This window comes from Erythrolamprus reginae, chromosome Z, assembly GCF_031021105.1.
Source record: "Erythrolamprus reginae isolate rEryReg1 chromosome Z, rEryReg1.hap1, whole genome shotgun sequence".
NCBI lineage: Eukaryota > Metazoa > Chordata > Lepidosauria > Squamata > Dipsadidae > Erythrolamprus > Erythrolamprus reginae.
This window is the reverse complement of record NC_091963.1, coordinates 114,069,569-114,191,464: the sequence shown is the minus strand read 5'-3', so window position 1 is coordinate 114,191,464 and position 121,896 is coordinate 114,069,569. Positions and strand designations below refer to the sequence as shown.

The following is a 121,896-nucleotide window of genomic DNA, read 5'->3' as shown; positions in this document are numbered from 1 at the left end:
ACATCAGTTACCCCATGCCTGGCGACATAGGTGGGTTTTCAGAGACTTACAAAAGGCAAGGAGGGTGGGGGAAGTTCTAATCTCCGGGGGGAGTTGATTCCAGAGGGCTGGGGCCGCCACAGAGAAGGCTCTTCCCCTGGGTCCTGCCAGACGACATTGTTTAGTCGACAGGACCTGGAGAAGGCCAACTCTGTGGGACCTGATCGGCCGCTGGGATTTGTGTGGCAGAAGACAGTCCCGAAGCAGCAGGAAAGAACAGGAGTATCAGATCATATTTAAAATAGGTAAGGTAAAAATGCTTAACTGAAGTATTTACAAACTTATATTGTTGTGTGAAGTCTAGTAAAGTAGTAATTAATACAAACATTTAAACACTGAGAACGAAGGATTGAACTAGTGACCCCTTGCTCAATACCTCAATCTAGTTTGCTCAGAAAACAATAAAACCAGCTGTGTTTTCAGTTAATTATATGCACCAGCCCTCATTTAATGGCTTCCTAATAAAATATCAAATGCTTTAATGAAATCAGAGGGAACATCAGAGTTCACAAATGTGATTACGACTCATTGTAAAGTCATAATCGCAAGCTAGCCACAGAATACACATATTGTGCTAATGTGACCATTGTGATAGCAGGAACTTCTAAGAGCCATGATTAATTGCTTTCATTCAGCATTGTAGTAATTTTAAGCAATTGCAGAATTAATGGTTGCAACATGGGGACTATGACTATAGTTAAAATGAGATAAAGTTAATCTAGCACAATTTATTCCTGACCAATTCATGTTGAATTATAGAATTTACTACATTGTTTTCTGTATATATACTTTGCTTAGATATTTTTTTTAAAGTCAGCTCAGTGTTATTACAACAGATTATTCTTTCAGAAAGTAGTTTTACTGTATAATTGTTGCAGATGGAATTTGTACCAAAGTAAAATGGCTTGTTTGTTTTTATGGTACAAAATACACCTGCAGATAAACTGAATATTGCACATATACCTTAAAAATTGGGTTCAGAGATCCAGAGATGATCTTATCTGCAATTGTATTGGCAATGTGTTTTTAAAATACACATGTCTAATTAATATCTATCTGAATAATCTGACTTTATTAATTAAGTCAGTTGACCATTATCAAATAAAAAGCTAATACAAAAATACGAAGTAATACAAAGAAAATAATAGGACATGTTTATAAATCATACATTACTCTAATGATAATCCTGATCTGATTTGTCCTCTTCAAAATGGCCTTTGAAATTAAGAATGCAGTTTTATTAGTAATTTGCAGGTTCGTTCTCTGCAAAAAGTAAAGATTTCTCCCGGTGCCCGAATATTGTTTAGTTTTTAAATAATATTCTAAGTAAGCAACCCTTTCCGCAGGGTGCAATTTGTAACCCACAAGAATGTATCCGATGTCTTCCGTGGCTGGTGCTCCACAAATGCAGTCTTTCTTCATGCTCCCATGTCTTACCATCAGATTCAGATGTTTGAAGTAAGTGTTGCAAAAAGCTCTTCCGAGATGGTGAGGCTTCCTTGGCTTTTAAGAAGAATCCATATTGTGAGATGGAATTTGAACGTTGGGTGGCCTAAGTGTGAGGCTGCATATTGTGCAATTGCTCTTCAAAACAGTTTGGGCAGTCTATCCCTGGATGGGATCTTCAGCCAGTAATTAAATAGTTGAATTATTTAAATGACTCTGTACAAAGGGTATGCCCCTTATTAGAGGGACTGGTGTAAACTAATTCATCCCCAAGATATAGTTCAGGAAAGTAGATTGTATCTGTTCACGCTATTTTGTTGCTTTACATCTTTATGAAGAATTAAGTAGCTATAGCTAGTGAGCGGTCTAATGCCATTGACACAGACTGCAGCCCTTAAAAAACTCTTTTTAAAAGTCCAGAGCAGAAGCCTATTCCTATGAAAACAAGTCATAAGTATAAATAGGACTTGAATTGATCTATGTTTCCAAATACAGGCTATGACAGTGATGGCGAACCATATTTGCTGGCACAGATTCGTTGCCGTAGCTGAGGTCCAACGTACATGTGGGTACTGACCAGCTGATTTTTGGCTTGCACAGAGGCTCTGGGAGGGTGTTTTTGGCTTCCAGAGAGCCTCCGGGGGAATGGGAGAAGGTGTTTTTACCCTCCCCCAGTTTCTGGGAAGCCTTGTAGCCTGGGGGGGGGGGTGAAACCCAAGCCTACTGGACCCACCAGAAGTTGGGAAACAGGCCATTTCCAGCCTCCAGAGGGATTCCAGGGAGCGAGGGAAGCTGTTTTCGTTCTCCCCAAACATTGAATTATAGGTGTGAGCACTCACACATGTGTGATAGCACGCACGCAAGCTCTTCCGGCACCCGAAGAAAAAAAGGTTTGCCATCACTGAGCTATGACAATAATTGGTATGCCTTCTCCCAAAAACAGCTACCTTAATTTTGGATTTAATCATGACAGAAATAAAGAGTTAGAAAAGACTTTAGAGGTCTTCTAATGCAACCCACTGCTCTATTCATATGATGGTGAAACTATCGTACGCATGCCAGAGGTGGCACACAGGGCGCTCTCTGTGGGTGCCTGCACCATTGGCAGCTGCTTTCTGGGTTCTGACATGCACCAGACATGTGCATGTGTGCTATAACCAGCTTGCCGGTGCGCATGTGTGCAATGGAATCCATCAGCCAGCTGCTCTCTTCCGGGTTCCGGTGCACACTCCAGTTTCAGCACCCAATGCCAGTGGTGGGTTCCTGCTGGTTTCTATGGAATCAGTAGTAACTTGACTGCCTGGGCAACCCAGACCTGCCACGTATCCAAACTGGCTCTTTGGGTGCCGTCATCTTGGTTTTTTGCTTCTTCACATACGCAAAAGCTGTTTTTTGCTTCTGTGTATGCAGAAGCTGTGTTTTTAGGCATGTCAGGAAGCGAATCAGCAGTGAGAAAAATTAGAACTCACACCTCTCGGTGCCAAAAAGATTAACCATCACTACCTTATACCATTTCAGACAAATGGTTGTCCAGCCTCCTCTTAAAAACCTCCAGTGTTCTCAAGCCAAATTGTTCCACTGGTTAATTCTTCTCACTGTCTCACTTACTTTAGTTCTAGGTTGCTTCTCTCCTTGATTAGTTTCCATCCGTAGCTTCTTGTCCTGCCTTCAGGTTCTTTGAAGAAGGGTTGACCCACTCTTCTTTGTGGCATCACTTTAGATATTGGTGCACTGTTCTCATGTCACCCCTTGTTCTTCTTTTCCTTAATGAGACATATCCAACTCCTGTAACCATTCTTCATATGTTTTAGCCTCCAATCTCCTAATCATCTTTGTTGCTCTTCTCTGAATCCAGATTCAGTATTCCAAGTCTTACCAAGCGTTATACAGTAGTTTAAAGATCACTTCATGTAATTGAGCACATTGTATGTACTAAAGCTGCATAGCAGTCTCCTCATGCCAACTTGGTTGTATGTCATCAATGCCAGGTCATCTATATGAAACAAAATATTTACAAATTTTTCGAGATACAAACCCGGGGTTTAAGATTTTTTTGCCTCTACTTCCAAACTATTTTTACCTTATAAACCCAATCCGCCACCACTGGGATGCCCCGCCTCCAGACTTCTGTTGCCAGCGAAGCGCCCGTTTTTGCGCTGCTGGTATTCTGCTGAGGCTCCCCTCCATGGGAAACACTACCTCTGGAATCCCAGCAGCACAAAAACAGGCGCTTTGCTGGTAACGGAAGTCCGGAGGTGGAGGGGAGCCTCAGGGGAGGGGAGCTGGAGGGGAGCCTCAGGGGAATCCCAGCAGTGCAAAAACGGGCACTTCGGCTGGCAAAAGGGGTGAGTTTTGGACTTGCACGCATTAATCGCTTTTCCATTAATTCCTATGGAAAACATTATTTCATCTTACAAACCTCGTCCCGGAACCAATTAAGTTCGTAAGATGAGGTATCACTTCAGTTTGATTATTGTGTAAGTTAGGCTAATTGTCTATAATTAGCCTTATCACTCTTTCTGTCAATGGGGACCACAGTAAAGAGCTCCCAACCAGTTAGAATTTGGCAGGAATTATCTATGTACTGTAGACAGATAAACCTGCAGATAACAAAGTGTACTAGTCAATGTAACATTTAAATAAATACAGTGATACCTTGTCTTGTGAACTTAATTGGTTCCGGGACGAGATTCTTAAGGTGAAAAGTTTGTAAGACAAAACAATGTTTCCCATAGGAATCAATGGAAAAGCGATTAATGCGTGCCAGCCCAAAACTCACCCCTTTTGCCAGCCGAAGCACCCGTTTTTGCGCTGCTGGGATTCCCCTGAGGCTCACCTCCATGGGAAACCCCACCTCCGTACTTCTGTGTTTTTGTGATGCTGCAATTTCACTGAGGCTCCTCTCCATGGGAAACACCACCTCCGGACTTCCGTTGCCAGCGAAGCGCCTGTTTTTGCGCTGCTGAGATTCCCCTGCAGCATCGCAAAAACACAGAAGTCCGGAGGTGGTGTTTCCCATGGAGGGGAGCCTCAGGGGAATCCCAGCAGCGTAAAAACGGGCACTTCGCTGGCAACAGAAGTCCAGAGGCAGAGCATCCCAGTGGCGGCGGCTTGGGTTTGTAAGGTGAAAATAGTTTGAAAGAAGAGGCAAAAAAATCTTAAACCCCGGGTTTGTATCTCAAAAAGTTTGTATGATGAGGGGTTTGTAAGACGAGGTATCACTGGATTTAATTATAATTAATGATAGAAGATCATATACATTAATTATCATTAATTATAATTAATGATAGAAGATCATATACAGGAGCCTTATTCTACTTCAGTGTCTGGATGAGTCCTCTAGTCTCCCATTCAGTCACTAAATGCCAAGGTGGAGTGGAGCTACAAGCCTTCTGTTGATCATTTTGTGGATCCTCCAGCCCAGCAGTTCACAATCTCTCTGGAACCAGGAACCAGTTTTGCGGAAAACTATTTTTTCACAGACTGGGTGGTGGTGGTTTTTGTGGACAGATCCTTTTCGTGGGCAGACTCAGCAGCTGCTTGAATGGCCGAATTCCTAACTTGCTATGGAACATACTGATCGCCAGCAAGCTCCTGCTGTAGCCCACTGCAACTTGGGACAGTGAATTATTAACTGTAATATTCCTCCCATGTGGTGGCACTTATAGGGGTGTCTAAGGAGAACCCACATTCCTGTAATAGTCCTGCAACTGAATGCCAGAGAAAGACTGGGGGTTTGGCAGCTAACTCTAACCAGAGAGAGGATCAGTAATGAGGCATCTTGCATTTGATAGTTTTCCTGTACTCTTGTCTAAATGGCAGCATGATTTTTATTTGATACATAGTCCATACTGGGAGCATAGCTAGCCTTAATTTTTTCTCAGGGAGTGGCATTTTTATTTAGGGTCTTCTAGGAGGGCATTTACAGTTAGGATTTTTCTTAATCCTACATTTAGAATTTCTTAGGCTATAAGTACAGAGTTGACATCTGTACAAAATGAGGTATCTTTTTACTAAAGTCAGAGCTTGCATGATTTCATGTATGCAGTCCAAGCTCTCACATCCACTCTGTTCCATTTTATTCTTCTCTCCTGGGAAATCCATTTATTAATTGTAGTATAGGGTCTGAGGTCTGAGTGCTTATATAAATTAACAGCAACAGGTTGGAGGCTCACTATCCTCTCTTACATAAACCAGGAAGTCTGGGAAACTGTTGGAGACACGTACCTAATATAAAATATTACATCATTTCTCTCAGTGGTAAGTAAAGGGATATACAAAACTTTGGTGTTCGCCGCCTAGGATTTGCAAGTTATACTTGCATACTAGGTTTAACAACTAGTATGCAGCAGCATTTGCGTCATCTGCACCTCCATAACTGTCTGGTTTGGTGCTGCAACCCAACAGGACCGACACAGACTTCAGAGGATAATCAGAACTGCAAAAAAAAACAATTGCTGCCAACCTACCTTCCATTGAGGACCTGTATACTGCACGAGTCAAAAAGAGGGCGTGGAAAATATTTACTGACCCCTCGCATCCTGGACACGAACTGTTTCAACTCCTACTCTCAAAACGTCACTACAGAGCACTGCACACCAAGACAACTCGACACAAGAACAGTTTTTCCCCAAACGCCATCACTCTACTAAACAAATAAGTCCCTCAACGCTTGTCAGACTTTTTACTAAATCTGCACTTCTATTTCTAATAGTTTTTCTCATCATTCCTATCATCCTTTTCTTCCCACTTAGGACTGTATGACTGTAACTTGTTGCTTGTATCCTAAGATTTTTATTAATATTGATTGTTTCTTCATTGCTTATTTGACCCCTATGACAATCATTAAGTGTTGTACCACATGATTCTTGACAAATGTATCATTTTCTTTTATGTACACTGAGAGCATATGCACCAAGACAAATTCCTTGTGTGTCCAATCACACTTGGCCAATAAAATTCTATTCTATTCTATTCTATTCATTTCGTTTCCATCAAGATAATGGGAGTTAAATTCTTTGAGGATTTTCAGATTACTAATACCTTGAATAGAAGGCTCCAACCTCACATTAAAATTTCCCAAACAATTGCAACTGTGTCACTCAGTTTCTGAGTTTCGAGATAAAGCTTTATCAGAGTTTGGCTCTAAATTCACCCATATGTTTGGGAAGTAAAAATTATTTATTTTATTTGTCAAATTTGTATGGGATGGTAGTTTGTATGAATATAAGTAACATGTAATGATAAAAAAGGACAATAGGACAGTAGGACAGGAATAAATGTAAATGTTTGTAGGGATAAACACATTTAACATCACGGAGGCCATATATTGGAATTTAATAGCTAAGCAAAAAGGTGAGGCATCTGTGGTCTTTTCTGTGTCCTTCCATCCCAGTTCTTCTCTGGTCAGTGGTCAATATGGCCAGACCTATGAATATAAAAGCCTTTCTCTTTTACTTTCCGTGCCAGGGTCACCTAGGATTTAGAATCAGGTATTCATTCATCTGCAGCTGTTGTCCATGTCTGTGGTCAGGCTATAATTGCATAGAAATTCAGATAGATCACATAGTTTGTTCTTCCATCCTGCTAGATTCCATGTTAATATACAAATGGAATCATAAATCAGATCTGTAGAAGAACAGGAAGAGGAGCTAATTGGGGGAGGATTGTTTTGTGGCAGAACTTAAACTCATGGTTTCATGAGCCTTAATCACAAGACCAAACCAGCTCTTCATAAATCAAAGCTCAGCAGAGGTTTTATAGGTTGGTATAAATATTCTTGCAACCCTTTTGAAAGGGTATTGTCACTAATCCAGTCCTAGGTTCTGTTGTTACACATGTTAATAGGGTTTGTTGTAAATTCCCTTTCTTAGTATTTCATCTTTATTTATTTTTTATTTTTATTTATTTATTTTGTCCAATACATAATGTAGGTTATAAAGGGTATAATCATAGTAAAATATATCAATGGAAGAATAGAAGAAAAGACATAGGAATAATATGGAAGAAATAATCATTGGGAATAATAGAATTCATAAACATATGCATGTACAAGTAGTCCCTCGCTATACCGCGCTTCACCTACTGCGGCTTCACTTCATCGCGGGTTTCTGAGGAAGTCGATCGGCAGATTTAAACAGCCCGCCGAACTCGATCGGCAGGTTTTTCAAAAAAAAAAAAAATCTAAAATTGTAAAGTACTGTATTTAAATACTGTATCTAAAATAAATACTGTGTGGGAAGGGTTTATAAACACTTAAAACAATGAAAACTTACCAAACAATTACAATATAAATACTTAAATAAGTACTATCAGTCGATAAATTCCCCATCGCGGATTTCACCTATCGCGGCCAGCGATAGGTGAGGGACTACTGTAGATAGTAGAAATATAAGAGAGACATTAGGACAGGGGACGGAAGGCATGCTGGTGCACTTATGCACGCCCCTTACTGATCTCTTAGGAATCTGGAGAGGTCAACCGTGGATAGTCTAAGGGTAAAATGTTGGGGGTTAGGGGATAACACTACAGAGTCAGGTAATGAGTTCCATGCTTCGACAACTCGATTACTAAAGTTGCATATTTTTTTTACAGTCAAATTTGCTCACTATCTTGCTCACTATTAGCAGTGCTCAAAATAAATGAATCAACTGGGCTTCTAGAGTTTCATCAGAAACCTTCTGGGGGATTATCTGACTTCTTTCTTGTCAGTCCCAACTGGCTAACAAGGTTATTTGTGATGGGCAGAATCCAGAGGGGGTCCTTCAATTTGCTTAGAAGGGTGGAAAAAGTGAGCATATTTTATTACCCTGAAACACACCTAAGGGGAATATTTGAAATTTGCCAACAAATAGTTTCATTATAAACACAATGGTAGGTATTGTAGTTGGTGTAACTAAAACTCTAGTTGGTATGCATTGCAATATTGACTTAGCGTGGTTTGTGAATACATATGTTTTGAAGTGGCTTCTTTGCACTAGATTTCTTTGCACTAATCACATGCCTGAAAAGCAAGTGTAGTTTTTAAGCAAAAAAACCCCTGCCGGTTTGCTTATATATTAGACCAGAAGTGTCAAGCTCAATTACATTGAGGGACGTATCAGGGTTGTATTTGACTTTGGAGACCAAGGTAAGTGTGGCCAGTTTGAGAACACTCATGTCATGGGCATCTATGGTGACCAAAGTACTCTGCCAGTGAAAATGGGCTCTCAGGTTCTGTTTTTGGCTGCAATGGCTTCCTGCAATCCTCTGCCAGCAAAAACAGAGCTCCAAGATCCATTTTTTATTGGCAAAATCACTGCAGGCCAGTTTCTTGTTGTTTCCAGGACAGTTCCATGGGCTTGATCCAGCCCATTGGCCTTGAGTTCTAACCCCTACATTAGACTGATTCTGGCTAATTTAACAAATCTTAGTCATCCAGATCATGGTTGTCCCAAAGGTGCTTTTTCAAAAGGCAGCTTTTCCTTGAAGACATTTTGCTTCTAAAGAAGCTTCTTGGATGACAAACAAAATATCTTCAAGGTAAAACAAAGTCCAGTTGCCTTTTGAAAAAGCATATTTGGTACAGTGATGTATGTGGTATCCCAGTATTGGTGGCGCAGTGGTTAAAATGCAGTACTGCAGCTAATTCTGCTGACTGCCAACAGTTTGATCCTCACTGGCTCAAGGTTGATTCAGCCTTCCATCCTTATGAGGTCAGTAAAATGACCCAGATTGTGGGGGCAATATGTGGACTCTGTAAACAGCTTAGAAAGGGCTGTAAAAGCTCTGCGAAGCAGTATATATGTCTAAATGCTATTGCTACTTTTATTTAGGATAACAATTGGATTCTTAATAATGATGTGATGAAAATTTGGCAAAATATAAGAAAAATATCATCTTTTCATTCTTCTTCTAGAAAAATTATGAATATAAAAACTAGAGTAAAATTACTCTATGGTATTGAGTAAGAACGTAGAATAAACACTTTTTTAAAAGTCATAAAATGTGTAGCAAACAAATTTATTACAGGAATGCATAGCCAGCTGAAGAACAACCAGAAATTCCCTTAAAAGAACATACTTCAGGCATTCTTCAACTAATTTCTTAAAAGATCTATAATTTTTCCTCCAGGCAAAAATAGTCTTGTAAAGCCCACACCCTGGGCTTTAATGACCTGTTTCTCTTATCTCTTTGAACCATGTGGAACTGAATTAGAAGTTTGTGCAAAACCAAAGCTGCTAAGAGCTGTCCACAAAATGCTAAGGTAGAGGCAGACTTGTTTAACATGCCAGTTTTTTATATAGAAGCCTGTAATCCAGTGTTTTTACAAAGAAGCCTATAATCTAATCTAATGTTCCATGTGGCAGACTTTGAAATTGATAGGTAGCCATTAGTGTTGCAATGTTTCCCAATTATGGTAACCTTTGAAGAACAAGCCTATTTTTGTTTGTCTGATTTTCACAGGGGTACTAAAAGTTATCTACCTAGCATGTAACCCAACATTTTTTGAAGTGTGTGTGTATCATAGACTTGGGTCAAATACTGTCAGAAGCAGATGAAGCCATTTCTAAAAACGGAAGTTGCTTCAGTTTAATGTGGTAGTCCTTCAATTAATATATGATGGATTGTTAATTGATTTCATCATATTAAAAATGTGCTTTCTGGCAACTCTTGAAATGGCTTGGGGACGAAACCCAAGAGTTGAGGTTGGGTACATATTGTACATGTTTGTAAGATGCTTAAATTGAAATTTACCATTTTAGAATAGAATAGAATTCTTTATTGGCCAAGTGTGATTGCACACACAAGGAATTTGTCTTTTGTGCATATGCTCACAGTGTACATAAAAGAAAAAGATACATTTATCAAGAATCATGAGGTATAACACTTAATGATTGTCATAGGGGTCAAATAAGCAATGAGGAAGCAATATTAATAAAAATCTTAAGGATACAAGCAACAAATTACAGCCATACAGTCATAAGTTGGAGGAAATGGGTGATAGGAATGATGAGAAAAAACTAGTAGTAATAGTAGTGCAGTTTTAGTATATGGTTTGACAGTGTTGAGGGAATTATTTGATTAGCAGAGTGATGGTGTTCAGGAAAAAACTGTTCTTGTTGTGTCTAGTTGTCTTGATGTGCAGTGCTCTGTAGCGACGTTTTAAGTTGAAACAGTTTGTGTCCAGGATGTGAGGGGTTAGTAAATATTTTCACTGCCCTCTTTTTGACTCGTGCAGTCTGCAGTGGAAGGCAGTTTGGCAGCAATTGTTTTTTTCTGCAATTCTGATTATGCTCTGAAGTCTGTGTCGGTCTTGTTGGGTTGCAGAACCAAACCAGACAGTTATAGAGATGCAGATGACAGACTCAATGATTCCTCTGTAGAATTGTATCAGCAACTCCTTGGGTAGTTTGAGCTTCCTGAGTTGGCGCAGAAAGAATATTCTTTGTTGTGCTTTTTTGATGAAATTTTTGATGTTAGGTGACTATTTTAGGTCTTGAGATATCATGGAACCCAGAAATTTGAAGGTCTCTACTGTTGATAAGATCATTTTAAAAATGATCTTATACTAAGAAACATAGTAATTTCTACTCTTGACGTACTAATATTTTAGATATAAGAGGGAAGAAAAAATGAAAATGTTATTAGATAGGCAAACAGATTTTCCATAAGCTACTTTTCCATTGCTTTTGAACTGGAGTTGGGAGAACCAGCCTTGTTAAAACTATTCAAGGCATCTGAGGTCATACTGAATTTTGTAACCTGTAAAATTGGAGCCTGATGTGGTCTGGTGAGCTGGCACGTTTCATTGAGCTATTTATATTGACTTGGAATTCTGTAAATCAATTTGTTTGCCTACAACCAAATCCTCAGGCAAGTATTCATCGTATTTATAGTTTCCTTCTGGGAGGTTTGGAGTTGGATGGTAATAAGACTTGAAGGATAAGTGGTAAAAGAAAATGGAAAATTAAGAGGGAGAAGTAAATCTTTAGATCTTTAGAGTCAATTCAGATCTTTGAAGTGACAACACTCAGATTAATTTTATTCATTTATTTAATTGACAAATTCATTTGCCACTCAATTCCCAACAATTTATAGGGATTGGAGATTGTGTTTACTTAAGCAGATTTCCTCTCTGATGTATTTCTAAATCGTGAAATCAGCACAAATATGAGAGAAGGATTGGCAGTGCTAGGGAGAGAGGTTAAAACAGAATAGAAATAGAATAGAATTTTATTGGCCGTTTGATTGGACACACAAGGAATTTGTCTTAGTGCACATGCTGGCATCAAAGAAGCATCTGTTTAGGATTTTTATATAAGTCACAAGCAAAGTTCAACTCCCTTGAATATTGTTGACCTTTATCTAGTTTTAACCATGTGCTAACTGTTATTCGATTTCTGCATATAAATTTTAACAATGTCAGTAAACTGGAACTTCTGTTGTGGATTTGTCTCACCTGACAACAACACGTGACTATTGCCTTTAGATTACTAAGTTGATCAGTAGCATTTATGTACTGGGCTTATTTGCACGAGTTGGTGGATCCTGAGTGAATTTTCCTGCCTTTTATCATGTTTTATAGATTTGTTTTTCCAGCAAAATGTGCCCATATGTGAACATTTGTCCAGTCAAGAGAGAAAAGATACTACAATGTTATATTTCTGTTTATTTTAAGACTCCCATTTATTCCATTGCTTAGGACATTGAGCCTCATTCTTACATGTTCTTTTGGTGGAAATATTTTTTTTTTCAGCATTGCTTTCTTTTATTGTGAATTGATGGTGCTCAAAACGGAACCTCGGATTTCCACATGCCTTCATCTGTAAACTAGCATACTATTGTTCCCATATCTTGTTAATAAACTGGAAATATTCTGACACTTTCCAAATATGGCTTGGTTTCTGTTATTTCCATCAAAAGTTGGGCTCCAGCTTCACGGTATAATTTTTATAGTCTGGATGGGATAGATTTGCAAAATGCTGAAACTTTTTCTGCACCCAGTGTGTTTTATAGCATCTCTATTGGGTCTTAAGAATCAGCTTCTTTATGCATTTCCAAATGTAACACTGTAGAACAAGGATTTTAAAAATCGTAGAACTTTGTCACCGTTCCTGCATTCTGAGTTTTTCCTTTACTTCATCTGACTCACTGTATTTTATTACCTCCGCTGATCGGCGAAGGCCATTTACAGAGTGTAGAAGAAATATACAAGTATAAGGGGAAGGAGGGGATTGTTTTTGGGCGTTGCACGAAGACTTAAGTTTTATCAGAAGAATCTACTTGTTCTTTGCTGGAGATTGCCAAATAGCGGAGGTGGCTCAAGAAGTTCTTGCTTGTCCGGGTTGCTCCACAGAGAAAAGGATGGGTCTGGGCGGGCAGGCGACCTAGTTAAAACTTACTTAGAGTCTGGCAGCGAGTGGCTTTATCGTCAGAATGGCGCGAGCACAGGTTGGTTTTTCCTCTTTCTCCTTCACACGTTTGCCCGCATTCCCCTTCTTCCTTTGCAGGCATGCGTGGCAGTAAACTTAGCTTTTTAACCTTCGGCGTGCATGAAAGGTCTGAAGAAGAGCTCGTTGTCCGCGGGACAAACTTCGGGGCAATTTCTGTATCCGCGGTGGTCTCGAGATGCGCAGAGGCAGGCAGGGCGGGCGGGCAGCGCTAATGGATGCTTTTTTTCCTCCGTCGCGATCTTCTCTTTTGATCTGTGATCACGGGCCGTTCCTATTGGCCGTTTCCCTTGTGACGTCTGGGGACTGCGGTTGTCCTATGTATCAGGCGCCGGGCTTAGTTTCCGTATCTTAAGAAAGACCGGAGATCGCGGGGCTTCTTGTCTGCTGCAAGGAGAGGCAGAAGCCAAGAAGAGCCGGGCCTGCCCTTCTCGCCATCCCGGTCAACGGGGATGGGGACAGCTCTCCACTAGACTCCACTGCCAAACTGGACGGGGGGAAGAAGGGGAAAGCTGCTCCCACCAGCCGAAGTCAGAACCATGCTGTGACCAAAGTTGGAGTCTGAAGCGAAAGTAGACCCCCCCTTCCCACTTACCTTCACTCCCTTTTACAAGCGGGATCCGATCTAAAAGAACACGTGAGTCTGCCGCACATTGAAGGAGGAGGAGGAGGAGGAAGGGAGACTTCAGACTTGCCCAAGGGCAACGGGGTCGCGGTGGTTGGGATGGTCCCCAGTGCGAGCGGCTGCTGGAAAGGTGGCAGCGAGCGGCAAGAGGAGATTGCTAGCAGTTGATAGAAGCGGGAAAGAGGGGAGTAAGCTTTCCTAGTAGCTTTTATCACTACTGGGGGTTACGGTGGCCTCATAAGTAACTTAGTTCTTGGAGCAGGTGTGCGGTTTTTCCATCTCTTATTTTTCATTGCATTTGGGGTGGAGGATCGGCAAGGATGAGGGGATTCTGAAAGAAGTGCGGAATCCAGTGTTGACTTTAGGTGTCATAACCATTCAGCCTAAACTGGTCCAGTCATGTGGTTGCAAGTTCGTCTTCAAATGAGGAAGGAGTTTCCCCCTTTAGAGGGATTTAAAGCGACAGTGGCAAGACTCTAAAGGATTGGTTTCTGGTCAATGCATATGTGTATATTTGGCACCAGTTTTGTAATAAAGTTAACATAGAAGTGGGTATACATGCCCAAAAGATCTGACCAGGTTTTCCTTCACTTATCCATTCCCAGAGACCACTAGTCACACTTCAAACAGCCTCTCTTCAATTATCTTGAGAGCATTTGTTTATGAATACCCTCCCTCCCTCTCCCTCCCTCTCCTTCTCTCTCCTTCTCCCCGCTCTTTCACACACCCCTTTCTTTCTCCTTTCTTCTTCCTTCCACTTTAAATATATTAAAGGGTTAAATAAGGTTCAGGAGAGAAGTGTTTTTAATAGGAAAGTGAACACAAGAACAAGGGGGCACAGTCTGAGGTTAGTTGGGGGAAAGATCAGAAGCAACATGAGAAAATATTATTTTACTGAAAGAGTAGTAGATGCTTGGAACAAACTTACAGCAGACGTGGTTGGTAAATACACAGTACAGTATTTGAATTTAAACATGCCTGCGATAAACATACATACATCCTAAGATAAAATACAGGAAATAGTATAAGGGCAGACTAGATGGACCATGAGGTCTTTTTCTGCCACCAATCTTCCTTCCTTCCTTCCTTCCTTCCTTCCTTCTTTCTTTCTTTCTTTCTCTCTCTCTCCCTCCATTCCTCCATTCCTCCCTCCCTCCTTCCTTCCTTCTTTCCTTTCACAGTGTTTGTTTTTCATAGGCAACTACAAGCTGGTCATTTGTTTATATGTCACTTCCATTTTTGCCCAGTCCTTTTTTCCATCTCCTTTTGCAATTTATTTGGGGGGTGGCGTGGGGGGTGGCAATGTGACCTGGACTGACTGTGTATAGTGGGGAAATTGTCTAGGAGATTCCTACCCTATAACAATCCTAAAATTAGGGCAAGCAGAGCATGGTAGAAATATTGCAGTAATTATGTCCTACCAGTAGGCAGAGATCGGATTTCTCAGTGCCTGGATGGACAGATCCATCCTTCATATATTTTCCTTAGCTGTATGGGAAAAGATGCAAGTGAAACTAATACATAGAATAACTGCCCCTGGAGGTGGGCCAAGGACTAACATCTGGTCCACTGGGTGGAAGGGGAGGAGGCAAAAATATTTAAAGGCTGTAATGCAGGATTTGGGGCTACTTACTCTGAGAGAGCAGCCCTAGGACCAATTTCTGACATTGGCATAAACTCAGGGTTACAGGAGACAGGCTGCAAGAAAAACAAATTAGCAGGCTGGCTGGACTGGGCAATTTCCTAGTCAACTCTTCAGGCTAGAAGAAAGTATTGTACGAATTTTGGGATCTGGTAAGTGCAAGCTACAGGTAAGGAATACTCATGCTAAGAAAGCCTGGGCATCCTGGATGGAAAGGAAAGAGGCAGGTAGTCAGCATTAACAAATACATACAGGTTTGCTGCCATTCAGCACCAAATCTACATTAGGATGGTAGAGGTTTTGTTGCAGGATCCAATCTGAATTGGTCACTGGGACTAAATATTTATTCATCCAGGTTTTGGGGCTCATGCTTGAGCTCATGGGATTTGTATATTCACCTTCATTTATGAGAACTTTACTTTTTTTTAGTTTACTTTAATTCCTACTGTTTTAAGGTATGGTATGCACAATGATGGGCTATGAGCCGGAACGCTAAATTGGGCTCACCGACGCGGCTTGTAATTTCTTGTAGGACCAGCGCGATTTTCATGCTGCACCTGTGGAGATAGCAAAATTGCGCCCGTGTTTCGGTGAGGTTTTACCTGCGGCTCCATGCGCAATTTTGCTACCTCCACAGGTGCAGCAGCAAAATTGCGCTGGTCCTGCAAGAACTTTCGAGCCAAGGCGGTGAGCGAAATTTAGCGTTCCGGCTCGTAGCCCACCGCTGGGTATGCAATGTTTTTCATTCCATGTTGCAGAATACAAAGAAGGGTTTATTCAAGGCTATTAGCTGGACAAAGCTTTGAAGCAAAGTTTATCTTGTAAAATCTTATGAGTTTAATTTACCCATATGCTCCCCCCCAAAATGGCATTAATGTTCACAGAAATGATGATTAGAGGCCCTGATCAATAAGAATTCTAGAGGAAAAAGAAAATTTTCAAAAGTGCATTGGAAAAGCATATGATTCTAGACAAGGTTTGCTTTGTCTCTGTTTAAAAATTCTTTTATATTTTAATTTTCTGAAAAAAAATACAAAATAGAGATTTAAAAGAAGGGAAATTTGATTATTTTATAAGCAATATTGTATATTCACTAGAGTTATTTTTGCAAATCAAACCCAGTGCAGGAGTTATACCATGCAAGTTAAGTCAATGTGCACTAGGGCTTTATTTTGTACAGTGTGTTCCATTCCAGATCTGTTCCATGGACCCAGCACAGAACTTTACAATTGTTTTTCTGAACTGATAGTTTAGAGTAGTTTTTATTGGCTTAGTACCAAATATGCATGACACAATTTGTTTAATAATTACTGTACCATATAGATGGACATGTACTACACCAGTCATCTAGTCCCAATGTTCAGCATGACAGCTCCATTACCCCCAGTTTGTAAATAAAATGTATACAATAGTGACTTGTACTTTCAATATATCCAGATGGAATCAAATTGGAAAAAGTTACTCTGGAATAGTGTGTTTTAATCTTAGTAATTTCAAGATATGTAGCTTTCAACTCCCAGAATTTTCACAGCCATTCTGAAGGTGAAGTCCATATATCTTGAAATTGCCAAGTTTTTGAGAAAGGGTTTCTAGAGCAAGAGTTGAATCTGATGCCAATATTGGTTAAATGTTAACAAGGAATAGGAAAGTATGATTATGGAATGCTATCTTTCCCCTGTCTTATACATATATGTTTATCTACGACTATGACTCTCTGAGTTGGGTTGGTTTGGTTTTAAGAAGACGCACAAATTGCACTACAGAATTATATCTTGCATTAAGTCCTTGCTTTTTCTTGGGCAAGCCCAAATACCTGTCTTATACATATATGTTTATCTACGACTATGACTCTCTGAGTTGGGTTGGTTTGGTTTTAAGAAGACGCACAAATTGCACTGCAGAATTATATCTTGCATTAAGTCCTTGCTTTTTCTTGGGCAAGCCCAAATACCTACACAATCCCACACAACCCACACTGAGTTTCCTAATCATAAATGCATGTGGACAATCATTGTTTTCCTTACACGTCTGCCAAATACTCACCCACATAGTCTTACCCATATCAACCTAACACTGTTTTCACCCAATTATTACCACCCACATTTGCTTCTATTAATCTTTACAGCATTTCAGCTTCTTTATTGTAATGCTGTAAACATCAGGCCTATTTTTTCATAATCTTCTACGGCAAAGCAACAGTGAATTTTAAGTATCTTTGTGACGTGTGTATCTTTAGTGTATGGAAATCCATCTTAGACAAGCAAGCTGTTTTCTGCATGAAAGAGTTGGTGATGTAAATTAAGTTTGCAAAAATCTTTTCATTTCTTTCTTTTTGCAACTACTATATATTTCTGTATCCTCTTATTGTTTTTTTTTCTTTTTGAGTTAGACTCTTCTCCATCTCTCTCTCTCCCTCTCCCCCCCTCTTTCTCCCTCCCTCCCTCCTGAAAGGGACACTCACAGCCCAGTCACTAACAGAGAAGTCATATGTTTATTTATTGGCAGAGGAAGGGGGTGCAGAGTACATCAGCAATTTCAGTGAAAAATCCACATTGAAAACTAAATTTAGAAACTACCAAAATACTTTCTCAAATCCCTCCCTAATGAAAATCAGTCCATTAAAAAGGAATCAAAATCAGACCTTGTACTATTTTCCATACTGGTTGGTTATAGAAGTTGACCAACATCAATTTCCCTGTTAAAAATAGTCCTTGGGGCATTCAAACTACATATTGCAATCTATCATTTCAATGGCACGAATTTGCCTGTGAATTTGGCTCTTGTTTTCTCTTGCAAAGTTTTCGGAATGATTTCTAAGTCACTTTATATGCTGAGAAGTGCTACAGTACAAGTAAATGCTAGGTGTTAAATACATTTTAAAAAATTCTTTTAAAAAATATATATGGTGAAACAATGTTTGGGACATATTTTTTACTATAGGAGAGAATCTTGCTTGTGTGAATGACATCCTGTTCCATGCAAATATACGGTGAGAAAAACTACTGTATTTTTCAGTGTATAAGACGCACCTAGATTTTAGAGGAGGAAAACAAGGAAAAAAGTATTCTGAACCAAATGGTGTAGTATTATATTGTTTAATAAAATACCAGTGTAGCAGAATACCTTTTACAACCATGTATATTGTTTAAAAGCATGTAGACTTTTTTGAAACCATGTATACTTTTTACAAACTTCAAACTTGACAGCTTCAAAACTTGTGGACTTTAACTTCCAGAATTCCTCCTTCAGCTCTGCTAGCTCAAAAATGGGAGTTGAAATCCACAAGCCTTAAACTTGCCAGGTTTGAAGAGTCTTGCACTCCTAACCCCTAATTCTGCGGAGTCTGCGGAGAGGGGCGGCATACAAATCTAAATAATAAATAATAAAATAAATAAATAATTCAGGGGTCTTCAAACTTGACAGCTTCAAGACTTGTTGACTTCAACTCCCAGAATTCCTCCTTCAGTCGCAAGCCTTAAACTTACCAGGTTTGAAGACCCTTGCATTCCTAACTCAGGGGTCTTCAAACTTGGAACCTGGTCTTCAAACCTTCACCGAGGCCATGGCGCATGCCCCGGTCACGAGCGAGGAGTCCCCTCTCACCTGCTTCCCCGATGGGGAGACCCATTTTCCCCCAGCGAGGGCCGCTTCCCCCGTGGCTCAACTGGTCACATCGCTGCGAGGACTGGGGGGAGGCAGGTGTATGGGAAGGTCCCCGATTCTGCCTCCCTCTGCCTCCCTCGCGACACCCCAAGATTGAGAGTGGGACAGGGGACTGCCCTCCTGGTGCCCAAGGGCCAGCGCTGCAGCGGGGGTGGCTCCTCTCTGTGGGCTACTTTCCCACGCAGGGTTTGATGTAAGGATGCCGCTGAGGGACAAACAGCAAGCGGATGGATCGGCCTGGCTTTTGCCCATATGGAACTTTTCCCTCTGAGCAGATTCGGATGATTTTTATTCACACACACACACAGAGGCCACCAGAGGCCACTCTGCAAATAAAATAGGCTTTTTTTTAGTATACTTCCCCTTTGAATGGAGAAGCTCAGTGCCTTTAAAAACATACCATTGAGGATCTTTGGGGGTGTGTGGAAGATGCTGCCTACCCTCGCCTGCAGCCCTAACTAGCTCGCAGCTCGCAAATTTATTTATTTATTTATTTATTTATTAGTTGGACTTGTATGCCGCCCCTCTCCGAAGACTCGGGGCGGCTCACAACAAGTAAAACAGTCACAACAATCCAATTAATTAAAATATTTAACGATTTAAGAAAACCCCATGTAATAGCAAACACACACACAAACATACCATATATAAATTAACGTGCCCAGGGGAGATGTTTAGTTTCCCCATGCCTGACGGCAAAGGTGGGTCTTAAGGAGTTTTCGGAAGGCAGGAAGAGTAGGGGCAGTTCTAATCTCCGGGGGTAGTTGGTTCCAGAGAGCCGGTGCCGCCACAGAGAAGACTCTTCCCCTGGGACCCGCCAACCGGCATTGTTTAGTTGACGGGACCCGGAGAAGGCCCACTCTGTGGGACCTAATCGGTCGCTGGGATTCGTGCGGCAGGAGGCGGTCTCGGAGATATTCTGGTCCGATGCCATGAAGGGCTTTAAGGGTCATAACCAACAACAAATAAAGCAGCAGGCAACCGTATTAGTGGTCTCCGGTTTAGATAGGGCTACCACAACCTCGAAAACCTTTGGACAGCAATGGCTTAAGAACGTCACTCTTATTTGATTGTCTGAGATATCCTGAAAGTTATTGGCTTCCAAGAAACAGTCAAACCTGACCATGTAATTTTCCCAGGTTTCTCCGGCTTGATTGAAAGGCGTCGGTGGATGTATGAAAGAAGACATAGTAGCTTCTGTTGCAGTCTTTTCCCTTGTTCTGCTTTTGAATCTGATGCCTCATGTTCCCTACTTCCTTCTGGCCAGGATGGATCCCTTTGTCTTGGTTTTATAAAACTCTTCATCATTCCACCTTCATCGCCAATGTTGGGTTCCGATAGGGAAGAAACAGGAGACTGGTGGAGCGACTTTAGCTATTTATTAGATTACACAGGAAGTGACTCCCAGCAGCAGTGTACAAAAGGCAGGGGGTTTAAATAGGGAGCCCATCTGGCAGGGAACCCATCAGAATTTTCCTACTTTATTTCCCTGTCCTGGACTGGAGTGAAAACTTCCTAACTTCTTCTAACATCTTGAATCTGCAGGAACAGTTTTGGCTTAAGAATAAAGCAGCTGATCCAGCATCACTTATTCATCTGTCTGGAGCAAAAGCTAGTGGTCCGAGGAACATTTGGGGGAGAGGAAACATAGAAACATAGAAACATAGAAGACTGACGGCAGAAAAAGACCTCATGGTCCATCTAGTCTGCCCTTATACTATTTCCTGTATTTTATCTTACAATGCATATATGTTTATCCCAGGCATGTTTAAATCCAGTTACTGTGGATTTACCAACCACGTCTGCTGGAAGTTTGTTCCAAGGATCTACTACTCTTTCAGTGAAATAATATTTTCTCACGTTGCTTTTGATCTTTCCCCCAACTAACTTCAGATTCTGTCCCCTTGTTCTTGTGTTTACTTTCCTATTAAAAACACTTCCCTCCTGAACCTTATTTAACCCTTTAACATATTTAAATGTTTCGATCATGTCCCCCCTTTTCCTTCTGTCCTCCAGACTATACAGATTGAGTTCATTAAGTCTTTCCTGATACGTTTTATGCTTAAGACCTTCCACCATTCTTGTAGCCCGTCTTTGGAGATGGTGAATAGGTTCCCCTTTTCTTCTGCTATTCAACTTGCCTCTAACAAGTATCTGATATCTTCTGAAAGACTTCCTTAAGGCATTAGGTCCCCCTCCCTCCCTCCCTCTGCTTTCAGGATAAGCCCAAATATTGGCATGACTCAGCAGAGCTATAGAGAATAACTCTGCTGACGTTTTCCCTGTGTTTGGGCTGCAAGCTAAGAAGCTGCTTGGGAAAGGTTAATTTGGGACACAGATGGCATCCAGCCATTGTTTTTCTTCTCAACCCAATGTTGCCTCTCCAAAACCTCTTGATAGGGAGGGACTTTGCAAGTGCTTTGTCTAGTACCCTCCACCCTTTCATAAAAGCTGGCGGTCAGTACACAGAACAGCATGTGCTTCTTTGCTTTCCTTCTGCTCTTTTTCTTAAAATAGACAACAATCTCATCTGTGTATAGGAATTCTGAAAGAAAATATTTCGGGGTAAGGGGATGTCCTCCTCCTTCTGATCTGCTAAAAACAATAATCATTACTTAGAACAATCACGTTTTTTTGACAATGGTCAGGGTAGCTTTTTAAAAATTTTCATCTTTTAAAATTTTAATGTTCATCAAATCCATATGTCAAAATTTGCTTTTGTTTTTTCCTCTGTCTCCCACAAAAAGCCTGCAGATGTACCAGTAGATGAATTTCTTCAGTGATTTTTTTCTCATGAAGGCTATGAGCCTTGGCCATCGTTTCCAGTTTTGTCCCTTTAGCCAAATGTCCCAAAAGTGCTTTTCCAGGAGGTACCTGGACTTTCTGCTTTTCTTTGAAGAAATGTCTTGGATGAGGAGCAAAACATCTTAAAAGAAAAAAAACCCAGAAACTCCAGTTGCCTCTTGAAAAAATATCTTTGGGACAGCCATGACCTGGATGACTGAGAATCTCTATAGACCTCAAGCCACATATTTTTCCATTGATCCAATATTTTTCCAATATACCATATTGATTTTTTTAAAAACTTTTGCCCAGCTCATTATACAATTTTTAATTAGTCCATCTTCTTTTTTCAATTTTAACAAACCTCTTCCCTTTACCCAGAAATTGAAATCTAATCACTACCCTGTAATAAAGAACATAAAATTATTCTACATAGATCCATTCCATATAAAATCAGAGTGTGGTTTGCTATCTGTTATGTAGCATTCATTCATGTCTATCTCTCTCCTTTCCTTGGGAGATCAGAATGATATGTTTAATACACTCTCCTTCAAATGAATCTTTATAACAATAGCAACCTGTGAGATTTGGGATCAGTCACTATCGTCAAGCCAAAGGAATATTGTCATCTCTCATAGAAAAACATGAATCTTAAAATGGTTTTTTTTGTTTTTTTATATTATTTTTATTAATTTTCACATTTTCCATATAACATTTTCCAGCAGATCTTTATCCACATATCCACATTCATATTAATACTTATATTAATTATACATTGCTTTTCCTATTATCTCCTCGTCCATTTCCATCTCACATTGTCTCTTAGTCTTTCTTTTCTGATCTTTTCCATATGGGTTTTTACGATCCTAAAACTACGCAATCCTTGCTTTCTTGGAAAATGTATCTGCTAGAAGGAGTCTGAACTTTATTTTATTTATTCATTCATTCATTCATTCATTCAATTTTTATGCCGCCCTTCTCCTTAGACTCAGGGCAACAACATGTTAGCAATAGCACTTTTTAACAGAGCCAGTGTATTGCCCCCACAATCTGGGTCCTCATTTTACCCACCTTAGAAGGATGGAAGGCTGAGTCAACCTTGAGCCGGTGATGAGATTTGAACCGCTGACCTTCAGATCTACAGTCAGCTTCAGTGGCCTGCAGTACAGCACTCTACCTGCTGCGCCACCCCGGCTGTTCTACTGCAGCTCCTGCAAGTTCCTCCTTACCTTGTTTCTTTTAGCATTTTTGCTAAATAAAATATCCTAATAAAAGCGAATCAAAAAAGCTACCCTTGAAACACTTAGGAATGGCTTCCTTCTTGTTCTTTCGGAATGCCTCCCTTGGCATCTAGTGACTGGACATTAATTTTCTGTTGAAACCATTTTCTGGATTTGGGGTAGGATGACTCTGGCACTGAGTCCCTTTGCTTGAGCAACTAGGAAAAACAGCAGGACCACCTCTGCTCTACCAAAGGATTAAGTGAAGGCCTCAGTTGCTAAAGCCATGATGGGTGGCAAAGGCCAAGCATTTCATAAGTTTGGCTATTTTTAAAAAAATATTAAACTTAAGCCTTAAATTTCTTTAGGCTACCTGTGACTCCCTTTCTGGAGTTTGTGTAATACAGTGTTCCCTCAATTTTCGCGGGGGATGCGTTCCGAGACGGCCCACGAAAGTCGAATTTCCACGAAGTAGAGATGCGGAAGTAAATACACTATTTTTGGCTATGAACAGTATCACAAGCCTTCCCTTAACACTTTAAACCCCTAAATTGCAATTTTCCATTCCCTTAGCAACCATTTAGATTATTACTCACCATGTTTATTTATTAAAGTTTATTTAAAAAAAATTATTAAAGGCAGACGAAAGTTTGGCCATGGCATATGACGTCATGGAGTGGGAAAAACCGTGGTATAGGGGGGAAACCCGCGAAGTATTTTTTAATTAATATTTTTGAAAAACCGTGGTATAGACATTTCGCGAAGTTCGAACCCGCGAAAATCGAGGGAACACTGTATTCCTTAATCAGAAAGGAAACCATGTAATGGATGAATATGAATGTATGCAGTAAACAATGTTTTTGATTCCAAGATCTAGTTGGTGAATCAAGGATCATGGGAAACACCCGGGAGTTTGACTTCGATGACTGCTTTTGCCTTGTTGCTCATGGCTTTAGTTTTTCCTTACTGGCAATCTTAAATATAGTGTAAGAAACAGGCTGTGTTCCTCCTTCCCAGCAGTGCTGGTGAGGATTTTCTCCAAAAGGGAGAGTTCGGCATTCATTCTTCTTGTGTTCCTCCACATTGAAATCCTCAGCCAGATGCTAGTCAGATGCATGGTGAGTTGGTAAAACCTTGCATGCCCAAGAATCTGATCCCACTGTGCTAGGGGCACATCAGGGAAGGACTGTCCGGTGCTATCGGTGTGCCCTCCGAAGCCATTGCAGAGATGCATGCGCAGAAGTGAAATCAGAAAAAAACGCTGAAATCTCACCCACGTGAGCATGCGCAGAAGCAAAATCTCATGCGGGGGCACATGTGCACACACATCCCTAAAATCACTACTAGAACAGAGCGCCTTAACATTCCAGTAGCAGGCCATCACTGGGGCACATGCACAACCTCACGTAACACCCTTATTCAGCACAGTTTGTGGGTTGGCAGAAGTGGTGCTGGTGGAAGTACAGGGAGCAACCCTTAACAAGCTATGGGAAGAAGCCCTTTGAGGGATCGCTGCAATAGAGTTCGCCATTTGCAGGAAATGCATTGCTGTTCACACCCAGGTACCCATTTGTACCTTGACCACCTAGGGAAAGGCTAAGAAGGAGCTCCCTTATCTTATCAAGGCTGCTCTGCCTGTCTGCTGTTCCTGGATAGTGAAAGCAATTCACTCTTAACAGGCATCTCCATTTATGGCACGCAATGGTACCAAAGAAGGAATAAATTCAAATAAAGATAAAAACATAGAAACCTAGAAGATTGACAGCAGAAAAAGACCTCATGGCCCATCTAGTCTGCCCTTAAACTATTTCCTGTATTTTATCTTACAATGGATATATGTTTATCCCAGGCATGTTTAAATTCAGTTACTGTGGATTTATCAACCGCGTCTGCTGGAAGTTTGGTCCAAGCATCTACTACTCTTTCAGTAAAATAATATTTTCTCATGTTGCTTTTGATCTTTCCCCCCAACTAACTTCAGATTGTTCCCCCTTGTTCTTGTGTTCACTTTCCTATTAAAAACACTTCCCTCCTGGACCTTATTTAACCCTTTGACATATTTAAATGTTTCTATCATGTCCCCCCTTTTCCTTCTGTCCTCCAGACTATACAGATTGAGTTCATTAAGTCTTTCCTGATACGTTTTATACTTAAGACCTTCCACCATTCTTGTAGCCCATCTTTGGGCTGGTTCAATTTTGTCAATATCTTTTTGTAGGTCAGGTCTCCAGAACTGAACACAGTATTCCAAATGTGGTCTCACCAGCGCTCTATACAGCGTGATCACAATCTCCCTCTTCCTGCTTGTTATACGCCTAGCTATGCAGCCAAGCATCCTACTTGCTTTCCCTACCGCCTGACTGCACTGTTCACCCATTTTGAGACTGTCAGAAATCACCACCCCTAAATCCTTCTCTTCTGAAGTTTTTGCTAGCACAGAACTGCCAATACTGATCCATGCAAAATAATTGCTGCTCCTCAATATTTTATCACACAGTTTTATTCCCTGATAATTCAACCACAGCGCTGCACTTTCAGCTGCCAGCTCAAGAAAGTGAATTGCCCCCACTCAACGTAGAGAACTATGGCAGGAAAGAGGTGATTTTGACTCGCAATTAGCTGTTCTGAATTCTTTGACTTCTCTAAAATGAAAAGAATGAAGCTTGTTTTAGCCCACAAAGGACATTTTTTTTCATGTACCAAGCTTTCATAAATTTGAATGCATGGGTGGATTCAAAGAAAAGGCTAGGGTTTAAATGGCAAAGGCAAAAATTCTAATATTCAATAGAGTCCAGCTATCCAGCGATCATTAGCATTGCTAGGGCTGTGGGTCACTTCCTTGCCCACTAAATTCCTTCTACCTGTTGTCATTAAAAATAAGAGGTGTTTTTTTAATGGAAAACCAGCATAGTGCAAAGTAACCACATCTCCCCGCAAGAAAGTCATTGCAACTAATATATAGTAAATCACATAGGTTTTGTGGGGAAATGAAAACAGCAAGTGGCTGAGGTCCTGTGATTTCTCTGAAAGCCTATCTAGAAAAAAAGGAACATTTGCTAAGCTGTAGAAATATGTCAGACGCTGCTTGAGAAGATGATGTTAGGGGGAAACTTTTCTTTGGGAAAATGAGCATTATGTCCATTTTGTGATATGGATGCCTCCATGTGCTCCCCATTTTGAGAGGATGCGAGGATCACACTCTTGAAAACCCAAATGTGTCCAAAGGATGCAAATGCAGATCACCCGTGGGGAATTTTCACAAGTTTAGGTAGTAGAACTGATGGGTGAAATTTTGGCTCTCCAGACAGTGTGATGGTCTTGGGCGTGAGTGATGGTAGAAAAGGAGAGTTGCTTTGAATGTAGACAATAGCTGGAGGAGAGTGCTGACAGGCCAGCAGTACCCTGATATTCTTGATTTCAGGCAAGAGCCGGGGTGGCGCAGCAGGTAGAGTGCTGTACTGCAGGCCACTGAAGCTGACTGTACATCTGTAGGTCAGCAGTTCAAATCTCATCACCGGCTCAAAGTTGACTCAGCCTTCCATCCCTCCGAGGTGGGTAAAATGAGGACCCGGATTGTGTGGGTTAGTTAGTTATTCATTCATTCATTCATTCATTCATTCATTCATTTGTTTATTTATTTATTTATTGGATTTGTATGCGGCCCCTCTCTTAAAAAGTGCTATTGCTAACATGTTGTAAGCCGTCCTGAGTCTAAGGAAAAGGGCGGCATAAAAATTAAATAGATAGATAGATAGATAGATAGATAGATAGATAGATAGATAGATAGATAGATAGATGATAGATAGATAGATAGATAGATAGATAGATAGATAGATAAACTAAGCATTGGTGGTACAATATTTCCAAGTTGAGTATTGCTTTCTGATGGATTGAATCCACGCAGCTAGTTTTTTGTACATTGCTGTACATTGTAAGAACCTGGCCAAGGTGATTTATTTGTGCTTTAGCATGTGTGAATGCAGTCCCCATGTTTGAGGTTTCTCTAAACATGACATAAGCCATGGAAGGGGACCAGTACTTTGCTCTATAACAAAAAGATACGGCCAAGGAGTGGGAGTTATAGAAATGTCAAGACTATCAATCCTAGGTCTAGAAAGCTTAGAACTACGATGCCTAAAAAACGATCTTAAGTATTGCCCACAAAATCATATGCTGCAACGTCCTGCCTGTCAATGACTACTTCAGCTTCAACCGCAACAACACAAGAGCATGCAACAAATTGAAACTTAATATTAATCGCTCCAAGCTTGACTGTAAAAAATATGACTTTAGCAATCGAGTTGTCGAAGCGTGGAACTCATTACTGGACTCAGTAGTGTCAACCCCTAACCCCCAACATTTCTCCCTTAGACTATCCACGATTGACCTCTCCATGTTCCTAAGAGGTCAGTAAGGGGCGTGCATAAGTGCACTAGCGTGCCTTTCGTCCCCTGTCCAATTGTCTCTCCTTATCTCATATATAATAAATCTTTTCTCCCTTTCATATATCTTCTCCTCTACTTTTATTTCTTTTCTTTATATATAATACTTCATGTCTATCCTCTTCAATATGTATTGTATATTATACAAAATAAATAAATAAATAAAATAAATAAAATATCCTTCCTCTTTTAGGGCAGGGGTGAAATTCAGCAGGTTGTGACAGGTTCTGGACAACCAACAGAAGAAACTTTGAGTAGTTCGTAGAACTGGCTAATAACTCTTCTGACTGGCCCCAGAGTAGGGTGGGAATGGGGATTTTGTAATATCCTTCCTCCAGGAATAGGGAGGGAATGGAGATTTTGCAGTATCCTTCCCCTGCCATGCCCACCAAGCCATGCCCACAGATAGTGAAGGGCTACTAAAATTTTTACTACCACACTGCAGGCATGGCTTATGCAGGACGCCCTGCATTTTCTTTCAACATCTTTCAGTGCAAATTGGGTGCTCTGGGGTAGAGCTCCATTTTCGCTACCCCACTGCATTCCACCCCACCCACCCCGTCCGGGCCGCAGCCCAACCCTGCCCACAGAACCTGTGGGAGGGGGGAATTGAATTTCACCCCTGCTTTTGGGCATGCATTCTGGGCATTTCACATGTCAAAAAAGGGGAGCAGGTCTTCCTTTGTGGAATAATGGCCACCAACTTGACTTTTTGTTCTCTCTATTCCCTGGAGACGTCCCTATTATGATTTTGTACCCCTTTGTAGACAGTTTTTTTCTGGCTATCCCATTACTATAACCACCACCACTAATCAATCTCTAGTTGTCCCTTCATTACAGGAACCAATCAACCAGCATTCTGTAGCAACAAAATAAAGCCTATTGTCAGTGAACTCTTTCAGGACATGCCTTTTATGTTTAGAATGAGCTTTTTAAAATTCTTCTTTTGTGCTTTTGCAAACCTAAGCCTGCTTTTACCTTCCATTTGCTCAGGAGTGGTTTTCTTTAATTACCAACGCTACAAAATACCATTTTTCTTAGCTCTTGCATAACATGAGAGGTTTTGCCTGGTTTTATTTTCTGGTTTGCGTAAAGCAGGAAGAATGTGAAGAAAACAACGCCTGCGTGTAAGAGGAAGAGGAAAGTTCTGCTTATGTCAACAGCTTTTGTTTCATCACTGCAGGTAATCAATGGGCTAACATCTTTTGTGCTGAATGGCTGGTCCTGCAACTTTCTGGCCCATAATTCTATCATATTCCAGTGTAAAGTAAAACTCAAAAGAGTGTCTGTACCTTGGAGGAAACTGGGTTGGGATTAGTTGGAGTAAGGGTGATTTCCAACAAGGAGGGAAAGGTGATCAACAGGAAACCGTGTTCCTCTGCGTTACAGCGTTACAGCACATAGTAGAAATAAAGAAGAGAGGTGCAAAAGCTTGTAACAAAGATTGTGGTGGAAAGGTGGCCTTTATCTCATTAACTAGGATACGAACCAGCCACCCACCTTTCTCACATGATAGAGGGATCCCAGTTACAGACCTTGTGGCATTGCCCATGCATTGTGCTTTTCCTCTGCCCAGATTCCTGCAACACAGAGGAAATAATTGCAACTACCGTATTTTTAGGACTATAAGATGCACCGGTGTATAAGACGCATCAAGATGTCAAAGAAAAAAAGTTTTTGTCTTCCACAGCCCCTGGGAGCACTATGCAAGGCTCCCAAACCGCCTGTGTGCCCCATGTTTTGCAAAAATGGGGTAGGCAGAAGGTTTGGGCCTGCAAAGTGTTCCTAAGGGCTGGGGGGAGGCAAAACCACCCCCGTTTTTGCAAAAGACTTCCCCCTTTTCACTCATCTTTTGCAAAACTGTGGTGGGCAAAGGGTTTGGAAAGCCTGCAGAGTGCTCCTGGGGATGGGGGAAGGCAAAAATGCCCAGCTTTTTTGCAAAAAAACCAGCCCATTTTTCATCTTTTATTTTCAAAAACTGGGGTGTTTTTTGCCTTCCCCAGCCCCCGACACACCAACATTTCCACCTTCTTTTAGGGGAGAAAAAGGTGTGCCTTATACTCAGAAAAATGCGGTAGATACTTTAACATATTGTCAAAGTCACAAAATAGTGTTGCTAATTTTAGGTGGGCCCAAAGTATCGATAATTCATCTTTTTAAAGGTAGAGACCGTGTGGCTAAGCCTGTACAATCTGTTGGTGAATTTCTTGAAAAAAGGAAGGTTCAGTCTGCCTGAAACCAGGATGGCTGATCCAATCTCAGTGGCCTCTTTAGGGCCGTATCTTTCCATTCATTTGTGTCATCGTGAGTGGGATGTGAAGATAATTCACTGTCTTTGAGGTTTGTCTTCCTTGGGCTGGACTATAAATGCTGAATGCAAGGAACTGTGTGTGGCAGGTTGTCCCCAGCACTAAAAATAAAACCCACAATTTGCAGTGCCACATATTACTGAACTTAATTGCTGCCTAGGCGTTGCATACATGTTCTGCATAATGCTTGCCAACCTGGGGGCAGTCTAGGACAGAGAATATCCTGTGGGAGAGCACAGTGGGAGAAAACCACGCTGGACTTCCTGATGCTAGAATTATGCCATCTGCTGGTGTCGATACTGTACTCCAAGAACATATTTTATGAGAAAACTAAGAGGGACTGGATAGACAGCCATTCTGATTTTACTGCAAAAAGGTTATTTATTATTTTATTTTATTTTATTTTATTTATTTATTTATTTTGTCCAATACACAATGAGGGTTTTAGTGGGTATATATCTATATACACGTAGTAAAATACATGATGAAGGTTATAGAGGAGATACTCATAGTAAAATATATCTAAGAAATAATAGAAAAGAAGGTATAGTAATAGAACATATCATTGAAAGAATAGAAGAAGAGATATAGGAATAGAAGAGAGGTATAGGAGATATAGGAGAGCAATAGGACAGGGGACGGAAGGCACTCTAGTGCACTTGTACTCCTCCCTTACTGACTTCTTAGGAATCTGGATAGGTCAACCGTGGATAATCTAAGGGTAAAGTGTTGGGGGTTTGGGGATGACACTATGGAGTCCGGTAATGAGTTCCACGCTTCGACAACTCGGTTATTGAAGTCATACTTTTTACAGTCAAGTTTGGAGTGGTTAATATTAAGTTTAAATCAGTTGTGTGCTCTTGTGTTGTTGTGGTTGAAGCTGAAGTAGTCGCCGACAGGCAGGACGTTACAGCATATGATCTCGTGGGCAATACTTAGATCTTGTTTAAGGCATCTTAGTTCTAAACTTTCTAGGCCCAGGATTGAAAGTCTAGTCTCGTAGGGTATTACCTTAGCGCAAACTTTAGAGTTTCTCTCTGCATTGAGTTCAAGCTTTCGATCGAAATCTGTTACGGTAATCAGAGCCTGCTATTGCCATTAAAGATTTAATTCCTCCCTCCGTTAGCCTTTCCTTTTCCCAAATTGGACGAATCATCAGCGTTGATAGCAGCCTGACTCGTGTGCTTCCTCATTTCCTGTAGATCAGGGGTGTCAAACTCAAATCGTTACAGCAGCATCACATGATATATTGGGATTCCCCCCCACCCACTTCACTAAACTGGGCATGGGCTTGGGTTTGACACCCCTGCTGTAGATCTCCCACAAGTTCAAGGCAGCACATGAGGAAGGGAGTCGCTCTTTCTGTTTTCATGCATACAATGTGATGAGGTAGGCCAGGTTTGGTAATAGTAAATGGCTCAATAGTAAGGCTCAAGCAGAATCATGAACTGAAGTCTCTCCCAGCTCTAGTACACTGCCTTACTTAGTGCCCAGTGAAGGGCTACCAAACCTTTTACCACCACACTGTGGGCGTGGCTTATGCAGGACACCCTGAATTTTCTTTCAACATCTTTCAGGGCAAATTGAATGCTCTGGGGTGGAGCTCCATTTTTGCTACCCCACTGCGTTCCCCCCATCCGGGCAGTAGCCCACCCCTGCTAGTGCCCCACATAGTCCATTCTTTAATCCAAAACATATGGAGAGTTTTGGTTTGCAGAAAACTGAATTGGCATTAAGCAGTCAGTAGAATCCTGGCTGCAGAAGGAGGTCTTTGAAAGCAGACTGCAGATTAAATGCTTAATGTGACACGAAGGGGGGGAAAAGAATTAAGTTCGTAAGAAGTAAAATTGTTAATTGTATTTATATAAATTCATTTCCATTACATTGAAATATACCCTGCACTAAACTGTCCTGTCTACTTTCTGAGAGAGGTTTTCAAGCATGTCATTCAAAGGTCAAGAGTAGACTCTTCAACTCTCCTATCTCCCAAAGTTACACCTCTTTATTTTAAGGGAGCATATATGATAGCAAAATCTTTCTGGATGTTCTCATGATAGAACTGTGGGCAGACCACCTTACACATGAGCTTGTTTTGTATGTAAGTCAATATTGCTTTGTTTTGCATGCTTGCTGGAAAAAAAATTGTCAGAATTTGCAATATAAACAGGTGGGCTGTACATTGGCTGGCAGTCTGAGCATTACAAAGGAAACTAGTGGATACAGATATGTTACATGTCCGAACAGATGATTGTGAAAGCACAATCTTTGTATTGCCCAAATACTTCTATTCCTCATCAAGATTGAAGAAACCTTTTCAGTTAGTAGATAGCAGAATCTGATTAGATATCTATGCACAGGCTGGAGACTCTGTGAGACATCACAATTTTATCTCTCTTCATCTTAACATTCAAACAATAAATGGATCCTTCGATGAATGTATATGGGGCTTTAAAGAAATATCACATCAAGTATAGGAGAACATTCTTATCAGTGCAACTGGTGCCTTTAATTCTTTAAAAGCAGGTATTGCCTTATTCAGAGGATTCCTACAATCCCTGCTATATTCAAATACATTCTTCAGGGACAAATGGCAGGTTACACAGGATATTTTTTTCTGCACCTAAGGGGTCAGTAGAGCACAGGAGATAAATAATTTCTCCTTTTCAAAAGGTATAAATGCCCAACAGTGTCAGCAAGTTAGCAATGCATGCTAATTTATATAATTTATAATTAATTTATACAGTTATCCAAATGTTGATGTCAGTCTGCATAATTTGTAGTTCTGTAATATTCCTAGCTCTAGGAACTTTCAATACACAATTAGGGTTTTAGTGGGTATATATCTATATACACATAGTAAAATACTCATAGTAAAATATATCTAAGAAATAATAGAAAAGAAGGTATAGTAATAGAACATATCAATGAAAGAATAGAAGAAGAGATATAGGAATAGAAGAAAGGTATAGGAGATATAGGAGAGCAATAGGACAGGGGACGGAAGGCACTCTAGTGCACTTGTACTCGCCCCTTACTGACCTCTTAGGAATCTGGATAGGTCAACCGTAGATAATCTAAGGGTAAAGTGTTGGGGGTTTGGGGATGACACTATGGAGTCCGGTAATGAGTTCCACGCTTCGACAACTCGGTTACTGAAGTCATATTTTTTTACAGTCAAGTTCAGAGCGGTTAATATTAAGTTTAAATCTGTTGTGTGCTCTTGTGTTGTTGTGGTTGAAGCTGAAGTAGTCGCCGACAGGCAAGACGTTGCAGCATATGATCTTGTGGGCAATACTTAGATCATGTTTAAGGCGTCTTAGTTCTAAACTTTCTAGGCCCAGGATTGAAAGTCTAGTCTTGTAGGGTATTCTGTTTCGAGTGGAGGAGTGAAGGGCTCTTCTGGTGAAGTATCTTTGGACATTTTCAAGGGTGTTAATGTCTGAGATGTGATATGGGTTCCAAACAGATGAGCTGTATTCGAGGATGGGTCTGGCAAAAGTTTTGTAAGCTCTGCTAAGTAGTGTGAGATTGCCAGAGCAGAAGCTACGTAGGATTAGGTTTACAACTCTTGAAGCCTTCTTGGCTATATTGTTGCAGTGGGCTTTGGCACTTAAATCTTTTCTTATTAGCATACCACGGTCTTTAACCGAGTGGGGATTATCTGTGATAATTTGATTATTCAGTTCGTATTTGGAGTTCAGATTCTTCTTCCCAATGTGTAGGGCAGAGCATTTGCTAGTTGAGATTTGGAGTTGCCATGTATTAGACCACTCAGAAACATACTTGTTTATATTTTCTTGAATAAGAGCAGGTCTTGAACTGAGTAGGAGAGAGAATCCTGTTTGTATTTCTTAAAGCAGGAAATTAGTTGTTTGTTGGCTGGCTGGCAATTTCTATCGAATCAGGATTGGATAAAGGAGCTCTGATTTCTATTAGTGCCAGATGGATGGATAGAGAGAATTGGCTGGAAAAGCTGAACTAGTTGAATGGCAAAGTCTGTTCAGGGGACTTGCCATCCAAAATAGCTGCAGTATATGTAGGTGAAATGCCTCATTGCTAGAGAGGATTTGGGATAGTTTGTTCTTCCTCTGAGCTGTCCATCTTGTTTTTATTTGTCCCTAGGGAATAGTTTTGGATGGAATAGGATAGGTTTGCAAATGGAGGGGGGGGCAACAAAGAAGCAACCTCACCTACAAAAAGATATTGACAAAATTGAACGGGTCCAAAAACGGGCTACAAGAATGGTGGAAGGTCTTAAGCATAAAACGTATCAGGAAAGACTTAATGAACTCAATCTGTATAGTCCGGAGGACAGAAGGGAAAGGGGGGGACATGATCGAAACATTTAAATATGTCAAAAGGTTAAATAAGGTCCAGGAGGGAAGTGTTTTTAATAGGAAAGTGAACACAAGAACAAGGGGACACAATCTGAAGTTAGTTGGGGGAAAGATCAAAAGCATCATGAGAAAATATTATTTTACTGAAAGAGTAGTAGATCCTTGGAACAAACTTCCAGCAGACGTGGTTGATAAATCCACAGTAACTGAATTTAAACATGCCTGGGATAAACATATATCCATCCTAAGATAAAATACAGGAAATAGTATAAGGGCAGACTAGATGGACCATGAGGTCTTTTTCTGCTGTCAGTCTTCTATGTTTCTATGTTTCTAACCTGTTAGGACAGTGTTGGCAAACCTATGGCATGGGTGCCACATCTGCTAGCATGCGAACCGTTGCCCTAGCTCAGCTCCAACATGCATGTGGTGCTGGTCAACTGATTTTTGGCTCACATAGAGGCTCTGGGAGGGCGTTTTTGGCTCTCAGAGAGCCTCCAAGGAATGGGGGAGGGTATTTTTACCCTCCCTGGGCTCAAGGGAAGCATTTGGAGTTTGGGGAGGGCAAAACATGAGCCTACCCTGGTCTTTAGGTGTTATGCCAATTTCATCGCATGGGTGTACTGTATATATATATATATACATATATTATTATATTATAATAATAAAGTATTTATTTATACTGTCGTATTGAGAAATTTATCTTCTTCAGTTTTTCAATTCCAAATTGGCAATTGTTCTGAGCGTGATCAAGGTCCTAACATAGTGTTGGAGAAGTTAGGAAACAGGCCATTTCTGGCCTCCAGAGTGTCTCTGGGGGCTGAGGAAAGCTGTTTTCACCTTCCTTAGGCATTGAATTATGGGTGTGGGCACTCGTGCAGGTGCAATAGCGTGCATACATGCTCTTTTGGCACCTGAAGAAAAAGAGGTTCTCCATCCATGCGATGAAATTCGCATAACACCTAAAGACCAGGCCCAAAACACATAACAATCCCCAAAACACACCCTCACCCACCACAAATTCCACACCCTGAACCACCCAAACATCTACACAACAGACCAAGTAATGCCGTCCAACAGCTCACTGATGGTGACTGTTGGGCAGAGCTACTCGCCCTATAACCTGTTGGGCAGAGTGAGAGTTTTGCACACAGGAAGGTTAACCCACCAAGTAGCCACAGTTAACCACTATACCTAATTGAAGTCTTCAATGAAACACAGCAGCAGGTTTTCTCAGCGAGGAAAGCCTCAGCGAAATCACAGCATTGCAAAAACACAGAAGTCCGGAGGTGGGGTTTCAAGGACTTCGGTGTTTTTGGGATGCTGCGATTTCGCTGAGGCTTCCCTCGCTGGGAAACCCTACCTCCGGACTTCCATTGCCAGCAAAGCGCCCGTTTTTGCAATGCTGGGATTCTCCTGCAGCATCGCAAAAACATGGAAGTCTGGAGGTGGGGTTTCCCATGGAGGGGACCTCAAGGGAATCCCAGCAGTGCAAAAACAGGCACTTCGGCTGGCAAAAGGGGTGAATTTTGGGCTTATATGCATTAATTGCTTTTCCATTGATTCCTATGGGAAACATTGCTTCGTCTTACGAACTTTTCTCGTCCAGGGATCAATTAAGTTTGCAAGACAAAGTATCACTGTACTTTAAGAGCTGACCAGCTGCTGTAATGCTATAACGGTGGTAGGAATGAGTCAGCAGGGTTATTTGACTATTACTACTTTAAGAGGCTGTATTACAAGAGAGGCCCTGTGAGAGTGTACCTTTCTCTGCGTGTATGTTTCTGTGCTGTAGATAGGTAGCATCCTGCCGATTCACACCAGTTTGGACGAACCGATAGCGGCAACCTACAGTTGCCACCTGACAGGTTGTGATTCTCAGAATTTTAGGCAATCAAAACCTTCATGTCAGCAGCATTTTTATTCTTTGAAGTTTCTAGATGTGGTGCTATTTCAATAGGGGGCAAGGTGGAGGGATTTGGACACGTTCTACAGGTTCTATGTCGATATCCGCCTAGATAGATTCCATAGACTTCGGAGGGGACCAACAGGTGTTCTCTCAAAGTGATGTCAACTGCCTTGGGTCCTTGGTAAAACCAGATGAATAAGAGGTCTGATATTCTCTGTATTGCCAGTGCAATTTGTCTCAAATTGTCCAGCCTTTTATTATCAGCGATTTCCCAATCTGGCACAGTACTAAAAGAGTTAATAAGATTTATTTTTAAAAAACAAAAAGTCACCTGTGCACTGTCTTGCTTTAGATAGAGAAGACTTTTTGCGTGGGCAGCCATCTCTCAGGACAGAATTGATAAAGTGCCCTTGAGATTAAATGAAGTTGAGTGGTCACATTTATTCTTTAAAATGGTAATACTCTCATGGCTAGATAGGCTTAGGAGTGGGCCGAGTTCTTCTGAGCAGAACACACATTGTAGAAGATTGGAAGATTGGAAATAAAGCAGAAAATAATAATTTTAAACTATATACTGGGAACTATAAGTAAAAACTACTCTCTGCTTGTACAGGATGGAAACCACTCAGCCTGTTGTAAATCAATCACCTGTTTTTCACAGCAGAGTAACTGGATTAAGGATAAGATTGTTGTTTTTGTTCCACATCATCCTCTATTTGCTATTATTCAATATTATTCAATATACAGTGATATCTCGTCTTACGAACCCCTCATCATACGAACTTTTCGAGATACGAACCCGGGGTTTGGGATTTTTTTGCCTCTTCTTCTGAATTATTTTCACCTTACGAACCTGCCACCGCCGCTGGGGTTCCCCGCCTCCAGACTTCCGTTGCCAGGTGAAGGCTCCCCTCATTGGGAAACCCCGCCTCCAGACTTCCGTTGCCAGCGAAGCGCCCGTTTTTGTGATGCTGGGATTCCCCTGCTGGGATTCCCCTGCAGCAACACAAAAACATGGAAGTCCAGAGGGGGGATTTCCCATGGAGGGGCGCCTCAAGAGAATCCCAGCAGCGCAAAAACGGGCGCTTCGGCTGGCAAAAGGGGTGAATTTTAGGCTTGCACACATTAATCGCTTTTCCATTGATTCCTATGGGAAGCATTGTTTCATCTTACGAACTTTTCACCTTACGACCCTCATCCCAGAACCAATTAAGTTCGCAAGACAAGGTATCACTGTATATATAGATTATATAGATCAGGAATCCTCAATTTTTTAAAACACTGTTCATCAGACTGTTTGGGGGGGGGCAGACCATTAAATAACTATCAACTTACAATTGTTTTGTCAGCTTGGCTCTAGCTTGGCTTGTAGAATGTGTACAATATCTCTTCCTCCCCCACTCCCACAAGGATTAGTAAAGTCCTGGAGTTTTCTCAGCTCTTTTCAAAATGTTGTGGCTTCCCCTAAGGCAGCAGAAGTGTGGCATTTACAACAATAGATTAAAAATATGGTGATAAAGAGATACTTTTCCAGAAAAGCTCTCTTGTCATCTTGGTGTCTCCCCCACGGGTAAAAGTGATCCAGCCCTGGAGACAAAAGAGTGAAAGAAACACTTAGGTTTTACAAGTGATGGCAAGCTGGCTGGGGATGGTTGCATTCAGAGTGCATCACACATCTGAGAAGTGCTAAATTGGAAGAAGATGTTGTAGCAACTGATGCTACCCAGGCACTGAGAGTTCATCTCTGTTTAAAAAGTCAAAATATTTCACCATTTTGTTGTGATAGAAAAATTCAACTCCCCCTGCTACACATGTTTTTTATTAGGGTTTGGCGGGGTAGATTCAATGGATAGAGAGGCAGATTGGTCTCGATTGTTGACGATTTTCTTAGGCAGAAGAACCTTCACCTCCAAGTTAAATGGGGGAAGTTAAAATATTTATCTCTTCAGCTCTGCAGTTAATTGAACCACGCTAAGGATAGTGTTGTGGTTAACTCTGGCCCAGCTCCTGCCCCAAGGACTGTGGATGTGGGGGAGACATCCACATGCTGCAGGCCTGTTTTGCCCCCGATGGAATCTGCTGTTGAAGGCTCCTCTGACCAAGAAGACATGAGTGACAGGGAGGAGGAGGGTGTGGCAGACAGCTCAGAAGGAGATCAATTATCTAGCTCCTCCTTGGATTCAGAACAAGAGTTAATTATACAGCCATGCATGCGGAGAGCCATGCATAGGCAACAACAACGGAGAGATTATTATCAAAGAAAATGAGGCCACCTGTGGTTGGGTGGGGCTGTGGTAATTAGTGAGCCTGCTATAAATAGCAGCCTGTGGGTTTGGCCATTGTGGAGGATTATCTGATCGTTGTGTTTCATGCCTGCCTTGCTGACTTCGACCTTTGTGTGCTGATTTTTCTCGGCTTTGAAACTAAACCAGAGCAAAGTGTGTTTCACTTTGTGAAAGAAGAAGGACTGTGAATTGCCTCACAGCTGCAAGCTAAGTATCAGAGAACTGATAAGGGACTTGTACAAATTACCAGTTTGTTTGGAGATGAGTGCTCTTTGCTATACCAAAAGAGGGCTTGGTTTAAGTGAATTTTCATTATAAAGGACATTGTTTTGAATTTTCAAATGTGTGTGTGTCTGAAATTTGTACTTGTGAATTTTTGGGAGGCTTCTACCAGAGAGCCCGACAGAACAGGATAGGGTCTTATGCAGTCTCGTACTTGGTTGTGAAACAAGCAATATGGGTATTCCTTGACTTACAACCACAATTTGAACTCAAAATTTCTGTTGCTAAGCAAGACCATTGTTTAATGAAAAATCACTGTAATTATTAAGTTAGTAACATGATCGTTAAGTGAATCTGGTTTCCCCATTGATTTTGCTTGTCGGAAGGTCACAAAATCTGATCATATGACCCCCCCTGCAATCATCATAAATACATGCACCCAAATTTTCATCACATGACCATGGGGAATGCTGCAACAGTTGTAATTGTGAAAAACGGTCATAAGTCACATTTTTTTTCAGTGCTGCTGTAACTTTGAATGGTTGCTAAATGAATAATTGTAAGTCAAGGTCTGCCTAAAATTATCAAAGTCATTTTGGAAAACAGGCTGCGGAGTTTGTTTTCAACAGGGGCCAAAATCTAAAGCGAGCAATACAAGCTGAACGAAGTTGGCATTTATAAAATCAGTGATTTCTGGTTTCTTCGGCAGCAAAGGGAGTGTATATATTGGGGGATGCATCGCGTTGGAAACTAAAGAGCTGAAGAAGATGAAAAGGTGTTTCGAAGGTATCGGGCTGCAATGCTTTCTTAAGGTGAGCACTGTTCTCAGAAAACTTGGGGTGGAAAAAGAAAACTTCAGAATCATTGGACACGGTATTGACGTGTTGTGAAATAGCACTGTGGAAAAGGGTGGCCACAGGCTCTGTGGTTCAGTTTAACTAAATACCCCTCCCATTCAAAAGCTATAGGCCAGTGATGGCGAGCCTATGGCACAGGTACTACAGGTGGCACACGGAGCCATATCTGCTGGCACGTGAACTAGCTCAGCTCCAACGTGCACACATGTGCTGGCCAGCTGATTTTTGGATCACACAAGGGCTTTGGGAAGGTGTTTTTGGCTTCCAGAGAGGCTCCAGGGGGATGGGAGAGGGCATTTATACCCTCCCCCAGCTCCGGAGGAGCCTTTGGAGCCTGGGGAGGGTGAAACACAAGCCTACTGGGCCCACCAGAAATTGGGAAACAGGCCATTTCCTGTCTCGGGGGTGGGGGAAGCTGTTTTCGCCCTCCCCAGGCATTGAACTATGGGTGTGGGCACTTGTGAATGCGCAATAGCTCACACCCAGACTCTTTTGGCACTCAAAAAAAAAAAAGGTTCGCCATAGGTCATACCACCTCATTGATTAGTCTTCATCAACCAATGGGAAGCAGCAGAGGTAAGAAAATCAAGAGGGTCGTATTTGGAGATGATGTGTAAGGCATAGCCCAATGGTTCCAACGTAAGGTCCACCCCTCACAGGGGCACAATTTCATTTTTAATGGGGGAAATTGGAACCTTGTTTAAACCTAATTAATGGCCTAGTTAGGCTTCTTCCACGTGAGTAGTTCACTTTGTGAATAATAAAAATTATATGTCATGGGGGGATGCCTCAGGATTTTAGAGATGCTTAGGTGGGACATGGCCAAAAGAAGGTTGGGAACCACTGGCATAGCCCCTCTGGTGAGTCACCAAAATTCCACCTATATCAGGCAGAAAACCCTCGTTGAAACAATTGCAAATGCAAAACCTTCTCCTAAAATTAAACTGAAACTTCAAAATCTCAGGCAATCCATATTGAATATCAGTGCAGATAACTAATTAAAGCTGCCCATTATCCTAACCACCTTTCCTCCAATATTTCATGCACAGTGATCCCTCGATTTTCGCGATCTCGATCTTCGCGAAACGCTATATCGCGATTTTTCCCACCCGATGACGTCACTCTCTTCCTTTCTTTCTCATCTTCCTTTCTCTCTCTCTTTCTCTATTTTGCTTCTTCCTCTCTCACACTCTCTTCCTCCCTCTCTCATCTCTTTCTTTCCTTCTCTCTCTTTCTCTATCTCTCCCCCTCTTGCTGGCGGGCGGCGGGCGGGCGGGCGAGCGGGGGCATCAGCGAGGAGCCGGGGTTTCCCCTTTGCGTCTGCTAGCTGCTGCTGCGCTGCCGAGCAGATCAGCTGCTGGGCGGCCGCAGCAGCAGCGAGCAGACGAAGATCGGGGTTTCCCCGCCGCCCACGCAAACTCCACCATCTGCGCATGCGCAGCCATGGAAAAAAGGGCGCGCATGCGCAGATGGTGTTTTTACTTCCGCAACCCTACATCGAGAAAAATCGATTATCGCGAGGGGTCTTGGAATGGAACCCTCGCAATAATCGAGGGATCACTGTATTCCAAAATTTGCTGGTATCCTATCACGGCATCTTTGTTACAAGCAAGAATTCCAAGGGACATAAATTGCCTTGATCAGGAAAGGATGTGACGAGGATTAAAAGAAACTTAAACACTGATCCCCTTAGCTGAATACTTAAGCCTCTTAAGGTCAAGAACTGAAGATACGTGAGGAGAAAACACGGTGTCCCACTTGGACTTATAGTGGCCACAAAACAGAAATAGGCAATGTTGAAGTAGTTCACTTTGAGTTACTTGAAATCTTAATTTTTACAGCAGAGCTAAGCGATTTAATCATAAGTGTGAAAAATATTAATAATTGCAGACATTGGACATGGAGATAAAAATCATTACATCTTCAAGAAGTTGTAAGGCACCAAAGTTACTAGTCCTTGTGAATGAAAACACCTCAAAGCATTCTAATCCTTTTAGGGAGTAAAACTTATAAAATAGAATGTATAAGTAGCAAATTCCATAATTTGTCACCATTCCTTTTTTTCCCTCCATGACCCAAGACAAAAAATAAGTGCATATCAAAGATAGAATTTCAGGTTTTTTAAAGCATAGTCATACATTCTTTGCTTTGGTTAGGGCCAAATAGAGGTATCATCTATTTGTGCATGAAAAGGATCTTCTGCTATGGATGCACCTGTCTATGTACTCAACATCTCATCCTTTGCCTGCTGTTTGTGACACCTCAGAACATCTGCAGATAGTTCATGGTTCAGGTAGGAAGGGGAGAGTGCACTAAAGTTGGAGCCAAAAATATGCAGATTTTATTTATTTGTTTGTTTGTTTGTTTGTTTGTTTGACTTCTATGCCACCCTTCTGAGACTCACGGCGGTTCACAACAAGAATAAATACAAAATATATAGAAATCTAAGCCTAAAAACATTCTAAAACTCCAATTTCTTAAAAACAATCGCTCACATTTACCCAATCACACATATAAATTAATTCATCGGCCGCGACTAGATATTAGACCAAGCCTGTTGGCTGAGATGGGTCTTTAAAACCTCGCGAAAGACTGGGAGGGTGGGGGCAGTACAAATCTCTGGAGGGAGATGATTCCAAAGGGCCGGGGCCACCACAGAGAAGGCTCTTCCCCTAGGTCCCGCCAGGTGACATTGTCTTCCTGACAGGACTTGGAGAAGGCCCACTGGGATGCATGAGGCGGAAGACGGTCCCACAAGACGGTCCCCCGATGCCACATAGGGCTTTATAGGTTATAACCAACACTTTGAATTGCATTCAGAGACCAATTGGCAGCCAATGCAGCTTGCAGCTTGCTGGAGAATCATGGGTGTATCTCAGAAGGCCCATGACTGCTCGCACAGCTGCAGAATATCTCCGAGACCGCCTCCTGCCGCACGAATCCCAGCGACCGATTAGGTCCCACAGAGTGGGCCTTCTCCGGGTCCCGTGAACTAAACAATGGCGGTTGGCGGGCCCCAGGGGAAGAGCCTTCTCTGTGGTGGCACCGGCCCTCTGGAACCAACTCCCCCCGGAGATTAGAACTGCCCCTACTCTTCCTGCCTTCCGTAAACTCCTTAAAACCCACCTTTGCCGTCAGGCATGGGGGTACTGAAACATCTCCCCCTGGGCATGTTAATTTATATATGGTATGCTTGTGTGTATGTCTGTTAGTATATGGGGTTTTTCTTAAATCTTTAAATATTTTAAATTGTCAGATTATTTATGATTTGTTTCCACGTGTTGTGAGCCACCCCGAGTCTTCGGAGAGGGGCGGCATACAAATCTAAGTAATAAATAAATAAATAAATTTTGAACACTGTTTTGCCATCAAGGGGGAAGCATTCAGCTTTTATGGTTTGCTGGAAGTGGCATTGTAACAAGTCATCGCAGCCAAGGAGATGTGTACATGTCAATTCCCAGAATTCCCAGCAATGGCTGTGTTGACTGGGACGTACAGAGGTTTATCAAGATAAGCAAAGCAACCAGGTTGGGCTATGGGCCGCATTGTCAGAAGGGCAAAGCACTGTAGCTGGCTTTCCATTAACCAAACCTCCTTTTGTTGCAGGATGGGCCAATGGCGGCCACACAAAGCCAAAAGTACCTCCTGGTCTTTGACTTTGATGAGACCATTGTCAATGAGAATAGTGATGACTCTGTCGTCCAGGCCACTCCTGAGAAAAAACTGCCGGAGTCCATACGCCAAACCTTCCGGGAAGGCTTCTACAATGAGTACATGCAGCGGGTGTTGAAATACCTGGGGGATCAAGGGGTAAAGATGTCCGACTTCAAAGCAGTTTACGAAAAGATCCCCCTCTCTCCGGGCATGCAGAAGCTCTTCCAGTTCCTCTCTAAGCACCAGAACCATTTTGAGATTATCCTCATCTCCGATGCCAACATGTTCGGCATCGAATGTTCTCTGAAGGCCGCGGGGGCTCACTCCCTCTTCCGTAAGATATTCAGCAACCCTTCTAGTTTTGACAAGACAGGCTACTTCGTCTTGGGCCCTTACCATTCACACAACTGCCCACGGTGCCCTTTAAACATGTGCAAGCAGAAGATCCTGGTCGAATACTTGGAAGAAAGAGCTCAGGAGGGAAGGCAGTTTGAGAGGATCTTCTACGTGGGAGATGGAGCCAATGACTTCTGCCCTTCCATGGCCATGAAGTCCAGCGATGTTGCCTTCCCGCGGAAGGGCTATCCCATGCATCGGCTCATCCAGGATATGGAGAAAAACCAGCCTGGCACTTATCGGGCCACTATAGTCCCTTGGGAGTCTGCCATAGAGGTTTGCTCTCACCTTCAAGAAGTTCTCAAGGAAGCATCCTGAGGGAAAGACTTGGCAGAAGCAGCAATTCCCCCTTGATTGATCTGCCATACAGCCGTGGAAATATCTCAGCAATTAACCTTGCACTGCCTCATGCTCGGCTTCTGCTCTGCCCCACACATCCCTCCCTTCCTCTCGTTCTGTGCGCAGTCTGTCTCTGGATATCTCCCCTTCTTTTGATCCCGAGATAAGGGCTCCCTGTGCAGTTTGGCAGCCCATTCCCAGCAAGGGTGGGTGGGTGCCTGCCACCTCATATGCTTTGCTTGCCTACGAAGAAAGTGCTGCTGCGTTTCTTAAAAACCGCTCCTCTGTTTTGGGGGTACAGAGGAGGCTTATCCCTGATAACAAAGCATATAAAAGCACTCATGGGTCATTGGAGAGGACAATAAAATGATCTGCAGTGGATCTAAATGGAGCAGAATGATGTGTCTGCTAGGTCAGGTTCCCTTTAATCTATGATTTACTTCCTCAGCCAGGTTTGGCTGAGTTCATATGTTACTAAGCCATAAATCACAGTTCCCAAATCACAGGGGTTGGATTCACACATCCAAACAAAGCAAGTATTGTGCATTTGTAAATTAAACTTATCTGTAACTTCAAAATACTATGCCCAAAAAGGGCGTGGGAGGAAATGTTACAAGGTAATTTCAGTGTATCACTGTTACTGGGCAGGACATAACTGAGCCCAAAATACTGGTTTCTTTAAGGGCTCAATTTATTGCTGTGATCAATGCCCTAGGCCCTGGGTAGGCAAAGTCGGCCCTTCTATGACATATGGACTTCAACTCCCAGAATTCCTGAGCAGCATGATTGGCTCAGGAATTCTGGGAGTTGAAGTCCACGAGTCACAGAAGAGCAAAATTTGCCTACCTCTGCCCCAGGCAGCAGTTTGGAATTATGCTTCCATAATTCTCAGTCAACATAGCCAATAACTAGAGATTTCAAGAGCTAAACATGGGCATTGCAGTTCCTTCATAAGGTGCCAGATTGGCAGGGCGACTTAACCAAGCAAATTGTAAGAGAAAGCAAGAGAAAACTCTTGCCAGAGTAGCATGTTGATCAGTCACCTAGAACAGTGGTCTCCAACCTTGGCGACTGTAAGACCTGTGGACTTCAAATCCCAGAATTCCTTGGTCAGCTTCCCTGGCTGAGGAACTCTGGGAGTTGAAGTCCATAGGTCTTAATGTTGCCAAGGTTGGAGACCCCTGACTTAGAACATGGGTCCCTGCCTGGCCCTTGGCTGCAGCCCACTACCAGGTCTTGAGCCTTTCGGAACCGGGCTGCGGAAGTAGTGAGCAAGAGTCCTCTCCTCCCCTTCTACCTCTCCCTCCCACTGCCACTCAGCAAAGCTGAAAAGGGGACACAATCTGAGGTTAGTTGGGGGAAAGATCAAAAGCAACATGAGAAAATATTATTTTACTGAAAGAGTAGTAGATCCTTGGAACAAACTTCCAGCAGACGTGGTAGATAAATCCACAGTAACTGAATTTAAACATGCCTGGGATAAACATATATCCATCCTAAGATAAAATACAGAAAATAGTATAAGGGCAGACTAGATGGACCATGGGGTCTTTTTCTGCCGTCAGACTTCTATGTTTCTATGTTTCTAGGTTGGGTAACTATGATCTAGAAGAGCCTCAAGGATTCAGTTCCTCCAAAAGAAACTGCTGCTTAAATGAAGCATGTAGTGCTGCCTATTTGATGGAACCAAAATATTTTAGATGTGTATAATAAGGATCTGGCTGAGGAATTCAGGGAGGTGGTCCACAAATTGTAAAGTTGCCAAGGTTGCCAACCCCTGGTGTAGGGAACATGTTAAAAACAACTGTTGCTGAAGATACAGCATGTATAACATCAATGTACAGCATGGTCCTTCAGATGTTGCTATGCTACATCTCTTTATAATGGGCTTGTTAGTTGGGCTTGTTTGCAGGTATAATTCAGCAGTAGCTGGATAACCGCAAAGGTAAAAAGCAGTAGACTACAGGAAACTACAGGAAAATAAATCTGCTACTATATTTCTGTATTTCACATTCATCCATAATTATCCTGTTATTTCAGATCTAACTTTGGACTTTTTTTTCTCTCTGTTCTATTCAAATAATACTGCATATACTCCCCGATAAATTGGAGGCAGAGGGATAAAGAGAAATGGTCTTCTGGAGAAAATAATTCACACACTTCCCAGCTTGCTAACAAGATGTCCAGGCTGAATGATGGTGCTGGCTGCATCACGGCTTCCTAAAAAGGGAGCTTTGTAAGACTGAATATGCTAACTATGCTAAATTCTATATTTCATGTTTTGCTCAGGAAAAGGAATACAATCAATATGACATTAGTGACATTACAGAGGTATGGGATCAAGATTAGAAAAAGAAGTCAGTGGAAGATGTTCATGCAGACAAATTACAGTCATAACACTGCCACAACAGACATATCATAGTTATGCACTAAATTTCAATAGTTGACACAACCATAAGACACCTAGATTATGCCTTTTTTTCCTGTGCAACATTGTGACAGGTTTCCACTGAATTTGTTATGGCGAGTACACATGTATTGCTGCCAGAATAATTTTCATTAGTTAAAATTGAGCATTTGGCTTTTCTCTCCCAAGGTATTGTACCCCAAAACTCCAGCATGGACTTCTCCTTGGCTTGAAATGTTCTTGCCATCTTGGATTCCATAACCAAAACCAGCAGAATGTCTGTTCATATCTTCTTTTGAAATGTTTATCCTCTTTTGGTCTGTATTGTCTGCAAATATCCCATATTCTTTTGTGTTGTACTCCTTTCTGCTTGTTACTTTTGGAATTTAAAGCCATGGCAACTCTTTTATAGCTTTCACAAACACACACACACACACACACAGATACATTGTGCAAAAAATAGCTAGCAAAATATTAAATGTTAAGTTATCTTTTGTATACTCAGCTGAAACAAATTGCTTATAAAGTATATTCAAATATCTATTTTATGATTCCCGTGTTTCAATGCGTGAAATCTCTATGATGGGGAAGGCTTTTTTTCTCTTTCATCTAAAGACCTACCAGTGAGCTGCTGTTTTTCCTCATAAATTAGTCTTATTCTCTCCTTTGATCTGAGAATGGCAGGTGGTGGTTCCTCTCAGTTTCGCCTTGATGTGATCTCCTCTCATGGCAAAATGAAGGGAATTAAGAGGTGGTTCTACATTGGAGATTTCAGGGGGCACATAACCACCTATCTTGGCAAACCGGGAGGCATGTGGAGTGCAATTAAAATGGGATACAATATTCATACTGTGACTTCTCAAAGCTGGGTTTAGACTAGGGCAGTGATGGCGAACTTATGGCATGGGTGCCACAGAGTGCCTGCTAGCTGATTTTTGGCTCACACAAAGGCTCTGGGAGGGTGTTTTTGGCTTCCAGAGCACCTCTGGGGGGATGGGGGAGGGCATTGTTACCCTCCCCTGGCTCCAGGGAAGCCTTTGGAGCCTGGGGAGGGTGAAACACAAGCCTACTGGGGCCACCAGAAGTTGGGAAACAGGCTATTTCCGGCCTTCAGAGGACCTCCAGCAGGCAAGGGAAGCTGTTTTCGCTCTCCCCAGGCATTGAATTATGGGTGTGGGCACTCATGCATGTGTGATAGCGCATGCCCATGCTCTTTTGGCACCTGAGGAAAAAAAAGGTTCACCATCGCTGGACCAGGGAGAGAAAAAAACTCTCTCTGTCGGCCCTCAGAAAACTCTGTTGGCCCTCAGAAAACACTCTCTGTTGGCCCTCAGAAAACACTCTCTGTCGGCCCTCAGAAAACACTCTCTGTCGTTTGTTTGCTGTTGAAATGGGTGATATAATTTTGAGATGCAAATAAGATTTAAGGAATGGACAGTGAGGGGCAGTCCCTGCTATGGAGTTAAACTACAGAACAGCACCACCTGCTGGCATATTGAAAAACCACACAAAACCTTCAAGGCTATTTTACAGCATGTTTATTTTCTATAAGACAGTGGAAAGTTTGTTGCTGGGTTCATATATTTATTCATCACACGCATCAAACATGGGCAAACGGGACCAAAGAATTCTAAGCAATCACTATTTTTGTAAGTATAAAACTGAGCCCTGATGGGGTCTTTATTAACTGCTGAGCAAGATTTTAGACTTTGTGAAGCTCTACAGAAGAGGAACCATAAATCCTTATTGCAGTGGATTTAGGGACATTTCCTAAATACTCTCGACACCTATCTTTCGCTAGTTTGATTTTAGCCTAGCTTAAGTCAAGGAAATGCTGATTTCCAGGCAACTTAAAGTAGGACATACATAAATTTCTTAAATTTATTTGCAACCTGTCTCGCTGTGGGACTACTCCATGCTCTCCATAAAACTTGTGTTAGGATCCTGTCTTTTTCCTCTTTCATTCTGCCGCATTCATTGCAAAGGTTCGGCGTAGTTCCCTGGGAACAATCCCTCTGCATCACTTGTCACACCCTCGCACCAGCCACTTGAGTGTTTCCGTGTCACGTAAATAATGACCCCTTCTGTAAATGAGAGTTCATCCTCCTTCTTCTGAACATAAGGGTAAAGAGTCACCACTGAAAACAAGACAAGGAGAAATAGAGACAGAATCAATGGAACAAATAAAAGCTCAACTAGCCTTTTAGATAACCCAGGGATGCTAAAGAGATAAAAGGTAAGATGAGCGGGGGGATACAATCAAGTCGAGGTGGCGCAGTGGGTAGAGTGCAGTACTGCAAGCTACTAAAGCTGACTGCTAGATCTGCAAGTCAGCGGTTCAAATCTCATCCCTGGCTTCAAGGTTGACTCGGCCTTCAAGCCTTCCGAGGTGGGTAAAATGAGGACCCGGATTGTGGGGGCAATAGGCTGTCTGTTAAAAAATAGTGCTATTGCTAACATGTTGTAAGCCACCCTGAGTCTAAGAATCAGGGCAGCATTTAAAAAATTGAATAAATAAATAAATGGATGATGATAGATAGATAGATAGATAGATAGATAGATAGATAGATAGATAGATAGGTTTATATTTTATGCCACTCATTGCTATAGCCAAAATCACTGAAGTAAATGAGATAGAGGTGCATAGATTGGCTGCTATTAAAAAAGGCTGGATGGAAATGATTAAAATGGAAGATAATCCTACCTATCTCTTCCCAAAGATTTACTATAGTTAATAAAGAGTTTTGGGAAAAGTATCACTTCATTCTCAGCTGAGCTGAGATGTTTTCCTTTAATGTGTGGATTTGATTTTGTCCTGTGTATAATGAACCATTATGAACCATTACTGGCTAGGAGTAGAAGGCAACAAGAATGCCTCCTAATGTTTTTGGTGCCTTGACATTTCAACATTTAGGATTTGGAGCAGTGGCAGGATCCTACTGGTGCGGTCTGATGCGGTGCTCCATTAGCACCCCGCTGATTGCAAAATTCTGGCGCACCGCCTCTTTGTCTGTCTTTGTCCAACTCTGAGCATGCACAGAAGGAAAATCGTCCTGTGAAATGTCACGATCTGCATGGAACGTGCCGATAGGAAAAAGTAAATGTCAGCCTGGCTCCATTTCTCTTCCTATCTTCAACTGCACTTCGGCTGTCATAAAGAAACAGGAATGGGGGGAGGCATTCAGGATTTTGGGGGGAGGCTTGCAAGGGAGGAGCCCAGGGAAGTTTTGATTTCGCATGAGAAAGGGTGAAGAAGTGGGGGGCAGCTGCAGGCTGGCACAGATGCGCAGAGCAGGTCTGCTTATCACCAAGCCAAGGTTAACAGCCACAAAGATCCACCCACCTGACGCTTACGGACATTATGGATTGGATGAACTGTAATAGGCATCTCTCATGCCCCTTTTCCTAAGACTTTGCTTTTCTTTCATTGCATTCACTTCTGATTTAGTAAAAGTGACCTTCGAAGTTCAAAAAGGACTCTGAGTTTTACTTTCCTAAATTCTGAGCGAAGCAGACCTGACAGCAAGCCACCCGCCCCTGGTTAGGAGGCAGAAATCACACAGAGTTAAGACAGTTTTCAGCAATTCCCATATACAGTACAATATTTACTAAAGTACCTTTCTCCAGATAGGTGTCTGGGGCCCATGACTGTTTCTCTGGCGGGGGTGGAGGTGGCAGAAGAGGAGGCTGCAGCGGGCCACTATTGGGATTGTCCAGGGATGGTGGTAGAGGAAAAGCTGAAAAATCAGGATCTGCAAACAAAGAGGGTGAAACAGGAGAGTCAACTGTCTCATCTGCTTGGTGTTCTGTAATTCAGCCCTTATACCAAGTCATGGTTTGTTAAATAAGACCTAATTGATTGGGTCACATAAGTCAATCAAGCAAATTGATTGACTTAATGTGACAAACTTCTAGCACGGTGTAATTTATGAACTCAGGCACTATATATGCTAAGCCATTCCATCCCCAAGATCACTGGATACTGTTCCCACGCTTCCTAGCTGACATTTATTAATGGGTTGTATAGGGCTTGAGATGCTTTGATTTATTTCCCTAGTGCTTTAAAAAGCTTTTACCTGTCTCAGGGTAAGGCAGAGGAAGAACGTCTTCTGCTTGATCAGGAGGAGGTGGCAAAAAATCTGTTTGAGGAGGGAGAAGAAGATCATCGGCTTCCGGTGGTGGTGGCGGTGGTGGTGGTGGATCTGGTTCAGAAGGCACCTTCATGCTTGTGCTATTCAAAGCTTCTGGGATGTTACTGTGGCATTTAAACAAGCACAGGTTTCAGAGGAACATTTGTTGAAAAGGAAGGGAAATAGTCATGCCCCCTGTGTTAAAATAATAATAGACTCCTGGAACGGGATAGCTTCAGTTCCCGTAATGCATCATCACTGGATCACATCACTGCTATCACAGCCGATGAGAACTGGAACCCAACAACATCTAGAGGGACACATTTTGTCCACCTCTGTACATAGAAAAACACAAACAGTCCGAGCTAGCACATTGTCTCATATTCTTGCTTGGAGATACTGTTTTTTTCCCTTTAGGCTATTTGTTACATAAAAGGAAGCATTTAAGGACAACGTGTACAACCGAAATAAATAGATTTGTCTGTTAAGGGCAGACAGGAAAAAAAGAGGTAATAGTTTTTGTAGAGCACCTCTTAAATTGCAATACAGGTACAGTTTAAAGTGCTATGCAATGATTGTTTTCTAACACCATAATAGGGAATTTGGGGGGAAATCCAAAATAATGAAATTACAATGGTTGTCATGTGTTGTGCAAATCTTATCACATGCCTTAGAACAATTCTTTATAATTTTAGTGTGAAAAAAGATGTTTGACACTACACAATTTGTCTTAATGTTCCTGGAATCATGAGATCTTGCTTTCCAATTATGTTTAATCACTTGTAATAGTATTTACTTTTCCCACGAGGTTGTTCATTACATCTCAACTGGAATGAAGCGTGCTGGGAAGAAGTGTGAGGGAGGAAAGTTTCCTAAAATTACCTTATGGATGACAAAGATGAAGCTGATGAGAGTTGGCCTTCAGGGATGAGCGGTGGTGGAATTGGTTCTAAGACCTTCTGGCTCCTTCTAAAAAAATTAACCAAAAAAGGTCATATCCGGATTTCAAACAAAAAAACACCACCTTGTCTGCCTGAACCCAGAAATGTGAGAAATTATTGCATTTTGAATGAGTCATTTAATACCCACAGCCAACCACATCAATTTATTCCACGATCAGAATGACTAGCGAATATTCAGGTGATGTCCTGTACATCATTTTATTATCAAATCTGTTTCCACAGGCCAGAGTCCCCCATTCCACACTTAACCGATGTTTCCGTGGAAGTTTTAATTCTGTGCAAATAACTGGTCCCTTGAATAAATAATAGAAGAATATCATACTCATCCATCCCAATGCCTAAGATTCTAACTACTAAGGAAGGATCTGATAAGAGAGAATATATCACCAGCAGTGTTCCCTCTAATTTTTTTTGGGGGTGGGCGGAAAAGTATAGTGTCTGAGCGGCAGTCCTTTCGGGACTGGGCGGCACAGAAATAATAAATAAATAAATAAATAAACAAACAAACAAATAAATAAAAAACCCACCCTGTTTTGCCTCAGAGAATTTCAAAATAAAATACTGTACTGTGTGTCTATAACAGTGAGCTCATAATAGGGCAACTCTATCAATATCAAAATGCCACTTAAATAGTTGAGCTAGTTTCAAACTAGATTTTGATTGTCTTTCTCTCTTCCTTGCTCCCATTCTTTTTCTTTCTCTTTTCCTTCCTCTCTTTTTTCTATCTGTTTCTCTCTCTTCCTCTCTTCCTCTCTCTCTCCTTCCCTCTCACTCTTTCCCTCTCGGCTTCTGGGCAGGTTTGGAAAACTCTGAGTTGATGATGATTTTTAAGTGAGCGATTGCTCACTGCTCAGCTTAGAGGGAACTATGATCACCAGTATTTCTAACTGTATCATTTTGGACAAGCAACATCTTAAAGAACGTTATTCTACTTCTGAATAGCCCAACCCTTTTTTTAAATGCAAAGTATCATTTGGTCTGTGGATGCCTATTAAACATAATTTCAATTATTTTTAAAATAGTATGTAATGAATTGTCAAACTAATTTAAGTGATTAATCTGAATTATAAATGGATTAAATTATATCAATATAATGTAATATATAATATATTCCATATATATTAAGTATATACATATTAAATATATACAGTATTTTCAAATGTGTAAAGAACTGATAAATTTGGATTTGCCAGGTGACTTGACAGAAAAACATAAATATTATATATATATACATGGCTGAAATAGCGCTATCCTCATCTCCCTTAATTATAAAAATTCAGCAAAAACATGTGATACATACAGAACATAGTTTGTTGGCTATGAATAAATTAACTGCCTTGAAATGGCCCTGGGTTGGGCCTAGAGGCAAAAAAGGAGCTGTGACGATTATATCAGGGTGACTCAACAGAAAAAACATGTAGCCCTTCCCTGGTACAAAGCTGAAGGGATCAGATCTGGTGGCCTAGAGGCAGGATCAAATGCCAGTAAGGATATGGCTAGCTGATGAGGCCAGAACAAGGCCAAAATAGCGCTATGACTAGCGAAGATTCAAGTGATGTCCTGTAGATAATTTTATTATCAAATCTGTTTCCACATATTTGTTTTCGTAGATTTTTTCCGTAGATTTTCACGGGTACAGGTATGAATCCTACACAGGAAGAAACCCAAATATGCCAAGACCTTAGCATATATATAGAGAGATAGATAGATATAGATATAGATATAGATAGATAGATATAGATATAGATATAGATATAGATATAGATATAGATATATATTAGATATAGATATAGATATAGATAGACAGACATAGATAGATAGATAGATAGATAGATAGATAGATAGATAGATAGATAGATAGATAGATAGATAGATAATAATAATTTATTAGATTTGTATGCCGCCCCTCTCCGAAGACTCGGGGCGGCTCACAACAAGCGATAAAACAATATTGTACAAGATAGATAGATATAGATATAAAATCTATGAAAACATATATATATATATATATATATATATATATATACACACACACACACACACACACACATACATATACATATATAGATATGTATAAAATATATTATATATATTATATATATATTATATACTGTAATATATTATATTCAAAACATCCTTTGAACTGCTAAAGACACCAATGCAGCCCAGTCTTTTAATACTCTTAACTGACCCACAATATAGTTGTTCATTGTGTTGATAAGGCATACCTTTATATTACAGTTCTATTGTTCTCATTTATGTACTAATTTGGAAGGATAATTATGGAGCAGAATAGCAATAGCATATAGCAATAACATTTAGACTTACATACTGCTTCATAGTGCTTTTACAGCCCTCCCTAAGCAGTTTAGAGAATCAGCCTATTGCCCCCAACAATCTGGGTCCTCATTTTACCCACCTCGGAAGGATGGAAGGCTGAGTCAACCTTGAGCCAGTGGTGAGATTTGAACTGCTGAATTACAGCTAGCAGTTAGCTGAAGTAGCCTGCAGTGCTGCACTCTAACCACCGCATCACCCCGGCTCTTAGGCTACCCATCATAAAGAAGGATGTCAAGATGTTTATCTGCAACAGATATCTTCAGGCAAGGATTGAAAATTGACTTGATGTAGCAGTGTGATACAAGCCCCGCCCCTTCTGATCCGCATCTTGTTTAGCTTCACCTCTGCTTGCAGATGTTGCTGGAATCCGCTGCAGGGCTGCTTACTTCAAAGTTCCCTGCTTTACCTTTAAATTAGATACAATATTTTTTTTTCAAATAAAACAGGTTTAGATGCAGGGGTGGGCTGCTGCCCGGATGGAGGTGAACGCAGTGGGGTAGCAAAAATAAAGCTCCACCCCAGAGCACCCAATTTGTTGAAAGAAAATGCAGGGTGTCCTGCATAAGCCACGCCCACAGTGTGGTAGTAAAAAATTTGGTAACCCTTCACTGGTGAGATGCCCCTGTTGCTGAGGTTCTATTCTTATCTTCTTGGTGTAGATTTTATATATACTTCTCAAAAAAAATAAATGGAACACTCAAATAACACATCCTAGAACCGAATGAATGAAATACTCTCATTGAATACTTTGTTCTGTACAAATTGGAATGTGCTGACAACAAAATGAAATTGATTGTCAATCAGTGTTGCTTCCTAAGTGGACAGTTTGATTTCACAGAAGTTTGATTTACTTGGAGTTATATTCTGTTGTTTAAGTGTTCCCTTAATTTTTTTTAGCGGTATATTTGTTTTTATAATATATTTTTTAACATTTCTATATTTGTTGTTTTATCCACTTGCTATGTACTGCCCAGAGCCACTTTTAGTGAGAAGGGCTGTTATACAAATCTGATCAATAAATAAAATAAATTGTCAACAATAAACTATCCATTGATTAGATGATTATCCTGGACAAGTAGTATAGATGGCCTTAGCAGCCTTAACTCAATGGGGGTTTCTTTGCTTGCTCCTGCTAATAGCTGATCCATTCTCACCCAAGGGTTCCAGGTGACAGCCCAGCAGAGGACTTGATTGATTGCCTTGATTGCCGTGATAGAGTCCCTGTTTTGGCCAGTTGTGTGCTTTGATCCTAAAGGAGAGAAATTACAAAGATGAAAAATCTGCAAGAACAAGTGGGTGTAGTGCAGTGATGGCGAACCTATGTCATGGGTGCCACAGGTGGCGTGTGGAGCCATATCTGCTGGCACGCAAGCCATTACCCTAGCTCAGCTCCAACTTGCATGTGTGTGCCAGCCAACTGATTTTTGGCTTGCACAGAGACTCTGAGAGGGCGCTTTTGGCTTCCAGAGAGCCTCCGGAGGATGTGGGAGGGTGTTTTTACCCTTCCCCAGTTCCAGGGAAGCCTTTGGAGCCTGGGGAGGGCCAAACACAAGCCTACTGAGCCTAACAGAAGTTGGAAAACAGGTCATTTCTGGCCTTTGGTGGCAGGAGGGGCAGGAGAGGCTGTTTTCACCCTCCTCAGGCATTGAATTAAGGGTGTGGGCACTTGCGCATGTATGTGTGTATGCTCTTTTGGCACCCAAGGAAAAAAAAGGTACCACCATCACTGGTGTAGTGTATAGAAATATTCCAAAGCAATGGCTGTTTTATCACTTGGATTCTGTTCTCTTTTTTTGCCATGGGTATCTTTAATTTCACACCATAAGATATATCTGAGCACTTCATATAGTGATGAGCCCCTGCTGCTCCAAAAAGGGAGACACTCTAAAGGAGAGGTCCTGGTCTTAAGCAAGCAGATGATAGGCTTCTTTGTGGCAAATACTAAATTTTCAGAATTTCTAGACAGAAAGCGTGATATTATTGCATCCCAGGAAGCAACTAGAAAACTGCAGAACTTCTGTAAGGCAGTGTTAAAAAGCCGGAGGCATTGGGCACTATTAAGATGAGGTTCTTATGCTTATGAAAGAGAAAAGTCCTCCAATCATTTCTTGAATTCCATCAGTGCCAAGATAAGAGCCTGGGAAACATTTGTTCATGAATCTCCCTCCCCCCAGTCGCCCCCCCCCCCCTCTCTCTCACACACACACAGATAGAGTCTTTGGCATTTGTTGCTAAGATTCTGTCTCCAATCTGGATCAGTCTTATCAGCATGGAGTCCTTATTTTCAGAGCCCAGATATAGGTAGTTGGATACATCATCCAAATGGCCATTCACCTTGCTCTATGGTGCCATGTTGTATGGGAAGAGACCTCAAGATCATCCATACAAGCTCTACAAAGATACTGTGAAGGAACCCCTACACTATTGTGGCATTCAGTTAAGGGAACAAGAAGCTGTGGCTGCTGAAATAAGCCACTTGAGAGTTCTGTGCTATGAAGCCCCCACCTGCTTTGAAGACAGGTACCACCAAAACAGATTGAAAACTCTGAGTAGAATCACAGAATAACACCTATTGCTTTTATAACAATGGACTTCCAGTGCCCCTGTTGTGCTAGAATCTGGCCTTTCAGATTGGGATTGTAAACCATCTCCATGTCCACAGATATACTGCTTAACAGTTCAAAGGGCTACCTACAAATCTCAAAATGAGAAGTGGTAAGACAAAGTATTTATTATCATTCACTGTCTCCTACTCCCTTCCTGCCTATGTCTGGTAAATAGAGTTATACAAAGCATTGAAACAGTTAGGATCAAATCACCCTGTTGAAGTATATTTGCAATTGTAAACAGCTTTGAGGTGACAAATCAAGTCAATTAGCTTCAGAGTACTTTGTAGACTTTTGATACACATTGTAGACTTAATGTCTTTTGTGTTTCTTCTGGAGTTATTACTGTCTATAGGTAATTTTATAAGTTTATTTCCCTAGATGGAGGATGCTGGGAAGGATAGTTGAATGGAGTGAAGCGGTTTTAGATATAGACAGACAGCAAATTGTCACTTCATTTAACTCAATGCTAGGATTTATTTTTTTATTCAGTGATAAGCTTAACATTGCTTTGGGTTTCATTTATTTTCTCAGTTCTCAAGTCCCAAGTCTGCTTTTTTCTTGTATGCAGTATCCTGACCTTGACAACGTAAGTCAACATTAAAATTCAACTCTTAGCACTTACAATATTGTGTCAAGACTGATTGTTCAGTACAGACATTTATGTCACACCTTAGATTTGACTTTTGAATGATGTACATATATACAACCCAAAAATGAGAGAACAGGTACCAAACTAGGACTTAAAGGTACTGCTCTGTATGCTATTTGTTTTATGATGTGGCAAGTCTACGGATACCAATTTTTTGTGTGCCAGCCTCTTTCTCCTTGGCTTCCTCTTTCTGTGGCATTTTCTCTCACTGTGTCAGCATGTCCCTGATGCCTCTGCCAACATAGAACATGACCAGCAAGCCACATCATCAAGTCAAACATACAGGGCTTATTCCTGGGAGGAGCCAGGCTGCCTATCTTACTATGCCATCTCTCTTGGTGCTCCACAAAATCCAGTGAACAGAAGTAGCAAATCTATACCAATTCACTTAGGCAAATCTGTAATGATACTTCATTGTTAACCAAACCTAGACTCCAGAAAACTAAAAAGGCTTTACTTTTTGTACATGTTTAAAGGTATTTTATTTAGTGGAACGGTTTCAGCCTTAATTCATATCCAGGCTGCTGCTTCAGTGTTCTTTCCTCCCAAACTTGACTCAGCCGAAAATTGTGCTGACATCAATTGTGTTGTGACAGGATGTTCTTTTTGGCAACAATATCTCTTTTAGGAATGTATCTTTTTTTCCCATGGGTACATCAACCTGTTTTGTAGTGCAGATTATCAAGTGGCTGAAATTACCATGGGGGAGGGGCACAGGAAACAGGTAGATATTTTCTTTGTCAAACAATGGACACAATGATTGAATGAGGAGCAGGGGCAGAAGCAGTCATTGGCTATATAATTCCCAGACTCGTCATTAAGGTATTCCAGAGACTCCATGTGGCAAGGTTTATTCTGGGATAAGAAGGAATGTCCTCCTTCCACACTTTTGGAAGTTCCCAAAATGACTCTAGTGTGCCTGAGAATGACATGTAAGCAACATTATGTTATTATGTCCCTTAACAAGCAAGAGGTCCTCTGATTGTAGTAACTGAGATGAGAGGATAATCCTTTAGCCCCTGTCCTTTTTGGGAAATTTGAATGAAGATGTGTTTCTCATCAATATTATTTATTGTTGTTGTTGTTATTATTATAATTATAATTATTATTATTATTATTATTATTATTATTATTATTATTATTATTATTTAGACTCGGGGCGGCTCACAACAATAATAAAACAATGTATTTACTGTAGACAAAAATAAATGCAGCAAGACTGACTACTGCATAAATACGAGAATATACACACAATATACAGTATATTTAGTTGGATTCTTGTTTTTCCATCCTATGTATATGCAGACTTCATTCAAACATACACCCTGGGAGTCATTGCTCACAGTCACTCATGCCCTCATCACCTCGAGGCTCGACTACTGTAACGCTCTCTACATGGGGCTACCTTTGAAAAGTGTTCGGAAACTTCAGATCGTGCAGAATGCAGCTGCGAGAGCAATTATGGGCTTCTCCAAGTATGCCCATATCACTCCAACACTCCGCAGTCTGCATTGGCTGCCGATCAGTTTCCGGTCACAATTCAAAGTGTTGGTTATGACCTATAAAGCCCTTCATGGCACCGGACCAGAATATCTTCGGGACCGCCTCCTGCCGCACGAATCCCAGCGACCGGTTAGGTCCCACAGAGTTGGCCTTCTCCGGGTCCCGTCGACTAAACAATGTCGTCTGGCGGGACCCAGGGGAAGAGCCTTCTCTGTGGGGGCCCCGACCCTCTGGAACCAGCTCCCCCCTGAGATTAGGATTGCCCCCACCCTCCCTGCCTTTCGTAAACTCCTTAAGACCCACCTTTGCCGTCAGGCATGGGGGAACTAAAACACCTCCCCCTTGCCCATGTTGTTTTGTTGATTGATTGACTGTGTGCCTGTTTTTATATATACTGTTTTTTATGAGATTATTAATTTCAATTGGAATCTGGATGGGTGGGCATTGGATTTGGTATTGTGTACTGTACTGTTTTTTATTATTGTTGTGAGCCGCCCCGAGTTTGCGGAGAGGGGCGGCATATAAATCCAATAAACCTAACCTAACCTAAACCTAACCTTCAGTGCACAAATGCAATTTTATCTGTTCCACATTTATTATAATTATAATTATTTATTATTATTTATTAGATTTCTTTGCCACCCCTCTCCAAAGACTCGGGGCAGCTCAAAACAGTGATAAAACAATATACAATAACAAATCTAATATTAAAAGTCTAAATAACAATTTAACATTAAGAGCCTAAAAACCCCATTATTTAAAAAACACACACAAACATACCATACATAAAACTACATAGGCAAGGGGAGATGTCTCAATTCCCCCAGGCCTGATGGCAGAGGTGGGTTTTAAGGAGTTTACGAAAGGCAAGGAGGGTGGGGGCAATTCTAATCTCTAGGGGGAGCTGGTTCCAGAGGGTCGGGGCCACCACAGAGAAGGCTCTTCCCCTGGGTCCCGCCAAACGACATTGTTTAGTCAACGGAACCCGGAAAAGGCCAATTCTGTGGGACCTAACTGGTCGCTGGGATTTGTGCGGCAGAAGGCAGTCCCGGAGATATTCTGGTCCGATGCCATGAAGGGCTTTATTATTATCTCAAAACAGTCCAAGTCAAATTGGTTTGCTTTCAAACCATGAACTACATATGACATCTTGCCTTATTTGAATCTCAAATCTTCAATTCAAATTGAATTAGACCTGCTGGTGAATGGCATTTTTTAAAATAAATGTCACACATAACATAAATATTTCTGTCCTGTTTTAAAGTAGTAAGTGGTTTGCTAAAATGTAGTTCTCTGCTTTTCTGAAATTTGCTCCATTTAATGTAAATACACCATCAATGGTTAGCTACATGAATATGGCAAAGGAGAATGTAGCCTGTAATCTAACCACAGCAGACAAAAATAGGTTTCTTTCTATCTCAGGTGCATTTTTCTTCATGCTAAGTGCTTGCCTTTTCTTTAAGATTTCGTTAGTCTACCTACCCATAGAAGTTGCCATTATCTACTGAGCCAGTGATTTGATTGCACCTGTTTTAATGGCCCTTTTCTTCTTTCCAACTTAATGATGTGCAATTGCTAAGTTAGCAGCTTTTCCATATAGATTTTTTTGTCTTTCTCCAGCTGCTCTGCTAGCAGCATTGAAGCATTGGTTATCATCAGGACAAGTTAAAATGCCACAAACCCTTTGAGTGGAAGTAGAATGTCAAATGATGAGAATGCTACAGGGAAATGAGAGAGAAGCATGGCGAGAAAGAGGTTGAGCTCTGCTTCCTCTCTGTTTAAAATGTCTCTGTCTCACCCGTTTCAGGCATGTGTGGTTTCCAGTTCAGTCTCAGTGCCTAACCCCAGTTACCAACACAGCCCTACTTTTTTTCTTCAATGTATCTTGCAAAATGGGAAGGAAGAAAGGACAGCTTATTTTGCAACCTGGATATCTATTCAGGCCACGATATTTGGGAGTCCTATGATTCTGATTTAGACCTTGGAATACTAATATCAAATGACCTAAGTGCCAAAGCCCACTGCAACAATATCGCCAAAAAGGCTTCCAGAGTTGTTAACCTGATCCTACGTAGCTTCTGCTCTGGCAATCTCACACTACTGACTAGAGCCTACAAAACTTATGCCAGACCCATTCTCGAATACAGCTCATCTGTCTGGAACCCACACCACATCTCAGACATCAACACTCTCGAAAACGTCCAAAGATATTTCACCAGAAGAGCCCTTCACTCCTCCACTCGAAACAGAATACCCTACGAAAATAGACTAACTATCCTGGGTCTTGAAAGCTTAGAACTGCGGCGCCTAAAACACGATTTAAGTATTGCCCACAAGATCATATGCTACAACGACCTTCCAGTCAACGACTACTTCAGCTTCAACCGCAACAACACAAGAGCACGCAACAGATTCAAACTTAATATTAACCACTCCAAACTTGACTGTAAAAAATATGACTTTAACAATCGAGTTGTCGAAGCATGGAACTCATTAACGGACTCAATAGTGTCAACTCCCAACCCCCAACATTTCTCCCTTAGACTCTCCACGATTGACCTTTCCAGGTTCCTAAGAGGCCAGTAAGGGGCGTACATAAGTGCACTGATGTGCCTAACGTCCCCTGTCCAATTGTTTTTCCTTTTCTCATATATCATATATATTCTCTCCCTCTCATCTACTTCTCTTCCTTTTTACTTACTATCTTTATATATATTACTTAATGTCTATTCTCTTCCATATGTATTGTATATTGGACAAAGAATAAATTAAAAAAAAACTGTATTCCAACTTGTAGGAAGGAGAAAAGAGAAGAAATGCTTGAAATATATAGAATACATTTGGAGGATTAATAGATCATAGTCTTTAAAATTTCATGATTAAAATCTGTCCCTTGCTCCTTATTTTAATTACTTACTGATAATTCCATGGAAATCTTAAAATAAAATTTAAAAAATCTTAAAATAAAATAAATCTTAAAATAAACTGGTGGAAATTTTTATAATGATAAACAGTTTAAAAACTTCTTCCATATTAAGATCATCCAACAAATTCCACATGCATGATTGTGATTATTATTTGTAAACTTCCCCAGTTTAAATTTGATTAGGAGGGAGAAAGGGAGGGAAAGGTGAGGTGATGGATAATAGATGGAGAGAGAGAGAGTAAATCTTCTTCCCTTCTTTTTTACCTATGGAAAATTATCTAGAGAGGAATGGCTTCCTGAGGGTACAATCACTCTCTGCAAAGCAGAATGAATCTAGCACAGGCAGTGTTTGTAGCTTTTGATGGAAGAGGCAGCATGATGCTGAAAGGATTAGAGCATGCACAGAGTGTATCTGACTCAACTTTTGATTCCTTGCTGAGCTGAGCTCCATTGTAACCTAATGAGCCAACTGCAAAGATAAAACCCCTACTCTAGGCTAATTGCCAAACAGCCTCACTTGTAACTTAAAATGTGTATTCTCAGCAGCTTAATGGGAGATAGCACCCCCAACAAAGCTCTGGGTTGTAGGCCAGAAAATGTATTCCTTTCCCCTTCTAAAGGCCTTTGTTCGCAAAGCACTCTGAAAATCATAAGGTTTGCTTGAACTAATGGATATGAAATTATGTTTCTAACACCATGACGATCTGTGCAAGCTGTGCAACCTATAAGAAGTTTGAGGGGGGAAATTATGCACGGCAGCGACTTTTGCTTTTTCTCTCTGCCTGGTCTGTTTAAGGTGGGAGATAAAAGATCACCGAGTTTTACTTTTTTTTCATTAAAAGCAGTAAAACAGATTATCAGTTGCCTCGTGTTCAGAGTTTCGTTGGATTTATCAGATTCTGAGCTGCACTCAAAACATTACAATGCCTAGGGACATCAATGCACCTGCAGGTATTTCCCTGGATGACTGCTAAGGTTTTTCCTCTCATGATTTAAATTTATAGAAATCTAACATTTTAATTTCCAAAAATGCTTTTGGGCTTCACAAGAGTTCCAAAGGCCTTCTTTCAAGAATAATTTAATGTCTGGCTACAATTATGGGGTGTGTTTGGAAGTGTGTCCAAGTAGAAGACAAACAAAAATGGTAGAGAATCTTTGGTAGGGGGAATTGATGAGGGATTGCCTCATTAATGGGTGTTTTTAAATTGTCCATGCCTGTGAGAGCAGCCATTTTGGAAAATGTATGTCTACCAATAGTAGTCATTTTGTGCCAACATCCATGACATGGATGCAAACTCTTCTTGTATTGAGTGTCTCAATAAGTTCCCTAGCCTTGTTCTAAATTTTTATGCTTTTTCTTATTTAGCCTAAGGTTTTTTTTTCCTTTTGTGTTGAAGGAGGAAGAGAATAATGGCTTAGTAGCACATACGTTTTTCCACAGAGGAAGTGCTTGGAGACAAACTGTCTCTTGTCTAATTTCTATGTCTATGTAGGTCATCAAATTCTTGGGTGGGGGAAAAATCTTCTTCTTTAGAAGAGCAAAGCTGCATGGCATGGGGTCTGCACACCCAAATTTATTAATAAAAAGACCTGGTTACATGCCTCATTTCTGCTAATGCTCAGCAGATCTGATGCTAAATCAGGCATACATTTTCAAAGTCCTCTTCTGTGGAGAGCTGCCAAATGTCTTTAATATTTTGAAAGCCGCATATTTGTTGATGGTCACATATATGTAACCTCAACAGTTTCCTCTGAGAGGAAATCTCACTAATTTGGAGAAAGCAGAATGGGGCGTAAGAGAAGCAGTTTGCTTTCTCATGGTCTAGGACTATTCTTCTTCCCATTTAAAAGATTCGGAAAATAAACTTGACAGAAATCAATACAGTGGAACCCCGACATAAGAGCTGCTCTACTTAAGAGCAACTCGAGATAAGAGCTGGGAGGGGAGAGATATTTTTGTTCTACTTACAAGCCCAAATTCGAGATACAAGCGCCAAGGAGCTGTCTCCTGAAGCCAAACGCTAACTTCCGCGTTCGGCTTCAGGAGACAGCTGCGAAGCGGCGCGCGTGTTTTAAAAGGTTGCAGCCGGCCTGGGGGGCTCGGGGAGGTGCTTGCAGCTTTCTTTCTTGCTCTTTTTCTTTCTCTCTTTTACCTTCCCTTCCTCTATTTCTTCTTTTCTTTCTCCTTCCCACCTTCTTCCCTCCCTCCCTCCCTTCACTCATTCCTCTCTTACTCTCCCCTTTCATAAGTTTCCTTGCTTCCTTCCTCTGTTCCTGTCCCTTCCCTCTTTCCTTCCTTCCTTCCCACCCTCCGTCCATTCATTCACCCATTCCTCTCTTGATCGCTTAAAGCCGGTCCCTGGTGCAAAAAGGGTTGGGGACCTCTGTCCTACAGGATTGGGTGGCAGAGAAGTTGAACATATGTAAATTTAAAAGTTTAAGAAAGTTTACAAGTTAAGTGAAAGAAACTTCATTATTCATTTATATGTACATGTACATTTCTTCATTAAAAACATGTCTTTCTGCATAATTTAGACTAACTTTGTGAGTTTTTTGAGGGCTGGAACCAATTAAAATTATTTACATTAATTCCTATGGGGAAAAGTCGTTCGAGATAAGAGCTGCTCGACTTAAGAGCCCAGGTCCGGAACGAATTAAACTCGTATCTCGAGGTACCACTGTATTTTGCTATAATACGGTCCCCAAAAGTTCTACAAAGCAAATTGAGCTTAGCACTGAGACTGCAAATACAGCCTTAAGGGAAGGATAAAGTGACCTTTAAGTGAATATGTAGAAAGAATCTTGTAAAATATGTCAGGATACGGATCCTACTGAAGAGGTACCCAAATTAGAAAGAAAGAATATATGGTTGGGTCACCATATATATAAGAGTGTGTTTTTTCAAACTTGGAAACTTTAAGACGTGTGGACTTCAATTCCCAAAATTTCCCAGTCAGCATGGGGAACTAAAAAACCCAATGAAAAGAGTTCACATTAAAACATTATCATGGTAGAAAAGAAGAGACAAATGAATTGACATGTGTGGAATTAGTTCAGATTTTTTTGGTGTCTTTGATGTTATTACTTTATAGAATCAGCGGTTCTCAACCTTTCCAATGCCATGACCCCTTAATACAGTTCTTCATGTTGTGGTGACCCCCAACCATAAATCCAGTGCCAATTCTACCAGCGGAGATCTAAGCTGATTGGCAGGAAGGTCGGAGGGACACCCCCGCCATAAATGCCTGATTGGTCAGATTGTAAAAATATGTTCCAAGGCACCAGAATAGAAGCTTTAGCTCCTAGCACCATGAGAAATTTTCCCATGTTCTTGGGTGACCCCTATGAAACAATCATTCTATCCCCAAAGGGGTCCCGACCCCCAGGTTGAGAACCATGGTCATAGATGCAATAGCTCTGTTCATTTATCAGTTATGATTGTTCGTGGCTCAGCAGCCCATGTATGAGCACAACTTTCAAAACTGTTTGACTATTATATATATACTACCGTGTTTCCCCGATAGTAAGACACCCCCGATTGTAAGACATATCGGGGGTTTCAGGGGGGTTGGCTAATATAAGCCGTACCCCGAAAGTAAGACATGTCTTACTTTCGGGGAAACACGGGGATATTGCCGCCTCCCTCTCATCTAGCTGCGCGCCGCCTCCTGCCCACGTCCGCACCGTCCCCCTCTCCATACGTCGCCGCGTCTGCCACCTCCCTCTGATCTTAATGAGCGCCGCCTCCTGCCCACTTCCGCACCGCCCCCCCTCCATACGTCACCGCGTCTGCCGCCTCCGTCTGATCCAAATGAGCGCCGCCTCCTGCCCACGCCTGCGCCGTCCCCCTCTCCATACGTCGCCGCGTCTGCCACCTCCCTCTGATCTTAATGAGCGCCGCCTCCTGCCCACTCCCGCCCCCCCCCTCCATACGTCACCGCGTCTGCCGCCTCCGTCTGATCCAAATGAGCGCCGCCTCCTGCCCACGCCATACTGTTCAGGTTGTTAATAAATGTTAATTTTATGGTTAAAACAAAAAATTCGACAATTTTTTTCCAATATAAGACATACCCTGAAAGTAAGACATAGTGGGGCTTTTGGGGATAAAAAGAAAGTAAGACACTGTCTTACTTTCGGGGAAACACGGTATATACTATACAATCCTTTGCATTGACTGCACTTACTTTATAAGAGTCAATGGGATGTCCTACAAAGAATCTGGGAGTCTTGTTTTACTTAACAGAGGAGAGGACTAAAGCATCTCATTCTTTTAATTGGAGAGTGTCCCTTTCTTACCTTGATCCCATGGCCAATGTCATCCAGAGTGCTGAAGTCCAGTGGTTTCCTGTAATAGGGCTGCAAAGGCTCAATATTCTTTGGGTAGATGATTTTCTGATAGGGAGGAAATGTCTTGCAAACAGTAAGCATCCCAATTGCACGACGGGACACTTTCTCGTTGTGCATTTCTATCACCTGCAACAGAAAGATATCATGAGAAAGGAGAGACTTGTCTGGCAGGACATAACGGGAAGCATCAGCAGCTGATTTCCCAAGAGAGTTACCTTGCAGCACTAATCAACAGAACTGGACAAAATGTAACAGGAAGAACAAGGTTCACATCATTATATCAGATGGAATTCACTGCTATACTGGGTGCTACTCTTCCAGGACTTCTTCTTGTCATAAATACTGAACACATTTGGCAAGTCTAGATAGAAAAGTATGTAATACAGACCGACTAGGGAGAGCCCAAAGATTATTCAAAAATTCCATAACAAAATAAAATTCAGCTTTCCCTCCCTGAATTTCAAATGGTATCTGTGCAGTTCAACATAGTCTACAGTGCTCCACAGTTGCCTCATTTCGGCTGCTCACAACTTTGTGTAGACAGTAAACACCAGCATGTCAGCTTATCCCAAATAATTCTCAAATAATATTTTTATGTGAATAAAGGGGGCAGAACCTGTGGTGGAAAGGTTACAACTGGAGGATGACCTTGTTTGATTTACTGTGAAATTCCATGAACAAAGCAAAATTACACCAAGAGTAGCAGCCAGAAAATGCATTCTTGCATTTGATTGTTTCTCTTCTATCCCTTCTTCCTTTTCCGTCTTGATCAAAAACTATAACTCTCAGAAGACCAGTTTATCTGGGAATTCTGGGAATTGTGCCCCATTTGGAAAGTTTGAGAAGATTTGTCTGCATGATGGAGAATCTATTGTTTTGTTTAAAACTCAAAGGAGGATGTAGAAATTATTAGTATAAAAATATTACAAATTATAAGCAATATTGAGAGCCAGTTTGATGTAATAGGAGTTTTAATCCCAACTCAATAATAATATAATTTTAATGTAATAATAATTTATTAGATTTGTATGCCGCCCCTCTCTGGGGTGGATTATCTTGAGCCAACCACTATTTCTCAGCCCTTGGAAGAAAGCAATGCAAACTACTTCTGAAATATTGTCAAATAAACCTGCAAGGCCGTGTTGGATGATTCAAAAAGATAGAGAGACATCCATTAATAATCTGATGAATGCTCAATCATTTTCAGAGCAAAACTGCATTTAGCTTTGGGAGCAAGTCAAACAAATCATGCAGAGCTAGCATGAATATTATTTTATTTATTTATTTATTTATTTATTATTTAGATTTGTATGCCGCCTCTCTCCGCAGACTCGGGGCGGCTCACAGCAAAGTGAAAAACAATTTACAACAAATCTAAATTACTATTTAAAAATATTTTCTAAACAAACATACATACAGACATACCATTCATAAATTGTAAATGCCCGGGGGAGATGTCTCAGTTCCCCCATGCCTGACGACAAAGGTGGGTCTTAAGGAGCTTACGAAAGGCAAGGAGAGTAGGGGCAGTTCTAATCTCCGGGGGGAGTTGGTTCCAGAGGGCCGGGCCCCCACAGAGAAGGCTCTTCCTCTGGGGCCCGCCAACCGACATTGTTTAGTTGATGGGACCTGGAGAAGGCCCACTCTGTGGGACCTAATCGGTCGCTGGGATTCGTGCGGCAGCAGGCGGTCACGGAGATATATTTATATTTGATTTAATTTACATTAACATTGATATAATGTAGTTCATATGATTACTTGCCCTGAATTTAATTATTCCCCCCATTCCTTTCATGGTATATATTCCAATTCAACAATTGAGGGTTACTAAGATCGCCACTCAATACTTAGGAGAGGCAAAGTTTGGCTATCAAAGTGCCATCTAACTCTGATGGAACATATTCTCACTTAGCAATAACCAATATACTGTTTGTTTGGTACTATGTGAGCCTCAGCCTTGTTATTTGTAACTAAAGGCTAATGTCTTGATGTGTTATGGAAACTGTGGTTCAGTGCAATATGTGAACTCAGCTACTTGTTGATTTTCTATATGCAAACAATACAAGTCTCATTTGGTAAGAAAGAAACTTCTCTTTTCTGTTGTTTTAATTGATTTGAACCAGAGGACTGGCCCGTAGTTCCTCTCCTGTCACCAGCTTCCCATCTCTCTGGGAGGCAGGGGGAAAACATCTGAATTGTTCTATCATTACACACCACATTATTTGGCCAACACAAATGATAGCATTGTGTTTAGTTCTGCTTGAAATGCCATCTGAATTAGGAAATGAACCTTCAGGTTGGAAAGCAAAGAAAGGATCCCTTTCTGGGTTGAACTTCAACCTTGATTTTTTTCAACATTTCACTTATTTTCTGTCTGCTGAACTGAAAGGAAATATTTGTGGCTGCCAGTTATCACGTAAGTGTTGTTGTTAATGGTGAATATTCTGAGCAGAGCCTGGTTACAAGTGATGTGCCACAAGGGTCTGTTCTAGGTCTTATTCTTTTTAATATCTTTGTGAGTGACATAGGGGAAGGTTTGGCAGGGAAGGTTTACCTATTTGCCAATGACTCTAAAGCAGTGTTTCCCAACCTTGGCAACTTGAAGATATTTGGACTCCAACTCCCAGAATTTCCCTGCCAGCGAATGCTGGCTGGGGAATTTTGGGAGTTGAAGTCCAGATATCTTCAAGTTGCCAAGGTTGGGAAACATTGCTCTAAAAGTGTGCAATGGGGTTGATATTCCTGGAGATGTCTGTAATATGGCAAACGATTTAGCTTTACTAGATAAGTGGTCAAAGCAGTGGAAACTGCAGTTTAATGTTTCCAAATGTAAAATAATGCACTTGGGGAAAAAGAATCCTCAATCTGAGTATTGTACTGGTAGTTCTGTGTTAGCAAAAACTTCAGAAGAGAAGGGTTCAGGGTTAGTGATTTCTGACAGTCTCAAAATCAGTGAACAGTGCAAGCAAGCAAGTAGAATGCTTGGCTGCATAACTAGAGGTATTTATTTATTTATTTGATTTTTATGCCGCCCTTCTCCTTAGACTCAGGGCGGCTTACAACATGCTAGCAATAGCACTTTTTTAACAGAGCTAGGCTATTGCCCCCACAATCCGGGTCCTCATTTTACCCACCTCGGAAGGATGGAAGGCTGAGTCAACCTTGAGCCGGTGATGAGATTTGAACCGCTGACCTTCAGATCTACAAGTCAGCTTCAATGGCCGGCAGTACAGCACTCTACCTGCTGCGCCACCCTGGCTCTATATAACAAGCAGGAAGAGAGAGATTGTGATCCCGCTGTGTAGAGTGCTGGTGAGACCACATTTGGAATACTGTGTTCAGTTCTGGAGAACTCACCTACAAAAAGATATTGATAAAATTGAACGGGTCCAAAAACGGGCTACAAAAATGGTGGAAGGTCTTAAGCATGAAATTTATCAGAAAAGATTTAATTAAATCAATCTGTATAGTCTGGAGGACAGAAGGAAAAGGGGGGGCATGATAGAAACATTTAAATATGTTAAAGGGTTAAATAAGGTTCAGGAGAGAAGTGTTTTTAATAGGAAAGTGAACACAAGAACAAGGGGGCACAATCTGAGGTTAAAGATCAGAAGCAATATGAGAAAATCTTATTTTACTGAAAGAGTAGTAGATGCTTGAAACAAATTTCCAGCAGACGTGGTTGGTAAATCCACAGTAACTGAATTTAAACATGCCTGGGATAAACATATATCCATCCTAAGATAAAACACAGGAAATGGTATAGGGGCAAACTAGATGGACCATGAGGTCTTTTTCTGCCGTCAATTTTCTATATTTCTAAGTGCACAATCCTAAAATTATGAGCATGATAATCTGGGAGAAACAATGTAAACCTAGAAGAGCCAAAAATCAGTGTCTTGCTTTATGAACACAACTTTATTCTAAAATTGGAGGTAGGGCGGTGGGAGAGATGTGTTCTGCAGGCAAAAGAAAATCGTATCTGATTTATGCACAATTTTTACAAAGAACACTTTGAGACCCAGCTTCAACGAACTCAAAGTGCAGTTTGACTATTGAAGTTATTCTCTCTCAACAAACACACATGCACACAATAGCACACATCTGCCTTGGTTATATAAAAAGTATAAATGTTTTTGAAATATAAATCAAGTGAAATAGTACAAATGATTAATCCATTCCACTTATGCTTCCTAGTCATGTGTTCTGTTTTATTTTGTTTTTGTTCTTATTCTTAGGAAACAGGAAAACCATCAAGCAAGTCCCTAGACTCAGTCCAGTAACAGGAAGAGGGATCTGATATCTGCTGGGAACAGGCATAGATCTTCACACACTTTCAGTAAGAAGTGGAGGGAGAAGGAGAGAAAGGAATCCTTTGGTTCAAAAATCCAGGGATGTGTCTGCTTTGGGAGCTTAGCAGTGACTCAGAGGCAAGGAAATTCCCTGAAAGAAATAGACAATGCAGCTTCTGTTCTCCATATATTCACCAACTTCCACCTCTCCAGGTGTGGCAATCACACTTCTTACAATCCCCCAGTCACCAAGCTTGTGAATGATGGGATTGTAATCAGAGACATTTGGAGAAGCACTATGTAAGGGAAGATTTGTATTCAATTTAATTGATTTATTTGATGACTTTATTGATCTTTGCTTGAGATGTATGATTGTTATTTTAATAGGGGTTTTTAAAACTGTTTTAATGTTGGATTTGTATATGATGTTTTGCTTGTTGTGAGCCACTCCGAGCCCTCGGAGAGGGGCGGCATACAAATCTAATAAATTATTATAATAATTATTATTATTATCTTCTTAGGCCAAGGCAAGTTTAGTATAGACCAGTGATGGTGAACCTATACATGGGTGCCACAGGTGGCACACAGAACCCTATCTGCTGGCACACAAGCTATTGCCTTAGCTCAGTTCCAAGGTGCATGTGTGTGCTGGCAAGATGATTTTTGGCTCTCACAGTGGCTCTAAGAGGGCATTTTTGGCTTCCAGAGAACCTCACAGGGGATGGGGGGACGGTGTTTTTATCCTCCCATGGCTCCAGGGAAGCCTTTGGAGCCTGGGGAAGGTAAAACAAAATCCTACTGGGCCCACCAAAAGTTGAGAAACAAGCTGTTTCCGGCCCCCAGAGGGCCTCCAGGGGGGCTCGGGAAGCTGTTTTCACCCCTCTCCAGGCATTAAATTACGCACCCCCACACCCGAGGAAAAAAAGGTTAGACCTTACTGCTATAGACAGTATAATTTTAAAAACAAATAAAACATAAATACAATAGAAACCATTCCAACAATAGGAAACAAACCATTTATATTGGGGAAATAAACATACAATTAAATGGCATGTAGACAAATATCATAAGCCAAACAGAAAATAGCCTGTTCCAAGACCTACTAATATTAATCTTACAATTGCCTGTCATCTACATTACATGTGACTCGAGGAGTCATTGAACATTCAGACTTTCTATATATATATATTTACAATATTCAAGTGTAATTATGTAAGGATTTGAGCTGTTTCTTTTACTAAGATAACTTTTGTTTACTCTCTTGCAAGCATATTAGGCAAATATGTGGATGTAAAAAATGAGAACTCTGAAAATACCAGATTGAAGATACCAGACGGAACTTGGAAGACACTGAACTGAAGTAGTCAAAGCCTCTAGCTTTGGTATTTCCCAACAATGCCAAGATACTTACAAAAAGGGAGATTGGGTATTTACTTTGGATGCTGCAAGCTTGTATGTTACAAAGTCAACAATATAAGAAGCAGTTGCAGGAGGAATCAATTAAATGCGAAGCATAGAATGAGAACAAGACTTCTCATACCAACAGGGGAAATGATCAGAATTTTTTTTTTTTAAATGATCCAACCCCAAATTTATCTTCCACCTGGTATCTTCATAGTGTCTGCTGAAGCAGGATTCTTGCTCACCTGTTCAATGGAACAGACATTGGCTTCCACTTGTTGGAGGTCGGTGGTTTGTAAATCAAACATTTTGAGGATGTTTTTGGCCAGGTTATTGATTTGGTAGGTTACACTGGCTAATGACTGAACTGTGAAAGCCATGGTTTCCTCAAGGGCTTTTCGTTTATCTTGAGCCTATAAGTTAGAAAAAAACATGAAGGGGATGAGTAACAATTATGCAAGATAGCAGAATGATAGAAACATATATAAAACTGAATTATTCCTCAAGTGTGACAGGTCTCAGGAAGGGATAGAAATTTAGCTGGATGGCCCAGTTTATAACTGACATTAAGCCATGAAAAACAAAAAGTTATGTCTCCAACATATTCCATCCCAATGAACTTAGATGGGCTGGAGTAGGGTTCTTATAGCCCCAGGCTGCAGGTTCAATCAGTTACGAGGACCCGGATTGTGGGGGCAATATGCTGCCTCTGTTAGAAAGTGCTATTGCTAACATGTTGTAAGGAGAAGGGCAGCATAAAAATTGAATGAATAAATAAACAAACAAACAAACAAACAAATAAATAAATTTGAATAGAAAGTATAACAGTTGTACTCAATTTGGAAGTCACAAAATTGGAAGAGACTTTAAACCATAAGTCAGTGATGGTGAACCTATGGCACGGGTGCCACAGGTGGCACATGGAGCCATATCTGCTGGCACATGAGCTGTGCTCTAATGTGCATGTGTGTGCCGGCCAGCTGATTTTTGGCTCGCAGAGCTCTGGGAGGGTGTTTTTGGAGCCTGGGGAGGGTGAAACACAAGCCTACAGGCCCACCAGAATTTGGGAAATAGGCCGTTTCCAGCTTCCAGAGGGCCTCCAGGGGGCAAGGGAAACTGTTTTCACCCTCCCTGGGAATTGAATTATGGGTATGGGCACTCACGCATGAACAATAGCACACATGCATGCTCTTTTGGCACCCGAGCGTAAAAAGGTTCACCATCACTGCCATAAGTGTTCTCATTTGTATAATATCATGATTCCCAAAATCATCTCTATCAAAAATGTTACATTGTCAGACTTACCTGGAAAAATAAAACAATTATTTTCAACCACTACTATCGAGTAGCTGGCTTACACAAACATTAACTTCTAAATTCTAACCTGTGTTAATTAAATATAATTCCTGTCTTCATATGACATGCTCTACATGTTTTCTACGTTATTTGTATTGTTACAAATAAGGATTACAGTGGTAACTCTACCTAAGAACGCCTATACAGTGATCCCCCGAGTTTCGCGCTCTCGATCATTGCTAATCGCTATATCGCGATTTTTCCACCCGGAAGTAAAAACACCATCTGCGCATGCGCGCCCCTTTTTTTCTATGGCCACGCATGCGTAGATGGTGGAGTTTGCGTTCCCCGGGCAGATCAGCTGCTGGGCGGCTTCCCTGGGTCTTCCCCCTCTTGCTGGCGGGAGGGCGAGCGGCGGGCATCAGCGAGGAGCCGGGGTTTCCCCTTTGCGTGGGTGGCCAGTAAGACCCCAGCGCCGCTTCCCAGCTGAGTCCCGAAGCCAAACGCGAAAGTTCACCTTTGCCGTCTGGCTTCAGGACTCAGCTGGGAAGCGGCGCGAGCGAACGGCGTGGGCGGGCGAAGGGCGGGCGAGCGGCAGCGAGGAGTTTGCGTGGGCGGTGGGGAAACCCCAGCGCCGCTTCCCAGCTGAGTCCCGAAGCCAAACGCGGAAGTTCGCCTTTGCCGTCTGGCTTCAGGACTCAGCTGCTGCAATCGAGCAGCCGAGCAGGCGGGCGAACGGGCAAGCGGCAAGCGATCTTGGGGTTTCCCCGTTGCCCAGGCAAAGGGGAAACCCCAAGATCGCTTGCCGCTTGCCCGTTCGCCCGCCCGCCCGGCTGCTCGCTTGCAGCGCCGCAGCAGTGAGGAGCCGGGCGGGCGGGCGAACGGGCAAGCGGCAAGCGATCTTGGGGTTTCCCCGTTGCCTGGGCAACGGGGAAAACCCATCTTCGGCTCCTCGCTGCTGCCGCGCTGCGAAGCAGATCAGCTGTTGGGCGGCCGAAGGGGTCTTCCCCGCCGCCCACACGCAAACTCCACCATCTGCGCATGTGCGGCCATGGAAAACAGGACGCGCATGCGCAGATGGTGTTTTTACTTCCGTGCCGCTACATCGCGAGTTTACGATTATCGCAAGGGGTCTTGGAACGGAACCCTCGCGATAATCGGGGGATCACTGTACTGTACTTATGAACTTTTCTAAGTAAGAACCAGGTTGTCAAGATTTTTTTGCCTCTTCTCAAGAACCATTTTCCACTTATAAACTCGAGCCTCCGAAACTGTAACCAGAAAAGACAGGGAGAAGCCTCTGTGGGGCCTCTGTAGGAATCTCCTGGGAGGAAACGGGCCAGAAAAGGCGGTGAGAAGCCTCTTTGGGGCCCCTCTAGGAATCTCCTGGGAGGAAACAGGACTGGAAAAGGTGGGGAGAAGCCTCCATGGGGCCTCTCTAGGAATTTCCTGGGAGGAAACAGGGTCTCCACCCTCCTTGTGGTTTCCCCAATCCCACACATTATTTGGTTTTACATTGATTCCTATTGCTTCTTCTTACAAGCTTTTCTACTTAAGAACCTGGTCATGGAACGAATTAAGTTCCTAAGTAGATGTACCACTGTATTAGGGATTTGCATGATCATCTGGATCCACAACATGTTCAGTCTCCACCAAGGGGTCAAGTAGAGGGGGAGTGATGAATAATGCTGAGTCCTTATCTTTCATAAAAATCTGGGATATTGCAATGGGATATGAAAGCCTTGTGTCATGTCGTCACACAATATTTTGGCATCATTGTGACTAAACGTAGATGCAATAGAGTGCAGTATGGTCTCACATATATTCCAGCAAATATAATATTGCACGATATATTTAGTAGATCGAAGATTGGTTCAGTCCTATCTGGGACGGTTACCCTACTGAGTGTGTCAATTTAGAAGTGACACATATTAGGGAGTGATGAGGAAGGAAAGAGATAGCCATCTAGCCACTCAGATCAGCCAAATCAACCCTGACAATCAATATGGTGACTGATATTTCAACCATTAGTTACATATTATGACCAGGGCATGTTTTCTTTGTATCATCATCTGTCCATCAATTTGCAGGCCTTCCCATATTTCAATTAAATCTGAAGGGAAGACATTAAAGAAACTGCTCCAGTGGAAACATGCAATATCAATGTTACTATTACTAAGAGAAATAATTCTATTCTTAAAAAATACTTGGAAAATTTCTCCCCTCCTGTTCTCATATGCAATTTCATTGGCTACAGAAAGGCAATACTGTAGTACTTTATGGATTTATAAACTTTAGGAAATTCCTATGTGTCAGATCTTGAGCAAACTATTTCAATATATTTCAACTCAGTAGTTCATGACAAACTTCTTCTAAAACTCAAATCCTACAGCATCTTAGGATCCCTCCATAGATGGATAACTGAGTTCCTATCAAATAGACAACAAGTTGTCAATATAGGGAGTGCCATATCTAATCCTGTTCCGGTTAAGAGCGGCATACCCCAAGGCTGCGTACTTGGACCAACACTCTTCATACTCTATATAAATGACCTTTGCGATCACATTACAAGCAACTGTGTTCTCTTCACCAACGATGTAAAAATTTTCAACACCACCAATACAGCTATTCTCCAAAAAGACCTTAACTTGTCTGAATGATCAAACATCTGGCAACTCCAAATCTCAACCAAAAAAATGTTCTGTCCTACACATTGGCAAAAGGAATCAGAACACCAAATACAAGCTGAATAAACACGATCTTATAGACAACCCTCATTCCATAAAAGACCTTGGAATACTCATATCAAATGACCTAAGTGCCAAAGCCCACTGCAACAGCATTGCCAAAAAGGCTTCAAGAGTTGTTAACCTAATCCTACGTAGCTTCTGCTCCAGTAATCTCACACTACTAACCAGAGCATACAAAACTTTCGCCAGACCAATCCTTGAATTCAGCTCATCTGTCTGAAACCCACACTGCATTTTGGACAAACACTCTATAAAATGTCCAGAGATACTTTACTAGAAGAGCCCTCCACTCCTCTACTGGAAACAGAATACCCTACGCAACTAGACTTACAATCGTAGATTTAGAAAGCTTAGAACTACGTCACCTTAAACACAATCTAAGCATAGCCCACAAAATCATCTGCTACAATGTCCTTCCTGTCAACAACTACTTCAGCTTCAACCACAACAACACACAAGCACACAACAGATACAAACTTAAAGTAAACTCTAAACTTGACTGCAGGAAATACGACTTTAGTAACCGAGTAGTTGATGCATGGAACTCACTAGTATCCTCACCTAACCCCCAAAACATTACCCTTAGACTAACCACTATTGACCTCTCCCGATTCCTAAGAGGTCAGTAAAGGGCATGCATAAGTGCACCAGAGTGCCTTCCGTCCCCTGTCCTAAAGTTTCTCTTTTACTAGTATCATGTATATAAATATTATTATATCTTTGTATACCACCAATACATACTTGACAAAACAAATAAAATGAATGAATAAATAAAATAAATATTATTTATAACATATTTCTCCAACTTAGCTTGGGACAGACATTCAGCAATCAAAATATTTTAATTCTAAGAGTTATGGCAAAAAATACAGTGATATTACCCAAAGAAGAATGACGAAAATTTTATGTAGTTTTGGAATGGGATAGGAAAAAAACAAAGAAGACACACAAAAGTGCTCATTTCAATCTTTATTTTTGATTTTTTTTTAAAAAAATATCAAAATGTTGCATTGCTGAAATTTGTGATTTTTCACCAAACTTGGCAGTGAATCTTTGAGTCACAATTCTGGAAACTATATCAGCCACAGTAAAAAGGTGGCAAAAACTACAATTTTCCCACGCTTGCTTTAGGTGTTTTCAGTTCCTCCTTCATTGCCACCAGGCTCCCCAATTTACATTAGCAATTGAGAGTACTGAAAGTCTCAACTTCCCATACAGATTCAAGATGTTCTTCAGCATGTTTTGCAATGTTATAGTTAATACAGGTGCTACCTTGCTCATTTCCCCCTGCTGCCTGAAAACCTAGCCCAGATATTGCATTTCCCCAGCCAGGATACTCCAGAGTTACTCTCCAGGCTAGCTCAAGCTAGTCTGTCCTTGACTTCTCCCCCACTGTAACTCACCTGCTCATAGTTGCTGTCACAATAATCTGCCACTTTGAGAAGGTTGCTATAGTTCTCTTGTAGAATATGTCTTGCAGACGGTATGAAGTCCTGCATCAGCTGCTCTAACTCAGACATGTCGCCACTTAGCTGTACTGAATTCACCACTTCCTTCTTATAGCAGACAGTTTCAGCAGAGAACTTTCGAACAGTCTGGCTGGAAACTATTTTATACTTGATTTGGCTGCAGTGACAATGCTGATCCCTCCCCTTTTGCTCACTAAGAAAATATATCCTGCTGATATCTGGAGATTTATTGTAAAAGGTGGCCAAAAAAACAGTGCCACTTATCCATCTCCGAATTACAGCCACCTTCCTTCTTGAGAGTGCTGATAATAAACTGGGAAAATGTTGGGAGGGCAGAATTGTTAAGAGAGGAAACCAGTATAAAATAACCCATGGTTATTTTACAACAACTCCTGAAAGGTCAACTTTGTCCATATTACTTACAATATATATTTCAAATTATCTTGGGAATACTAGTCAACATAAGCTGAAGCAAACTCAGAAAGGCCATTGTTGGTTGGGTGGTGCAGTGGGTAGAATGCACTACTGCAGTGCAGGCCACTACAGCTGACTGCTAGATCTGCAGGTCAGTGGTTCAAATCTCATCGCCAGCTCAAGGTTGACTCAGCCTTCCATCCTTCCAAGGTGGGTAAAATGAGGATCCAGATTGTGGAGGCAATATGCTGGCTCTGTTAAACTTTTAAGCACTATTGTTTCTTTCAGTGGCTCCATCTTAGAGTAAGGATCCAATACAGGTAGTCCTCAATTTACAAAGGTCTGTTTAGTGACCATTCAAAATTACAATACTAAAAATTGACATGTCCATTTTTCACATTTATGACCATTGTAGCATTTCTGTGGTCATGTGATCAAAATTCAGAGAGTCAGCAAATGACTCATATTTATGACAGTATTAGTATCCTGATATCATATTTTTTGTGATTTTCTGACAAGCAAAGATTCACTTAACAACCCTGTTACTAAATAACAACTGAAGTGATTCACTTAATAAATGTGACAAGAAAGTACATAAAATGGAGCAAATGTCTCACTTAACAACGGAAGTTTTGCACTCTATTGTGGTTGTAAGTCGAGGACTATTTGTATAAACATCTGTTCTTTGGGTCTTTAGAACCATGCAAACAAGACTCCATTTTACCTTTTCTGATGTCCTCTTTCTAAATTTCATCTTCCTTAGGTACACTAGGTAATCTCTGTTATTTTGATCCACATCATCTACTCCCTTAATCTCTTCAATTTAAAAAGCTTTGTGGGATGTGGTCACCAAAATGTGGAATGAGTAACCTAACAACAGTGAAGGGCTACCAAAATTTTTACTACCACACTGTGGGCGTGGCTTATGCAGGACACCCTGCATTTTCTTTCAACATCTTCCAATGCAAATTGGATACTCTGGGGTGGAGCTCCATTTTCGCTACCCCACTGCGTTCCCTCCTATCCAGGAAGCAGCCCACCCCTGCCTAACAATGTTTAATTTATTTTTTAAAGGTTTAAACATATATCAGTCCAGGTATAATGGGGGGGAAAAGAAACCATGGCTGAATGAAGCTATAAAATATGATCCTTAGCAAGGATCATATTTTATATTTACATATTATTTTATGGATTTTTATCTAATTGAACTTCTCCTTTAGCAATTTTAATAAGGGACAGGACGGCCCTTTTTAAATTGGTCTTAGTGTTCTGGTGACTGCAAATTAATTTTTAATATGTTGTTATAATTTGTGATTCTATTGTGTAAAGATTTGGACATTGTTGTTGACATTCTGCTTTTTAAATTTTGTTTAATTAGTTGTTATGCACTTGGTTGTGTTTGATTGGTTGTTATGCACTAGGCTGTAAATAAACACTGTTATTGCAATTATAGTTTTTCCTGTTGTTGACATTTACAAATCATTGGGTAATATAATGTTTCTATATTCTAAGATCAATAAAGAAGTCAAAATTATTTATCTTACCATCATGATAAATTTGGAAGGATCATTTTTTTTTAAAGGCGGTAATTATTTAAATTTAGTTAGTGTAGACTTGGATAAAATAGATACAGATTCTGTATCCAGGGTAAGGCCATTAAACCCAATGAAATTTAAATTAGGCTCATTTAAATCCTACTGATTTCACTGCAGAGACATAAAGTACAAGGTTTTAATTGTATGGTGTCCATGCCATCTTGACTGTTTTATATACATACCATCACCATACAGAGGCTTCTTCTGTTTCAGTGTCTCTAGCCTAAGTATAAATAGCAAAGTAGTGAAGGAAGAGAATTCATGATTTCTTTTTGACAAGGAACCTCAGAATACCTTTGGCAAGAGTCAATTGGGTCTATTAACTATACCTTCTGAGAGAAGGAAGGAATGAAGTTCCTTTGCAACTTTTGCAAACTGAAAAGAGGAATCTTGGTCAGACTTCATATTAGATATTACTATAAATATCTCTAGAAATTCCCTCTCCCCACATTCAGTAACAGCAGTTTTAGGATGGCTAGGTGGGTTTATTTACTGTAGACAAAAATAAATGCAGCAAGACTGACTACTGCATAAATACGAGAATATACACACAATATACAGTATATTTAGTTGGAATCTTGTTTTTCCATCATATGTATATGCAGACTTCATTCAAACATACACCCTTCAGTGCACAAATACAATATATAGATGCCTAATTTGCACTGTAATCTCTCTAAATGTGTATCTTTGTTCTGTCATTGTGGCTAGCTTGGGATGCCTATAGCTTCCATATTTAAATCTTGCGGTTTATCTGTTCCACATTTTTTGAATATTTATTTATTTATTTACTTACTTACTTACTTACTTACTTACTTACTTACTTACTTACTTACTTACTTACTTACTTACTTATTAGATTTGTATGCCGCCCCTCTCCAAAGACTCGGGGTGGCTCACAACAGTGATAAAACAATATACAATAACAAATCTAATATTAAAAGTCTAAATAACAATTTAACATTAAAAGCCTAAAAAACCCATTATTTAAAAAGCATACACACAAACATACCATACATAAAACTACATAGGCAAGGGGAGATGTCTCAGTTCCCCCGTGCCTGACGGCAGAGGTGGGTTTTAAGAAGTTTACAAAAGGCAAGGAGGGTTAGGGCAGTCCTAATCTCTGGCGGGAGCTGGTTCCAGAGGGTCAGGGTCGCCACAGAGAAGGTTCTTCCCCTGGGTCCCACCAGCCGACATTGTTTAGTCGACGGGACCCGGAGAAGGCCAACTCTGTGGGACCTAACCGGCTGCTACATCTTGATGGATAATAATTGGTTCTTGCTTTGTAGTTTCAGCCCTCATACTTACTGTCCCGTTCAGATGGTTTCTCTTTCATGTTAGCAGAACCAATCACTGAAGGTATCACTAGTTCTTGAATTATGACTGCTCACTTAATTACTATTCAAAGTTACAACAGACTTTAAAAAAATATCTATTTATGACCTGTCCTTGAAATTATAACTTGCATGCATGTTGACACATGACCTATGATCATGTGATAACATTTTGGGTGTTTGGCAACTGGCTCATATTTACAATCAGTTGCAGCATCCCATAGTCACATGACTATGGTTTGCAATGTTTTTGTGTGTTTCTGGTACCTTTGTTGGCTTCTGGCAGAAAACACAAATTAGATATCCTGGATTTGCTTAACACTATCTGATTTACTTAAAGATTGCAGTGACTCATTTTATATCTATAGAATCTAAAAATGGTTGTAAAACTGAATCCATGGCATCTCAACTTATGAGCACGATGCATTACAACAAAACTTCTGGGGACCATTGTGGTCATTAGTGGAAGATTTTTTGTAACATCAGTGAAGTTTTCTTTTGAAAAAACTTGGTATGTTTACTTGTGGGGAACATACTGTATTGTACTCACAGATGGGAGGGATGCAGACTTAGGTTAGCTTAGGTTATATAGAATAGTGTGAATATGCTTGAGTTAAAACTGGAATCTTATTTTAGTTCTGACATGTTCCACTGAATGGAAGTGTCCTTTCCGTTGGCAGGAAATGTTGCATGTGACACAGTTATAATTAATCTTAGCAATTTAAGCTTTGCCTTCTTTATTTTATTAAAAGCATTATGTGAAGCTTTGACTGACCAAAGCTATAATGGCAACAAAAATCAATATCTAAGAGTTCACAGGGTCCTACTATCACCACAGCATATGGAAGGTTGGACCATGTTCTGTCGGGGTCTCTGGTAGACTTCTCCTAAACATTCACAGGTACAAATTTCAGACACACACACGTTTGAAAATTCAAAACAATGTTCTTTATAATGAAAAGTCACTTTAAACTAAGCCCTCTTTTGGTATAGCAAAGAGCACTCGTCTCCAAACAAACTGGTAATTTGTACAAGTCCCTTATCAGTTCTGTGATACTTAGCTTGCAGCTGTGAGGCAATTCACAGTCCTTCTTCTTTCACAAAGTGACACACACACTTTGTTCTGGTTTAGTTTCAAAGCGGGGGAAAATCAGCACACAAAAGGTCAAAGTCAGTAAAGCAGTCACGAAACACAACGATCAGATAATTCTCCACAATGGCCCAACCCACAGACTGCTATTTATAGCAGCCTCACTAATTACCACAGCCCCACCCAACCACAGGTGGCCTCATTTTCTTTGATAATAATCTCTCAGTTGTTGTTGCCTATGCATCACTCTCCGCATGCGTGGCTGTATCATTAACTCTTGTTCTGAATCCAAGGAGGAGCTAGATAATTGATCTCCTTCTGAGCTGTCTGCCACACTCTCCTCCTCCCTGTCACTCATGTCTTCTTGGTCAGAGGAGCCTTCATCATCAGATTCCACTGGGGGCAAAACAGTCCTGCAGCATGTGGATGTCTCCCCCAGATCCACAGTCCTTGGGGCAGGAGCTGGGCAAGAGCTAACCACAACAGACCATAAAAGGAATAAGTAGTAAATTGCACAAATTAACTCTATAAATGAAAGAAGGATATGCTCTATGTGAATATTTGGTAAAGATACAGGGTTCTGAATAAAAGTTTTCTGACCATGGTGAGTGGATGCAGGAAAGCAAATGGGTAGATTTAATTATAAAACATAGACTATAATAGGGTTGGAATGAACCTTGTAGGTTTTCTAATCCACCTCCTGCTTAAATAGGAGACCTCACACCAATTCAGATAAATCGCTTCTTAAAATTTTCTATTGACAGAGCACCTACAATTTTCGTTATTGTTCTCATTGTTTGGCAATTTCTCTCCCAGAAAGAGTTAAAATGTATGATATAAAGCAGAGCATCAGCATTGACTAAATGTGTTTTTTCTTTGGGTAACAATACTCAAGCCCTTTCCTCAATCAAGCAGGAACATTTAAATTTGACCTTCCTGTTAAATGAAATTGAAAGCACTTTTACTAATTGTGTAATCTGTGTGCATATGAAAGTAAGAAATCACAATGTGATGATAGTTGCAAATCCAGTGGATAATGTAGAAGTGTGAATGAGGGTGATTATTTGATGAGCAAAAAGGAGACAAAATTATGTTGAAATGAAGGAGACAGTATATCAAAGAGTGGAATGGAAACCAGTTTAGTTTATATGTTAGTGTCCAAGGAAGAATGGATGAAAAGTATGCTAGAAAATTGTGAGATCTTGACCATAGGTATTGCGACTGGAAATGTTTTGAAATATTAAGCGGGGTTGTTTATGGGATGGTTCTATGATTTGTTTAACTTATGTGTGAAGAGCCTACAAAACTTTTGCCAGACCCATCCTAGACTACTGCTCATCTGTCTGGAACCTATAGCACATCTCAGACATCAACACCCTAGAAAATGTCCAAAGATATTTCACCAGAAGAGCCCTTCACTCCTCCACTCAAAACAGAATATCCTACGAAAATAGACTAACAATCCTGGGCCTTGAAAGCCTAGAACTACGGCGCCTAAAACACGATTTGAGTATTGCCCACAAGATCATATGCTGCAACGTCCTACCAGTCAATGACTACTTCAGCTTCAACCGCAATCACACAAGAGCACGCAACAGATTCAAACTTAATACGAACTGCGCCAAACTTGACTGTAAAAAATATGATTTCAACAATCGAGTTATCGAAGCATGGAACTCATTACCTGACTCAATTGTGTCAACCCCTAACCCCCAACACTTCTCCCTTAGACTCTCCACGATTGACCTCTCCAGGTTCCTAAGAGGCCAGTAAGGGGCGTACATAAGTGCACTGGTGTGCCTTTTGTCCCTTGTCCAATTGTCTTTCCTTTCTTTCACCTATCTTATATATTCTCTTCCTTTCATATATCCTCTCCTCTAAGTTCACTTTCACCCTCTTTTATATTATCACATGTCTATTTTTCTTCCTATGTATTTGTGTATTGGACAAATGAATAAATAAATGAATAAAATAAATAAGTACCTGACAAAGAAAAAAATAAAGAGAAATTAGACTGTTAACTGTACCTGGGAAGGTGTTTAGAACACATTTCATTCAAAGGAGAAACAATGAGCACATTTTGGGAAGTGCAATAGAGTTTTGTGCCAGAAAGGATATATAGGCCAGTTTTTGCCTCTTCCGCAAAAGTACTTCAAAGTAAGAAAGAAAACGTGTTGATTTATATAAAATGTATATGTTTTAATTATACAATATTTTGTACAAATACAGAATTGGTGGTTAGTTGCTAAATGTAGTAACAGTAGGATATGGCAGACGTAACACACGTGAAAATAAATGGAATGCCTAGCATGTTTGTCAAGAGTGAGCAGTTACACCAGGAGTGATATTCTGTTGGTTGTATATGGATAAAAATAAGACTTATAGCAGTGGTGCGTTGCTCCTGGTTCGGCCTGGTTCTGCGAACTGGTAGCACCACAGCGGGAGGCTCCGCCCATTCACCCAGGATGCTTCTGCATATGCACAGAAGGGTTGTGCAAGCAGGCAAGTGCGCAAGTGCAAACAGTAGCAAAGGGTTAGACTACCTTCTCCTCCCCCTCCTCCTGTTTTTAACTTCTCTAGTTTACTATATTTCTTCCCCTTTGTTATGTGGAGTCATAGATAGAATGGATTTGCATAGCTGCCGCTGATTGGCTAATCTAGCAGTGGGAGAAATAAACTGCTATCAGTGGCCGGCTCGGTTGCCTGCAAGACCTTAAAAGCAGCTTCCCTGCAGCCAACCAGCAGTTCACATTGGAATCCAGCTAATACTAATAAAGGTGCTGGTGACAAAGTGGTTGAAGAAGGACAACAGGACAAAGGCACCTCGTGGCCTTTATGGCCATCTTAGAAGCAAACACCAACTTGCTCCGGCCAAACTTGAGGATGGCAACTCAAACCTCTGCCACTCCTGTATTTTAACACCTGAAGACGAAAGAATGACAGACCTACATGAGCCATTTCTGTATGTTCCTGGAAGTGAACAATTTCCAGGATCTTTCCAATAATAGGAAGAAGGGCTTCTTCCTCAGCTACTGTGGGCCAAAAATGTATAAAATGGTTCAAAGCTTGGTAGCTTCCATGGATATCAAATCCATATCTTGGACGATCTTGCAAACAATGCTCAAGGAACACTACGTTCCCTGGGACATTGCCGCCTATACAACCAGGGTCAAAGTATTGGCCAGAGTCATCAACTGGGTGTTAAGGGGATGGCTGCAAAAGGACGTGGGAAAAGAATTCAAAACATTTCTAAACAAACAGATGGAACTGTCAGTTTTAAAGAGTTGTCTGCTGTGCAGGGAAAGAGTCATAGTACCCCAAAGTTTGCAGAAAAGACTTCAAGAAACTCTACACACAGGGTATCCTGGGAGAGTGCAAATGAAACACTGGCCAGAAGCTACCTGTGATGGCCCAATCTTGACCAGGAAATTACAGAATAGATAGCAACTTGCACGCCTTGCGAAGAAACATGACTGGCTCCTCCCCGCATGACTCACTGGAATGGGAAACTCCCAGAACACCCTGGTTAAGACTGCATGCACAGAAGCAAAACATTGGCAAAATATTGCTTCTGGAAGGATGTCCATACAAGATTTCAGTTGCTGCACATGCGCAGCAGCCGAATCTCGCTGTGGCATGTAAAGTGGAAGTTGGCGCCAGCAACAACATTGGCCTGCCCAAACTCCGGCCACGTGGTATGGCATCGGACCAGAATACCTCCGAGACCGCCTTCTGCCGCACGAATCCCAGCGACCGATTAGGTCCCACAGAGTGGGCCTCCTCCGGGTCCCATCAACTAAACAATGTCGGTTGGCGGGCCCCATGGGGAGAGCCTTCTCTGTGGCGGCACCGACTCTCTGGAACCAACTCCCCCTGGAGATCAGAACTGCCCCTACTCTTCCTGCCTTCCGTAAACTCCTCAAAACCCACCTTTGCCGTCAGGCATGGGGGAACTAAACATCTCCCCCTGGGCACATTTAATTTATAGATGGTATGCCTGTGTGTGTGTCTGTTAGTATATGGGGTTTTTTAAATCTTTAAATATTTTAATTAATTGAATTATTTATGATTTGTTTTACACTTGTTGTGAGCCGCCCCGAGTCTTCGGAGAGGGGCGGCATACAAATCCAAATAATAAATAAATAAATAATAAATGGAGAAAACAGAATAAGTTGCGCGGCTGGAGTTTGGGGCCGCATGCAAGCACCATCCATAGAAAAGGGCAAGTCAAGCAGCGGGCGTGGAAGCACTCAGGCCATGAGCGGCAAAGCCGCCGCTTGCAGCAGTGCTCCGGCCACGAGCAGCAGAGCTGCCGGTCGCAATAGAGCTGCCACTCGTGGTAGGGGAGGCAGCAGGTGGGCAAAGGGGGAGGGATTAGTTACCTGCTTTTCACTGTTTCCAGCAATTTTGCTTCTACACATTCGCGGAAGCAAAAATCCGGAAATCACATGTCCTCGCATGAACTTCTGCTTCTGTGCATGCACAAAAGCTGAATCGTGTATCATGTGTCCACGTGCACGCTCCCAGTGCTGTTCTGGTGGCGGCAGGAATGGCAGCCCGTGGCTGGAACCAGCCCTCTCTAATAGTGACCAAAAACCCTAAGCTCAACCCCAGGTGAGGTGAGCAGAAATCTACCAAGAGTAATCAGAGACCAGCATCATCATCTGGGACCAGAGGGATGAGGCCACCACGCCCAGTGGCAGGTTCTAGATATTTTTACAGGAGAAGGAGAGTGGCGCAACAGAAGGCATGTCCGCCGCCCGCAAGTTCCCAAGGACTAATGAATCGCACAGGCTCAGTAGGACTGTACAGCACCCCGCCTACCTGCATGATTACATATTGTATATGAATATGTATAATGAATATCCACAGACTAAGAGAGAAGGAGTGTTACGTCCCGCCATACGTAGCATGGATTTGCATAGCTGCCGCTGATCAGCTAATCTAGTGGAGGGAGAAATAACCTGTCAGTGGCCAACTCAGTTGCTGGCAATCCCTTTAAAACAACTTCTCTGCAGCCAGCCGGCAGTTTACATTGAAATCCAACTAGTATTAATAAAGGTCCTGAATTGTTCCTATGTCCCGCGACTTCTTTCTTGCACAATATAACACCCTTTTCTGTGCTTTGCATAATACAGCTTTCAAGACTGTCAAGAGAATATTAGAATTTGTACTCTGCTAAGATCCCAGTTTCAATAGCGGTAGCAAACTATCACTTATTTATTTATTTATTTTGTCCAATACACAATGAGGATTTTAGTGGGTATATATCTATATACACATAGTAAAATACATGAGGAAGGTTATAGAGGAGATACTCATAGTAAAATACAGTGCTACCTCGGTTCTCAAACGCCTCGGTTTTCATACATTTCGGATTTCAAACAAAATTTTCTGCAAAAATTTGCTTCGGTATCCAAACAAAAATTCGGATACTGAACAGAAAATTTTGTTTACTATCCGAAATGTAAGATCTGAGGGGACGAGGTCAGAGGGAATGGGAGTCGGAATCCCGACACACCCCTCCTGGCCGCCCTCTTAACAGCCTCCCAGTCTCTACCTTGTAACTGCTTCAAGCTGCAGGAAGGGTAGGGCTGGCTGCAATACCGGCAGCTTCGGGGGGCTCCTTTCCTCAGCGGTTCAGTTCGGTACCTCCAGGCAGCTGCACCAACTTTTTCCTTCCCAGCGGCGGCGGCTCAGGCGGCTTCCCTACGAGGAGGAGCAGCGTCAGGAACGTCATGTGATGAAGGTAAGCCGCCGGAGCCGTCGCTGCTGGGAAGGAAAAAGTTGGTGCAGCTGCCTGGAGGTACCGAACTGAACCGCTGAGGAAAGGAGCCCCCCAAAACTGCTGGTATTGCAGCCAGCCCTACCCTTCCTGCAGCTTGGAGCAGTTACAAGGTAGAGACTGGGAGGCTGTTAAGAGGGCGGCCAGGAGGGGCATGTCGGGATTCCGACTCCCATTCCCTCTCACCCCGTCCCCTCAGATCCTTATCCCATAGGAAATAGAGGAAATACTGTAGATGTAATTGGTTCCCAGCAAATCAATGGGCTGGGAACCAATTAAATCCATTTCCATTATTTCCTATGGGATAAATTAATTCGGTTCTCAACCAAATCGGTTCTCAACCACACTTCTGGAACGGATTGTGGTCGAGAACCGAGGTACCACTGTATATCTAACAAATAATAGAAAAGAAGGTATAGTAATAGAACATATCAATGAAAGAATAGAAGAAGAGATATAGGAATAGGAGAAATGTATAGGAGATATAGGAGAGCAATAGGACAGGGGACAGAAGGCACTCTAGTGCACTTGTACTCACCCCTTACTGACCTCTTAGGAATCTGGATAGGTCAACCGCAGATAATCTAAGGGTAAAGTGTTGGGGGTTTGGGGATGACACTATGGAGTCCGGTAATGAGTTCCACGCTTCGACAACTCGTTTAGCAACAATTCTTAGCAGAAGGAGTGAAAACAGTGTAAATGTTTTTCTCTTAACTATCTTCCAAGTTGAAATTCAAGTCTTTGCCCATTTTTGGGGATGACACTATGGAGTCTGGTAATGAGTTCCACACTTCGACAACTCGGTTACTGAAGTCATATTTTTTACAGTCAAGTTTGGAGTGGTTAATATTAAGTTTAAATCTATTGTGTGCTCTTGTGTTGTTGTTGTTGAAGCTGAAGTAGTCACCGACAGGCAGGACGTTGCAGCATATGATCTTGTGGGCAATACTTAGATCTTGTTTAAGGCGTTTTAGTTCTAAACTTTCTAGGCCCAGGATTGAAAGTCTAGTCTCGTAGGGTATTCTGTTTCGAGTGGAGGAGTGAAGGGCTCTTCTGGTGAAGTATCTTTGGATATTTTCCTCTAGCAAAAACCATATCTAAAGCATGGTCTTCATTTTGTAGTGCTGGCTAGAAAATTGAATCAAAGAGACCATTGACTAAATAGGGAAATGTCTGAAAAAGAATGAAACAAAACAGAGGTACTAAATTTTGCCTTCTGGTAATGTTATTATGTATATCATCATCATAAATTAACTGCTTTGTACTTAACATGCAGCCTTCCAGAGTCCTTAGGGAGTTGGGCATCATATAAATCAAACTAATAAATAAATAAATAAAGCATCCATTTTAATTAGCATCTGTCAGATTTGAGAACATACATGTTAGCCTGTATTTTAAAGGTGTTTGATGTCCCTGGACAAGTTTCTAAGATTCGCATCTCCATTTATAAGGGAAAGCTGCAGCTGTCTTAAAACAGCAATGAAGATCTACTGCATTTTGCTGGAAACTATAAACACTCCCAATTAAAAATATGTTCCACCCACTCCCAAAAGCAGTATGTCTAGTATCAAAAGCTGCTGAGTGTGCAGGAGAGCTTCTCTTTCTCTGTAAGAAATAAGAAGTCATATTTCATGAAATCTATATTATTGAATTAGCCGCTGAATATTACTGCTGAGATAAACTGAGACCGTAGCTTTTCACAGGTTCTAACAATATAGATTTATGAGGCGCTGTAGTCTCCTGTCATTAACTAAGGAATTAGTATCCATGTAAAGATTTAATATTAGTAAAAAAAAAGTTATATACTTTGGATATTATCATATATTGCTGATAAAATAGAAATACTATGATTGGGTCAAAACATGGGGAATGCATTGTGCATCCTGATACCTACTTAGCTCTCTTCACATTAAGCCACTAAGTACCTTTAGAAAACTAATGCCAGAGAGAAGCTATGTCATAAATTTAACCTGAATTTGACCTTCATCCAACTAGGACACAGAAATAGCTTTCTCTCACTTGCTCTTCCCCCCCATAAACACACATGCCTTATATACACAAGTATACACAATGACTGGAAAAAACTTAACTTCCCTCCTAAACTTAATTATGTTGTGACATTGCATAATAATTGAATTGTTAATATAAATGCAGTATTCCTGGCTGAAAGGTCATTTTCTAATAATTCAATGTATTCCGGGAATGAATCCTGGCAATAGATTTGGGGTGCATGAACAATCTCTATCATACCAAATAGCAGCACCTTGCTGAGCTTGGTTCATATAAATAGGGCCGTTTGGCTAACTATTTGATTGGAAGATCGTTACTACATTGTACAGCTATAGATTAAATTGGAAAGCCATAAATCATTGCCAAAGAAGGCAAGAATAAATAATTTGTGTATTCCTACTGGTATCAAGAAAACCACAAGGAAGCATCCACTCAAGTTTATAAGAATTGAACTTGACTTGATGGATGCTTCATTCTCAGACTGTACATTGGTATAGCAAATTTCTAACTTTCCTAGAGGAAACAGGATAAATGTCTAATAAAAGATGTGTAAACTCATCAGTCAATCTCATTCAATGGCCATGGAATCTTTCAGGTAATCAAACTAGTCATCTTTTTTTTTTTAATTTACATCATATGCTTGTTTATCGTACTGATGAGTAATGATCAACTTTCCCAAATATGCCATCTGTCTGAGTTTACTTTGGACTTTGAGGTTAATTCTGAACACCTGACCTGTTCCAATATGCTGAGCCTATTATCAGATTAAGGGCAGAATACAATCAGTACCAAAATGAGCTCCTATCTAATTACAAAGACATTTGTAGCAAGAACAGTGGAGGTGGTGGAAGATCTTGGCTCACCAAGAAAGGCAAATTATATCTAAGACACCTTAATTCTTTGGAAGAAAATCCAAGAGGTAAGTTTAATTTTCTTTCACAGAATGGAAAAACTTATTCAAATTTATAGCAGTTTACTCTGATTGGAAAGAAGACTAATTTATTTATTTTTTTAATTGCTGATAAATAAGTTATATTTGGAAATATATCCTTTTGCTGCATACTCTGCAATATGTATTCCGAAACATTTTTATACTCAGATTTGGGGATGGGAAAGTAAAATCCTTTTACAGAAACATAAAAGGAACATGATTTCTGACAGTCACAATATGGGTGAACAGTGCAGTCAGGCGGTAGGAAAAGCAAGTAGGATGCTTAGCTGCATAGCTAGAGGTATAACAAGCAGGAAGAGGGAGATTGTGGTCCCGCTATATAGAGTGCTGGTGAGATCACATTTGGAATACTGTGTTCAGTTCTGGAGACCTCACCTACAAAAAGATATTGACAAAATTGAACGGGTCCAAAGACGGGCTACAAGAATGGTGAAAGGTCTTAAGCATAAAACGTATCAGGAAAGACTTAATGAACTCAATCTGCATAGTCTGGAGGACAGAACAAAAAGAGGGGACATGATCAAAACATTTAAATATGTTAAATGGTTAAATAAGGTTCAGGAGGGAAGTGTTTTTAATAGGAAAGAGAACACAAGAACAAGGGGACACAATCTGAAGTTAGTTGGGGGAAAGATCAAAAGCAACATGAGAAAGTATTATTTTAATGAAAGAGTAGTTGATCGTTGGAACAAACTTCCAGTAGACATGGTTGGTAAATCCACAGTAACTGAATTTAAACATGCCTGGGATAAACATATATCCATCCTAAGATAAAATACAGGAAATAGTATAAGGGCAGACTAGATGGACCATGAGGTCTTTTTCTGACGTCAGTCTTCTATGTTTCTATGATAGCAGTAGGTTACATATGTATAAAACCTGCCACCTGCATTATCAAGATGAGCCTGCATCAAAGATACCAATACTTCATCCAATGCAACACAAAAGTCAAATCATGAATTGTACTGTCAAGAGAAAAGGTTCACAGTGTAACACAGAACACCTGAATTTAAATTTTCAGTCAGTTCTTATGAAATCCACTTAGTCTGGATTCAACGTTATTAAAGTAATGTACTAAGGAACTTATTCCTCAAGTAATTGATGTAAAGATTTACACAAATATTAGCATCTGGGCAGAGTTTAGTACTACTATTATGATTTCCTAGGATTTGTTAAGAATGGTTAAATCTTTATTTCTTTATATGTTGTGATTAGTATGTTGATGATAATCCCATAATAAGTCTGAATTTTGAAAAGTAAATGTTCCCCTGGGATAATTTGTCAATTATTATTCAAACAATGCTGCAATCAGTTACACTTATTGTAAATGTTGGCATTGGTTCAAGGAACACTGGCTGATTTAGTTGGTTCAGGATTGGTCACCAAATAGTAAAATTCACTAAAGAAAAAATAGCATGTTATGGATGCAGCACATAATTTTATTTATTTATTTATTTGTTTGTTTGTTTGTTTGTTTGTTTATTTATTTAGTCCAATACACAATGAGGGTTTTAGTGAGTATATATCTACATACACATAGTAAAATACATGATGAAGGTTATAGAGGAGATACTCATAGCAAAATATATCTAAGAAATAATAGAAAAGAAGGTATAGTAATAGAACATATCAATGAAAGAATAGAAGAAGAGAGATAGGAATAGAAGAAAGGTATAGGAGATATAGGAGAGCAATAGGACAGGGGACGGAAGGCACTCTAGTGCACTTGTACTCGCCCCTTACTGACCTCTTAGGAATCTGGATAGGTCAACTGTAGATAATCTAAGGGTAAAGTGTTGGGGGTTTGGGGATGACACTATGGAGTCCGGTAATGAGTTCCACACTTCGACAACTCGGTTAGCAACAATTCTTAGCAGAAGGAGTGAAAACAGTGTAAATGTTTTTCTGTTAACTATCTTCCAAGTTGAAATTCAAGTCTTTGCCCATTTTTCACCTTTTGTATGTTCATTCTACCTTTGTTTTTCTAGTTGTTTAGTTTAAGAAGTGCTTTTCATGATGATTTATCAGAAATCCCTTGGTCATAACTCACAAGATTTCTCTGCCACTCCCTGGATTCAAAACTTGGAATATTTGATCTGCTGCCAGGATTTAATTCTGGGACATGAAAACATTGTAGCTAAATTTAGCCATGGGTTACTTTTGCTGCCAAGAAGGTTCAGTGTGTTTATCAACAGAAAAAGACATAATCAGAGATTATTTTGTATCGAGACTTTTATTGACATGGAGCTCCATCTTTGCCGCAAAGGATTCTGAGAAATATTGTGATATTACAATGTAATCTGCTAGTTGTAAAGATGAGAGAATGAGAATTGTGCATATTGCTCTGAAATCTTGGGAAGATTGAATGAAATAAAAACATTAATCAGCAGCAAACTTAGTTACATAGAAACATAGAAACATAGAAGTCTGACGGCAGAAAAAGACCTCATGGCCCATCTAGTCTGCCCTTATACTATTTTCTGTATTTTATCTTAAGATGGATATATGTTTATCCCAGGCATGTTTAAATTCAGTTACTGTGGATTTATCTACCAAGTTTGCTGGAAGTTTGTTCCAAGGATCTACTACTCTTTCAGTAAAATAATATTTTCTCATGTTGCTTTTGATCTTTCCCCCAATTAACTTCAGATTGTGTCCCCTTGTTCTTGTGTTCACTTTCCTATTAAAAACATTTCCCTCTTGGACCTTATTTAACCCTTTAATATATTTAAATGTTTTGATCATGTCCCCTCTTTTCGTTCTGTTCTCCAGACTATGCAGATTGAGTTCATTAAGTCTTTCCTGATACGTTTTATGCTTAAGACCTTCCACCATTCTTGTAGCCCGTCTTTGGACCCGTTCAATTTTGTCAATATCTTTTTGTAGGTGAGGTCTCCAGAACTGAACCCAGTATTCCAAATGTGGTCTCACCAGCACTCTATATAGCAGGATCATAATCTCCCTCTTCCTGCTTGTTATACCTCTAGCTATGCAGCCAAGCATCCTACTAGCTTTCCCTACCACCTGACTGCACTGTTCACCCATTTTGAGACTGTCAGAAATCACTACCCCTAAATCCTTTTCTTCTGAAGTTTTTGCTGACACAGAACTGTCAATACAATATTCAGATTGAGGATTCCTTTTCCCCAAGTGCATTTAGTTATGCTTAGGGAAAAATCACTGAAATTAGCGGAACAAATTAATCATGGCTAATATTCCCACTGATTTCTGGGACCTTCTTTAAACACAGATCAGGGTGTTTTATGGCCCCAGGCCACAGCTGGTCCTTTGGCTGACCCCATCCAGTCCTTATCAGGTCAATCAGAAATCAAATGTAAATAAGCACATGGCAGGGAGCAGATGAAATTGAGTCAACTAATGACTGTGGGAGGGCAAGGAGAGAAAGAATCTTTTGTGCCTGCCCCATGCTCCCTCCTCACTTGGGACAGCCTAATGAGTTGGTGGAGTTTAAGGACATCAAGTCAGGTTACATTGGATTGGCCATCCACAGCAGTCCCAATTTCTCATGTGGCTCCTTGGGACAATAATTGCCCATCCCTATTAAAACAGGGTTAATTCTAAATCAGTTTCTAATAACTAATTCCTATAGGACAAGAGCAGGAAGAAATGGAGGGCGGTGTAAAATGCACCATCAATTTAGAGTCCTTGCATTGGTACAAGAAATCCAAGTCTAGCCCCCTTTGAATTCCATTGACCAATCTAGCACCAATTTAGTACTGACCATTAGTTATCAGATCTTTGCATGCAGACTTCAATAAATCATTTATGCTGTAACTTATGTGAACTGGTTTTCTGAGCCTGATAATTCCCACTATGGAGACTCTATTCCTAGAATACAATTCGAAAGCCAGTGCTCTAAGATAGGGGTCTAACACAAAAGCTCTAACACATATTCTAGCAACTAAACTTTGAAATCCTTACAGAGGCTGTGAGTTACAGGATGGTTTAATAACCATTTCCGTTACAGAATGCAAGATGTTCTAAAGTATTATTCCTGATTATGTGGGCAATAACATTTCAACAGTTCTTCGCACAACCTTAGTCTTTCTAAACACCATATTCCAAACTTCAATATGAAACACCATTTCTGCAAAGCTCTCATCACATAATTCACCTCTGTGCATTCACAAAGCATCTCAGAGAAGCAAATGGGGGTTAAAAAATGTCTATGGAGATTATTAGTCATACAGATCAGTTATCTGAAAGGTGCTTTTTAAAAAAGCAACAGGACTTGTTTTTGCCTTGAGAAAGATGTTTCATTCCTCATCCAACAACTGAAGAAGTTTTTTGGATGAGAAGCGAAATGTCTTCCACAATGAAAAAATGAATCCATTGTTTTTTGGAAAGGCACAATTCAGAAAAGGATGGGAAGAGTAAAAAACAGCTGATTTGTACTTGAAACAATTTGGGTCTAAAATTGAGACACATCCAATGTCAAAGTTTAACTTCATTTTGTTTGATGACCTTGAAGAAAATCTGTTTTACCTTCATTGTCATCCTCAGTCTTCAAAATACCGATCAGGCTTACCTTCCGTCCAGAGCGCAGGAAAGGCTTAAATCATTAGCAAAATAAGTCTCGTGAAGGGCAACTTCACACCTACCCCAAATAGCAGGAGGATTATAAAAATGCTGTTCCTGGTTTGTTTTGTAAAAACAGGTCAATGTTCCTTGAGGTTAAAATATACCTGTGTGTAGATCTGTGTATTCCTATTCCCCTGTTTAAGAAGGTAACAAATAATGTGTTCATCCCTGCACATATAAAGCCATAAAGCATCCTCTCTCAACCTGGAACTTCTAAAATTTGTGGGATTTTTACTATTATTATTTCTGTCAGTTTGTTTGGTTGACAATCACCCAGAGAACTGCATCCAGTTTTGCACACTAAACAACAACAACAAAAAAAGACATTGAAACTCTAGAGAAGGTGCAGAAGAGAGCAACCAGGATGATAAGGGGACTGGAAACTATAACATACGAAGAGCAGTTGCAGGAACTGGGCATGGCCAGTCTGGCAAAGAGAAGGACAAGGGGTGACATAATAGCAGTGTTCCAATACTTGAGGGAGCTGTCATAGAGAGGAGGGGTTCTGGCTATTTTCCAAGGCAACAGAAGGCCAGACAAGGAATAATGGATGGAAACTGACTAAGGAGAGATTCAACCTGGAAGTAAGAAGAAACTTTCTGATGGTGAGAGTGATCAACCCGTGGAATGGCTTGCCTGTAGAGGTTATGGGGGCTCCAACATTTGAGACTTTCAAGAGGAGTGGATTGCCATTTGTCCAAAATGGTGGAATGGTGAAATTCCTGCTTGGGGGGGGGGATTGGACTAGATGACCTCCCTTCCAACTCAATCTAATCTAATTTAATATATACTGAATATACAAGATTGATGACAATTGAAATAAAACAAATGTCTTCCTAATACTGTATCTGCACATTTAAAAAACAATCAAACATTTCCCTAGAATTAAGGGGTAAAATCGGTTTAAAAACTCAAGTTCAACTCTCTGGCTTAAGGATAAGATTTTTTTTAAAAAAAATAATCCTGAATTTATTTGCCATTGTTTTCTTCCAGAAAGTTTTTATTTTTCAGTATAGTACATTTCTTGGTAGGTATGAACCAGTTTACAAATTAATTAAACTGGCAAATAGCGTTTAATAAACTTTATTTAAAAAAACATATTTATTACAAAAGCATATAGAAAAACATAAATTTGCAAATACAAACTAAAGAACCTTTAAAAAACACATAGTTTACTTCTACCCTTTGCTTTTCTCATTGATCAGTAATCATTTCTTATTCTTTTATACCATTATAATTTGTTTTTAAATTTTCCATTATCTTTCTTTAGCATCAAATAATTTTTTTCTGCTTTTATAGTAAAACCCATAAATGGGCTCTAATCTTTAACAAAAGCCTTTGTAGGATTATCTTAACGGATAGCTCAATTTTACCAACTCTTCAAGTCCTTAATTTTAAATATCCAATCTTTTATTTATCCATTTCACAAACTGCTTTGCAATATGCCCCTGCAGTATTTCAAAATAGGGTGATTCAAATTAATTAAGCAGCCAGTATCAAAGGAAAGGAATTCTTTAATTGGTTTGGAGCATCATATTCTCACGGAAAGATAACTGCAAAAGACTTAGTTTTGGTTGCACTTGTTTTTGAAAATAAGATTTGATAACATAGCTTGTCCTCTTGTGATCTAAGCTTTTGGCCTGAGTCTGCACCTATTCTACCTTGGAACTCAATGTTTTTTCCACCTGTTCTCTATTGTGAAAACAAAATTCTGTTTTACTTCATATGATTCCTCACACAAAGATATTGTAAAATCATGATCATGGGATAAATCGTTCACTTTTGCCCAGGAGATGCTTTTCTATAGAGCACTTATGTTTAACATCGTAACCAGGTTAAACACCATGGTCAGCATCAAAATTCATAGAAAGCATTTCTAGAGGTCCATAAATTAATCTTTCTATTTGTGAGCAGCTCTTGAATTATACAGTATACTGGAACTTCTTGCTTTGTTCAAAAAATGTCCTGTTTTATGTTTTGTTCTAGTAAGAGACAGTCTTCCCCCTTCTCCTTCATGAATTGGAATGAGCAAAAAGTCACAAAGTTTGTGATAACACCATCTCTCTTTTTTTGCTTACCATATTTTTCGGAGTATAAGATGCCCCATTATCGCCCATAAATGAGGGTGGAAATGTTCGTGCATCTTATATACCAAACACATCATTTTTGACCTTCTGTAGTCTAGTCCCAATGTTCCATGTTTGTGAAAAATGGAGACATTTTTTGCAAAAATTGGGTGCTCAGAGAGTTTGGGAGGCCTGCAGAATGTTCTTGGGAGCTGGGGGGGGGAAACATGCCCTTTTTTGCGGAAAAAAAGGTGAAAACGGGCCTTTTTTGCAAAAGTAGAGACCTTTTTGTCTCACCCCAGCCCCTAGGAACACTCTGTAAGCCTACCAAACTTTCTGTGGACCCCATTTTTGCAAACAACTGGGGGGAGGAAATGGGCCAATGCGCAGAGGATTTGGGAAGCTTGCAGAGTGTTCATAGGGGCTAGAGGAAGGTTTACCATGTTTACATCTGTTTAACTGTAATCAATTTAATAAGCATAATTGACTGTGTTTGTAGTTGATTGAATGATCATTTGTTTCGGGCTAATATGGATTGATATTTGTATTACAGGGCATAATGACTCAGGATATGAGTGAGAAGGAGCTAAAGCAATTGGAAATAGATCAACTGAAGAAGGAAGTGAAGCTTGAAAGACAAATGGTAATGGATTTCGGATGTACCTGTACTAAAAAAAGTAGTGCCCTTCAGAACTGTTAGTTTACATAGCTTTGGGTTATGCTAGGTAAAAGTTGTAGGAACCGATGGCTTGATTTTCTCTTGTTCAGCCAGTTGGTGTCAGTATAGTCTTACTTCCTGAAATGCAGAATATTAAATTGTCAGAGGGGAAAAATAAAATCAATAAATAAAATATAAAGGAGACAACTGACTGGAAAGTTAACTTGCAAAAGGTACACACGGAAATAAATAACAATGGTGCAGGAATATCATGCAGTGTTGTAGTTTCCATGCTTTGCACAGATTCGCCTGGTGCACCAGTTGCGGCCCTATTTGGACAGGGAGTCATTGCTCACAGTCGCTCATGCCCTCATCGCCTCGAGGTTTGACTACTGCAACGCTCTCTACATGGGGCTTCCTTTGAAAAGTGTTCGGAAACTTCAGATCGTGCAGAATGCGGCCGCAAGAGCTGTCGTGGGGTTACCTAGATTCGCCCATGTCTCTCCAACACTCCGTGGCTTGCATTGGCTGCCGATCAGTTTCCGGTTGCAATTCAAAGTGTTGGTAATGACCTATATAGTCCTACATGGCATCGGACCGGAATACCTCCACAACCGTCTTCTGCTGCACAAATCCCAGCAGCCGATAAGGTCCCACAGAGTTGGCCTTCTCCAGGTCCCGTCGACTAAACAATGTCATCTGGTGGGTCCCAGGGGAAGAGCCTTCTCTGTGGCAGCCCCAGCCCTCTGGAATCAATTCCCCCCAGAGATCAGAACTGCCCCCACTCTCCTTGTCTTTCACAAATTGCTTAAGACCCACCTGTATCGCCAGGTATGGGGGAATTGAGACATCTCCCCCAGGCTTATATGGTTTTAAGCATGGTATTCTGGCGTTGTATGGTTTTTAAATGATGGGTTTTTAGATGCTTTTTTTAAATATTAGATTTTTTATATTGTAATATTGTTATTATTGTTGTGAGCCGCCCCGAGTCTCCGGAGAGGGGCGGCATACAAATCTAATATATTATTATTATTATTATTATTATTATTATTATTATTATTATTATTTAATTGTGTCTTCACGGGGCATTATATGAAATATGGTTTATCATACCAATGATATTTCATCAAAATTACTACGCTAAATTTTCATATTTAAAACACAAAATTATACTAAAATAACATAAATATCTTTGCCAACAAAGTCCCCAACAGTTTTAGTGACAGGGCAAAGTTCTATGCTACCGATATCAATTACCCTGGATTGGCTAGGACAGCAAAGTTGCAGAGAGAGGAACGAACCAGCTTATCTGAATCAGACTGGGATGCAGGCTATGACATCTCCATTTCCATCTCCATGAAAGGATGGGGCTGCAAAAGAACCTCCCCATCTTCTAAAGATTTTCAGAAAGTCATTCTGTGACAAAATGAGAAAAAATATCATTAGAAAAAAGCAGGAAAAAAATGAAATTTACTTTGTTCCACAGTTCCCTAGACCATGATGGCAAACCTATGATATCTGGGGGCACACAAGGTGTTGACCTATGTTAGCTCCAGCGTGCATGTGCCTGCTGGTCAGCTGATTTTCAGCCTTCCAGAAGGCAGCGGGAGGCTGTTTTCATCCTCCTAAGGCTTCAGGAAAGCCTCTGGAGCCTATAGATGGCGAAAAACAGACTCAACAGGCCTACCAGAAGTACCTACCGGACATCCATACTATTTAGAAGTTGTAAATTAGAAATCAAAAGTTCAGGAAATGAAACACTGCATCTTTTTTCCCCCACATAGATCTCCAAGACAGCAAAAGAACTCAGAACCTATATAGAAACTATGGCTGCAGAAGATCCTATCTTAAAAGGGGTTCCAGAAGCTACCAATCCATTCAAGGAGAAGGGAGGTTGTACAATAAGCTGACCCAGGCCCCACCCAAGAGAAGATCTTTGCTGCTTTCTTTGTATGCTACTAGTACTGTATGGATTATGTTTACCCTATACAATGAATCTAAATCAAGATTGGGGAACCTTTGGGCCCAAAATGGTGCTGGGGGGCTAGTAATCATAGATAGATACTGTAGATAGATAAATAGAGAGAGAGAGAGAGAGACAGACAGACAGACAGACAGACAGACAGACAGACAGACGAAGGAAAGAGAAAGAGAAAGATGTTGGGGGAGACATATCTATTAGGACATAAATCTAATTGTAATTTTTGTAAGTAGATAGTGTTTATAAAGTATATATTTCCTGAAGTGGTCTAGGCAGGGGTGGATTAAATAATCTCCAAAATATATTACTCTTCTATATTCCATATTTCATTATTTAATTATTTTTTAATTGGATATTTTGTTTTTTGCAGGAAAAATAATACAGGCTTGAAAAATAAACAAAATAGGAAAATATATTATTAAAGATTCCTCTCTCCTTCCATTCTGCCCAGTGGCTACCTGGAAGGCATTAGAAATATGGCTCATTTAGTTATTTCTTGTATTAAACTGTTTTGGTGGTGGTTGTTTTTAGAAAATTACATTTGTAACTTACTTAATTTTCCCATTTGCATCAACTGATTAAGTATTACTTTATTGTCAGATGTTAAAAACTTGCATCTCTCAAGCAATGTAACTTTAAGATTGCAGAATTCAGGTCCCTAACGTGAGGCTGAGAATTTCTGACAGTTGACATCTGAAAGTAGCTAAGGTTGAAAAACACGGATCTAAACTACAGTCTTCGCATGCAAGAAGGTTTTACCACAATGCAAGTTGGGCTAAGAAAAGCAGACTCTCCATAACAGAAATACAATATAAGAAATGAAGTTATGGTGAAAATGTCCAGATAGATGGATGATGAGATGGCAGCATAAAATTTTTAATTAAACAAATTAAATTAAAATAATGGAAAGATACTTGCCTTTTTTTTTATTACCATACTTAACTAGTGGTACTTCTCAAAATATGCTAGGAATTATATAACCTGTTCTTAAGTCTCAGCTACTCACATTTGCGTAGCAAAATCTCAATCCTGATGTTTACTACAGAAAATTAGCTGTGAAATGAAGCTATTTGAAAAGGCTAAACTGCAAATGGAAAACATCTGCTATTCTCCAAGTTGAGTTTTGCCATGTTCTTACCAAGTTAATATTTCATGTGATTGTTACTTTTATTCCTCAGAGCTTCCTGCAAATAGAATATTCATTTACAGCTAAGACAAAATAATTGCAAAGCATTTAGAAAAGTAATAGATAGATAACTTGGATGTATGGATGTATGGATATAGATAGATAGATAGACAAATAGACAGACTATTATCAAGAGCAAATGTACTATTATCAAGAGCAAATATTAGATTATTTCACTACATAATGCATATAATAAATGTTTAGTTCCAGATCTAGATTTTGCAAACTGTATTATGAAGTATAGAGATGTCTCTCTAATAGTTTTAAATTTAAAAATGCACATTTTTCTATGAAGCACTGAAACGGACTGCTTTATTCATTTGGTGGAAACTCATACAAGCATTGTAGAAGGCATGCATATAAGCTATGAAGAATGCAAGGAAAGAGAAAAAATCTGAGCTGGTTTTGATAAGAAAATCATGCTGCCACTTTCAAAATTCACTTATTTCACTTAAGAAGCGGAATGACTAAGCAAATCTACTTGATTCTATATTTTAAAGTTTGATTTGACCACATGAACATTAATTCAAAAAGTTCAATCTTAAACACAGACTGTATAAGGTGTGCACACCCCAGAAGCATTTCAAGGGTGTAGAAAAGTCAGTATCAGGAAACACATACAGTGATACTTTGTCTTACGAACTTAATTAGTTCCAGGACAAGGTTCGTAAAGTGAAAAGTTCTTAAAACGAAACAATGTTTCCCATAGGAATCAATGGAAAAGCGATTAATGCATGCAAGCCCAAAATTCACCCCTTTTGCCAGCCGAAGCGCCCGTTTTCACGTTGGGGGGATTCCCCTGAGGCTCCTGTCCATGGGAAACCCCACCTCCAGACTTCCACATTTTTGCGATGCTGCAGGGGAATCCCAGCAGGGGAATCCCAGAATCGCAACAGGTGCTTCACTGGCAACAGAAGTCCGGAGGTGGGGTTTCCCAGCGAGGGAAGCCTCAGCGAAATCGCAGCATCGCTAAAAAACGCAAGTCCTCAAAACCCCACCTCCGGACCTCTGTGTTTTTGCGATGCTGTGATTTCACTGAGGCTTCCCTCACTGGGAACCCTCACCTCCAGACTTCCATTGCCAGCCGAAGCACCCATTTTCGGGCTGGTGGGATTCCCCTGGTGGGATTCCCCTGCAGCATCGCAAAATCCAGAGGTGGGGTTCCCACCAGCGTGAAAACGGGCGCTTCGGCTGGCAACGGAAGTCTGGAGGTGGGATATCCCAGCGGCGGCAGCAGGTTCATAAGGCAAAAATAGTTCGGAAGAAGAGGCAAAAAAATCTTAAACCCCGGGTTCGTATCTCGAAAAGTTCGTATGACGAAGGGTTCGTAAGACAAGGTGTTTCCTTTATTTATTTGTAATACTTAGACAGATTATAAACTCCTTCCTATGACATGCCATGACATCAGCACCAAGTTCCAGACTTGTTAGGTAAGATATGACAAATACTTTAGGAAGCAGATATTAGCAAGAGGAAGAAAGGCAGCAAACAAGGAAAAGGAGTAGTATTACAATTGAGTGATGTTGGCTGCCATATTGACTTTTTTGAATCTTTGTGGATGTCTCAGGGGAAGGCAAATTGTGTTATCTCTCCACATCATGAGTGGGTTCTAAGTTTTTACTACTGCTTCTGTGGGTGTGGCTTATTTTGTGGGCATGGCTTCATGGTCATATGACTGGGCGGGAGTGGTTTGGCAGTCATGTTATTGGGTGATTTGTTTTGTGGTCATGGGTGGTGACTGGGGAATCGCTGATCATGTGACTGGATGGTCATGTGACTCACGTCAAGGGTTAGAGTGCCTGGCGTCTCCTCGCCTCAAAGACCTGAACAAGATATAATTTCCCTGTCTATTTACTATTACTGAACATCCCAAATGTACTATTTAATCCTATGTATATATGCCATATGTGTACCTACCAGAAGTGGGTTGCACTTACCTTCACCAGTTTGCATCCGACGAGGAAGAGCCATTCAAACATATTTTTAAAAATCACTGAAAATTACAAAAAAAAGATGGTGGCGTACATGAACTGGCACAGACAGAACCAGATCTGTGAGGCCATCTTCACATTACTCGCAGGTTGCTAACAGTTCATGCAAACTGGTCCAAACCGTTAGGAACCCACCCCTGGTACATACATATTACACACAGACACATACAAAGATACATTATCTACTATATATATTGAATGTGTATGTGTATGTGCACCCCCCCCACACACAGAGATCTCTTCTACACATTCAACCTCACTTACGGCATACCAGAGTCCACTTTCTGCCACACAGTTAACCATAACTTCTGTACATTAGAACATTACACGTGCCTTCAGATGTTCTTCCCTAGCTTCAATGTTGGTTTTAGATCCAGGAAATGTCATGGATTGAGTAAAATGAAACTCACTGAACAACGTTCTTGCTTAACAACCAAAATTTTGGGCACAATTGTGGTCATAAGTCAAGGACTATCTCTGCCTTCCTCTGCATGGCAGCCTTATCCTAGTAAACTCCTTCTCCTTTCTGGCAATTTTCCTCTCTCTTACGAGGCACCAAAATAATCCAAACAATGTAAGGTTTCCTGCTGCAGCAGGGTTGGGCTAGAGGACCCTCAAGATATCTTCCAGCCCTAAATGCCTATGCTGTTTCACGTCTAGTGGCAGGGTTTGTGATGCTTCCTTCCTCTTCTCTCCCTCCCTCCCTCCCTTGCTTCCTTCCTTTCTTTTTTATCTTTCTCTTTCTTTCTTTCTTTCTTTCTTTTTGTTTCTTATTCTTTCTTGTCTCTCTGCCTCCCTTTCTTCCTTTTTCTTTTTTTCTTTCTCTCTCTTTTTTGTCTCTCTCCCTCTCACTTTCTCCTTTCCTGTAAAGAACCCCAGAAGGACTTTGGTAGCTGGAAGAAAAGGCAGACATTTTGAAACTGAGGACATGCCCACTGATCATCCAGCGTTCTTAGAGCTCCACTGTTGATTAGCTTAGCCTGAGCAAGGATAGCTTAGCAGCCACTTACAATATGCTCTCAACTCAAGCTGAGTGCACACGGGGGTCCCCAAACAGTGAAGATTTCTTTCTTTCGTTCTTTCTCCCTTGAAGGCCCCCCTGCACCCCTTTTGGGCCTAGCAAGTCTTCCTACAGCCCCCTGGGAGCCAAAAGTGGTGCGTGGGCACCCTGGAAAGAGGAGTGGGTTCTAACTTATCTTGCGGCTGATTCACTTTCTCCCGCACCACATGGCAAAAAAAAAAAAAGATAAAGTAAAAAAAAAGATAGAAAATTTTATATAACTATAACCTTCTTATATAACTATAACCTTCTTGTAAAACCCTTCTTATATAACTATAAACATGTTGCTTGTATCTTTACAATTTATATTGTTTTGTTCCCTGGTATGATTTGAACGCTTATTAGTAACCTATGGCTATTAATGAGTATAGTAACTTTTGACTCTTGATGAATGTATTTTATTTTTGCTTATGTTATGTACACTGAGAGCACATACATCAAAGACAAATTCATTGTGTGTCCACTCACACTTGACTATTGAAGAATTCTATTATTTGGTAAAGCAAATCTGATATTTAAAGACCCAGATACTATCAAACGGGAGTGGCCAGAATAAGGGGAATGGAGATTAAAGGCGACACCATGATGTCGGCACTTAAGAACTTAAAATGATAATTTTAAGGAAGCGGATACTTGCATAACTGCCTGCCAGCCTTCCAAATTTCCCCATTCTGCGGCTGCCCCAATCCTGAAATTGCTGCAGAAGTAATAAAATTAAATTTAAAAAATTAAATCTTAATTTACCAGTTCACTTAGATCACGTAAATGTTATTGAGATTAAGTTGTGGAGGGTTTTTTTTAATGCATCACCGACGGTAAGATAAAAAGAGGGTAGGAGGAGAAGGGGAAAAAAGTTTAGACTGAGACATGGACAACAGATGGAAAATCAGGAACGACAAACTAAACCGGGATGGTGTTTTTCCCCCTTCACTATTGAAATGCAAATTGCATTTCCCGTTTTAACCAATAGTTGAGCGCAGCTGCATTCATTCTGTCAGCGCTGACCAATGAGAATCAGCGAAGTCTTCGTTTGGCAACTGTCCAATCTAGACCCTACCCCCGCCCGTTCCACGTACTCTGCCAGGGGAAAAACGTAGGCATGTGCAATGGCCACTTTTGTTGGTCGCCAACACAAAGTTTGCCCTCTTCACTGGTGTTTGTACTGGGACATTTAAGGACAAGTTTTCTCCTTAACAAAAATATTACACCGAGGTTCCACCGAGACTTGAACTCGGATGGCTGGATTCAAAGTCCAGAGTGCTAACCATTATACCATGGGACCTGCAGATTCCCGGGTGAAACGGGAAGCTTTCTGAGTCCTTGCTGTCAGTCTTTCTCCCCCCCCCCCTTCCCAGTAAAGTGCATTTTTAGGTGCAATTTACCAAGCAACCAAAAGGACCCGGGGGAACAAGCAGCGAAACGCGGACGTGGCTTCCATAGCAGCTGGACCAAACAGAAGATAACTTTCTCGCATGCAAACCTGCGATCTTGGCTATTGAGCTGCATCATAACACCCTGGAGCACGTGCGGGCTTGAAAGGTGTAGCCAAAAAAAAGCCAGGAGTGAGATGGAAGCTGCCTCCCAGTTTACTGAAGGAGACACATTTCTGGGGAAATTTCTCTAAAATATATAAACCAAAGAAGAGATTAGCCAAGGATAGACTTTTACACCTAATTGGTTGAGAGAACTGATCATCTCTAGGACTTGATTTGATCTTCCAGATGGGGTACTGGATGTTAATGATTACATGGTTGTGGGAGGTGGGGTTTTGTTATGTAAGAATAAATGTTTAAACACACCTGTAAAATGAGTAAAGATATACATTACTAATCACAAGGCAAACTGCCTTTGACTGGTCACACTACGAAGCTTCTGCTCTGGCAATCTCACACTACTTACCAGAGCTTAAAAAACTTTTGCCAGACCCATCCTCGAATACAGCTCATCTGTTTGGAAGCCATATCGCATCTCAGACATTAACACCCTTGAAAATGTCCAAAGATACTTCACCAGAAGAGCCCTTCGCTCCTCTTACCATTAACAGAATACCCTACGAGACTAGACTTTCAATCCTGGGCCTAGAAAGCCTAGAACTAAGACGCCTTAAACAAGATCTAAGTATTGCTCACAATATCATATGCTGCAACGTCCTGCCTGTCGGCGACTACTTCAGCTTCAACCACAACAACACAAGAGCACACAACAGATTTAAACTTAATATTAACCGCTCCAAACTTGACTGTAAAAAATATGACTTCAGTAACCAAGTTGTCGAAGTGTGGAACTCATTACTGGACTCCATAGTGTCATCCCCAAACCCCCAACACTTTACCCTTAGATTATCTACGGTTGACCTATCCAGATTCCTAAGAGGTCAGTAAGGGGCGAGTACAAGTGCACTAGAGTGCCTTCCGTCCCCTGTCCTATTGCTCTCCTATATCTCCTATACCTTTCTTCTATTCCTATATCTCTTCTTCTATTCTTTCATTGATATGTTCTATTACTATACAGTGATCCCTCGAGTTTCGCGATCTTGATCTTCGCGAAACGCTATATCGCGATTTTTCCACCGATGACGTCACTCTCTTCCTTCCTTTCTCATCTTTCTTTCTATCTCTCTTTCTCTATCTTGCTTCTTCCTCTCTCACACTCTCTTCCTCCCTCTCTCATCTCTTTCTTTCTCTCTCTTTCTCTATCTCTCCCCCTCTTGCTGGCGGGCGGCGGGCGGGCGAGTGGGGGCATCAGCGAGGAGCCGGGGTTTCCCCTTTGCGTGGGCGGCTGGGAAGACCCAGGGAAGGTTCCTTCGGCCGCCGAGCAGCTGATCTGCTCGGTAGCGCAGCAGCAGCGAGGAGCCGAATCGGGTTTCCCCTTTGCGTGGGTGGCGGGGAACGCAAACTCCACCATCTACGCATGTGCGGCCATAGAAAAAAGGGCGCGCATGCGCAGATGGTGTTTTTACTTCCGCAACCCTACATCGCGAAAAATCGATTATCGCGAGGGGTCTTGGAACGGAACCCTCGCGATAATAGAGGGATCACTGTATCTTCTTTTCTATTCTTTCTTAGATATATTTTACGATGAGTATCTCCTCTATAACCTTCATCGTGTATTTTACTATGTGTATATAGATATATACCCACTAAAACCCTCATTATGTAATGGACTGACTGACTGACTGACTGACTAAATAAATAAATAAATAAAGTTTCTAAGAATGAAAATCCAAAAATCTTCGCATCTTTATGCTGGTGACTAGAATCCAGTGCTGTATAATAAAATCAGGGGCAGGAATATAGGAAAAGTATTCAGAATTGCTTGAGCTAAATTTTAATTGGCATGATATGACAGTTTCAAATGTGCTGTAGAGGCAGATTATGGTCAAAGAAAAAGAGGTCAATTGCATCATATTCCAACAGAGGAATCAAGAATTAATGTTTGAGTCTCATATTTATTCTTGGCCACTGGCAAGGTTGTTGACTTCTATTCTTGCAAAGAATAAATAAAAGTATCATGTCTTCTTATTCAAAGCATTAAAATTCAATTTATTTTTATTCTGCTTTAATTATTTTGATAAAGCCCTAACCATCAGCTTTTATTTGTTAATCTTTAGTTATTAGCTAGTTTGTTTTGTCAAGTACATATTGGTGGTATACAAAGGTATAACAATATTTATATACATGATACGAGTAAAAGAGAAACATTAGGACAGGGGACGGAAGGCACTCTGGTTCACTTATGCACGCCCTTGCTTCCTCCCATTGGTGCTCACTGCCATTGTGTGTTGTACATAGTCTATAGTTCCACCACTGGGTGTAAAGCTGTCTTGCTGTCACATTCCATGCATTTTACAAGGACCTTACACACAGCCATTGCCAAGGTGGGAGACTGATGAGCAGCACTTGTAGCAGATGTTGTTCACTTTCAGGAAAGGTTTGTGATCTTCTATTGGCTTCTCCCTGGAGGCTCTGCACTTTAGGAGAGGATCTGGCCTCTGATGTAGGGGACACTGGATCTCTGATCTCTGATTACCAGGATCTCTGATCTCCGATTCTATGTGAGAGAATATGTGAAGGGAATCTGGTAAGCTCACATTAGTTTTGTGGACTGCAACTGGACGCTTGCTAGGATTACATTCTGAAAGAGCAGCACAGGACAAGTTGAAGTCAATGCTGGGATCATTTCTTGTTTTAGCTTGTTGGCACATGAAGTCCACAAAAAACAGAGAAGGGCGAAAATGGAACATTGTGTTTCTTTTGTATTTGGAGCCATGTGTGATCCACACCTTCCACCACCTAAGTATGCGGTAGCTCAGGGATGTCAGATTTGCAGCCTGAAGGCCAAATGTATCACATGCTAGCCATGCCCAACCCCAGTTTAGTGAAGGGGGGGGGGGGATTAATATTAATATTCTCTATATCAGCGAATGCTGGCTGGGGAATTCTGGGAGTTGAAGTCCAGATATCTTCAAGTTGCTGCCATGTTGGGAAACACTGCTCTATATCATCCCCATGGGATAGAACAATATGGCTTGTACCATTTGTTTTTTAAGCACCACAGGAAGCCCATTTTTTTGTTTGCATGTATGTACTTGTAGATGAGTGAGATAGATTAAGATGCATTACCGGTACTTTTATTGATTACGTTGAGATGTATGAAAAAAGAGAATATAAAGTTATACAAGTTTTGTTGCTTCAAATATTGAATAAGTCCCATCAACTCTGATGACGACTTGAGAATCGTGGAAGGGAGTGGTTCTCCTTCTCATTTGTAACATGTGGAAGTGTGAGCAAGAGATGACAAATATTGCCTAACATATCCATTACATTGACAACTAACTACCTTTTGGTTCCTAGTAAACTTTACAGAAGGGACTTACGGTACCTTGTTAGATTTCCTGTAACCATTCGACAACTCCACCTTCCTAAGCTATTGATGCAGGGCCAGGTATGTAGCAACCCTGAGGAACCACCTTCCCTCCAGAATTTCTGCCCGTTGAACTAGATAAAATAGGATGGGCATGCTGCAGATCTCATCAGCCAAAGAATGTCAACTGATGGGAACGGGAAGGGAAGCAATTTCTGCAGCAACCCCTTGCTCTGTGGAACATCTTCCCTCCTGAGATAAGAATAACCGTGACACTGTTATCTTTCCATAAAAGTTTAAAAACCTGGCTATGCTCCTGAATCTGGAGCACTACATGAACCAAGGGCCCCACCTCCTGGCTACATAATTAACAGGACAGATGTCTTGCTTTGTATGTACTTGGATTAGATGTTTTCATGTTTTTTAAATTAATGAATTGACACTTTATAACGTAATGACTTTTTTAAGGACAGCAGAAAGGTTATTGGTTCATGCGAGATTCATTCATAGCATTACTTCCAAATAATTTTCTAAGGCTGTACCATGCTCCAAATTTTATTCCTGTCTTATTCAGGTAAGGAAGAAAACTCTTAATTTAGCTTTTAAATCTTTTAAATTATAATCTTGTTTTTAAAATACTTGTGAGTAGGCTAATTCATGTGTAAAAATTTATTGATGAGTATTATCAGAACTAATGCTAAATTTTTATGGTATACATTATCTTGAATCACTTGTTGAATCAACTAGAGAGAAAGGGAAAGAGAGATGCAAATATTTACTTCCCACGCTCAGGATTTTTCAGATTTTATTCTGGATGTTTGACCTTTTTTTTGGCTGTTGTTATGAGCAGATTCTGATCCTCAACAATTCTATAAAATAACTTTCAGAGGAAAAGGAGTTTATGGTATCAATAATTAATTAATCCTTGTTTTTATTTTTAAAACAACTGTGTGGTCAGGCTGCCACACGGAATTTATTTATAGCTATTCCTTGATTCCATAAAAAAAAGTTTGTATTTATGTCCAGGGAATATATGTAAACACAGAGATCATGCTAGTCCTGTTCCTATACATGTGTAAGAAGGAACCTCTGTAGCAGAATCAATTCTGGAATAGGACCTCCTTGTAGTAGACAATCCCTGTGCAATTGTGGTTGAAAATAAGGAGAAATGTTCATGAAAAAATAACTTTTCCCTTTCTAGCATCTGAGTTCATCCTATAGGTCAGTGATGGTGAACCTTTTTTCTTTGGGTGCCGAAAGAGCGTGTGCATGCACTATCAGGCATATGCGAGAGCTCACACCCATAATTCAATGCCTGGGGAGAGGGAAAACAGCTTCTCCCACCCCCTGGAAGCCCTCTGTAGGCCAGAAACGGCCTGTTTCCCAAGTTCTGGTGGGCCCAGTAGGCTCATGTTTCACCATCCCCAGGCTCCAAAGGTTTCCCTGAAACTGGGGGAGGGTAGAAATACGCTGCCCCATCTCCCCGGAGGCTCTCTGGAAGCCAAAAACACCCTCCCAGACTTTCAATGCCAGCCAAAAATCTCTGGAAAAGGGCAGAATACCTCAGAGGTTATTAGACTGCTTCTAAATTGGGGGGTGCCTTTGAAGACTGTTCGGAGACTACAAATTGTGCAAAATGCAGCCAAGCAAGCTATAGTGGGACTGCCAAGATTTGCCTACATTTCAACATCATTCCGTGAGCTACACAGGTTGCCAATTGGTCTCCAGGCCCAATTTAATGTGCTGGTTATGACCTATAAAACCCTATATGCAGGAGTGGGCTGCTGCCCGGACGGGGTGGAACGCAGTGGGGTAGCAAAAATGGAGCTCCACTCCAAAGCACCCAATTTGCACTGAAAGATGTTGAAAGAAAAGAACCGCTGAACTTACCTGAACGGTCTTCTCGATGCACTGCAAGTGCATTGGAGAATGCAGGGCGGGTCCTGCATCAGCCACGCCCACAGTGTAGTAGTAAAAATTTTGGTAACCCTTCATTACCTACATGGCTTAGGACCAGATTATCTTCGGGACCGTCTTTTGTCTCATGTATTCCAGAGGCCAGTTAGGTCCTACAGAGTTGGCGTTCTCCAAGTCCCATCAGCCAGACAATGTTGACTGGCAGGGCCTAGGGGAAGAGCCTTCTCTCTGGTGGCCCCGGCCCTCTGGAATGAACTCCATCCGGAGATATGTCCCGCCCCCTCCCTCCTGGTCTTTCATAAAGCTTTAAAAACCTACCTTTGCCGGCGGGCATGGGGGCCGTGAGTGATGAGATTGCCTCCAGCCAATATGAGACATGGTTGGATTGGATGAGTGTATGCAAATATTCATGGGGTCTTTTAAAATGTAAATTTTCATATTTTTATAGTTATTAGATTTCTTATATATTGTTATATTTAATGTTGTACGCCGCCCTGAGTTGCCTCGAGAAGGGTGGCATAGAAATCTAATCAATCAATCAATAAATAAATTGTTCAGCACTGAATATCCTGGAGATTGGCAATTAAAGGCCAATTTCTAACCTTCCATGACCCGATAAAGGGAAAGTATTTTTGTTCCATTTTAAAGTGATTGTAGAGTGGACTGTGGAGTTGAAACTGTCTTACTCAATCTTACAGCTAATCTTCTGGGGAGGAGTTGGAAGGCCAACTTGCTTGACAAACCAGGCTTCTTAATCCTGGATGTTAACTATAGATATTAACTATTTTATTTCTAATATTTTGGGAATCAAGGAATGAGCAATATTTAGCCTTTTGCAATTAAGTTTTTAAAAATTGACAAATATTACTAGTCTTGTGCAGTGATTAAAATATTTAATTAGGATATAAAGTAGAATCCAGAGTTGAGTGGAGGGGAGGGGAGAAGTCAAGAGATTAGGCAGTCTTGGGTTGCTGATGAGAAGGAAGCAACTGAAAGATTTTCCCAAAATCTTTGGTGTACAGACAGTTCTCGATTTACATAGCTAAAACTAAAATTTCTATTGCTAATCTAAAACTATTGAGTTTTGCTTCATTTTAGGTGTAAGTCAAAGCATGGTAAACCATGATTGGATATAACCAGTAATAGGCAGCCAAAAGTTTACTACCACACTGTGGGTGTGGCTTGATGGTCATGTGACTAGGTAGGAGTGGCTTGCCGACCATATGACCAGGTGGGAGTGGCTTGAACAATCATTATCGTTCAAGTGAACTGTTAAGTCCTCGACTTACAACCCCACCAGTGTCGCTCTCGGGGGTGACAATTTGCTTTGTTTCCCACGCTCTCCTTCCTGGGTTGCCCCCTGCCTCAGGCTGGTAGCTAGGCGAATGGGTGCCGATCAGCTGTTGAGAAAAGAGGGGGGAGGAAATGGGCCCCCTGCAACTCCTGCCAGTGCTGGTCTCCCTGCTGCTTTCTGAGGAGGATGAGGACGGGAGGGGAGGATAGTCAGCTGGAGCTGGGCACACAACTTCATTTCCGCCGGTGGAACTGCGTTCCATCCCGTCCTGCCTGCTGCCTACGCTTGGATATAACCTGGTTATTGCTGAAACTACAAACCATAATTAAAAGTGACCAGTTCATTCAAATTCCGATTTGGAAAGGGGGACTGAGTTTCTTGCCAGATTCTGTGTAATATGAAGCTCAGCGCTGGATTAAATTCCATCTGGTTTGCTGCTTTTGTACCTGTACAACTGTTTTAAAGGAAAGTTGATCAAAACAAGCAGCCTAAAAGCAATGGGTGGAAACTATTTCCCCTTCCCCTCCCTTCAATAAGGTCAAGCTTTTTGCCCATAGGATAACATCAATGCTTTCTATTCCCAAGTAAGTTATACAACTAATAAGAATATTTGTTTGCTATCTTTTGCTCTCTGGTTTTTCCTTCCTCATTTTTTTCCCCCGATTAATTTTTGCAAACACTCCTACGAAGATTTGTCATATGCATTCTTCAAAAAAGCACCATGCTCTTATCCTAAACTAACAAAAGTCTTGTTGCAGCTTAAAATATGTTCACGCTAAGTGTGGGAAAATCAATGTGTCAAATTCAGAATAATATGAATAGCTAGTGATAACTAGTGTAACTTAACTATGTAACTATGGCAAGAAAAGTTGTAAAACAGGACAAAACTCACTTAAGAACTATCTTGTTTAGCAATGGAAATTTTGGGCTCAATTGTAGTCATGCCTTGAGGACTATCCGTATTGTTCTCATTGCTATGTGCTATGCTTCTCCACTGTAAACAATATGAATCTGCAATCCTTCTATCTGTACAATCCTTTGCATTTTCCTGATTTATGAGTCCAACACTAGGGAAGGTGTGTGTGTTTGTGTACTATAATTTTTATGCAAATTGTGGAAATTGGGTATAAACCTTGGGTTTTGTTTTTGTTGTTGTTAAAGAGAAATGTCTTGCCCAACTATCTACCTAGAAATTATAGGATGGATTTGGATTCTGAAAATTTTGCAAGTTTCTGAAAAACAAAGAGGAGCCAAACACTACAAATCAAGAGATTTCTGTTCTCAATTTCCTTTCCAATCATCTTCATAGTGTCTTCGGCAATTTACTTTTCTCTTCTCTTACTTTCAGTTTCGCTACACCACCCACTGACAACATGGATTTTAGTAACAGTTAATTACCTAAATAAAATGTGGAAATAATTACTCATGGAAAACAGACAGCAAATGGATTTTTTCCTCCTTTTTATTTAAAAAAATGAAACAGTGGAGTAAAGCAGTTTGTGGCAGTAAACAAGCTGGAAGAAAAATGGAGCCAGTGTCCATCCGTAATCACAACTTTGGATCTGAGCCAACTATCTGCCTCATGCAAAAGACAAGGGGTCAAAGAACAGAGATTTTTTAAAAAAAGGAAAATTAAGCAGAGAAAGTTTTTTTAAAAATACAGCGGACCAAAGAGAGGAAAACAATTACTCAAGAGTACAATTTTCAGGGGCTGAATTCATAACCGTTTCAATGGCTTAGAACATAAGGTCTGACGCATTTCACAAAATCATTACATGGAGCAAAATTTCCTTTCCAAATTCACACAAGTTATCTATGCTTTTACATAAAAGTGATTTGCCTAATACATTTGCAGCAACTGATGATTCTAAAAGAATATAAGGTCCAAAAGGATTGTTTCTCAATCTCAGCCAGTTTAAGATGCAGCAGGGGTGGGGAATTCTGGGAGTTAAAGTTCATTTTTCTTGAACTGACTGAAGTTGAGAAACATTGACAGAGTAACAAAATAGTTTTACACCAATAGAAGATGCGAGATTTTTTTTTCCTCATTAGCCACAAATATGTTTTAAAAGATTACAAAAATTCATGGGATCAACTATGCATTAAAGAAACTCTACTGAACCTCCATCTTCTGAGGCAATGAACCAGATGATGTGACAGCGAGCAATAAAAATTGGCAAATTACCGAAACAATTTGCTATGCGCTACCAATTTCTCTCCTCACTTGAAACAAAATACTAGTTTAGATAAATAGTAGCCTCGGTCACTCATTCAATGAAACAGCCCTTATAATTCCTTCTACTGTGTTCATTAATTTGATAAACTGCCAATAAAACAACTTTTTTTAAAAAAAATGCAACAAGGTTGTCCAGCATTATTGAAGGAGGGTATAAAAGATTTACAAAAGAGCACGCACTTGTGTGTCTAAGGCACAATTTCAATTAAACACTGATAGTTGTGTAAGCTGGTCAGCACTTATGCTAAAAACGTTGAAAGAAAATGGTACACGTGAGTTCTGATATGAATTATTAGAAAAAAAGAAAGAAGAAATATGTGTGTGTGTGTGTATGTGTATATATTTAAAAAGTCATTAAAGGAGGGAAAGAATGACTGAGGTGTTGGGGTTCTTACAAACTAACAAACACTTCAAAAATCAAGGTTGATCATCTGTAATGGTGGTAACGCAGCCTCAGTGGAACCCAAGCAATTCTTCCTAGCTTTATGTCACTAGCTTGCAGGCATAAGTTGTTTTTTTGCCAGTGCTCACAGTAAGCAAACTGCTTTACAGTCTCTGTTTTTTGTCTTCAAATCAATTCAACAAGGTAAAGAGAGACTCGTTTCACAGAATGGAAATGCTAAGGGCTTGGGAAAAAAATCAGGATTCCAGATCCAACAAACACAAAATCTCTCTGTAGATCGGCTTTCCACAGGTCAACAATCCACAACACCAGGCATGTACCCAGCAGTCCTGCTTGGGTAAGATTGTAAGAGAACTGTGTTTTGTTGCAAGCTCCACATGCATCAGCCATGCTTGGGCAGCTTTTGGCTGCCTCCATTGCTCACTGGATTAGGGAAAATAGCTCATCCATTGATTCCAGGGCAGGAACCCCAAGGTGGGTACCTACTGAACTGACTAAGCTGCATTGGAGAATGTTGGCTTTGTTAGGCATATGGCCAGCACACTATCTCCTTATCAGCAATGCAGAAACCAAACCTCTTGCCCATAATTTCCATGGCCCTCCAAGACTGCTTTAGAATGCAGAGAGAGCCCTTAATTCTATTTTTTTTTTTAAAAAAAAACATTTTAAGCAGAACGATTATTTGGGGAAGGGGGGATTTTTTTTCTCCCTAGACTACATAGTATGTTGTATTATCACTACCTAATTATTTATTTAAATCTATAGGTGCTAAGAGGTAGATAAAACAAACATGAATTGGTTATATTCATATCATATGTATGTATGTATATATGGTCATCATGCCCGTAGGCTGACATGAAACACAGCTCAACAGGCACTTAACAGGGTACCAATGAGAGGTTGGGAGGACTGATTTAGGATTTAGTGGCACCCAACCTGAACTAAACCAAGAGAGATTATCTCTGGCTCATGATTAACATGTAATGAATGGAATGGCTGCGATTAATAAAGAGAGTGAAGGACATGGCTTGAATTCCTATTGCTGAAAAATATCTGTAACAGGCAGTATATTAAAAAACAGAAGTGAGCTTCTACATTTGGTAGAATTCTTCTTTAAGCTAACCCTTTCAAGTAAAAATTAGAATGAGTTGATTCCAAGCTGGATCCAAATAGCTTGAGCTGCTATGCATAAAGCAGAAATATTAAATCAGTGGTAGTTACACTGAATCTAACTTAAATCCAATCAATTTAAATGGACTTACTAAATCTGGATCTAACTCCCTAGTCCATGCTGCAAGGATTACATTTGTATAGATGTTAGAGATTTTAAGTATGCTTCTTTTAGGAAATTAATATCCAAAGCACACAGCTTGCAGCATTACCTTTGGAAGATAAATGACAGCTAAAGGAAAACGTATTTTTCATTAATAAATGCCTATTATCTTTTGAAGTTTATGTAGAGACATGTTTTTCCCCTTCTTCTTCTTAAAAGGGAATCTAGTGTTTGCTGATGCTATCAATCAGAAATTTCATTAAGTGTAGTTAATTAAAAGCTCAAAATATATTGAGCTAAAAGTTATTTAATTTCATGGGAAGAATGTCCTTTTCATTTTTCTTTTCCTTTTAAATTGAGCAAATCAGAAAAGCCTGCTTCAGTTAGGGAGTCAGGACTGTCTCCATCCAACACACTGCCTTTAGCAACTGCTTAACTGAACAATCACAGCCACTCCATATTATAAATGTCATCGCAGGAACAGGGAAAATTGCTAAACATATAAACTTTTGCAGGAAAGCCAACTCCACCGTCTCAGAAGGACAAGGCTTTAAACAAACAAACAAAAATACAATGCCTAAAACGGTTGCCCTGTTGTGCCTGTACACCAACAATCAAGTTGGAGAGGTATTTTATCTTTGAAAAAGTCAAAAGTTTAAAAATAAGATCCTGTAATAAAGCATCAGGATTCAAATTGATGTTAAATCAAGTGTGGGAATAGGGTGCTTTTAAAGAGTGGGTTGGTTTTTAGAAAGCTGTGCAAAAAGAGAGCAATTTATAGCCTGCAAATGTAACCACTTCATAAGCCAGGCATTATAAATTACTAGCTTTGTATATGGTTCAAACACATACTTTGGCTGTGTCTGCACATTGCACTAAGACATGTTACTTGTTTCAATTTGATGTATTATGATGTGTGAAACCAGACATTATAGTTGTAATCTGATTTATGGCTTAGTATTATCTAAGAAATAAAATAGCATGGCTTGTACAACAAGCCAGCATGAAGCATAACATGAATTTCAGCAACTGAATTTCAACACTATCGCTGAATAAAAATGATTGGTAGCCATCCCTTGGCTACACACAGCATGACTTCTCCTTCTACTTACCTTACAGTCATGCTAATTCAGAAGTGCAGCAGCCATGAAACAATTCCTGGATTCACCAACTGTACAGGTGGGAATGTTTTGCTTTTATGGATGACCTTGTTTGGAAACTGTCTTAGTAAACTCCATTATGCCTTCACATACAAATCTTTTGGTGTCTACAGAATTTGTGCTTTGGTGGAAAAGATGCACCAGCATTTGTTCCTAAGTCTCTTTCTTTTTCCTCAAAATGTAAATCTAATGTTTTTGGCTGCTTTGGGAGAGCTGCAAATCAGATGTAGTTGCCTGTTATCTCCAGGCTGGGGCAGCAAAACCCTATTGAGGGTCTCCCTAGATAAGACTGGCAGGAAGATACAAGAGAGACAGAATTACTAATGAGGCCTCAGCCAGCACAAGCAGCACTGAATTAGCTCTCATAAATTACCATGAGGCTTGCAAAGAAAAGCATTCTTATGAAAATAATACTTTGTATCCCATGTCAATGATCACAGAACCTGGCAAGAAATTTTGAGAATTTCTTTAGAAAACCAGTAATCTATCCATGACAATCATTAAGTGTTGTACCACATGATTCTTGACAAATGTATATTTTATTTTATGTACGTTGAGAGCATATGCACCAAGACAAATTCCTTGTGTGTCCAATCACACTTGGCCAATAAAAATTATATTCTATTCTATTCTATTTATAAATCTAATTCTCTCAATTTTATAGTTTCTCTGCCCATTTCCATGACTGTTGCATCCAAATAAAACTTTTTATCCTCCTTCTGTTTATTACTATTACGTCAGTCAGCAATTGAGCGATTTCATGTAAAATTCTTATTGAAGTATGTTGATATTGGGGAAATGGCTACCTTTGACCATATAGTGGTATAAAGAGTCCCAGTTTTCTGGCACTAATTGGAGAGAATTTTAAAATTTAAACCTGAGCATTAACTTATCTGTAGACCTTAAAATTTCAGATGATACTTCATTTCAAGGCAAAAGGCTGAGTAACATAGAAACCTTGCCAAATAAAACAGAGGCACTGCTTGCTGCTAACTGCATATAACAATATTAATATTCTACAGAGGCCAATAAATTGGAGATGATGTGTAAAATTAATATTCTAAGAAACTGGATGCATAGAGTATTATTGTATTGGAATGGGAATGAGAAAGATAGAATCTTCATGGTCAAATATGCAAAAAAAAATGTTTCATTCAATTTAGGCATCTCTAAATAGGGTTGGACAAGAACCTTATCCAAAACTATGGAGTTACTGTCTACAATTCAAAAGAAGCCAAGAGCATCCTTAAAAGCAGAACTAAAATGGTCAGATCATGAAGCCAAGTGAAGCCTTTACCCACTGCACAAGTTATCATTATATTCTCCCTTGTACATCACTGAAGAATTAAAATTGTAACGGAGTCTTTTACATTTCATTATTATTATTTTGGAAATACGAGATAGACATCTCATTATCTCATGTCATTTCATGCATCAGTTTAGATGCGTCTTTCTCCAAACGGATTGATCCAATTCCTTCTTCGTTGCTTTGGGTATAGTTCCTAAGATTTTAGTTTTAATTGTAAAGCAACTAGTTGTGAAGATTTTTGTGCATGTTAATCTCTTTGGAAAGTCTAATTCTGGAAAATCTTGAAAAAATTTTCAGAAGGCTCAATTTAACATTCATTCACCTACGTTGAAATCATGGATTCCAAAAGCACTGCACCTATTTAAATATATTCTGGATTTGGTTCCAAGTCAACTGAAGTGAAGTGCAATCAAAACACGGTTCCAAGTAAGATTATTCTTGTTATGTATAACATTCCAAGTTTAGAAAATTTTAAATTTCTAAGCCTCCTGAGACAGCTTATGTAACACACGTTCTTAAAACATGCCTACATCAGCATAGAAGGTCCAATATTAGGTCGTTTGTGCCACACAGCTCTCTTACCTGCCCTCAAAACCCCTTGAAGGTTATCCTCCTGAGACTTTCTGCCTTTCTGCTCCTCCTTTCTCCTTCAATTATAGTAAGCCTTTTGAGGAAAGAAAATCAATTACGTGAAATCCTGGGGAGAGAGTTCTTATTAGTTCGTTGTAACTCAAAAGTGATTTTTGAAAGGCCTTTTCTACATCGCCATATGCTAAGTTCTTAGTGGCTGATTTAATGCTTCCAGACAGGAGGTTATGATGGAGTAGACCTAGACCAAAACACAAACCATCAACATGATCTATAATGGGGCATTAAGTACACAGCAACGCCTTGAAGTAATTTTCTTAATCTGTTGCCCCCAGATGTGTAGAATTTCCAATCTCTACAGCTCCCACCCAGCAGACAGGTTGCTTGAGGGATTATGGGCATTAGTCCAACACATCTGGAGAAAACAGAAGGCTGCTACAGATGATCAGAGCAGTTAAGTCCAATCAAACCCAACTCACAACGTTGTCTTTCTATATTTTTTGATGAACAAGATGAAACCCATCCAACTATCCAGATTAAGATAAGAGAGATAGCTGAGGTACTGTGGAATTAAGAGTTGTTTTTTGTTTATAAGGATTTTATTGGCTTGTCAAGTAATCTTTTACAAAAAGACAACTTGTTACAGATTTTCTCTGAGCCACTTTCAGACTACATTAGAAAAAAAAGGCAGTCTTCCAAATCATCAGATTCTTTAACACTAAACTTAAAAACAAACCCTTGTTTTATATATTATCCGATAAGTCTTTTTTTTTGTTTACCGTTGATATAAAGCTGCAAATATGTATGTCCATCAACATACGTCTTGATGAGTATATTCCCATTATCCCTCACCAACCTGGACATAATACACATTGTAAACTGAAATAAAGTGGTGGAGTTTAAGGCCAACATTTGTCTCAGTTACTAAATACCTGATCTTTTTTGGACATTAGAAATGTGGGAAGCAATGGCAGAAAATAGCAGCAAATTGAGGTGTCGAGGGAGAAGCTATAAGTGCTGATAATAAGAGCCAAACCCTGAGTTCCTAATCTCATCTGAAGCCTTGAGAGCAGAACACGAGAAGGCTTCTGCATCCAGTAGAATTTGATAGTTACACTGGCATTAACACAAGTGTCCAAAGATCCAATTCAAAATGAGAAATGTCTGCAAAACTCACAATTCGATGGCAAAGGGGCCACTATCACAGTGTGGCAGGACCAAACGGTAATGACTGCACATTAAAAAAATAATAATAATCACAATCCCCTCCAAGCTTTGTATCATACTCAACCACTGCATCATTTCCACTTAATAGATGAATAAGAACAGATGCACCCTCAGTAGGACAAAGGCCTCCTATTCAAGGCAACTGAAATCCTCTTCGATGTTAATAGGATTCATGTAATGCCTACAGCTTGAACCCTAAAGCCAGGCTGTTAAAACTGCCCACCCCTTGAATAACGTTATGCTCATTTGGATAATGCAAGTTGTCTTCACTCCAAACACTTCATATAGCTGGAATTTAAAAAAAAGAAAACACAGCAACATTTAGATGCTAAGAGCACTAGAGGAGAGAGGGGAAAATGTTTTCCCACCCACCCCATTCCTTTCAAAGAATACCAAAAATTGCTTGCTGCTGAGGAAAAAAGCCAACTTATTTGCTATGGCTGATGTCTGAATTATAATAATTTTTAAAATCCTGAACTATGCAAGTCTGTATTAAAAGCAAGAGAAGTCAGAGATCTTCAAGAAAGGAAACCTACATTTCCCCCTACATCTTTTCCTGTGGGGACAAGAGCATTAGAGGTAGCGTTCTTTTTATCCCATTCTTCTTAACTTAGAGTTCATTATAATATAGCTCACACTGTCTTAAATAAACAGTATTTTATAATTGTCTTTATTTATGATGGGTGGGAAAAGTTTTGATAGGAATACCAATGTTTTCCAACTAGGAAAGCAGTGGGAGAGGCATTGGGGCTTTCAACTCATCCCAAACTCCAATATCTACAGGAAAATGATGGTGATTTTTTTAAGAACAATATATCTGATATCTCAAGAACCCAGTTTGCATTTGGCTGGAGAGCTTCTGGGTCAGAATAATTTTAAGACAATCATTTGTGAATCCATTTACAACCACTGCTTTTTAAAATTACATGTAGAGAGGTTTATCTGTTACAAGTGCAATGGAATATAAAACAAATTCAATATTTAAACCTGCCCAGCTCCGTACTTTTCAAAGAGTGGCAATTAGAGTTGCAGTTTCTCCTCAAGAAGAAGGTACAAAAAGCCACAAGAAAGTTTGGCTGCCATTTCTTTTCTTTTTCTAAAAAAAATAATGGTCTGCTTCTCCTCAGTAAAACTGAGGTAATCTTTGTAGAATATTTCACAGTAATATAGCGGAAAAGATGGTCAAGTGAAAACAAACGCAAGGACGTATCTCAACTGAGTAATTTCTAATTGGAATATTTTTATAACTTTTCATTTAAAAACCTCATCTGTGGCTTTCCAATCCTAAGCACACTTCAATTCGTTTCAACACGCAAAAGATATGCAAAAATCATTCATAAGTTTCTAATGATCTATTACAATTTTCTTTGTATACAGGTACTGTCGTTCAATATTTGAGATGCTAATCTCTCTCTGCATAGAGATCCAATGGACAAACCACTTTCATGAGATTTGTCTCCTTTTTGTTCTCATAATGCCATTTTTGGCTCAAACAGCATTTGAGCAACCCCAAGTGTTGAAAAATACGTGAAAGAAACCAGTTTTAATAAACCAGATAATCAGCCAAAGAGAAAAATCACACATCTGAATGCCAACTGCCACAGAATGATATCAACTATGCTAATCAAAGAAACTCACCCTAATTTCCAAATTAAATATGTTTAAGTAGAATTAGCCAATTTACACCCTCAAGATTGCCACATTACTTTGCCTTTTAGGCAGCTGCTTCTTTTCACACAAATGCTAACAACCTGGACACTGACACTGAAATTCACAGGTTTTAATTTTGCCAAATTTTTAAGCGGACAGAATTTATAATTTGAATTTTAGATATAAGTAAAATTAAGCTGCAAATTTGAGAGTGGGAAAAATCTGCCATCTTTTCCGCTACATCTGAAGTCTCTGCAGTTCTCCATAAAGAGCTTGTAACATTTCCGACCTGCATAATAACTTCTGGCTCATTAGAAATTAGGAAACGTAACTTCTCTTTTCATTAAAAAAATAAAATATTCAAGACTATCAGCTTTTATATAAAATATCAGCAAGCCCAAAAAACAAAACAATTGTTGAGGTAACTTCATACCTTGAGGTAGCTTTTCCCCTCCATTATTCTCTCATTTATTTTTTCTTCTTTTTCCCCCTCCTTTCCCTTAAAACACAAAGCAACGCCTGATATTTCTGTACATGCCTGTTCTTGCAAGATTTCAGGGGGGAAAA

At 40.6% G+C, this 121,896-nt stretch overlaps 4 protein-coding genes and 1 non-coding gene across 9 annotated transcripts in view; 2 read left to right on the top strand and 3 right to left on the bottom strand.

Moving 5' to 3' along the window:
* Nucleotides 1-12,777: 12,777 nt before the first annotated feature.
* PHOSPHO1 (phosphoethanolamine/phosphocholine phosphatase 1) lies at nt 12,778-46,551 on the top strand. Of its 5 annotated transcripts, none has more exons than XM_070726226.1 (3): nt 12,778-12,918; nt 39,065-39,167; nt 42,819-43,988. In XM_070726226.1, the coding sequence occupies exons 2-3, from the start codon at nt 39,123-39,125 to the stop codon at nt 43,578-43,580; spliced, it is 807 nt and encodes a 268-aa protein (XP_070582327.1). In that variant the 5' UTR covers nt 12,778-12,918; nt 39,065-39,122; the 3' UTR covers nt 43,581-43,988. The 5 variants fall into 5 exon arrangements, with proteins under 5 accessions (XP_070582327.1, XP_070582326.1, XP_070582330.1 ...); XM_070726225.1 differs by lacking the exon at nt 12,778-12,918 and adding an exon at nt 13,239-13,554 and having other exon boundaries at nt 42,819-46,551; XM_070726227.1 differs by lacking the exon at nt 12,778-12,918 and adding an exon at nt 41,369-41,505 and having other exon boundaries at nt 39,108-39,167.
* Nucleotides 46,552-47,531: 980 nt separating this feature from the next.
* On the bottom strand, nt 47,532-76,835 carry ABI3 (ABI family member 3). Its single transcript, XM_070727040.1, has 8 exons — nt 76,617-76,835; nt 71,413-71,580; nt 65,424-65,600; nt 54,595-54,689; nt 51,021-51,107; nt 50,085-50,263; nt 49,626-49,760; nt 47,532-48,146 (listed from the first exon to the last, which is right to left on the bottom strand). Exons 1-8 carry the CDS (start codon nt 76,731-76,733, stop codon nt 47,983-47,985), a joined length of 1,122 nt encoding a protein of 373 aa, XP_070583141.1. The 5' UTR covers nt 76,734-76,835; the 3' UTR covers nt 47,532-47,982.
* A 12,975-nt stretch (nt 76,836-89,810) lies between these two features.
* GNGT2 (G protein subunit gamma transducin 2) lies at nt 89,811-99,101 on the top strand. The gene is made up of 3 exons (XM_070767245.1): nt 89,811-89,832; nt 97,087-97,176; nt 98,976-99,101. Exons 2-3 carry the CDS (start codon nt 97,093-97,095, stop codon nt 99,099-99,101), a joined length of 210 nt encoding a protein of 69 aa, XP_070623346.1. The 5' UTR covers nt 89,811-89,832; nt 97,087-97,092.
* A 5,518-nt stretch (nt 99,102-104,619) lies between these two features.
* TRNAQ-UUG (transfer RNA glutamine (anticodon UUG)) lies at nt 104,620-104,691 on the bottom strand. Its single transcript has one exon. It is a non-coding gene; the product is annotated as a tRNA-Gln (tRNA).
* Nucleotides 104,692-119,032: 14,341 nt separating this feature from the next.
* Nucleotides 119,033-121,896, bottom strand: part of IGF2BP1 (insulin like growth factor 2 mRNA binding protein 1) — a 108,738-nt gene continuing 105,874 nt past the window's right edge. The window contains exon 15 of the mRNA XM_070767491.1: nt 119,033-121,896. This exon is cut by the window's right edge and continues 5,506 nt beyond it. The gene's annotated coding sequence lies outside the window, so the exon portion shown is untranslated.

What these genes read in the sequence shown, in the direction of transcription:
- PHOSPHO1 (XM_070726225.1), top strand. Translation starts at nt 39,123, where the DNA reads ATGAAAAGGTGTTTCGAAGGTATCGGGCTGCAATGCTTTCTTAAG. An exon ending in GGCTGCAATGCTTTCTTAAG is followed by an intron (nt 39,168 to 42,818) that starts GTGAGCACTGTT and finishes CTTTTGTTGCAG; the next exon opens with GATGGGCCAATGGCGGCCAC.
- ABI3 (XM_070727040.1), bottom strand. Translation starts at nt 76,733, where the DNA reads ATGTCTGAGTTAGAGCAGCTGATGCAGGACTTCATACCGTCTGCAAGA. An exon ending in ACATTGGCCATGGGATCAAG is followed by an intron (nt 54,690 to 65,423) that starts GTAAGAAAGGGA and finishes TCTCTCCTTTAG; the next exon opens with GATCAAAGCACACAACTGGC. An exon ending in TCATCTTTGTCATCCATAAG is followed by an intron (nt 50,264 to 51,020) that starts GTAATTTTAGGA and finishes TAAATGCCACAG; the next exon opens with TAACATCCCAGAAGCTTTGA.
- GNGT2 (XM_070767245.1), top strand. Translation starts at nt 97,093, where the DNA reads ATGACTCAGGATATGAGTGAGAAGGAGCTAAAGCAATTGGAAATAGAT. An exon ending in TGAAGCTTGAAAGACAAATG is followed by an intron (nt 97,177 to 98,975) that starts GTAATGGATTTC and finishes TCCCCCACATAG; the next exon opens with ATCTCCAAGACAGCAAAAGA.